The sequence below is a fragment of the Schistocerca serialis genome, chromosome 12, assembly GCF_023864345.2.
Source record: "Schistocerca serialis cubense isolate TAMUIC-IGC-003099 chromosome 12, iqSchSeri2.2, whole genome shotgun sequence".
NCBI lineage: Eukaryota > Metazoa > Arthropoda > Insecta > Orthoptera > Acrididae > Schistocerca > Schistocerca serialis.
Window position 1 is genome coordinate 89,100,959 of NC_064649.1, and position 144,179 is coordinate 89,245,137.

The 144,179-nt window shown below is 42.7% G+C and overlaps 1 protein-coding gene across 1 annotated transcript; it reads left to right on the plus strand.

The window, feature by feature from the left end:
- Positions 1-13,063: 13,063 nt before the first annotated feature.
- On the plus strand, positions 13,064-101,532 carry LOC126428071 (organic solute transporter alpha-like protein). Its single transcript, XM_050089955.1, has 7 exons — positions 13,064-13,216; positions 25,135-26,020; positions 56,202-56,353; positions 67,785-68,023; positions 75,754-75,850; positions 91,086-91,332; positions 100,677-101,532. The coding sequence occupies exons 2-7, from the start codon at positions 25,888-25,890 to the stop codon at positions 100,844-100,846; spliced, it is 1,038 nt and encodes a 345-aa protein (XP_049945912.1). The 5' UTR covers positions 13,064-13,216; positions 25,135-25,887; the 3' UTR covers positions 100,847-101,532.
- The last annotated feature ends 42,647 nt before the right edge of the window (positions 101,533-144,179 follow it).

A 144,179-nucleotide genomic window follows, 5' to 3' on the forward strand; every position in this document is an offset into this window, starting at 1 on the left:
CTGATACCCTGGAAGTACATTCTCCAGATCCCTTACGAATTGAAAACGTCTGGTCAATGGTGGCAGAGCAACTGGCTCGTCACAATACACCAGTCACTACTCTTGATGAACTGTGGTATTTTGTTGAAGCTGCATGGGCAGCTGGACGCCATCCAAGCTCTGTTTAACTCAATGCCCAGGGATATCAAGGCCGTTATTACGGCCAGAGGTGGTTGTTCTGGGTACTGATTTCTTAGGATCTATGCACCCAAACTGCGTGAAAATGTAATCACATGTCAGTTTTGTTATAATATATTTGTCCAATGAATATCCCTTTATCAACTGCATTTCTTCTTGGCGTATAAATTTTAATGGCCAGTAGTGTATATCCGTTGTCGAGATACGATGGTTTAAAGTCGAACTAAATGTAGCACGTAAAAGTCATTCCTACGAGAACTGATTACGAGGAAAAGGTTTAAAGTGAATCAAATAAATAAAAAAATGCATTCATACGATAAAACACATTTGTGAGTTTTTAAGCACGCCGCTTCTGTGTTTCAAATACTTTTGCGAATCGCTTAAAATTTGGTACGAAGGTAGACAAATACATGTGATTAACGGTTGTCGTGTTGTTTTACGAAAGCTTTATCCTTTGCCACGATAGAAGCAAAATGTTCCGAAAGACGATTAAAGAAACCTGCACCGGAAAAGTCATCGTCCGAGTCAACAAAACAACATGACAGTCTAATGTCAGTATCATGGTAGAGTAAAAGTTAGGAACTAGAATTTCAAAAATGCTCCTGTTGTAGCACGGAATATGTCCTGGATAGAGTTATGGATGTAAAAAAAAAGGGGGGGGGGACTAGCTTTTCGAAGCATGGAAGCTTCGAAGACATTTAAAATCGAAACATCTTGACATACTCGCGCTTTTTCACGACTTAACCTGACTTTTCTAGCGCAATGAGCTCTCAGACCCATCCATTGTTACACGTATGGTGAGGGTTGTAGGAACAAATAGACACAAATTTAGGTGCTTCCAGAGTCCGCCTGCTTAGATGGGTGTTAACGTGCTTGCCTCTCATACAGTGGGTCCGGGTTCGATCCCCAACGGGTTGGAGAATTTCACCGCTCGTTGTCTGGGTGTTGTGTTGTCCTCATTATCGGCCGCAAGTCCCCCAATGTGGCGCCGACTGAAATAAGACTTGAACTTGGCTGTCGAACCTGAATGGGACCTCCCGGCCAACACTGCCATACGATTATTTCATTTTTTTATGTCCTTCTAGAGAGTGGGATGCTTCTACAATAGGAGGTATTCGAGAGTGCGGGTCACTCCAAAAGAAATGCCCACTATTTTTGTAAAAATACAGTTTTTATTTTGCATGTGTGAATATTTTACAGTGTGTAGATACACCCTTCCCGCTTTTTTTCAAACTTAGTTCAACCTGTTCCCGTGAGGCGCCGTTACAGCATGTCTTCAAGATAGCTGCTACACTTGACGTTCGTCAGAAGCAAGGTGCTGTCATAGAATTCCTGTACTGTGAAAATGAGACGGAAACATCCACAAGAGGCTGAAAAAGGTGTACGGAGATGCTGCTGTCGATCGCAGTACAGTTAGTCGGTGGGCAAGCAGGTTACGTGATGAAAGCTGGCACGCCAATATTGAGGATTGCCCTCGCAAAGGCACGCCTCGTACTGCGCACACTCCGGATAATGTGCAGCGAGTTAACAAATTGGTAGCTGCTGACAGACGCATCACAGTGAACGAATTGTCACGCTACATTGGGATAGGGGAAGGAAGTGTTTGCTGAATACTGAAAGTGTTGGCATTAAGAAAGGTTTGTGCCAGGTGGGTTCCCAGGATGTTGACAGTAGCTCACAAGGAAACAAGAAAAACGGTATGCAGCGAACCTTTGGAACAGTACGAGAATGGTCGAGATAAATTTCTTGGCAGAATTGTGACAGGTGATGAAACATGGCTCCATCATTTTTCCCAGAGACGAAGAGGCAATCAATGGAGTGGCATCATGAAAATTCACCCAAGAAAAAGAAATTCAAAACCACACCTTCTGCTGGAAAAGTTATGGCTACGGTGTTTTTCGATTATGAAGGACTCTTGCTTGTGAACATCATGCCAAGTGGAACCACCATAAATTCTGATGCATGTGTGACGACACTGAAGAAACTTCAAGCTCGACTGAGTCGTGTTCGACCACATCGGCAAAAGCAGGATGTTTTGCACGACAATGCACGGCCACATGTCAGTCAAAAAACCACGGAAGCGATCACAAAACTCGGATGGACAACACTGAAACACCCGCCTTACAGTCCTGACCTGGCTCCATGTGACTATCATCTCTTTGGGAAACTGAAAGACTCTCTTCGTGGAACAAGGTTTCAAGATGATGACTCTCTTGTGCACGCTGCCAAACAGTGGCTCCAACAGGTTGGTCCAGAATTTTACCGAGCGGGTATAGCCTACAGGCCCTGGTTTCAAGATGGCGTAAGGCAGTTGAGAGGGATGGAAATTATGTGGAGAAATGAAAATATTGTTCCTAAAGGATGTATCTACACACTGTAAAACTTTCAAACATATAGATAAAAGATGGTGACCCCCGTATAAAAAAATTCCCCCAGAGTGGAGATGCACGCATTTAAACTTGAATGACACGTTGTGTCATATTGTGCATGACAGATGCCATGTTGGATGACACGATGACATGTGTCACGTTATACCTGACATTATGTATCATGTTACTTTGCTTGACACGATGAATTATATTACTTGACATAGCTACTAATATTAACAAGTAAACAAAGGCTAATATGTCAAGATGCTCTGATTTAAATGTGTTTGAAGCTGCTAGATATGTCGAAAAGTTGGTTCCCTAATTCTGCCCAGGACATATTCGCCATTATTTGTGCTACGACAGGAGCATTTTTCATTACGATAAGTATATAAATAACTTTTTAGTGGATGAACATATCACGACATAATTACTATGTTTATAAGCGATGTAAATATTCCATGAGTCACTGGTGTGCACGCGTGTAGGATATGTCAGTTAATTTGTAGCGTATCATATATCGAAGGCCACAAATAAAGCAAAAAAAAGCCAATAAACTGTTTGGGTGTTCCCACAGAAACCGAAACAGATAGAACTGTTTCGTACGCAAAGTTCTCCGAGATAATGATCGCTTGTTTCTTTGGTTACATTTGAAATTTTGCGGGCATTGCGTTAAAATAGAAGTTCAAAGAACAGTTAACAATGAGTGGTATATGACAGTAAAGTTCGGCGCAAGTCAAGACTGAAATCAGGAAAAAACGAAAAAAATGTTGCATCATTCTTCACACGACAATGGTAGATCCACAGTCTAATCTCTCACAGAAGTTCAAATAATCGATTATTTGACTGAGAAAAAGATGGAATTAATGTACCATTGACTGTATTCGCCTGATTTATCGCCTAACGACTTCCTTTTGTTCCCTTACGTCAAACAAATAATATGCCGACAGAAACATCTCAAGAATCTGTTTTGAGTCCCTCGAAAACCATCAGAGTAGGGATACTGTTTCCATAATTCGTTTGAATGCATGGAGAACTGTATAAATTGAGAAGGCGTGGCGTATACTTTGAGAAACAATAGACAGTTTTATATTTTCAAAAATGGTTTTTTCTTTCGATGTTTCTCGTAAAAGAAAAGGCAACTCTCATATAGCTTCTGACATAAAATTCACTTCCATCTCCTGCTCATTTACGTAACACGGATCGACAGCGATGCTCCACGTGTGTTTTCTATCTCCCTTATCATACTGAATGACGCAAAGACAGTCTGACTTAGCAGATTGTGGACTTCAAAACAAGTGCGCGAAGGCGCTGTGTTCTTGATTACTTTAATTTTCCGACATTGTTCTGCGATGTTCAGCGTAGTCTCCAGATTTTCAACGACGCACATGATAAAATGTATTTTTAGTTTCGCAAAAACAACAATTTTGCGCAATATCTGTGTGTCATAGTATTGAAACTACCAGTTTTGGTCAAAAACAGGCCATCTCCAGACATAAAAAACGATATTAAGTACAGGACACGTGTGCAGTTATTATCATTTGTATCTACATCAACGTTTTACATAAGCTGCGCAAAAAATAGAATTCGAGAAAGTACTAGATTTATGCATTCTGCGATACTAGCAACATCTCCAGCCCGAACTCATTAAGGAATCGACCTCCCATGTATGAAACAGTGTCAAACGACTGATTACTTCACACGTGAGTTTGTGTGTTAAGAAGAAATGCAGATGATAAACGGGTATTCATTGGACGAATATATGATACTAGAACTGACATGTGATTACATTTTCACGCAATTTGGGTGCGTAGATCCTGAGAAATCAGTACCCAGAACAACCACCTCTGGCCGTAATAACGGCCTTGATACGCCTGGGCATTGAGTCAAACAGAGCTTGGATGGCGTGTACAGGTACAGCTGCCCATGCAGCTTCAACACGATACCACTGTTCATCAAGAGTACTGACTGGCGTATTGTGACGAGCCAGTTGCTCGGCCACCATTGACCATACGTTTTCAGTTGGTGAGAGATATGGAGAATGTGCTGCCCAGGGCAGCTGTCGAACATTTTCTGTATCCAGAAAGGCCCGTACAATTCCTGCAACATGCGGCCGTGCATTATCCTGCTGAAAGTAGGGTTTCGCCGGGATCGAATGAAGGGTAGAGCCACGGGTCGTAACACATCTGAAATGTGACGTCTACTGTTCAAAGTGCCGTCAATGTGAACAAGAGGTGACCGAGACGTGTGACCAATGGCACCCCATACCATCACGCCGGGTAATACGCCAGTATGGCGATGACGAATACATGCTTCCTATGTACGTTCACCGCGATGTCGCCAAACACTGATGCGACCGTCATGATGCTGTACACAGAACCTGGATTCATCCGAAAAAATGACGTTTTGCCATTCGTGCACCCAGGTTCGTCCTTGAATACACCTTCGCAGGCGCTCCTGTCTGTGATTCAGCGTCAAGGGTAACCGCAGCCACGGTCTCCGAACTGATAGTCCATGCTGCTGCAAACGTCGTCGAACTGTTCGTACAGATGGTTGTTGTCTTGCAAACGTCCTCATCTGTTGACTCAGGGATCGAGACGTGGCTGCATGATCCGTTACAGCCATGCGGATAAGATGCCTGCCATTTCGACTGCTAGTGATACGGGGCCGTTGGGATCCAGCACGGCGTTCCGTATTACCCTCCTGAAGCCACTGATTCCATATTCTGCTAACAGTCATTGGATCTCGACCAACGCGAGCAGCAACGTCGCGATACGATAAACCGCAATCGCAATAGGCTACAATCCGACCTTTATCAAAGTCGGAAACGTGATGGTACGCTTTTCTCTTCCTTACACGACGTATCACAACAACGTTTCACCAGGCAACGACGGTCAACTGCTGTTTGTGTATGAGAAATCGGTTGGAAGCTTTCCTCACGTCAGGACGTTGTAGGTGTGCCACCGGCGCCAACCTTGTGTGAATGTTTTGAAAAGCTAATCATTTGCATATCACAGCATCTTCTTCCTGTCGGTTAAATTTTGCGTCTGTATCGAGTCATCTTCGTGGTGTAGCAATTTTAATGGCCAGTAGTGTATTTGACGTTGATGGTTGAAGACACAAAACGCTAATTATGTTCGTTTTATTATAGTTCGATCGACCGACGATGGCGGTTCGCGCATGTCGAGGAACGGACGTGGATTGCATTGTTGCCGATTCCAGCCGACAGTTGCAGAACGCACACGTGGGTGCTCTGCGCTTGAAGAAAGCATACACAAATTGTCTCTCGCTTGCCTATAGAGAATTTGTCACTTACCATCACCATCTGCGATTACAAGTAGCAAAATATGAAATTAAATTCACTAAACAATTCGCTACGATCACGTTCAATGTTTGCTTTCTTGCCACTGTGTTTTTTTAGCACTTTATAACCGTTGTTGGCTGTATGGTCCCTGTAACCCAGAGGCAAAATAAGGGAATAAAAAAAAGTTTGTTAAGCTACGGCATTTGCTGCAGAGCGCTCGGAACAATTCTGTATGCTCATTGGCTGTCAGAGGATGCGGACGTAGGTGCGCAGAACAACCCTATACTCGACCGCCATCATTCGTGGCTCCAGCTATAATTTCCGATAATTTGCCCGTGGCCTAATTTCTTAGAAAAGGATTGAAATTATCCTTGAAGTGTGTTGGAAGTTGCTATGGGTTCTCGTTATCAAACAGGAAGGCAAAGATCTCGAGTTCGAGTCTATGTCCGGTACACAGTTTTAATCTGCCAGGAAGTTTCATATCAGCTCACACTCCGCTGCAGAGTGAAAATCTCATTCTGGAAACATCCCCAGGCTGTGGCTAAGCCATGTCTCCGTAATATCCTTTCTTTCAGGAGTGCTAGTTCTGCAAGGTTCGCAGGAGAGCTTCTGTAAAGTTTGGAAGGTAGGAGACGAGGTACTGGCAGAAGTGAAGCTGTGAGGACGGGGCGTGAGTCGTGCTTGGGTAGCTCAGTTGGTAGAGCACTTGCTCGCTATAGGCAAAGGTCCCGAGTTCGAGTCTCGGTCCGGCACACAGTTTCATTCTGCCAGGAAGTTTCATATCAGCGCACTCTCCGCTGCAGAGTGAAAATATCATTCAGGATGAGGACAGTCTGGACGTCCGCAGCTCGTGGTCTTGTGGTAACGTTCTGGCTTCACGCGCCCGGTGGGTAAGGGTTTTTTCCCTTCCTCGAGATGAGTAGGTGTTGTTGTGTCGTCTTTACCACCATCATTCATCCCCATTACGGTCGAAGGAAGGCAATGGCAAACCACTTCCGCTAGGACCTTGCCTAGTCGGTATCGTCCCCTACGCTCCTCGGAGTATAGGACCTCACCCTAGTTTTAAGAAAAAACTGGTTCTTCACGCATCTCAGTTTTATGACGTCATATCCCCTGAGCCGTATGTGTCATATAACAATATAATTTTATCATAATCCAGTCACAGATACATGTAGATACTGGCTGCAAAATGTGTTGCTAATAGATTTATTAGTTGTTGTTTTGGTCTTCAGTCCTGAGACTGGTTTGATGCAGCTCTCCATGCTACTCTATCCTGTCCAAGCTTCTTCATCTCCCAGTACCTACTGCAACCTACATCCTTCTGAATTTGCATAGTGTATTCATCTCTTGGTCTCCCTCTTCGGTCTTTACCCTCCACGCTGCTCTCCAATACTAAATTGGTGATCTCTCGATGCCTCAGAATATGTCCTACCAACCGATCCCTTCTTCTAGTCAAGTTGGGCCACAAATTTCTCTTCTCCCCAGTTCTATTTATTACCTCCTCATAAGTTATGTGATCTACCCATCTAATCTTCAGCATTCTTCTGTAGCACCACATTTCAAAAGCTTCTATTCTCTTCTTGTCTAAACGTTTCACTTCCATACATGGCTACACTCTACACAAATACTTTCAGAAACAACTTCCTGACATTTAAATCTGTACTCGATGTTAACAAATTTCCCTTCCTTCAGAAGCGCTTTCCTTGCCATTGCCAGTCTACATTTTATATCCTTAGTATTAAGGAAGTAATACATTAAAACATCGTGTTTTATTGTGAAGACATGGGAAAAGGAAACAGAGGGAATTCAACTCGGGTTTAAAAAAGAGCAGAGAATCAGTTTGAAGCGAGCTTGCCATTCTTACCAACAATAGAGGAGAAGCCAAACTTGCACTGGAGAAGCTTCACGAAATCTCACAGAGGACTGGCCTACAAATCCCCTATGAGAAGACTCAATACATAGAAGCAAGCCTGGAAATAATCCCCCCATTACAACTCACCACTTCAAATATCCAGGAGAGATAATCCAGCCATCAGGAGTGAACTCCATAGCCAATCAAGAAAGAATTCCAAATCACAGAATGCATATAGAATCACTTGGAATCACTACAATAAAAAATCTATTTCTGTCAATGCAAAATTAAGGCATTGCAACACAGTGGGTGTACGAGAAGCACTCTATGCTGCAGAAACTACAATGATTCATGGTCATAGCAAAATCAGAGAAATTGAAAAGCAAGAAAGAAAAATTCTGAGGGAAATACTTGTACCAGTGTTTCGTGAAAGAATCTGGATAAAGAGGCCAACAAGAGAGATCTACACAGAGATAGAAACAGTGACGGACACCTTTAGAAAGAGAAAGATGTAATTTTGTGGACATATCAGCAGGATGAATAAGAACAGGCTCACAACGAAAATCTTTGACCTAGCGAACAGTAAAACGAACTAGATAAAGTGAGTCAGTGAAACAGAAGAAGATATTAAGAAACTGAAAATTACACAAGACAGTAATCAATCGAGAACAGTTCAGGAACATAATAAAGAACGATACATTAAAAAAAAACACCGAGAAAAAAACAGGAAATAAATGGTAGGAAGAATGCAATAGAGAGCACAGCGAGAGTATGAAAAGAATTTGGGGAGAAGAAGAAATCATGACTACTCAAGTTCAATCACTCTGTTAAAGGTCTGCTTCTGAAGTTTTAATGTGTGAACAAAAAAAGGCAGTAAGATATGTTTTTCTATTTTAGCGGTTGCTGTCAACGATAAAAAGTTTCGGAATACTAGATCAATATAGTCTGGGTAATTTGCGAGCCTTGAGTTACGCTCCCTCAAGATACAAACACTGTTTATGTTTGACTTAATTGCGTTAAACGTTAACATAAGATTATACCGCTTAGTGATTGAGTGATGGCAGCATTTTAAAGTTATCAGTAATTACAAGAAATATTGAAAATTAAATTTTTGTTACCCCTGTGAAATTTTAGACAGATAACATGCACTTGGAACGCGCACCGTGCATCCCTTTGGCGATTTCGTGACATACAGTAGATGTTAACAGTACGAGGGAGAAGACGTAACATTTACGGCGGAATGTCTGAATAGCCTATGAATGGCATCCGTTATTAAGCAGGATCTCAGTTACGAATATAAAAACGCTCGTCGGTAAGTAGTAGCTTCAGTTCCAAAACCACAGGGTGTTTGCAAAGTGTCACGTTTCACAAACAACATTTCGCTCTGCGGTAATACAGGCGAATCGGTGTAATCCATGATTATGGATTCCTGACAGGCGATCGAATCCATAAAAGACAGACGACTGATAAGAGAGATATGTGAATATCTTGCGACTAATGTACAAACGTGCTGAGTCATGAAGCCAGACTTTCTCTTTTTTCCTTTTAGTTGTCATTCTTCTGACTGGTTCCTTTCTTGTGCCAACCTTATCACGTCAGAGTAGCACTTGCATTCTACTCTTCAATTACTTGCCGGATATATTCCAATCTCTGTCTTGCCTTCGATTTTTCTCCGCTATATCTCACTCTAGCTCCAATTGTTCAAATGGCTCTAAGCACTATGGGACTTAACATCTGAGGTCATTAGTCCCCTAAACTTAGAACTACTTAAACCTAAATAACCTAAGGACATCACACACATCCATGCCCGAGGCAGGATTCGAACCTGCGACCGTAGCAGCAGCGCGGTTCCGGACTGAAGCGTCTACAACCGCTCAGCCACAATGGCCGGCTCTCCCTCTAGTACCATGGAAGTTAATCCTTGATATCTTAATACATGTCCTACCATTCTCTCCCTTCTTCTTGTTACTGTTTTTCACACCTTCCTTTCTTCGCCGATCCTGCTGAGAATCTCATCATTCCTTAACTCCTCAGTCCAAATTCTTCCGAACATCGTTTTGTAGCGCCACAACTCAAGTTAAAAAATGGTTCAAATGCCTCTGAGCACTATGGGACTTAACATCTGACGTTATCAGTCCCCTAGAACTTAGAACTACTTAAACCTAACTAACCTAAGGACATCACACACATCCATGCCCGAGGCAGGATTCGAACCTGCGACCGTAGCGGTCGCGCGGTTCCAGACTGTAGCGCCTAGAACCGCTCGGTCACACCGGCCGGCCACACACAGCTCAAGTGCTTCGATTTTCTTGTGTTCCTGTTTTCCCGTAGTCCATAATTCACTACCATACATTGCTGTGCTCCAATTGTACATTCTCAGGAATTTCTTCCTCAGATTAAGTCCCATATTTTATACCGCTAGACTTCTCTTGGCCAGGAATGCCCACTTTGCCTGTGCTAATGTGTTTTTATTTCCTCCTCGCTTCGTATGTAAGTCCTTATTATGCTTCCAAAGTTGAATTAGTTCACCCCGTGTACTTCGTGGCACCAAATGTTTGTGTTAAATTTATCGCTAAACTCATTTGTTTTGCTCCTTATTACTTTTTTATTGTCTAGTTGTAATCTCAAGAATGTCCGTCCCTGGTAACTGAGTGGTAAGCGCGACGGAATGTCATACCTAACGGCCCTGGTTCGATTCCCGGCTGGGTCGAAGATTTTCTCCGCTCACGAACTGGGTGTTGTGTTGTCCTTATCATCATCATTTCAACCCAATCGACACGCAAGTCGCCGAAGTGGCGTCAACTCGAAAGACTTGCACCAGGCGAACGGTCTACACGACGGGAGGTCCTAGCAACAGGGCATTTCCATTTCAAGAATTAGGCACCGTCAACCTCTCCTGTCTGCTTTCTGTTACGTTTTCGACGTAACTGGGAGGAAACCTCTTAAAAGCTCTGAACAGCATAGTGTATTTTCAAAGTTGAGTGATAAAGAATTGAGTGGGAAACATTTTTAGCCCATTGAAATTGCATTAACCACTGTGTGTAAGACCGTACCTAATTTGTCGTTTACTCGAATTGTAATATTTTATCATCTGCAAAGGAAACAAATTTGGCATCTACTAATGTTACTGAAAAAAGATGATTAATATACGCAAGAAAAAATAAGAGCCCTAAGGTAGCAGCTTGTGGGACCAATACATAATATGCTCATAAATTAAGGATAATTGGAGAATGTTGTGCCACACAACGTGACACAACATAAAACTAGCGCTAATAGCATAGGCACGTAGGGAAGACACATGACACAGATCTGTAAGTCCACAGTATTGGTGATAAGTTGAGAAAACCGTCCCAAAACACATGTGCTACGAAACGCCACTGTTTCCTGCGCATGTACCCCGACATCAATTTGGGATATGATCACCATGCACACGTACACAGGTCGCACAACGGGTTGGTATACTCTGGATCAGGTGGTCGAGTAGCTGCTGGGGTATAGCCTACCATTCTTGTACCAGTGCCTGTCGGAGCTCCTGAAGTGTCCTAAGGGTTTCAAAATGGCTCTGAGCACTATGGGACTCAACATCTGAGGTCATCAGTCCCCTAGAACTTAGAACTACTTAAACCTAACGAACCTAAGGACATCACACACATCCATGCCCGAGCCAGGATTCGAACCTGCGACCGTAGCGGTCGCCCAACGGGTTTGAAGACGTGCAGCGATACGTCGACTGAGAGCAGCCCAGACGTGTTCGACGATGGGGTTTAGGTCTGGAGAACAGGCAGGCCACTCCATTCGCCTGATATTTTCTGTTTCAAGGTACTCCTCCACGATGGCAGCTCGGTGGGGCCGTGCATTGTCATCCATTAGGAGGAAGGTGGGACCCACTGCACCCCTGAAAATGCCGTCGTGCTGGTGAAAATGACGTCCCGATACATCTGACCTGTTACAGTTCCCCTGTGAAAGACATGCAGGGGTGTACGTCCACCAACCATAATCCCACCCCACACCATCAAACCACGACCTCCATATAGGTCTCTTTCAAGGACATTATGAGGTTGGTATCTGGTTCCTGGTTCACGCCAGATGAAAACTCGGCGAGATTCACTGTTCAGACTATACCTGGACTCATCCGTGAACATAACCTGGGACCACTGTTCCAATGACCATATACTGTGTTCTTGACACCAGGCTTTACGGGGACTCCAGTGATCAGGCGACAGCGGAATGCACTTTGCAGGTCTCCGGGCGAATAAACCATGTCTGTTCAGTCGTCTGTAGACTGTGTGTCTGGAGACAACTGTTCCAGTGGCTGCAGTAAGGTCCCGAGCGAGGCTACCTGCAGTACTCCGTGGCCGTCTGCGGGCACTGATGGTGAGATATCGGTCTTCTTGTGGTGTTGTACACTGTACACAGTACTGTAACGCCTAGACACGTTTCCTGTCTGCTATAATCCTTTCCATAATGTTGAGATCGCACCTTGTGGCACACAGAGGGCCCGTGCTACGACCTGCTGTGTTTGACCAGCCTCCAGTCGCCCTAGTATTCTACCCCTCATAACGTCATCAATATGTGTTCTTTGAGCCATTTTCAACACACAGTCACCATTAGCACGTCTGAAAACGTCTGCACACTTACTCGCTGCACCGTACTCTGACATGCACCACTCTGCGTAGTCCGCGGCTAGTGGTCTTGCGGTAGCGTTCTCGCTTGTCACGCACGAGGTCTCGGGTTCAATTCCCGGCGGTGTCAGGGATTTTCTCTGCTTCGAGATGACTGGGTGTTGTGTGTCTTTCATCACCATTTCATCCTCATTCACTCGCTTTTCGCCGTAGTGGCGTTAAAGAACTTGTGGAGCGGCAGCCGAACAGCCCCGTGAGGGGTCTGCCGGCCACCAATGCCATACGCTCATGCCTCTGCGTGTGTGGACTGCTGCCAGCGCCACCGTGCGACGACTGCAGGTCAGATGCTCCGCATGGTCGTACCCCGAGGTGATTTAAACCCGCAAACCGCCCACCAGAGCGTTGTTTCACAATGTATCACCATTACCCTTAATTTATGGGCATGAGTGTATTTAAAAAAATTGTTGTGTATCGAATAAAGAACAATCTCGCTGTATGTGTAAATAGCGTTATCAGTATCGGAACGCTTTAGAAACCCAAACAGTGATAATACGTTTCGGTAGTTACGTGGATAAATTCACACGCCGGCGACATTGCGAAACTTCCACGGTCTCGTGTGCTGAGGGGCTACGAGTTGGAGACAAAAGGCTATGGCCCGCTATCAGTTCGCCTTGGAGAGACGGCCTCGCTGATAACGCGGTATTACCGCCAGATGAAACGCAACCGCACAGAGACACTAGGAGCCGCGCCGGTTGTCATGTCCGCGTTGGTCTGGCGCTTATACGTCTCCACCGTCGCGAAGTGCACTGGAGAAACATTACTACTGGTACCACCTATGGCGCTCAAACGTCACCGCCCGCCTTTGACTTGGATGGGTACCGTTTCAGACTAACAGGTGAGTTCATTTTTCTGTTTCTTGTCAAATATTTGAGCGGAGCGCAAACAAAAGTATTGGATTTCTACATACTGAAAGTAAAACAGTCATGGTTGAAAGTAATTCTTTCTTTAAAAATAACACGTTTCGCCATGATTAAGCATCATCGGATAGTTGTTGTTGTGGTCTTCAGTCCAGAGACTGGTTTGATGCAGCTCTCCATGCTACTCTATCCTGTGCAAGCTTCTTCATCTCCCAGTACCTACTGCAGCCTACATCCTTCTGAATCTGCTTAGTGTATTCATCTCTTGGTCTCCCTCTACGATTTTTACCCTCCACGCTGCCCTCCAATGCTAAATTGGTGATCCCTTGATGCCTCAGAATAAGCCCTACCAACCGATCCCTTCTTCTAGTCAACTTGTACCACAAATTTCTCTTCTCCCCAGTTCTGTTCAATACCTCCTCATTAGCTATGTGACCTACCCATCTAATCTTCAGCATTCTTCTGTAGCACCACATTTCGAAAGCTTCTATTCTCTTCTTGTCTAAACTACTTACCGTCCATGTTTCACTTCCATACATGGCTACACTCCATACAAATACTTTCAGAAACGACTTCCTGACGCTTAAATCTATACTCGATGTTAACAAATTTCTTTTCTTCAGAAACGCTTTCCTTGCCATTGCTAGTCTACATTTTATATCCTCTCTACTTCGGCCATCATCAGTTATCTTGCTCCCCATCTTCTACTTTAAGTGTCTCATTTCCTAATCTAATTCCCGCAGCATCAACCGATTTAATTCGACTACATTCCATTAGCCTCGTTTTTCTTTTGTTGATGTTCATCTTATATCCACCTTTCAAGACACTGTCCATTCCCTTCAGCTGTTCTTCCAAGTCCTTTGCTGTCTCTGACAGAATTACAATGTCATCGGCGAACCTCAAAGTTGGTATTTCTTCTCCATGGATTTTAATACCTGCTCCGAATTTTTCTTTTGTTTCCTTTACTGCTTGCTCATTATACAGACTGAATAAAATCGGGGATAAAGCTGCATGCCCTGGGGAAAAATTACGGCTAGTTTCCCCTTGCTTTCAACCGGTCGCAGTATCATCGGCTTATCTAAACTCAGAAAGTAGACTAATTAAATAAGTACGATATTCCTGTGCCTATCTTATTACGAAAAAGTATTCGCAGTTGCGAATAAGGACAACCATCAGCTGTATAACGGAATGACAATGAAAATTTATGCCGGACCGGGAATCGAACCCCAATTCCCGCTTGTCGCGAGCGTTCGCCTAACCATTTCTTTTTTTTTTCATTTTGTTCTATATTGTTCGTTGTCTTTGTTCGTGGCGGACGTCCGATGACACTCGTTCAGGTTGTTTGTTGATCCGTTCACTCAGTCTTTTATTACAGAGGTTAACTAAACCCTCTGACTGAGCTTCCATGCCGGGGAACCATTTGGCTCTCCGAACGCAACTCAGAGCCACAGCCAAACTTCAATATGTCGTCAATCAACTGTGTACAAACTGTACTCGTACATCCATTGTGTATATTCCCGCGCGGGGAGGATGTTTTACTTGAAAGTCGCTTGCCTGGTATCGGCGGACTATTACAATATTGCAGTGCCTGTGTTATTACGAATTACGATACTCAAATTTTCACTGTAGTCATTCAATTATACAGATGAAGCTTGTCCATATTCGCAACTGCGAATACATTTCTTGTATTTCATAACGGCTGTAGTCGTACCAGTGCCTGCGTGCATGCATGCGTGCATGTCCGAAGGAACTGTGCATCGTAATTGGTAATAACACAGCCACTGCAATGTCGTACTTATCCACCGACACCGGCAAGCGACTTTCAAGTAAATCGTCTCCCCTATACGGGAATATACGAGGAGGCGTCCGTGCAAAGTCCGAGAGATGGCACCACCGGCGAGTTTCGACGTCATGTTTAGTTAGTAGCATCTTTGGAAAGAACGCACACCAAGTTTCAGCCATATTGGTCTATTTCTTTGTGTTTGGCATTCGTGTGAATCAAGGAAGTCGAGTTATTGTCAAAATATGGACAAGAAGAATTTCGTGTGGTCATTAAACATTACTTTATGAAAGGCAAAACGCCTCAGGAGGCTAAAGAGAAGCTTGATAAACATTACGGTGACTCTGCACCTTCGATTAGAACAGTTTATAAGTGGTTTCAAAATTTTCGGCCATATGGGCACAAGTGATGGTGAACGTTCTGGACATGCTGTGGAGGTTACGACTCCAGAAATCATTGAAAAAATCCATGATATGGATGACGGAAGAGTTAATATGCGTGAATTTGCTAGTGATGTGGGCATCTCGAATGAAGGGGTACATAATATTTTGCATAAACATTTGCAAATGAGAAAGCTATCCACAAAATGGGCTCAGCGATTGCTCACCCTTGACCCAAAACAGAATCGTGTGAAGTGTTGCAAGGATGTGTGTGTGTGAAATCTTATGGGACTTAAGTTCTAAGGTCATCAGTCACTAAGCTTACACACTACTTAACCTAAATTATCCTAAGGACAAACACATACACCCATGCCCCAGGGAGGACTCGAACCTCCGCCGGGACCAGCCGCACAGTTCATGACTGCAGCGCCTGAGACCGCTCGGCTAATCCCGCGCGGCTGCAAGGATGGTTTGCAGCTGTTGAGGAAGAATCTGCAGGACTTTAAGCGTCGTTTCGTCACTGTGGATGTAACATGGATACATTACTATAGTCCTGAGACCAAAGAACAATCAAAACAATGGGTTACCAAGGGAGAATCTGCACCAAAAAAGGCGACTGTCTTTTGGGATTCGGAAGGGCTAATCCTCATCGACTATCTGGAAAAGGGTGAAAATATTACAGGTGAATATTATTCATCGTTATTGGACTGTTTGAAAACCGAGCTGCAAGAGAAACGACGGCGATTGGACCGCAAGGACGTCCTTTTCCATCACGACAATGTACCAGCACACACCTCAGCAGTTGTGGTCGCAAAATTAATGGAAATAGTATTCCAACTCGTTTCACATCCCCTCTATTCTCCAGATTTGGCTCCCTCGGACTACTATGTGTTCCCCAATTTGAAGAAATGACTGGTGGGACAAAGATTTTATTCAAACGAGGAGATGATTGCAGCAACTAATACCTATTATGCAGACTTGGACAATTCCTATTATTCGAAAGGGATCAATAAATTAGAACAGCGCTGGACGAAGTGTATAAGTCTCAAAGGAGACTATACCGGAAAAAAAAGGTTTATCCGAAAGAAGTAGGTAGTTTTTATTTTTGCACAGACTTTTCAAACGCCCCTCGAACATAATGGGTGAGCGGGTACAGGCTGTGTAAGTTTGGGTGTGGCCGGGAGTCGCCCACGGGGAACCCAATGGTATAGTGACCTCTCGCAACAAGCAGGAAATCCGGTTTCGAGTCCCCGTCCGGCACAAATATTCATTGTCATTCCATTGTACAGCTGAAGGTTGTCCACATTCGTAAAATTGTGTACCTTTCGCCTGGTCATTGACATGTCTGTTCTCCTTCTGTAGTCTTGGCAGTTGTCATACTAGACACTGCTTATAGAGCATGAGTCATTCGGTGAGAATATACACTACTGGCCATTAAAATTGCTACCCCAAGAAGAAATGCAGATGATAAACGGGTATTCATTGAACAAATATATTATACTAGAAATGACATGTGATTACCTTTTTCAGCAATTTGGGTGCACAGATCCTGAGAAATCAGTACCCAGAACAACCACCTCAGGCCGTAGCCGTAATAACGGCCTTGATACACCTGGGCATCGAGTCAGACAGAGGTTGGATGGCGTGTACAGGTACAGCTGCCCAAGCAGCTTCAACACGATACCACAGTTCATCAAGACTAGTGACTGCCGTATTGTGACGAGCCAGTTGCTCGGCCACTATTGACTAGACGTTTTCAATTGGTGAGAGATCTGGAGAATGTGCTGGCCAGGGCAGCAGTCGAACATTTTCTGTATCCAGAAAGGCCCATACAGGACCTGCAACATGCGGTTGTGCATTATCCTACTGAAATGTAGGGTTTCGCCGGGATCGAATGGAGGGTAGAGCCACGGGTCGTAACACATCTGCAATGTAACGTCCACTGTTCAAAGTGCCGTCAATGCGAACACGAGGTGACCGAGACGTGTAACCAATGGCACCCCATACCATCACGCCAGGTGGTACGCCAGTATGGCGATGACGAATACACGTTTCCAACGTGAGTTGGTAACCGCAAAAAAAAAAAAAAAAAAAAAAAAAAAAAAAAAAAAAAAAAAAAATGTTTCAAATGGCTCTGAGTACTATGGGACTTAACATCTGTGGTCATCAGTCCCCTAGAACTTAGAACTACTTAAACCTAACTAACCTAAGGTCATCACACACATCCATGCCCGAGGCAGGATTCGAACCTGCGACCGTAACAGTCGCGCGGTTGCGGACTGAGCGCCTAGAAGGGCAACCGCAGCCACGGTCTCCGAGCTGATAGTCCGTGCTGCTGCAAACGTCGTCGAACTGTTCGCGGCGTTCTGTATTACCCTCCTGAACCCACCGGGTCCATATTCTGTTAACAGTCATCGGATCTCGACCAACGCGAGCAGCAATGTCGCCATACGATAAACCGCAATCGCGATAGGCTACAATCCGACCTTTATCAAAGTCGGAAACGTGATGGTACGCATTTCTCCTCCTTACACGAGGCACTACAACAACGTTTCACCAGGCAACGCCGGTTAACTGTTGTTTGCGTATGAGAAATCGGTTGGAAGGTTTCCTCATGTCAGGACGTTGTAGGTGTCACCACCGGCGCCAAGCTCATGTGAATTCTCTGAAAAGCTAATCATATGCATACCACAGCATCTTCTTCCTGTCGGTTAAATTTCGCGTCTGTAGCACGTCATCTTCGTGGTGTAGCAATTTTAATGGCCAGTAGTGTATTACTGTTGCAAGTAAAGGTGATGAATAGAGAGAGCACGCGAGATGTCGCATAGACCTGTGAGAGAAATGAAAAGGAGAAATAAACTGATGTGAACTGAGAAATAACAAAGGAATTCTAGAGTCAAAACTTACAAAACGGAACGCAAGACTCCTAGCATATGGGACTTGTGTAGAAGAAACAGGAGGTACGTACGTCTGAAGGTCCCTTCCTTACACCTCGGTGCTGCAAAAGGACGTTACTCCGCGACACGGACACAAATCTGAATACAGCGAACAGATTCGTCCATGACCGCACGGCCAATTCATAATTATGTGGAAAAAAGAGCGGGGCACGAGGGTAATTCACAGTCCAACCACCGTTACCACATAACCAGTGCGCCGTATCTACACTCCTGGAAATGGAAAAAAGAACACATTGACACCGGTGTGTCAGACCCACCATACTTGCTGCGGACACTGCGAGAGGGCTTTACAAGCAATGACCACACGCACGGCACAGCGGACACACCAGGAACCGCGGTGTTGGCCGTCGAATGGCTCTAGCTGCGCAGCATTTGTGCACCGCCGCCGTCAGTGTCAGCCAGTTTGCCGTGGCATACGGAGCTCCATCGCAGTCTTTAACACTGGTAGCATGCCGCGACAGTGTGGACGTGAACCGTATGTGCAGTTGACGGACTTTGAGCGAGGGCGTATAGTGGGCATGCGGGAGGCCGGGTGGACGTACCGCCGAATTTCTCAACACGTGGGGCGTGAGGTCTCCACAGTACATCGATGTTGTCGCCAGTGGTCGGCGGAAGGTGCACGTGCCCGTCGACCTGGGACCGGACCGCAGCGACGCACGGATGCACGCCAAGACCGTAGGATCCTACGCAGTGCCGTAGGGGACCGCACCGCCACTTCCCAGCAAATTAGGGACACTGTTGCTCCTGGGGTATCGGCGAGGACCATTCGCAACCGTCTCCATGAAGCTGGGCTACGGTCCCGCACACCGTTAGGCCGTCTTCCGCTCACGCCCCAACATCGTGCAGCCCGCCTCCAGTGGTGTCGCGACAGGCGTGAATGGAGGGACGAATGGAGACGCGTCGTCTTCAGCGATGAGAGTCGCTTCTGCCTTGGTGCCAATTATGGTCGTATGCGTGTTTGGCGCCGTGCAGGTGAGCGCCACAATCAGGACTGCATACGACCGAGGCACACAGGGCCAACACCCGGCATCATGGTGTGGGGAGCGATCTCCTACACTGGCCGTACACCACTGGTGATCGTCGAGGGGACACTGAATAGTGCACGGTACATCCAAATCGTCATCGAACCCATCGTTCTACCATTCCTAGACCGGCAAGGGAACTTGCTGTTCCAACAGGACAATGCACGTCCGCATGTATCCCGTGCCACCCAACGTGCTCTAGATGGTGTAAGTCAACTACCCTGGCCAGCAAGATCTCCGGATCTGTCCCCCATTGAGCATGTTTGGGACTGGATGAAGCGTCGTCTCACGCGGTCTGCACGTCCAGCACGAACGCTGGTCCAACTGAGGCGCCAGGTGGAAATGGCATGGCAAGCCGTTCCACAGGACTACATCCAGCATCTCTATGATCGTCTCCATGGGAGAATAGCAGCCTGCATTGCTGCGAAAGGTGGATATACACTGTACTAGTGCCGACATTGTGCATGCTCTGTTGCCTGTGTCTATGTGCCTGTGGTTCTGTCAGTGTGATCATGTGATGTATCTGACCCCAGGAATGTGTCAATAAAGTTTCCCCTTCCTGGGACAATGAATTCACGGTGTCCTTATTTCAATTTCCAGGAGTGTATTCAGATTAGTACGATGTTTCACATCTTTAGCGTGGACCGTTCACTCTGTGTATTTTGCTTCTTTTTTCATAGTTCAGTACATGTTCTTCCTGTTTTCATGCTTGATCAATCTGTGTTCGGTTTTTGACAGGAATCCACTGGGTCATCCTACAACTAATTCTGAGGGGGGGGGGGGGGGAGGGGAGGAGGTGCGATAGGAAGTTTCCCTGTAAGCTGCGACAAGCATTGAATGAAATCCGCAGACAACGCTCACGTAAAACTGTGAAATGAATTTCGTCGCGCGCCGGCCGCTGTGGCCCAGCGGTTCTAGGGTCTTCAGTCCGGAACCGCGCTGGTGCTACAGTCGCAGGTTCGAATCCTGCCTCGGGCATGGAGGTGTGTGATGTCCTTAGGTTAGTTATGTTTGAGTAGTTCTAAGTTCCAGGGGATTGATGACCTCAGATGTTAAGTCCCATAGTGCATACAGCCATTTTTGAGTTCACTGAGCCTGCTAACAAAACTCTACGTCAGCCACACACACATAAAACCGTCTAGATGAAAATCCGTTCGTCAGAATAACTAAAAGGAACTTTGGGAATCTAGGCAGAATGTTTCGGAAACCAACCCACAGCCACAATGGAAAAGGGATCTGACCATCTAACAAAGAAAACCACCGAAGAATTACAAATTCGTTTAAACTGTTACAACATCAAAGAGAGCACAGCGCAGAACCACGCATACGTGTTGACCTGAATGCCAAACAGTTGAGCTCTCTAACCGGCAGCTGCACTAAAATTACTAAACGGCAGATGGCCGCATACAGCCGCGCTAATACTGCGAAAGCACGATGGATGGCGCTAGTAACTTAAGGGGAGGTAGCGCTGAAATTTCATCACGGTCGCCAAAAAATCGCAGGGGACTGAAAATTTATTTCATAACATATCTAGATGAACCAAATTCAGCGGAAACATCTAATTTGCTAAATAAAGTTTATTTCATCACTTTTGAATTATTGAGTTTTGAAAAAAATTTGTTATTTTTCCAAATCCATAAGTGCAGTTGTTGGCTACTACGGAATGTATTCACAAAAATGTTTTGAGAAAAAAAAAATTGACAGAGGAGTAGCAATTTTTTCGTTTTGGCCATTCAAGTGTAGTTACCTTTTCAACGATACATTTAAACGAAAAGTGTAAATCAATAATAAAAATTTTGTGAAATTCCTGGCAGATTAAAACTGTGTGACGGACTGAGACTCGAACTCAGGATCTTTGCCTCTCGCGGGCAAGTGCTCTACTAACTGAGCTACCCAACCACGACTCATGCCCCCTTCTCACACCTTCACTTCTGGCAGTACAAAGTTTTAATCTGCCAGGAAGTTTCATATCAGCGCACACTCCGCTGCAGAGTGAAAATCTCATTCTGGATAAAAATTTGTATTCTTAATACAGGACAAGGAATTGGCATAAAATAGAATTACTACGATATTATACAATGAACGGCCCAGTATGAAGGAAAACTAAATAGAAGACGACTTGATAGTTTGAAAACTGTATTCTTTATTTTCAACTTACGCATTATATCACACTTTGCCATCTCCACTGCGTCCGTACGGGATATACCGAGCGAGGTGGCGCAGTGGTTAGACACTGGACTCGCATTCGGGAGGACGACGGTTCAATCCCGGGTCCGGCCATCCTGATTTAGGTTTTCCGTGATTTACCTAAATCACTCCAGGCAAATGCCGGGATGGTTCCTCTGAAAGGGCACGGCCGACTTCCTTCCCCATTCTTCCCTAATCCGATGAGACCGATGACCACGCTGTCTGGTCTCCTTCCCCAAACAACCAACCAACCGTACGGGATATAACTGCAGGCCACGCGAAATGAAAGTGAATCTCTCCTAGACGCCAGGTGTCGTGCAAGGTTTCCGCGTCGCATTAGAGTTGATAGACTGCATGGGCGTTACTGGCACAGTATATGTATGTATGTATCGTTTTATGCAAAGTGTATGAACTATGTTCCAATATTGATCACCTGTTCGATCTGAGACCCCATACCCCACCGCCATCCATTCTGTATTAGAAATCTTTATAAATATTTACTTTACGGTTCACAACTGAATCCGCAGTGAACGTAAATCCGCATGTCTGGAAATTCCGAAAAAAGTAAATTATAGTTGCACTTATTTATTTACTTTGATTTCTATATATATATATATATATATATATATATATATATATATATATATATATATATATATATATTAGGCACACTTATATACACGATTACGGATATACGTACAATTTAGGAACATATACAGACATATTCATAGAAAATTACTATTTCAATTAAATTTCTGCATTGTACATCTACGCATCAAAAAAGGTCTGTATCACCTCGGTTCCGGGAATCTGGAATAGAGATTAACATAAACATCATTTCCGCCCATTTTATTGCTCATGAAAACCACACATTGCATGTTGTACCACCATACAGCGAGACCTTCAGAGGTGGTGATCCAGATTGCTGTACACTCCGGCACCTCTGACACCCATTAGCACGTCCTCTAGTATTGATGCATGCCTATATTCGTCGTGACATACTATCCACAAATTCATCAAGGCACTGTTGGTCACTCCGCGACGGCGATTCGGCGTAGATCACTCAGAGTGGTTGGTGGGTCGCGTCGTCCATAAACAGCCCTTCTCAGTCGATCCCAGGCATGTCTGGAGAACAAGCTGGCCACTCTAGTCGAGCGATGTCGTTATCCTGAAGGAAATCTTTCACAAGATGTGCACGATGGGAACGCGAATTGTCGTTCGTAAAGACGAATGATTCGAAAATATGCTTCCGATATGGTTGCACTATCGGTCGGTGGATGGTATTCACGTATCGTACAGCCATTACGGCGCCTTCCATGACGATCAGCGGCGTACGTCGGCCCCACATAATGCCGCCCCGAAACATCAGGGAACCTCCACCTTGCTGCACTCGCTGGACAGTGTGGTTCAAAAAAGGGCTCTGAGCACTATGGGACTTAACTTCTGAGGTCATCAGAACTACTTAAACCTAACTAACCTAAGGACATCACACACATCCATGCCCGAGGCAGGATTCGAACCTGCGACCGTAGCGGTCGCGCTGAACAGTGTGTCTAAGGCGTTCAGCCCAACCGGATTCCCTCCAAACACATCTCCAACGATTGCCTGGTTGAAGGCATATGCGACACTCATCGGTGAAGAGAACGTGATGCCAATCCTGTGCAGTCCATTCGGCATGTTGCTGGGTCCATCTGTACTGCACTGCATGGTGTCGTTGTCGCAAAGATGGACCTCGCCATGGATGTAGGGAGTGAAGTTGCGCATCATGCAGGGTATTGCCCACAGTTTGAGTCGTAACACGACGTTCTGTGACTGCACGAAAAACATTATTCAACATGGTGGCGTTGCTGTCAAGTTTCCTCCGAGCCATAATCCGTAGGTTGCGGTCATCCACTGCAGTAGGAGCCCTTGGGTGACCTGAGTGAGGCATGTCATCGACAGTTCCTGTCTCTTGTATCTCCTACATGTCCGAACAACATCGCTTTCGTTCACTCCGAGACGCCTAGACACTTTCCTTGTTAAGAGCCCTTCCTGGTACAAAGTAACAATGGGGACACGATAGAACCGCGATATTGACCGTCTAGGCACGGTTGAACTATAGGCAGCACGAGCCGTGTACCTCCTTCCTGGTGGATTGACTGGAACTGATCGGCTGTCGGACCCCCTCCGACTAATAGGCGCTGCTCACGCATGGTTGTTTACATCTTTGGGCGGGTTTAGTGACATCTCTGAACAGTCAAAGGGACTGTATCTGTGATACGATATCCACAGTCAATGTCTATCTTCAGGAGTTCTGGGAACCGGGGTGATGCAAAACTGTTTTTGTGTATATCTAATGAAAGAAAACTAACCATACTTCGACTTTTTTGAAAAAATCTAAATGACCACAATAAAAAATGCTTAAAATTACCAACCAGTCGCAAAATCATGTTTTATTTATTCACTTTTGCAAATCGATTTCACATAAAGTTGACCTCTGCTTAAGACAGTATTACCACTCAGGGCACATATTAGTTGGTTGAAAGCACCCTTGACGACTGTTAATCAGTTGAAATCGATTTGCAAAAGTGAATAAATAAAACATGATTTTGCGACTGGTTGCTGCATATTTGGTAATTTCATGGTTTACGGTCGCTGCACGACTTGGGAACCACATGGAGCCCACCATTTTTAAAAAAAAAATGCTTCTCGTCGGCCAATTTTAAACATTTTTGCCTCACACTTTTATTGTGAATACATTCTGTGATAACGAAGCAACTGTACATATGGGTTTGAAAAAATAATGATATTTTTCAAAACTAAAAAATTCGAAATGATCGAAACATATTGCTTAGGAAACTGGATTTACCCATTGAATTCAGGATGCCAAATTATGTTATGAATCAAATTGTCAGCTCCCTAAATTTTTTTTACGGCTGGGTTGAAATGTCACCAATGCCTCTCCCTAAGTTACAAAAAGGCTAATAAGGGACTGATAAACCTATACTTAAAAAGAAGGAAAAAATAAGCTTAAAATTAAGATGTAATAAAAATTAAAATTATTGAAGACGTAATATGGGCCATCCAAGCCACGTGCAATATAGTGACGCTACTGCACATACTAGGAAAATCGTAGTGTGTAAACGACAATAATATTAAAAGTTAACTAGCAAGTACGACATGAATAAAGCGTACAAAGGCAGCGTCCATCGACGATTAAATAAACAAACTGAAGATGGATAGAAAGAGGGGGGGAGGGAAGTTTGGAGAGAGGAAAAGGGGAGGAAGATAAGGTCAGAAAGGGGGCGGAGGAGGAGGAAAAAGAGAGAAGGAGGAGGTGAATAAACAGAGAGAATGTTGAGGAGAAGATTGACAGGTAGAGGTGGGCGGATGAGATGGATAGAGAGACGCGAGGAGGAGGAGCTGTGACCATGCATGTATCAGATGTGTATGCAAGCGAAGCCTTGGGTGAAAATAAAGGAAGTCTTCTGTACAAAAAGCTTTTCCTTGCTTGTTCACTCATCGTTTCATTTTGTGGACAAGTAAATAGATAATCACACGACGCTCTCCTCACCTGTTTCTCTGTTGCAGACAGGAGCGTTTGGTGCAGTGAACGTCCAGTATGACGTTCCCTAAAAGCGGGAAATCCGAAAGTACTTTGGAATTGGGTTTCTCGAGAAACGTGACATCAGACACCAGCGACAGCCGACGTGAAGTACAAGTGCGCCGGCTGTGCTGTCGGCACATCGACTTCTCCTGTCCTCATTTTAGAGACGCCAAATTCAGACACTGCTAACAGAGCTGGCAGCTGAAGAGTATGACGTTATTCCAGCAGGCAGGGTGATAACCGGTGGTACGTTTAAAAACTGAACAGCTCACTGCCAACATGCAGCCGTTAACGCATCTTTGGAGAGATTCAAGTACGTGTAAAATATTTTCTCATCTGTTTGTGTGTGACTAAGCGTGTGTCATCAGTGATCACTGGCGCTGGAACTATTCTACTCATCTACGTGAAGCGTCGACGTGTGAGTGATAAGAACCATATAGCTATCTCCCCAGTGCATATTACCTCAAAGGAATCTCATTATCATCCGTTCTTCACGAGAACATGTCCCGAATCCTACTCGGGAAACACTCTTTAACATTACAGATTCTGGAGCATTTTTCGTCTCGTTATTCCAGTTATCCCTGAATGGAAAATACTTAGGACGGCTACCTAAGACGTAGTGTAAAGTGTCACGAAGCTTCCTGAATGTGCGTGTGTAGTGCAATAAAGTGAGTGACAGAGGTGGCGACCGGAAACGCGGATGCTGTTGCCCAGGATCCGGCCGAAATCTGTCCAACATGAGCAGAGACTTCCAGTCGGTGAGCGAGGTGGCCTGGAGCGTCCGGAGGGACTCGCTGCTGGAAAGCCCTACTGATAATGACACCGACTGCGCCCACAGCCAACTACCCTCTGTCAAGGACTACTACACAGGTAAGCAACTCCACGTATCTTAGAAATTCAAAGACGCAAAGCTCGGAATGAGTGATGGTCAGTCTAAGGGTGGGCCTAAAAACTTTATACAATTATCAATTTTATTTTACAAAAGCTACAGAAATTACGCTACTGGCCATTAAAGTTGCTACACCAACAAGAAATGCAGATGATAAACGGGTATTCATTGGACAAATATATTATACTAGAACTGACATGTGATTACATTTTCACGCAATTTGGGTGCATAGATCCTGAGAAATCAGTACCCAGAACAATCACCTCTGACCGTAATGACGGCCTTGATACGCCTAGGCATTGAGTCAAACAGAGCTTGGGTGGCGTGTACAGGTACAGCTGCCCATGCAGCTTCAACACGATACCAGAGTTCATCGAGAGTAGTGACTGCAGTATTGTGACGAGCCAATTACTCGGCCACCATTGACCAGACGTTTTCAATTGGTGAGATATCTGGAGAATGTGCTGGCTAGGGCAGCAGTCGAACATTTTCTGTATCCAGAAAGGCCCGTACAAGACCTGCAACATGCGGCCGTGCATTATCCTGCTGAAATGTAGGGTTTTGCAGGGATCGAATGAAGGGTAGAGCCACGGGTCGTAACACATCTGAAATGTAACGTCCAGTGTTCAAAGTGCCGTCAATGCGAACAAGAGGTGACCGAGACGTGTAACCAATGGCACCCCATACCATCACGCCGGGTGATACGCCAGTATGACGATGACGAATACACGCTTCCAATGTGCGTTCACCGCGATGTCACCAAACACGGATGCGACCATCATGATGCTGTAAACAGAACCTGGATTCATCCGAAAAAATGACGTTTTCCCATTTGTGCACCCAGGTTCGTCGTTGAGTACACCATCGCTGGCGCTCCTGTCTGTGATACAGCGTCAAGGGTAACCGCAGTCACGGTCTCCGAGCTGATAGTTCATGCTGCTGCAAACGTCGTCGAACTGTTCGTGCAGACGGTTGTTGTCTGGCGAAAGTCCCCATCTGTTGAATCAGGGATCAAGAGGCGGCTGCACGATCCGTTACAGCCATGCGGATAAGATGCCTGTCATCTCCATTGCTAGTGATACGAGGCCGTTGGGATCCACCGAGGCGTTCCATATTACCCTCCTGAACCCACCGATTCCACATTCTACTAACAGTCATTGGATGTCGACCAACGCGAGCAGCAATGTCGTGATACGATAAACCGCAATCGTGATAGGCTACAATCCGACCTTTATCAAAGTCGGAAATGTGATGGTACGCATTTCTCCTCCTTACACGAGGCATCACAACAACGTTTCACCAGGCAACGCCGGTCAACTGCTGTCTGTGTATGACAAATCGGTTGGAAACTTTGCTCATGTCAGCACGTTGCAGGTGTCGCCACCGGCGCCAACCGTGTGTGAATGTTCTGAAAAGCTAATCATTTGCATATCACAGCATCTTCTTCCTGTCTGTTAAATTTCGCGTCTGTAGCACGTCATCATCGTAGTGTAGCAATTTTAATGCCCAGTAGTGCACAAATTTGTGGTTTGTGGCAAATGAAAGAATAAATGAGCAAGTTTTGGTTACGGTGTCAATAAAATTGTTGCTCGAAGAATGTCTAATAGATATTCGATCACACACCATACGCTGGACGCCATTCATTGCTAACACCAATAACAGCATTTGTTATCTTTCTTCTTGACGTATCCAGATCAGCTACTTGCGTAGCGTAAACCTTGTCCTTTGTGTAGCCCAACAAAAAGAAATCTTGCTGGCCAAGTAGTTGGACCAGCACGCCCAAGCCACCTGTCGGGAAATGTTTCAATAATAAAATTTCGACAATATGATTCCCCATGCGGTGGTGAACCATCGTTTTGGGGAAACCACATCACATGGCAAATCTCCCAGTTGCAGTCCTGCATTCTGTTGTAGCATATCCACATACACGTATCTGTTGGTGATTTTTCGACAAAAAAGACAGGCTGACTGGTAGTATCTGTATTATTCAGTGTCTCTACCCTCTAATGACTTTTTTTTTAGAAAAAAGAAAGGGCCATTGACTCTGTTGTGCATCAAAAGCGCACCAGACATTCATTTTAGGGGAATCCTTAACGTGAACCCCATTTCCCCACATTGAGCTTGTTAACTTGCAATACTAACCTTACGACTTATCTTAGAAGAAAGATTAAGAAAAGGCAAACCTACGTTTCTAGCATTTGTAGACTTAGAGAAAGCTTTTGACAACGTTAACTGGAATACTCTCTTTCAAATTCTGAAGGTGGCAGGGGTAAAATACAGGGAGCGAAAGGCTATTTACAATTTGTACAGAAACCAGATGGCAGTTATAAGAGTCGAGGGGCATGAAAGGGAAGCAGTGGTTGGGAAAGGAGTGAGACAGGGTTGTAGCCTCTCCCCGATGTTATTCAATCTGTATATTGAGCAAGCAGTAAAGGAAACAAAAGAAAAATTCGGAGTAGGTATTAAAATTCATGGAGAAGAAGTAAAAACTTTGAGGTTCGCCGATGACATTGTAATTCTGTCAGAGACAGCAAAGGACTTGGAAGAGCAGTTGAACGGAATGGACAGTGTCTTGAAAGGAGGATATAAGATGAACATCAACAAAAGCAAAACGAGGATAATGGAATGTAGTCAAATTAAATCGGGTGATGCTGAGGGGATTAGATTAGGAATTGAGACACTTAAAGTAGTAAAGGAGTTTTGCTATTTAGGGAGTAAAATAACTGATGATGGTCGAAGTAGAGAGGATATAAAATGTAGACTGGCAATGGCAAGGAAATCGTTTCTGAAGAAGAGAAATTTGTTAACATCGAGTATAGATTTAAGTGTCAGGAAGTCGTTTCTGAAAGTATTTGTATGGAGTGTAGCCATGTATGGAAGTGAAACATGGACGATAACCAGTTTGGACAAGAAGAGAATAGAAGCTTTCGAAATGTGGTGCTACAGAAGAATGCTGAAGATAAGGTGCGTAGATCACGTAACTAATGAGGAGGTATTGAATAGGATTGGGGAGAAGAGAAGTTTGTGGCACAACTTGACTAGAAGAAGGGATCGGTTGGTAGGACTTGTTTTGAGGCATCAAGGGATCACAAATTTAGCATTGGAGGGCAGGGTGGAGGGTAAAAATCGTAGAGGGAGACCAAGAGATGAATACACTAAGCAGATTCAGAAGGATGTAGGTTGCAGTAGGTACTGGGAGATGAAGAAGCTTGCACAGGATAGAGTAGCATGGAGAGCTGCATCAAAGCAGTCTCAGGACTGAAGACCACAACAACAACAACAACTTTATGTGATGTGTGGAAAGCTGATTCATCTGAAAGACAAATTCGTTGAAGACACTCATTGTTGGTCTTGATCTGTGCCAGTTTCTCAGCTGATAAATGTGCCATCGTCTGGTTGTAAAGCATGTCTTGTCTCTTCGCTCTGTGGCTCTAGAAACCCGTAATTCACGAGTGCACCGCAAGTAGATTTGGAAGGGCTTCTTAAGAACGCCTGTTGCACAACTCCGACATCTTATTCACTGACTGATGGCCGCACTGTTCGCGGAAGATCCAGCACACTGCCGGTCTGTTTAAACTTTACGTATCACACAACAATATTACACGCGCAAACAAAGTTGACACTCGGCGCGGTGGTTGATGGGAGCGACCATAAAGGCATTTCCCATTTACAGTCGCTCCCATCAGCCACCGCGCCGAGTGTCAACTTTTTTTGCGCGAATAATACTTCTCTTCCTATCATCGAAAATATCGCTGCACAGTAATAGGAGATTTTGTCTCGTGATACCACAGAATACAATGCGCTCCTCGCATGACGCCATTTTACAACAGCGATTGTAGTGCTCTCTATTCAGCTTCTGCCTGCAGCAAAGATATGCAAACAAACCTGACGATTTATTCTTTCATTTATCACAGATCAAAAATTTGTAAGTTCTATAGTTTTCGTAAAACAAATATTCATAATTGTACAAAGACTTTAGGCACGTATTGTATATTTATATTAATCGTCTTGGGGTTGAAGGTCTTTGATTCCGTGTCTGCTTTAACAATATGTATGTTTTTGGAAATGGGCCGCCTTTAACGAAACTAAATTTTATTTTTTAACCCAAACATGTTTCACTGCATTTGCAACATCTTCAGTGGACTTAAAAAAAAAAGTTCAAATGTGTGTGAAATCTTATGGGACTAACTGCTAAGGTCATCAGTCCCTAAGCTTACACACTACTTAACCTAAATTATCCTAAGGACAAACACACACACCCATGCCCAAGGGAGGACTCGAACCTCCGCCGAGACCAGCCTCACAGAGTGGGCTTTTATTTTTCATCTCTTAAAGATAAAAAATGTTTTTTACTGTTTGTATACATGTAACTATTAGTTTTTAAATCGTATTTACAGATATTTGCGAAAACACATAAATCATGAATTCATACCTTTTTACCACATGGTGTGGTTTTTCTGATGTGTTGTGTTTCTACAGTGACTGTTTTGTTCCACAGTTTGTCATCTGCAACCACTTATACCTTAAATTAGATAAATTGTTTAAGCCAAAATTACGATTTGAAAATTGTTATTTCTATGCCTGAAATTAATTAATTCTATGGGTGTTTATGTGTGTGTGTGTGTGTGTGTGTGTGTATGTGTGTCTATTTACATAGTGTTTCACTTACATTTTCTTTTTCCTCATCTTCATCACTGACAAACACTATATATTGAGCTGCCACTGCCACTGTCACTATAACTGTTTCAATGTTTACCAGCTGTAACAACAAACATGGCGGGCAGTGGAACAGTTGAAGGTGTAAAAACAAGATGGCTGACAGTGGAACAGTTGAAGATGTTCCTGGCTGTTGTTGTGAATCTTTCAGAGGTGTCGGTGAATTTTTTTTTACCATGTGGTAAAAAGGTATAAATTAATAATTTATGTGTTTTCTCAAAGTTGTCCACAGTGGCCGAGCGGATCTAGGTGCTACAGTCTGGAACTGCGTGACCGCTATGATCGCAGGTTCGAATCCTGCCTCGGGCATGGATGTGTGTGATGTCCTTAGGTTGGTTAGGTTTCATTAGTTCTAAGTTCTAGGGGACTGACAACCTAAGATGTTAAGTCCCATAGTGCTTAGAGCCATATGAACCATTTGTTTTCTCAAATATCTGTAATTACGATTTAAAAACTAATAGTTAGATGTATACAAACAGTAAAGAACATTCTTTATCTTTAGCAGATGAAAGATAAAAGCCCACTGAAGATGCTGCAACTGCAGTGAAACATGTTTAGGTTAAAAAACAAAATTGTGTTTTGCTAAAGGCGGACCCTATCCAAAAACATACGTATGTTTATATTGTTTATACTTGCAGCCATTCTTTCTTCATTTGCTACACCTGTGCTGCTTTTTGTCGATAATTATAACTGTTACCGGCCTTATACAACTGAGTTTTTGTTACGATAGAGCAGTGCCTGTTTTCTTCAGAAGTACGTTAGTGTTCCTTTCGCATGCATTTCCGAAAGAGCATTGCAACGTGCTTCTGAACAACATAGGACGTACAGTATCGTGAAGTCCTCGCCAGGATACGGTCGCCGATGCGCAGTGACCAAGTTCCGTCCGACGCGCCGGGCGAGTTCATTCGCATGTTCGGAAGGGGAGGACGACAGTGTTTGCCACCTTTCAGTCGATCGCCGATGACAAAATGGAGGCGCACAACCTGCAATCTGTCTCAAACGATTTTACAGAAATTATGTGGTAAAAAAATTTAATTTCTTCGGTACTTATATCTTTGTATGTCAGTTTCGTGATGATTGCCCATCACTTCGTTAATGGTCATAGTTATTGTGATATTTACGAGCGGCGTTTGAAAAGTCCGTGCAAAGTCCGAGAGATGGCACCATCGGCGCGTATGGAGGTCATGTTTAGTTAGTAGCATCTTTGGAAAGAACGCACACCAAGTTTCAGCCATGGCGTTTGAAAAGTCCGTGCAAAGTCCGAGAGATGGCACCATCGGCGCGTATGGAGGTCATGTTTAGTTAGTAGCATCTTTGGAAAGAACGCACACCAAGTTTCAGCCATATTGGTCTATATCTTTCTGTTTGGCATTCGTGTGAATCAAGGAAGTCGAGTGATTGTAAAAAATGGACGAAAAAGAATTTCGTGTGGTGATTAAACATTACTTTATGAAGGGCAAAACACTTCAGGAGTAAAGAAAAGTTTGATAAACATTACGGTGACCCTGCACCTTCGATTAGAACAGTTTATAAGTGGTTTCAAAATTTTCGGAGTGGGCATATGGACACAAGTGATGCTGAACGTTCTGGACTCCCTGTGGAGGTTACGACTCCAGAAATCATTGATAAAATCCATGATATAGTGACAGATGACAGAAGAGTTAAGGCGCGTGGGATTGCCAGTGCTGTGGGCATCTCGAATGAATGGGGTACATAATATTTTGCATAAACATTTGGACATGAGAAAGCTATCCGCAAGATGGGTTCCGCGATTGCTCACTCTTGACCAAAAACGGAATCGTGTGAAGTGTTGCAAGGATGGTTTGCATCTGTTCATGACTTTACGCGTCGTTTCGTCACTGTGGGTGAAACATGGGTACACTACTATGCTCCTGAGACCAAACAACAATCTAAACAATGGGTTACCAAGGGAGAATCTGCACCAAAAAAGGCGAAGACCATTCCTTCGGCCGGCAAGGTTATGGCGACTGTCTTTTGGCATTCGCAAGGGATAATCCTCATCGACTATCTGGAAAAGGGTAAAACTATTACAGGTGCATATTATTCATCGTTATTGGACCGCTTGACAACCGAGCTGCAAGAAAAATGCCGGCGATTGGCCCACAAAAAAGTCCTTTTCCATCGCGACAATGCACCAGCACATCTCAGCATTGTGGTCGCAAAACTATTAGAAATAGGATTCCAGCTCGTTTCACACACCCTCTATTCTCCATACTTGGATCCCTCGGACTGCTATTTGTTCCCCAATTTGAAGAAATGGCAGGCAGGCAAAGATTTTATTCAAACGAGGAGGTGATTGCAGCAACTAATAACTATTCTGCAGACTTAGACAATTCCTATTATTCGGAAGGAATCGACAAATTAGAACAGCGCTGGACGAAGTGTATAAGTCTAAAAGGAGACAACGTCGAAAAATAAAAAAGGTTTACCCCAAACATGTAAGTAGTTTTTCTTTTTGCACGGACTTTGCAAACGCCCCTCGTACATCAGAAACTGGAGAGGTCACCGGCAGAGTGAGTGAACATGGCGTCCATGACGAGCAGGAAGGTGCGTGTGACTGGGACGGGAGCTGGTTGTCAAGAGGACGAGAGACCTGCTTGACTGCGCTTCCCAGTCTACTCCAGGGTCCTCACGTGATCATTTCCAAACTTCTGATTGGCAGGCCGACGACGCCACTGACGCTATTTCTAAAATGTCACCTCGTCAGCGATGCCAACCGTGTGAATCGTGTTCACATCAGTGGCGGATTTAAAAATTTTGCGTCCCTAGGCACCCCATATTATATTCGCCCCCCCCCCCCCAAAAAAAAGATTTATATAATAAATTTTATCCGATCACTTCACAACTCTACCATCTGGTGAGCAAGATGTACGAAACAGGCGAAATACCCTCAGACTTCAAGAAGAATATAATAATTCCAGTCCCAAAGAAAGCAGGTATTGACAGATGTGAAAATTACCGAACAAAAAGTTTAATAAGCCATAGCTGCAAAATACTGATACGAATTCCTTACAGACGAATGGAAAAACTAGTAGAAGCCGACCTCAGGGAAGATCAGTTTGGATTCCGCAGAAACACTGGAACACGTGAGGCAATACTGACCTTACGACTTATCTTAGAAGAAAGATTAAGGAAAGGCAAACCTACGTTTCTAGCATTTGTAGACTTAGAGAAAGCTTTTGACAATGTTGACTGGAATACTCTCTTTCAAATTCTAAAGGTGGCAGGGGTAAAATACAGGGAGCGAAAGGCTATTTACAATTTGTACAGAAACCAGATGGCAGTTATAAGAGTCGAGGGACATGAAAGGGAAGGAGTGGTTGGGAAGGGAGTAAGACAGGCTTCTAGCCTCTCCCCGATGTTATTCAATCTGTATATTGAGCAAGCAGTAAAGGAAACAAAAGAAAAATTCGGAGTAGGTATTAAAATCCATGGAGAAGAAATAAAAACTTTGAGGTTCACCGATGACATTGTAATTCTGTCAGAGACAGCAAAGGACTTGGAAGAGCAGTTGAATGGAATGGACAGTGTCTTGAAAGGAGGATATAAGATGAACATCAACAAAAGCAAAACGAGGATAATGGAATGTAGTCGAATTAAGTCGGGTGATGCTGAGGGAATTAGATTAGGAAATGAGACACTTAAAGTAGTAAAGGAGTTTTGCTATTTGGGGAGCAAAATAACTGCTGATGGTCAAAGTAGAGAGGATATAAAATGTAGACTGTGCAATGGCAAGAAAAGTGTTTCTGAAGAAGAGAAATTTGTTAACATCGAGTATAGATTTAAGTGTCAGGAAGTCGTTTCTGAAAGTATTTGTATGGAGTGTAGCCATGTATGAAAGTGAAATGTGGACGATAAATAGTTTGGACAAGAAGAGAATAGAAGCTTTCGAAATGTGGTGCTACAGAAGAATGCTGAAGATTAGATGCCGGCCGCGGTGGTCTCCCGGTTCTAGGCGCGCAGTCCGGAACCGTGCGACTGCTACGGTCGCAGGTTCGAATCCTGCCTGGGGCATGGATGTGTGTGATGTCCTTAGGTTAGTTAGGTTTAAGTAGTTCTAAGTTCTAGGGGACTGATAATCACAGCAGTTGAGTCCCATAGTGCTCAGAGCCATCTGAAGATTAGATGGGTAGATCACATAACTAATGAGGAAGTATTGAATAGGATTGGGGAGAAGAGAAGTTTGTGGCACAACTTGACCAGAAGAAGGAATCGGTTGGTAGGACATGTTCTGAGGCATCAAGGGATCACCAATTTAGTATTGGAGGGCAGCGTGAAGGGTAAAAATCGTAGAGGGAGACCAAGAGATGAATACACTAAGCAGATTCAGAAGGATGTAGGTTGCAGTAGGTACTGGGAGATGAAGAGGCTTGCACAGGATAGAGTAGCATGGAGAGCTGCATCAAACCAGTCTCAGGACTGAAGACCACAGCAACAACAACACTTCACAATTACCGTTTTGGATGGGAGCGCTGTGAGTTGTTTCTGTACTGTGCTATTCGTTGTTCTGAAGGACGCGTCAGCGGTCTAGTCACGCGCAATCAAAATGTGATATGGTTCCTGAGCTGCACTTGGTGTACAGCAGCGGATAAAAAAGACTTAAAACTGCATTGTCAAAAGACTACAGAAACAAATGCAAGGAAAATAACTTCTCTTTTATGGCCTTAAAAATTCAGCAGAGTGTGTAGGAGACAACGGATTTTTGTTATACATTCACTTTTAATATGTTCTTTTACACGAAACCGTTGAAAGTGAAAACAAAAAAGTTGTGTTACGGTCTAAAAATTGAATCGAACGTGTCATACATTAGAAATTAATACTTACTTTTACACAGATGCATTAAAAATTAAAATTAAACTTACGATCTAATAACTTGAATGTGTAGCAGAAAAAAAAAACGCTGGGTATTAATACGTGGATCTATAGGAAAGCGTAAGAAATGAAAATGAAAAAGAGATTTCGGTGCACGAACTAATAACTAAATACAGACTAACAAACCCAGAAATGGATTTGCTATTACATAATTTTACAGATTAGTACGGAAAAATCAAATTTGTTTTAGTATCTAATAGTTAACCTGAAGAGCATTAGGGTCTGTGTAGCTAGATGCTACATAACAAGTGCACACAGAACCTTTAATCGATGTAAGGTCTGAACAGTTTTGTACTTCAGCTACTGGTCTAGGCACAGCTCTTTTCTAACGGTAGGAGCAAAGCTTTTACGTATCTATCGACATAGCTGAACTACGTAATTTATTAACAATTTTTCATATGAGCGTACTCTCCGGTAACGTATATTCCGCGATAACTGTACATTTCAGCAGACGCCAAGAATACGCATCAGTTGTAATATACTACAGTATCAGTATGGCTTGATTGTACAGCCGCCGAGCGGCGTGGGTCATTCGGGTATTGTTTACTATTGTCGGGCGCCTTCCGTCACGTCTGCACGTAAACGAGGTTTAATTCCGCGTTCTGCCATCGGCCGTTGTAAAATAAACAGATAATACGTAGTTTGTAAATCCAATGAATGTGCTCTAAGTTATAATAAAAATATCATTATAATCTTAAATTTTTCAAACTAATATGAATAGTAAACAAACTCACCAGTCAGCAAAGTTTGTGTCTGGCTTTGACGGCAGAAAACTCATTGGTCATATTCATAGTTCAGACGGTTAGCCGGCCGTGGTGGCCGAGCGGTTCTAGGCTCTTCAGTCCGGGACCGCGCGACTGCCACGGTCGCAGGTTCGAATCCTGCCTCGGGCATGGATGTGTGTGATGTCCTTAGGGTAGTTAGGTTTAAGTAGTTCTAAGTTCTAGGGGACTGATGACCGCAGATGTTACGTCCCATAGTGCTCAGAGCCATTTTTTCAGACGGTTACCAGTTAGGCGGTCGGCTTCGATGTGAAGAATGGACAAGGCGTTCAACCTGTCCTAAGATTTCAGTCTTTTAAGAGCCCAAAACGAGCGTTCCGCTGAGCAATTGTAAGAGCAATGTCAACATTCGGAAACACGGACTGTAACCTCTATTTTCGTAAAAATTTACTCATTTCGACTGGTATATTACTAATCTTAGAAGACTTCAAAAGTTCCGCGAAATGTACACATTCAGTAGGGAAGGAAGTCTCTAAACCTGCGTCATATGACGCTTCGAGTTTTGCTGCATGTTCAATAACATAGTCAGGTGAACCGTTCTTAAGATTACTGAAAACTGTGAAGGAGTCCAACAGTGTTCTATAGCTTTCCTTCCTCCTCACTAATTCGGCGTACAGATTGCCGAGTACTGGGAGAAATTTTTCGACTCTAAATTTTTTCCTTCCCGTCAGAAAAACTTCAGAGTCCGCTTCTTCATCATCATGAAGTTAGCGTTTTCGTGATCTTTCACAGGTGCCTCCATAGTCTACATCAGTGACAATTTCCATGGACTTTTTTTTTATAGTGAAATTAGAATTATATTACTAACTTCAGCTGATAACGGGCTTTGATATATATCAACGGGGACAGGTGAAAATATGTGTCCCGATCGGGACTCGAACCCGGGACGTCCTGCTTACATGGAAGACGCTCTATCCATCCAAGCCATCGAGGGCACAGGGGGTAGTGCGACTGCCGGGAGTATCTCGTGCACGCCTCCCGCGGGACCCGCATTCTCACCTTGTATGTCCACTCACTACATTCGTAGTGTCTCTCCGCAACACACTCATTACTCGTGGAAAACATTCTTACCAAGTCCCGTAAGAGTTCGGGGAATATGTGTGCATCCGCACAGAATGGCGGCCTTTTGCCCTGGTCCGCCAGGTCATCAGGCTTGTCTCCAATCAGAATTGTGTGGGATAGGATATGGTGAAATGACGCGTGCAGTGTTGTGACCCAATGCCGACCACCAAAGATCAAATTTGGAACCAGGTGAATGCAGCATGGATGATTATACCGCAGAACGCCGTTCGCGTCTTATACGCGTCGTGCCATCATGCACGGAACAAGTTACAAGGGCCCATGACGGCCAGCCAGCCGGGGTGGCCTAGCGGATCTGGGCGCTACAGCCTGATACCGCGCGACCGCTACGCCGCAGGTTCGAATCCTGCCTCAGGCATGGATGTGTGTGATGTCGTTAGGTTAGTTAGGTTTAAGTGGTTCTAAGTTCTAGGGGACTGATGACCTCAGAAGTGAAGACCCATAGTGCTCAGAGCCATTTGAACCATTTGAACCCTTGGCGGACCCTGTGTCTACTAGGCAACAGGACACATGGTGAACCGAGGTGACTGAAATGCAAACCATTTCTGCAGAACACACTAATGTTCATGTCCTGTGAATATTAACGTCCTGTCTCTAACATCTGGTGAGCAAGATGTATGAGACAGGGTGAATACCCTCAGACGTCAAGAAGAATATAATAATTCCAATCCCAAAGAGAGCAGGTGTTGACAGATGTGAAAATTACCAAACTATCAGTTTAATGAGCCACGGCTGCAAAATACTAACACGAATTCTTTACAGACGAATGGAAAAACTGGTAGAAGCCGACCTCGGGGAAGATCAGTTTGGATTCCGTAGAAATGTTGGAACACGTGAGGCAATACTGACCCTACGACTTAGCTTAGAAAATAGATTAGGGAAAGGCAAACCTTTCGTTTCTAGCCTTTGTAGACTTAGAGAAAGCTTTTGACAATGTTGACTGGAATACTCTGTTTAAAATTCTGAAGGTGGCAGAGGTAAAAAACAGGGAGCGAAAGGCTATTTACAATTTGTACAGAAACCAGATAGCAGTTATAAGAGTCGAGGGGCATGAAAGGGAAGCAGTGGTTGGGAAAGGAGTGAGACAGGGTTGTAGCCTCTCCCCGATGTTATTCAATCTGTATATTGACCAAGCAGTAAAGGAAACAAAAGAAAAGTTCGAAGTAGGAATTAAAATCCATGGAGAAGAAATAAGAACGTTGAGGTTCGCCAATGACATTGTAATTCAACCAGAGACTGCAAAGGACCTGGAAGATCAGGTGAGCGGAATGGACAGTGTCTTGAAAGGAGGATATAAGATGAACATCAACAAAAGCAAAACGAGGATAATGGAATTAAGTCGGGTGATGCTGAGGGAATCAGATTAGGAAGTGACACACTTAAAGTAGTTAATGAGTTTTGCTATTTGGGGAGCAAAATAGCTGATGATGGTCGAAGTAGGGAGGGTATAAAATGTAGACTGGCAATGGCAAGGAAAACGTTTCTGAAGAAGAGAAATTTGTTAACATCGAGTATAGATTTAAGTGTCAGGAAGTCGTTTCTGAAAGTATTTGCATGGAGTGTAGCCAGATATGGAAGTGAAACGTGGACGATAAATAGTTTAGACAAGAAGAGAATAGAAGCTTTCGACATGTAGTGCTACAGAAGAATGCTGAAGATTAGATGGGTAGATCACATAACTAATGAGGAGGTATTGAATAGAATTGGAGAGAAGAAAAATTTATGGCACAATTTGACTAGAAGAAGGGATCGGTTGGTAGGACAAGTTCTGAGGCATCAAGGGATCACCAATTTAGTATTGGAGGGCAGCTTGGAAGGTAAAAATCGTAGAGGGAGACCAAGAGATGAATACACTAAGCAGATTCAGAAGGATGTAGGCTGCAGTAGGTACTGGGAGATGAAGAAGCTTGCACAGGATAGAGTAGCATGGAGAGCTGCATCAAACCAGTCTCTGGACTGAAGACCGCAACAACAACAACTCTATTCGCGCAAGGTGTTCTGTTTCTTTCTGAACATTAGTGTATTTACCTACGTTGCCTAAGTAGTTTTCTTCTATTTAAATTCCACACTTTATCGTTTTAGATGTATCTGTTTTTATTTTATTTATTTAGTGATCCCCGACGGGACCACGCTCGGATCAAATTATTACTACTTAGCGGGCAGTACATATTATTTCTTTACTTTCTAGAGGTTTTTTTGTTTTTTTTTTAAGTTGTGTTTTATTTCCAACTTTTAAAACTTTGTATTTTATTGGTATTCAAGGCACAATCGACACTCTTATACCCGTATTCACACTTTCCGGAACGAAACACGAAATTGAGACGCCGAAATCTTCGTATTCGGGCAGTAGATGTATTTTCATAAATGTTATTAAAGTTGCAAGAGTATGGCAATGTATTATCGCACGTGCGGTTTTGAGCTGATATTGGTAATTAAAATGCATTACTATTAGCAATTTAAGTGCATTAAACACTATCATCGCATCTTACCATTGTGATTTGCGTTGTTCTTTTTTTCTGATTCACACGTATATTCATCGACTACGTTTTAGTATATATTTACCTAATTTAGGTAACATAATAAATAAGCAATGGCGATAGTACTAAATCAAGTCGAAAGAAATTGGGCTGCCATTACGCTCTCTTGCAATTGGCTGCCTAGACTATTAGGGGAAAGCCGGCCGTTGTGGCCGAGGGGTTCTAGGCGCTTCAGTCTGGAACCGCGCTGCTGCTAAGATTGCAGGTTCGAATCCTGCCTCGGGCATGGATATGTGTGATGTCCTTAGGCTGATTAGGTTTAAGTAGCTCTAAGGCTAGGGGACTGATGACCTCAGATAGTAAGTCCCATAATGCTTAGAGCCAATTGAACCATTTGAACTATTAGGGGAAAACAATTCGACTTTGTACCGAATTGTAGACCTCAAAAAGAAATACACAAAAGGTAGCGAGACCATATGTTAATCTTTTACAGTTCTTCTGCTTTACAGGTGCTGAAACACGCTACTTCTAAAGACAAAAATGCTACTTCAAAAGACAAAAATCATCATTGCTGGTCAACCGTAAAAGATATGTTCTCGCGAAATTTTATTTAGATCTTTTTGAGCTCTACAGTCTGGTACGACGTAACCTGATGTAACTGGTTCAAATGGCTCTGAGCACTATGAGACTTAACTTCTGAGGTCATCAGTCCCCTAGAACTTAGAACTACTTAAACCTAACTAACCTAAGGACATCACAAACATCCATGCCCGAGGCAGGATTCGAACCTGCGACTGTAGCGGTCTTGCGGTTCCAGACTGCAGCGCCTGATGTAACTCTTACGTATTACGCAGCCTATATAAAGAGATCGCACCGGCAGGAAACATTTTTACTTACTTAAGCTGATGAAATTTAAACGGCTCAAAACAGACTTTCATTGACCATTGCTAAGAATTATTCCAATCAAGTGCGCCCCTGGTAGCTTGAGTGGTCAGCGTGACGAACTGTCTTACCTTATGGCCCGGATTCGATTCCCGGCTGCGTCGGAGATTTTCTCCGCTCAGGGACTTGGTGTTGTGTTGCCCTTATCATCATCATTTCATCTCCATCGACACGCAAGTCACCGAAGTGGCGTCAACTCGAAAGACTTGCACCAGGCGAACGGTCTACCTGACGGGAGGCCATGGCCACACGGCATTTCCATTTTCCATTCTCATGAAACCATATTTCAAATAAAAAAAAACTACGTTAAAATCGGATCTTTTGGGAGCTACGATGTCAAGGACAGACAGACACGTTAAACTCACGTTTGCTTCGGGGGTTAGTTAAAAATGGGCTTCAAAATGCATAGCTTGAGAGTTGGACCACTACTTCAGCTGTGGTACTGTCAAATAAATCTCTTCTAATGGCAGCATTTTGCTTACATATTTTGGGAGGAAGTAGTATGGACCAAAACAAGAAACAAATGTCCAGTAAACATGAGCTCAAAAGTGCATACTTTAAGAGCTATGGGCACTTGTTAATCTTCGCTACTCATCTCTTCAACTGGTCAAGTGCTCATACCTTTTAAGGTAAGCGTTTTAGAGCTCATGTTTGCTAGACTTTTTTGCTTCGAATGATCATTCCTGTCATAACCCTGACTAATGATCGCTCCTCCTGGGACATCCTGTATATGACATAGCACAGCTGCAAGAAATGTGATAAGAGATCCGCCATTCGCAAACTCAGATCATCCTTTAGTGATCCTAAACGGGCTCTAGTCTTAGATGGTGGCCGAAAACCACATTTCACTTCATATTTTCGCAGAATATGGAAATGCATCATGCCATCTTGTCCTTATCATCACTCGCCCAGCTCAAGGTCGGTCTACACTGAGGAGACAAAAGTCATGTGATACCTCCTAATATCGTGTCGGACCTCGTTTTAGTAGTGGTAGTTGTAGTAATAGTAGTAGCAGCTTTATTCATCCGTAGATCTCTTTTCACAAGGATACAGGACATGTCAAAGTATTTACAAGTTTAGACCAATTTAAAATAAGCTAATTCGTTTACACATATATTTACAGACTTCTAGTTAGAGACAATCATTAGATTTACTCCATATCTCACCATCAGTCACTGCACACACTATACACACATTGTTTCATAACACTTCACTCACAACACACACACACGCACACACACACACAAACACACACACACTGGTGGTCTCTGGACCATTTTCTGTACCGCAGCTTCCCATTTACTATCCTGAAAAACTGAGTCAGCATCCCTCCATAATGAGTGAGATGTTGAGCTTAGAAAGAGGAAGAGGTGTTAGTATTCAGCTATGCATAGCTTGGGGATAAGTGTTTCTAGAAAGGAAAAAACAAAGAAAAAAAAAACAAAGTGAAGGTGTTACGTGGAATGTGGGATGTTTTATAATCATTATTGTTGTTATTTATTTGTAGAACATTGTTTATCAAATCCCTACTCTGTTTTATCTAAGAAATCCTTCAATGTATAAAATGTATTGCGTAACAGGTACTTTTTAGCTGCCTTTTTAAATAAGTGTGTTTTTGCAATTTCTTTAATTTTTTTGGTAATTTATTGTATAATATTATTCCTTGGTAGAAAATGCTGCTGTTTTGAATTTTATGTTATTTTTTCTTGGTAAATGTAGGTTGAGTCTATCTCTTGTTGCATGGTCATGGACAGAGCTGTTTGTACAATAATTACCAATGTTATTTTTGATGTGTACAACTGACTGGTAAATGTATTCACATGGAGCAGTTAAAATCCCCAGTGTTTTGAGCAGATCTTTACAATAAGCTCGACTAGTATTTTGGGTTATTACCCTTATTTCTCTTTTCTGGAGTTTGAAAATTGTGTTCATAATTTGTGTGTTTATTCCCCAAAAAAGAATGCCATAGCTAAGAATTGAGTGTACATGTGAATAATATGTAACTAAAAGACACTGCATGTTACTCACTGATGATAGGATTCTAAGAGCATAACAGGCTGCTGACATTCTGTTTGTAAGTACCTTTGTGTGTTCACGCCACTTCAACTGATAATCAACGTTCATTCCTATAAATTTTGCATTCGTTCCACAGTCTATACAGGTGCCATCTAATTTCAATTTGAGATTGTCATTTTTCCTCTTCAAACTGAAATTCATGGCATTACTTTTCTTTATGTTCAATGTCACTTTATTACTTATTGACCAATCATAAACTTCCTTGAGAGTTTGATTTGCTTTCTCGGCAAGGAGTTCTCTTGTTTTCTCAGTGACTATGATATTGCTGTCATCAGCGAACAGAATTTTTTCACCATGACTAACACTACTGGGAAAGTCATTGATGTATATCAGGGATAGTATTGGTCCTAATATGCTACCTTGCAGAACCCCTTTATTAATGTATTTTCATTCTGATAAGTGTTTTACTGGATCAGATCCCTTAATGGGGCAGGTAGGTTAGAAAATTTAAAAAGGGAAATGGATAGGTTAAAGTTAGATATAGTGGGAATTAGTGAAGTTCGGTGGCAGGAGGAACAAGACTTTTGGTCAGGTGATTACAGGGTTATAAATACAAAATCAAATAGGGGTGATGCAGGAGTAGGTTTAATAATGAATAGGAAAATAGCAATGCGGGTAAGGTACTACAAACAGCATAGTGAACGCATTATTGTGGCCAAGATAGACACAAAGCCCATACCTACTACAGTAGTACAAGTTTATATGTCAACTAGCTCTGCAGATGATGAAGAAATAGATGAAATGTATGACGAGATAAAAGAAATTATTCAGGTAGTGAAGGGAGACGAAAATTTAATAGTCATGGGTGACTGGAATACGTCAGTAGGAAAAGGGAGAGAAGGAAACATAGTAGGTGAATATGGATTGGGGGAAAGGAATGAAAGAGGAAGCCGCCTTGTAGAATTTTGCACAGAGCATAACTTAATCATAGCTAACACTTGGTTCAAGAATCATAAAAGAAGGTTGTATACCTGGAAGAATCCTGGAGATACTAAAAGGTATCAGATAGATTATATAATGGTAAGACAGAGATTTAGGAATCAGGATTTAAATTGTAAGACATTTCCTGGGGCAGATGTGGATTCTGACCACAATCTATTGGTTATGAACTGCAGATTGAAACTGAAGAAACTGCAAAAAGGTGGGAATTTAAGCAGATGGGACCTGGATAAACTGAAAGAACCAGAGGTTGTAGAGAGTTTGAGGGAGAGCATAAGGGAACAATTGACACGAATGGGGGAAAGAAATACAGTAGAAGAAGAATGGGCAGCTCTGAGGGATGAAGTAGTGAAGGCAGCAAACGATCAAGTAGGTAAAAAGACGAGGGCTAGTAGAAATCCTTGGGTAACAGAAGAAATATTGAATTTAATTGATGAAAGGAGAAAATATAAAAACGCAGTAAATGAAGCAGGCAAAAAGGAATACAAACGTCTCAAAAATGAGATCGACAGGAAGTGCAAAATGGCTAAGCAGGGATGGCTAGAGGACAAATGTAAGGATGTAGAGGCTTGTCTCACTAGGGGTAAGATAGATACTGCCTACAGGAAAATTAAAGAGACCTTTGGAGAGAAGAGAACCACTTGTATGAATATCAAGAGCTCAGATGGCAACCCAGTTCTAAGCAAAGAAGGGAAGGCAGAAAGGTGGAAGGAGTATATAGAGGGTTTATACAAGGGCGATGTACTTGAGGACAATATTATTGAAATGGAAGAGGATGTAGATGAAGACGAAATGGGAGATAAGATACTGCGTGAAGAGTTTGACAGAGCACTGAAAGACCTGAGTCGAAACAAGGCCCCGGGAGTAGACAACATTCCATTAGAACTACTGACGGCCTCGGGAGAGCCAGTCCTGACAAAACTCTACCATCTGGTGAGCGAGATGTATGAAACTGGCGAAATACCCTCGGACTTCAAGAAGAATATAATAATTCCAATCCCAAAGAAAGCAGGTGTTGATAGATGTGAAAATTACCGAACTATCAGTTTAATAAGTCACAGCTGCAAAAACCTAACGCGAATTCTTTACAGACGAATGGAAAAACTGGTAGAAGCCGACCTCGGGGAAGATCAGTTTGGATTCCGTAGAAATGTTGGAACACGTGAGGCAATACTGACCTTACGACTTATCTTAGAAGAAAGATTAAGAAAAGGCAAACCTTCGTTTCTAGCATTTGTAGACTTAGAGAAAGCTTTTGACAATGTTAACTGGAATACTCTCTTTCAAATTCTGAAGGTGGCAGGGGTAAAATACAGGGAGCGAAAGGCTATTTACAATTTGTACAGAAACCAGATGGCAGTTATAAGAGTCAAGGGACATGAAAGGGAAGCAGTGGTTGGGAAAGGAGTGAGACAGGGTTGTAGCCTCTCCCCGATGTCATTCAATCTGTATATTGAGCAAGCAGTAAAGGAAACAAAAGAAAAATTCGGAGTAGGTATTAAAATTCATGGAGAAGAAGTAAAAACTTTGAGGTTCGCCGATGACATTGTAATTCTGTCAGAGACAGCAAAGGACTTGGAAGAGCAGTTGAACGGAATGGACAGTGTCTTGAAAGGAGGATATAAGATGAACATCAACAAAAGCAAAACGAGGATAATGGAATGTAGTCAAATTAAGTCGGGTGATGCTGAGGGAATTAGATTAGGAAATGAGACACTGAAAGTAGTAAAGGAGTTTTGCTATTTAGGGAGTAAAATAACCGATGATGGTCGAAGTAGAGAGGATATAAAATGTAGACTGGCAATGGCAAGGAAAGCGTTTCTGAAGAAGAGAAATTTGTTAACATCGAGTATAGATTTAAGTGTCAGGAAGTCGTTTCTGAAAGTACTTGTATGGAGTGTAGCCATGTATGGAAGTGAAACATGGACGACAACTAGTTTGGACAAGAAGAGAATAGAAGCTTTCGAAATGTGGTGCTACAGAAGAATGCTGAAGATAAGGTGGGTAGATCACGTAACTAATGGGGAGAAAAGAAGTTTGTGGCACAACTTGACTAGAAGAAGGGATCAGTTGGTAGGACATGTTTTGAGGCATCAAGGGATGACAAATTTAGCATTGGAGGGCAGCGTGGAGGGCAAAAATCGTTGAGGGAGACCAAGAGATGAATACGCTAAGCAGATTCAGAAGGATGTAGGTTGCAGTAGGTACTGGGAGATGAAGAAGCTTGCACAGGATAGAGTAGCATGGAGAGCTGCATCAAACCAGTCTCAGGACTGAAGACCACAACAACAACAACAAGTGTTTTACTAAATGTTTGGTCTATATGAAGTATGTGCTATCTCTACTCTTTGTACCTTATCCGTTAGGTATGATCGAAACCAGTCATTAGCTACCCCTCTTATTCCTAATGCTTGTAATTTGTTTAATAGAATCTTATTTAGTAGAATGTAGCATCTCGACCTGTCATGGACTCAACAAATCGTTGGAAGTCGCCTGCAGAAATATTGAGCCATGTTGCTTCTGTAATCATCCGTAATTGCGAAAGTGTTGCCAGCGCAGGATGTCGTGCACAAACTGACTGCTCGATTACGTCTCTTATATGTCCAACGGGATTCGTGTCGAGCGATGTGCATAGCCAAATCATTCATCCGAATTTTGTTGAATGTTTGGAAAGCAGGGTGGACAGGGTATTAGACTGTTCCTTCCAATCGACTGATCCGGACATTACTCCCCTCTCCAGACACTACGCCCCTTAACTTTTCTTTCTGGGGCTATATCAAGGACAGAGTCTTCGTCACACCAGTTGCTGACGTCGACGAACTGAAGGCTAGGACACAAGCTGCTGTGGGTACTGTAACAGAACACATGTTACGAAACACCTGGCGGGAACTGGAATACCGCCTCTACATTCTACGAGCTACCAAGGGAGCACACGTTGAGGTTTACTAACGTTAGTGGTCTTAAAACAAAGAAAAAAAACTAGTAACACTAACCTATGTAACAGTATCAAATGTAAATTATCATGTCAAACGGTTATTCTGTAATAAATTGTTATCATCAGGGCAAGAATTTGTGCTCACCCTGTATTTTAGATCCCTCGAACAAGAATCTATGGTTCCTGGAAAAAGGCTGAAGTCACACACGTCTAAAAAACGGGTAATTCAAGTGATCCACAAAACTATCGTCCGATATCCTTGACATCGGTTTGTTGCAGAATTTTAGAACATATTCTAAGCCCAAATATAATGAGGTATCTCGAACAGGAAGACCTCTTCCATGCCAACCAGCATGGATTTCGAAAACATCGATCATGTGAAACCCAAGTCCCATCTTTCTTACACTGGATCAAACCAGAATGATAGATGCTGTATTTCTTGATTTCAGAAAAACATTTGACTCAGTACCACACCAGTTATTGTCAAAAGTACCATCATATGGGGTATCAAGTGAAATTTGTCACTGGACGGAGAACGTGACAGGGAAGATGCAGAGTGGTGGTATATTAGATAGAGAGTCATCGTCAGATCTAGAAATACGAGGGCCGTTCAGAAAGTAACGTCCGGTTGATTTAAAAAAATACACCAAGTTAAATAAAAATATTTTAATATATACATCTTACAACTACATCTTTGCACTATTTTTCTCCATAGTCTCCATAGCGATTGAGGCACTTATCTTATCTCTTCACAAGCTTTGAAATTCCTTCTGCATGAAAATCACCCGCTTGTGCCTGGAGCCAGCCTGTGACCGCATCTTTGAGCTCTTCGTCGTCATCAAACCGCTGTGACCTGAGCCACTTCTTCAAATGCATGAAGAGGTGATAATCACTTGGCGCCAGGTCTGGGCTGTAAGGTGGATGGTTGATAACGTCCCACTTGAAGGACTCAAGAAGGGCTGTTGTTCTGCGAGCAGAGTGAGGACGGGCGTTATCGTGCAAAAAAACGATACCGGAAGTCAGCATACCACGGCGTTTGTTCTGTATAGCCCGTCGTAACTTTTTTATTGTTTCACAGTACACGTCTTGATTAATGGTCGTACCACGTTCCATGAATTCAACCAACAACACCCCTTTGGCATCCCAAAACACTGTTGCCATCAGTTTTCTGGCAGAAAAATCTTGCGAGGCTTTTCTTGGTTTGGTAGGCGAATTTGAATGTGCCCACATCTTTGATTGTTCTTTTGTCTCAGGGTTCACGTACTTAATCCAGGTTTCGTCACCGGTCACGATTCTGTTTAACAATGGTTCTCCTTCGTCCTCATAACGTGACAGAAAGTCTAATGCAGATGCCATTCTTTGAGTTTTGTGGTGGTCGGTAAGAATTTTGGGCACCCATCGCGCACAGAACTTACGGTAACCCAATCTTGCTGTCACTATCTCGTACAAGAGAGTCTTAGAAATCTGTGGAAAACCAGTAGACAACTCCGACATTGAGAAACGTCGATTTTCACGAACTTTTGCATCAACTGTCTGAACGAGTTCGTCAGTCACCAATGATGGTCTACCACTCCTCTCTTCATCATGAACGTTTTCTCGTCCACCTTTAAATAAACGTACCCATTCACGGACAACTCCTTCACTCATAACTCTTGGTCCATACACGGCACAAAGCTCACGAAGAATAGCTGCTGCAGAATATCCTTTGGCTGTAAAAAACCTTATGACAGCACACACTTCACATTTGGCGGGGTTTTCTATTGCAGCACACATTTCAAACTGCCACAAAACCAAACTAGCGCAGGTACGACGTTCACTCGACCACGGCTTGATGCCGACTGACCTGTTGAGTGCGTGAACGCACAGATGGCGTCGCTACTCCCCCCACAACCCGCACTGTGACCAATCGGAGGTTACTTTCTGAACCGCCCTCGTAATTTCGGGTGTGCCCAGGGAAATGTGTTGGGACCCTTGCTGTTCAGGTTGTATATTAATGACCTTGAAGATAATATTGATAGTAACTGAGCCGTGTTGCAGCTCACGTTTGTGCCATTGGTAGGCTGGCATCGTGTAATAGGGATAGTGGCGTCTCGTTTTCTTCTTGAGTTTACTGGCGCCACTACGTTTGCTAGCATTGTCTGTCTGTGAGTGGCAGCAGCAGCAGTTGTCGATACCTAGTACCATGGAAGAACATCTAGTGTCTTCTGGGTTGGAGTGTGTCGGGCAGTTCGGTTGGGATGGAGGTCTGGCAGTGTGAGGACATGCCGGGACGGCTGGCCGCACGCAGGCACTGCTGGATCGAGGGGCTGTAGTTGCTTCGTTGTCCACCGGACCCAGGACGTTTGAGTTGAGTGAACATTAACCCAGTACTGAAACCTTTATGCTGTTTGTTCGCACGTTGTTGCTCGCAGGGTCGCTGAGACGAAGAGCAACGAGTGGAGTGTTTGGAGTTGGCGAAATTAATTAGCCGTCCTCCACCTTTCATTATTATGATTGAATTCCTTGTGTTTATTGACGAAGTTCAACCAGCGGTATTTTTCTGCCTAATAGCCGCTAACGCACCAGTTACCTGCCCTGGAGGTTAGCGTATTTTCGCAGCAGTGTACGAGGTGTGGCTAGAAAAAAACCGGACTAGTACTGGTGAAACAATAAAACGAATGCAATAAGGCTGAAAGTCGCATGGCCTGTCACGTGACTCTCGCTCCGCCTACTGCTCGAGTTTCATCTGCCTCCTGCACTCAGTCTGCCCGTGGCGTCTGTTTTAAGTAGTTGACGTTTTGTCTGTGCGTCGGAAAATGTTGAGTGTACAGAAAGAACAGCGTGTTAACATCAAATTTTGTTTCAAACTAGGAAAATCTGCAAGTGAAACGTTTGTAATGTTACAACAAGTGTACGGCGATGATTGTTTATCGCGAACACAAGTGTTTGAGTGGTTTAAACGATTTAAAGATGGCCGCGAAGACACCAGTGATGACACTCGCACTGGCAGACCATTGTCAGCAAAAACTGATGCAAACATTGAAAAAATCGGTAAACTTGTTCGACAGGATCGCCGTTTAACAATCAGAGCAGTGTCTCAGTTAACAGGAGTTGACAAGGAAAGTGTTTGGCAGATTCTTCATGAAAGTTTCAACATGAACAAAGTGTGTTCAAAAATGGTTCCAAAGTGTCTCACAATTGAACAGAAGGAACGCCGAAGAATGATTTGTTCTGACATCCTGGAAAACATTGAAAGTGATCCTACCTTCTTACAAAATATTTTACTTGCGATGAATCGTGGTTTTTTACTTACGATCCCGAAACTAAACGCCAATCGATGCATTGGAAAACTCCTGGTTCTCCACGACAAAAAAAAGCACGAATGTCAAAATCGAAATTCAAGGCAATGATGATTGTTTTTTTCGACATCAAAGGGTTTGTGCATATTGATTGGGTACCAGAGTGACAAACAGTGAATCAGCATTACTACATTAGCGTCCTGTCTACCCTACGTGAGCGAGTACGGAGAAAACGGAACGATTTGTGGAGAAAAAAGTCATGGATCCTTCACCAAGACAATGCCCCAGCTCACAGTGCGTTGTCAGTGAAGACGTTTTTGGCAAAACACAACATTCCCATCTTAGATCATCCACCCTACTCACCTGATTTGGCCCCCTGTGACTTTTTTCTTTTCCCTAAAGTCAAGGAACTAGATTTGAGACTGTTGAAGCAGTAAAAGAAAAAGCGACGGAAGTAATGTATGGACTTACCGAAAATGATCTGCAGCATTGCTATGAACAGTGGAAAATTCGTATGGAGCGGTGTAGAGACCGAGGAGGAGAGTACATTGAAGGAGATAACATGACATTGTAAATAATTGTAAATAAATGTTTTTTCCAGCATCAGTCCGGTTTTTTTCTAGCCTTACCTCGTATGTTTCCACGCCTTGCCACTGCTGTCCGGTAACGAGCGTAGTTCGACAGCCTTCTCGAATGTGGTTCGTATATTTTTTTTTTTGGACCACTTTCGTCGTAGTGGGTCCTTCTGCTTCTGGATGTTCTAAGCACCGGATTCTGAAGACGCAGTGCTGTCCGCCGGTTCCGCCTTGCCTGGGTTATCCCATTGTTGTGCTGGTTATCAGGCGTTGGATAGATGGTGCAAGAGTGTTGGCAGGCGTTTAAACTGTCACTAATTTGAAATGCCATCTGGTTAAGTGAATAAAACTCTTGCCTGCATGTCTCATCGTTTATGAAGTTGAGCGACTTTCACAGGTCGATCCTTGGAGCACTGTCTGAGGCCCACTTCTCTTTTGATTTGATCAGATTGTGATGATAGTCAATAAGGCCTTCAGCCATGAATGCAATTTGTCTTAAGAATTTTTAATCAGGTATTGTCTCTTAATATGATTGCCCTTTTTATAATATTTTAGTAAGAATTTGCTATCTAGGTCTTCAGCCGTCAAATTGTTTTTGAATAATTACTATTGGGGCCCTCAGCCAACAAATAATTTGAATTTCTTGTCAATAAGGCCTTCAGCCGTGAATGCAGTTTTGTATTAAGAATTTTTAATTAGATATTGTCTCTTAATATGATTGTCCTTTTTTACAATATTTTAGTAAGAATTTGCTATCTAAGCCTTCAGCCGTCAAATGGTTTTGAGTTATTACTACTGGGGTCTTCACCTGACAAGTAATTTGAATTTATGATCAATAAGGCCTTCAGCTGTGAATGCAATTGGTCTAAAGAATTTTTAATTAGATATTGCCTTAACAGCCAAATTTGATAATTGTTCCTTATCGTCATCCTTATATGCAGTTGGTTCCAAATAAAGTGAACGTGATTGAAAAAAAAAAAAAAAAAAAAAACGAACTGAGCAACCGGTATCTGAGTACGACCTGTCTACACCGAAATCTGCCTTTTCCCTAAGTAAACATGTCTCAGTAACCTCATGCTTTTTGCAGGTGATGCAGTTGTATATGATGAAGTACTGTCTGAAACAGGCTGCATAAATATTCAGTCAGATCTTAATAAGATTTCTAAGTGGTGCGGAGACCAGCAACTTGATTTAAATGTTCAAAAATGTAAAATTGTGCACTTCACAAACAAACGTTGTATCCTATGAGCATAATATCAGTGAGTCACAGTTGGAATCGGCCAACTCATACAAATGCCTGGGTGTAACACATTGTAGGGATGTGAAATGGAATCATCACATAGGCTCAGTTTGGGGTAAAGCAGATGGTAGCCTTCGGTTTATTCATAGAATACTGGGGAAGTGCAATCTAACTACAAAGGAGATCGCCTACAAATCACTCGTGCTACCGGTTCTGGAATATTGCTCAAGTGTGTGGGACTGTACCAGATAGGACTAACAGAGGATATTGAATGTATACAGACAAGGACAGCACGAATTGTTACAGGTTTGTTTGACCGGTAGGGAAGTGTTACAGAAATGCTGAAGAAACTGAACTGGCAGACTCTTGAAGGCAGACGTAAACTATCGGGAGAAAGTCTACGGCTGAAGTTTCGAGTTTAAATTATGACTCTAGGAATATACTACAACCTCTTTCGTATCACTCACATAGGGGTCATGAGGACACGATTAGAATAATTAGAGCACACATAGAGGCATTCAGACTATCACCCTTCCCATGCTCCATACATGAATGGAATGGTAAGAAACCCTAATAATTGGTACAGTGGGACATACCCTCTGCCATGCACTTCACGGTGGTTTGCAGAGTTTAGATGTACACTCACGCTCATAAATTAACGATAATTGCAGAATGTGGTGCCACACAATGTGGCACTACACAAAACTGGTGCTAATAGCATAGGTGCATAGGGAACACACACGACACAGATCTGTAAGTCCATGGTATTGGTGATAAGTTGAGAAAACCGTCTCGAAACACATGTGCTACAAAACGCCACTGTTTCCTGTGCATGTACCCCGACATCAATATGGCATATGATCACCATGCACACGTACACAGGCCGCACAACGCGTTGGCATACTCTGGATCAGGTGGTCGAGCAGCTGCTGGGGTATAGCCTCCCATTCTTTCACCAGTGCCTGTCAGAGCTCCCGAAGTGACCTAAGGGTTTGAAGACGTGCAGTGATACATAGACAGAGAGTATCCGACATGTGCTCGATGGGGTTTAGGTGTGGAGAACAGGCAGACCACTCCATTTACCTGATATCTTCTGTTTCAAGGCACTCCTCCACGATGGCAGCTCGGCGGGGCCGTGCATTATCATCCATCAGGAGGAAGGTGGGATCCACTACCCCTGAAAAGGCGGACATACTGATGCAAAATGACGTCCCAATGCACCTGACCTGTTACAGTTCCTCTGCAGGGGTGTACGTGCACCAATCATAATCCCACCCCACACCATCAAACTACGACCTCCATAGAAAATTCCTTTAAAGGATATTAAGGGGTTGGTATCTGGTTCCTGATTCATGCCGGATGAAAACCCGGCGAGAATCACTGTTCAGACTATACCTGGACTCGTCTGTGAACATAACTTGGGACCACTGTTCCAACGAGCATGTACTGTGTTCTTGACACCAGGCTTTACAGGCTCTCCTGTGACCAGGGGTCAGTGGAATGCACCTTGCAGGTCTCCGGGCGAATAAACCGAGTCTGTTCAGTCGTCTGTAGACTGTGAATCTGGAGACACCTGTTCCAGTGGCTACGGTAAGGTCCCGAGCAAGGCTGCCTGCAGTCATGGCCGTCTGAGGGCACTGATGGTTAGATATCGGCCTTCTTGTGGTGTAGTACACTGTGGACGTCCCGTACTGTAGCGCCTGGACACGTTTCCCGTCTGCTGGAATCGTTGCCATAATCTTGAGATCACGCTTTGTGGCACGCGGACGGCCCATGCTACGACCTGCTTTATTTGACCAGCCTCTAATCGCCCTAGTATTCTCCTCCTCATAACGTCATCAATATGTATTCTTTGAGCTATTTTGAACACACAGTCACCATTAGCATGTCTGAAAACGTCTATACAATTACTCGCTGAACCGTACTCTGACATGCACCAACACACCTCTGCGTATGTGGATTGCTGCCAGCGCCACCGTTCAACGACCGCTGGTCAAATGCACCGCATGGTCGTGCCCAGAGCTTATTTAAACCCGCAAACCACCCACCAGAGCATTGTTTCACCATGTATAGCTTTATCCTTAATTTATGAGCATGAGTGTAGATGCAGATGTCGATGAAGATGTAGAAATAAAAAATTAACAATATGGAAAAATCACATTTTATTATATGCATTTTAAAGATACATTCTTAAGTCATTTCCCCACATAATCACCATTCAGACTGAGCTACTCATCATATTGGGGCACAGGTTTTTAAATAACATATCTGTAGAAATCTGTCACCTGCGACTGCTACCACTGGTTTTAACTGGCAAACAGTTCGGCACCAGTATCAAAGCGTCGTGTAGCGAGCCATGTCTTGATTGTTGAGAAGAAGTGGTAGTCGCTCAGCGCCATATTTGGGCTGATGAAACATCTGCCGTCCACAACCTCGTAGGTGCTCTCGTATACGATTGACCATGTTTGCAGTGCGTTGTCATGAAAAAAAGAAAATTTTTGCGCAAAGTTTTCCCTGACGCTTGTTTTATACCGTCTGCCTTAACTTTGTCAGTGATGGACAATATTTTTCTGAGATAATTGTTGTCTCACATTGAAGGAAATCAACGAGAATCACTTCTTTAGAGTCTCAAAACATAATAGCCATGATCTTTCTTGCTGACAGCGTTTGCAAACACTTCCTTGGTTTCTTTGGAGAATTTGTATGTCCCCACTCCACTGACTGCCTTTTGATTTCACCCAAGTATCACCCCCAGTAACAATACGATCGATAACTAAATGGTTCAAACAGCTCTGAGCTCTATGGGACTCAACATCTGAGGTCATCAGTCCCCTAGAACTTAGAACTACGTACACCTAACTAACTTAATGACACCACACACATCCATGCCCGAGGTAGGATACGAACCTGCGACCATAGCGGTCGCTCGGTTCCAGACTGAAGCGCCTAGGACTGCTCGGCCACACTGGCTGGCCGATCGATAACTTTGTTACTATTTTTCTCGTAATCTTCGAGGAAGGTCAGTGCTGCAGCCAATCTGATTTTTGTGGTCTTTCGTTAGGATTTTGGGAACCCACCTAGCACAATTTTTTTGGTAACCAAGCTTGCCTGCCACAGTGTCAGGCGCAAACTCAGTGAAATTTGGGAAGGATGTTGTGAGCTCCGTAATCGTAAAACGACGATTCTCACAAATTCTGTCGTTGATTTCTATTACCATTCCGCCAGTCACAAGGCTAGACCTACCACTACGGTCCTCATTGTGAACACTGGTACGGCCATTTTTAAAATCAATGCACCACTGCCTCGCTCGGCTTTAACTCATTATTCTTTTTCCGTACACATCACTAAGCTCGCGATGAGTTTCAACTGGTTTTCAGTTTTTTATCAACAAAAACCTAATCACAAACCGCACGTCAGAAGAGACAGGAGTTTCTGTAGCAGCACACATTTTAACATGTCACAAAAAGCAAAAAAGCGGAAACGCAGTCCACCCGCTACCACTGCGTACTGAATGTAGGACCGTTATAACACCAAGATGGCCGCTATAGCACCGCCAACCGCCGCGACAGACCAAAATGTCTGTTACTTTTTGGATGGCCCTCGTACTTTCCTTGTCGTGTCACGAGCCCGTAACGCCATCATGCGGCAATAGTGGTCATACCGTTTTGTCTCATCTATAGCCCTCCCATATCTTGTGGAAAGGGCTCTTTGTGTACAGAGGAAGTTTCCTATTAGGTGGCTGAACAACCCATTGGGGCCTCCCAGCCAACAATGATATATGATTCCTGAATGAGATTTTCACTCTGCAGCGGAGTGTGCACTGATATGAAACTTCCTGGAAGATTAAAACTGTGTGCCAGACCGAGACTCGAACTCGGGACCTTTGCCTTTCGCGGGCAAGTGCTCTACCAACTGAGCTACCCAAGCACGACTCACACCCCGTCCTCACAGCTTTACTTCTACCAGTACCGCGTCTCCTACGTTCCAAACTTTACAGTCGTGCTTGGGTAGCTCAGTTGGTAGAGCACTTGCCCACGAAAGGCAAAGGTCCCGAGTTCGAGTCTCGGTCCGGCACACAGTTTTAATCTGCCAATAAGTTTCAATGGTATATGAGTTTCTCTTTAGCATACAACTATGTTTCACCTGAATGCAATTCTCAGAAGCATTCCACTGTTGACAGACTATGAGGGCTGGAGCACACCCTGTAAGTTCCCCTTCCTGCTTTGCAGAGCTGAGTCCGGTGCTGGTGTGGGTCATCGCCGTCTCCACGGTGGCGGTCCTGTCCACGTGCGCCGTCTACGTCATGAGCTTGTGGCACGTGCTCACCAGGGCGGCACCCACACTCAAGTCGCCCACCAGCTACGTGCTCACCATACACCCAGTGAGTAGCTGCACCCTGTCTACACTCAATACCTTAATGTCGTCAACATTTTATGGACCAGCGGTCAAAGTTATTGCCTCTCGATTTTGGGATCCCGAATCCGATTCCTGGACGGGTAAGAATTTTTTTCTCTCTGATATTGTGTTGTACGGGGTGTTCAGAAAGTCTCTCCTCAGTGCCGTATGATTGTTAGCCTGCCTGGGTTACTTCCCTTCAAGTGAACTCTCCCAACATTCCATTGTTTCGTTTATCTCAGCCAGCGTCAGTAGTATCGTTGGTGTGTGTCGTTACGTGTTGACGTGGACGTTTAAATTTAGTTCCTTTGTTCGTCTGTTTCGTTGTTGTCACTGTTGAAATGCTAACCATGAAGAATGTGTGTTTTTAGTCGAACAAGTGTCCAAAATACATAGTTTCAGTTCGTCAAACATTTAATTCAGTTTTCCCGAAGACAACACTCCCACGTCGCGATACTATGCGAGATTTGGTTAAAAAATTTCGAAGTACGGGCTCAGTGACACATCCACCAAGAAGTGGTCGTCCTAGCGTTTTGTCTGATGTTAAACTACTCGATATTTCCGATAAAATTTCCAAGAGTCCGGACAAGTCAGTAAGAAAACTCTCCCAGGAAATAGATGTTAGTGTCGGAACGGCCCACACAGCTATAAGGAAGGAATTAGAACTTTTCCCATACAAAGTGACAGTCGTGCGAGAACTGAAAAATACTGATCATGGAAAGAGACTGCATTATTGTCAATGAATCAAAAATTTCGTTCAACAAAATGGAAAGGATATTCTTAATGAAACGGTTTTCAGTGATGAGGCGTGGTGGTCTCATTTATCCGGGTACATGAACTCGCAAAATTGTCGTATGCGGAGTACTGCAAATCCCTTGTGTATTCATGAGCATACACTTGCTTCTGTAAAAATAGGAGTTTGGATTGCAATTTCTGGACGTCGGATTGTGGGTCCCACATTTTTCAACGAAACAATAAACGCACAACGATACTGCAGTGATATTCTGTACCCATTCACTGGAGAACTTGTGTTAAGTGAAATACTGAACGGTTATTTTCAGCAAGATAGTACAAGCGAGCATACAGCCCGCGTTTCAATGTCACTGCTTGCTGATGCTTTTGGTGATCGTATGATTTCACAGGGAGTTTGGCCTCCACGATCGCCTGACCTAACACTTCCTGACTTTTTCTTCTGGAGTGCAGCGAAAGCAACTGTCTATAAAAACCGGCGAAAATCCATCGATGAATTTGAAAACTGCAACATCCAATTTCACTGCTTCTGTTACAGAAGAAATGTTGCAGCTTCCGTTTGGGAACATGGTTAGACGAATTGAATTGTGTATTCAAAAACATAGGGGATACTTTCAACATTTAATGTGAAAATTTGTAAGTAATAATGAATATTTAATAAATTAATAACTTGTATTTCACTGAGTTTCATTTCGGTATATTCACTGCAGCATACGGCACGCGCGGCTAACAATCATACGGCACTGCGGAGAGACCTTTTGAACACCCCGTATTAGACATTTCATTATATATGCGATGTCCGTTCTTTTGGATATGTCCAGAAGAACAGCCACATTTTTGATCCTGCAGCCACTATGAATCAAGACACAAAGGGATGAAAGATGTTAGCTGCCAATGAGCACTGGTTTATATGAATGGGGCAAGTTGAAAACTTGTACCATACATAGTGGTTGTAGGATCACAGTGATGTCTGTACTTCCAGACATGTCTGAAAGAATAGGCACCACATGTATAATTAATTAAAGCGATGACACCCAGTCATCCCTTCGGTGTAGATGCACAACAAGCTCGGACTCTTACAGGAATTGGCCAGAAGCTGCAAGTAATGAGGGTAATGCTATACTGGTAGTGTGTGGTATAAGTTGAGAATTTGGATCTGACAGAAGGCGTGCTAGGGTAGTACATGCAGTTTGTGACCGCCCTTTAGAGAGTGGGTATTCAGAAACGAATATTAGATTAAATTCTGTAATACGAAATGATCCAAGAGCCAAAAAACGGTAGTATTCTTTCGAAGAAATAGTTAGTTAAAATTTTACAAAGAGTAGATATTCAAAATAGAATAACGCAAAGTAGTGCAAAGGGAATATAAGGAAAACATAACTGAGCTGCGTTTTGTTTTGAATACAATATATAAACCAATGCGCAGCATTGTTAGCTCTCTTGAGTCTTTGTTTTCAATGGTGCATGTTCGCTGTGTTCCGTGGTAGTCGGAAGCTAGGGATTATAAACCTAATTAAATATCATTCTCATAACTGGGTTAGACATTGGAGTGGTGAATAATACACTCCTGGAAATTGAAATAAGAACACCGTGAATTCATTGTCCCAGGAAGGGGAAACTTTATTGACACATTCCTGGGGTCAGATACATCACATGATCACACTGACAGAACCACAGGCACATAGACACAGGCAACAGAGCATGCACAATGTCGGCACTAGTACAGTGTATATCCACCTTTCGCAGCAATGCAGGCTGCTATTCTCCCATGGAGACGATCGTAGAGATACTGGATGTAGTCCTGTGGAACGGCTTGCCATGCCATTTCCACCTGGCGCCTCAGTTGGACCAGCGTTCGTGCTGGACGTGCAGACCGCGTGAGACGACGCTTCATTCAGTCCCAAACATGCTCAATGGGGGACAGATCCGGAGATCTGGCTGGCCAGGGTAGTTGACTTACACCTTCTAGAGGACGTTGGGTGGCACGGGATACATGCGGACGTGCATTGTCCTGTTGGAACAGCAAGTTCCCTTGCCGGTCTAGGAATGGTAGAACGATGGGTTCGATGACGGTTTGGATGTACTGTGCACTATTCAGTGTCCCCTCGACGATCACCAGTGGTGTACGGCCAGTGTAGGAGATCGCTCCCCACACCATGATGCCGGGTGTTGGCCCTGTGTGCCTCGGTCGTATGCAGTTCTGATTGTGGCGCTCACCTGCACGGCGCCAAACACGCATACGACCATCATTGGCACCAAGGCAGAAGCGACTCTCATCGCTGAAGACGACACGTCTCCATTCGTCCCTCCATTCACGCCTGTCGCGACACCACTGGAGGCGGGCTGCACGATGTTGGGGCGTGAGCGGAAGACGGCCTAACGGTGTGCGGGACCGTAGCCCAGCTTCATGGAGACGGTTGCGAATGGTCCTCGCCGATACCCCAGGAGCAACAGTGTCCCTAATTTGCTGGGAAGTGGCGGTGCGGTCCCCTACGGCACTGCGTAGGATCCTACGGTCTTGGCGTGCATCCGTGCGTCGCTGCGGTCCGGTCCCAGGTCGACGGGCACGTGCACCTTCCGCCGACCACTGGCGACAACATCGATGTACTGTGGAGACCTCACGCCCCACGTGTTGAGCAATTCGGCGGTACGTCCACCCGGCCTCCCGCATGCCCACTATACGCCCTCGCTGAAAGTCCGTCAACTGCACATACGGTTCACGTCCACGCTGTCGCGGCATGCTACCAGTGTTAAAGACTGCGATGGAGCTCCGTATGCCACGGCAAACTGGCTGACACCGACGGCGGCGGTGCACAAATGCTGCGCAGCTAGCGCCATTCGACGGCCAACACCGTGGTTCCTGGTGTGTCCGCTGTGCCGTGCGTGTGATCATTGCTTGTACAGCCCTCTCGCAGTGTCCGGAGCAAGTATGGTTGGTCTGACACACCGGTGTCAATGTGTTCTTTTTTCTATTTCCAGGAGTGTAGATTATTTTGAGATATTGGGACGGAAAATAGTTGGACCTTCTCATACTAATATCTTTGCCGAGCGTTGTCAAGGCTATTCTGCTAATAAACGAGACGTGAGATATAGTGCCTGTGAAAAGGCTAAATTTGTGCTGAACAGACATTGAAAGAACTCGAACTTATAATTAATATCGTGTCGGGAGAATTAAGAATCTTAGACATTGTAAAGCCGGAGACATATTTATGATTTATCAGATATTAGTAGTAAAAGACAGTTTCATGGAAATCATATCTTTGGTGATAGGAACGCGAAGGAATGTGGTACGATACACACTAGGATCAACTCTTTCTTCATTGATTCCCCAGTGCCATCTCTCATCAATTTAAGAATTGAAGTATGTCAATAAAACAGAATACATACGAGACTTTCTCCGTGTTTTCTAAATCCCAAAAATCATCTAGTACATAGACAATTATGTCTGTGAACATTCAAGGGTTATTGAGAAAAGCTGATCAACCTGTTACAAACTGATAATAGGATTTATCGTAGGCATATTGACTACGAAGTTAACTAAATCGCCGGCCGTTGTGGCCGAGCGGTTCTAGGCGCTTCAGTTCTGAACCGCGCTGCTGCTACGATCGCAGGTTCGAATCCTGCCTCGGGCATGGATGTGTGTGATGTCCTTAGTTAATTAGGTTAAGTAGTTCTAAGTCGAGGGGACTGATGACCTCACATGTTAAGTCCCATATTGCTTAGAGCCACTTGAACCATTTGGCAACTAAATCAAATTATTAGGGGAACAAAAATTTAAAAAAATGGATTGGCACCCGATTGATATGTAACACCCGAGTAATAAATAAAATCACTTTCTTTGGATCCGTCGTAGTTGAAAGTATACGAAATATCCCTGGAAATAAAAAACGAGATCAATTTTCAAGTGCTAGTTCACACAATTAGATTCACAACGTGATTCAAAGATGTTTTATGCCCAACCCACACGGCAGGGAATGGCTCTCAACTAGCCGGGACAATATATATACACACTTGTGAGATCAGCTCCGCTGCCGAAGGAGGAAACGTCGAAGCGATATCATTGCAGTTGCGACGACGGTGGCTGAGCGGGCATAAGTTGTGGTGACCACTGTGTCTGGATAGTGTAGTGGCCAGAACATCTGCTTAGCAAGCAGGAGACCAGGGTTCGAAGCCCAGTCTGGCACAAATTTTCAACTTGCCCCATTGATGTAAGTCAATGCCCACTGGTATCTAGTGTCTTGAATTTCTTTGTATCCTAATAATTTCATTTGATCTTCATCATAAAGACACGTAAGTCTCTGATTCAGGGACAAATAGAAAGACTTGCACCTAGATGGAGTCCCAGACAATAATGCCATATGATACCTTCCATCATGATGTGGACGCCACCTCACAGTATAGGATGTATCAGGAATTTTTGTTGTTAATCTAAAATTTCTGAGTGCAACTCAAGTTTCCACACTCTATGCCTATGACCGTGTCTTCCAGCCTATGTGCTAAGCAGAATCATCACCTTAGCATTATGTTTTTGAAATGCAGTGTCCCTCCTACGTTGCGCCTGAGCGACCATTAAGGAACTGGGGCAAGGGGCGTGACCAGAGGATCCGACGAAAGACAGACGACGATCTTTCTGGCTCCATACCATGATTCCAGGAGTTGGAGAGATATGAGAATTGAGAGGGTACATTCCCATAGAATGTGAACTGCAAAAAAAGAAAGGCGGACACGACTACTAACTGCACAAGCCTTGTTGTGATGGAGAAATGGATGCGGCGTTTAGGCACAACCTGAGGTCCACAAGAAGCAACTTAAATCACTTAATAACACTAAGTCTTCCGGTCCAGACTGTGTACAAATTAGGTTCCTTTCAGAGTAAAGTGATGCAGTAGCTCCATAGTTAACAATCATATACAACCGCTCACTCGACGGAAGAAGCGTACCGAAAGACTAGAAATTTGCACAAGTCAGACCAATATTGAAGAAAGGTAGTAGGAGTAATCCACTAAATTACACGCCCATATCATTAACTTTGATATGCAGCATGATTTTGGGACATATATTGCGTTCGGTCTATTGGCACACATTCAACACAGATTTAGAAAATGTCGTTCTTTTGAAACACAACTAGCTCTTTACACACACGAAGTGTTGAGTGCTATTGACCAAAGATTTTACATTGATTCTGCATTTCTAGATTTCCGGAAGACTTTTGACACTGTACCTCACAAGTGGCTTGTAGGGAAATTGCGTGCTTATGGGATATCGTCTCAGTAATGTGACTGGATTTGTGATTTCCTGTCAGAGGTCACAGTTCGTAGTAGCTGACGGAAAGTTATCGAGTAAAACAGAAGTGATTTCTGACGTTTTCCGAGGTAGCGTTACGGGCCCTCTCCTGTTCCTTATCTATCGGGTGACCAAAAAGTCAGTATAAATTTGAAAACTGAATAAATCGCGGAATAATGTACACTCCTGGAAATTGAAATAAGAACACCGTGAATTCATTGTCCCAGGAAGAGGAAACTTTATTGACACATTCTTGGGGTCAGATACATCACATGATCACACTGACAGAACCACAGGCACATAGACACAGGCAACAGAGCATGCACAATGTCGGCACTAGTACAGTGTATATCCACCTTTCGCAGCAATGCAGGCTGCTATTCTCCCATGGAGACGATCGTAGAGATGCTGGATGTAGTCCTGTGGAACGGCTTGCCATGCCATTTCCACCTGGCGCCTCAGTTGGACCAGCGTTCGTGCTGGACGTGCAGACCGCGTGAGACGACGCTTCATCCAGTCCCAAACATGCTCAATGGGGGACAGATCCGGAGATCTTGCTGGCCAGGGTAGTTGACTTACACCTTCTAGAGCACGTTGGGTGGCACGGGATACATGCGGACGTGCATTGTCCTGTTGGAACAGCAAGTTCCCTTGCCGGTCTAGGAATGGTAGAACGATGGGTTCGATGACGGTTTGGATGTACCGTGCACTATTCAGTGTCCCCTCGACGATCACCAGTCGTGTACGGCCAGTGTAGGAGATCGCTCCCCACACCATGATGCCGGGTGTTGGCCCTGTGTGCCTCGGTCGTATGCAGTCCTGATTGTGGCGCTCACCTGCACGGCGCCAAACACGCATACGACCATCATTGGCACCAAGGCAGAAGCGACTCTCATCGCTGAAGACGACACGTCTCCATTCGTCCCTCCATTCACGCCTGTCGCGACACCACTGGAGGCGGGCTGCACGATGTTGGGGCGTGAGCGGAAGACGGCCTAACGGTGTGCGGAACCTTAGCCCAGCTTCATGGAGACGGTTGCGAATGGTCCTCGCCGATACCCCAGGAGCAACAGTGTCCCTAATTTGCTGGGAAGTGGCGGTGCGGTCCCCTACGGCACTGCGTAGGATCCTACGGTCTTGGCGTGCATCCGTGCGGCGCTGCGGTCCGGTCCCAGGTCGACGGGCACGTGCACCTTCCGCCGACCACTGGCGACAACATCGATGTACTGTGGAGACCTCACGCCCCACGTGTTGAGCAATTCGGCGGTACGTCCACCCAGCCTCCCGCATGCCCACTATACGCCCTCGCTCAAAGTCCGTCAACTGCACATACGGTTCACGTCCACGCTGTCGCGGCATGCTACCAGTGTTAAAGACTGCGATGGAGCTCCGTATGCCACGGCAAACTGGCTGACACTGACGGCGGCGGTGCACAAATGCTGCGCAGCAAGCGCCATTCGACGGCCAACACCGCGGTTCCTGGTGTGTCCGCTGTGCCGTGCGTGTGATCATTGCTTGTACAGCCCTCTCGCAGTGTCCGGAGCAAGTATGGTTGGTCTGACACACCGGTGTCAATGTGTTCTTTTTTCCATTTCCAGGAGTGTAGATAGAGAGGTACAAATTGACACACATGCTTGGAATGACATGGGGTTTTATTAGAACCTCGTATCACTAACAGTCGAGATGACAGGTATCTTATCTGCAAGGCTGTAACGGATCGTGCAGCCACGATCCCTGAGTCAACAGATGGGGACGTTTGCAAGACAACAACCATGTGCACGAACAGTTCGACGACGTTTGCAGCAGCATGGACCATCAGCTCGGAGACCACGGCTGCGGTTACCCTTGACGCTGCATCACAGACAGGAGCGCCTGCGATCTACATCTACATGATTACTCTGCAAGTCACATTCAAGTGCTTAGCAGAGGGTTCATCGAACCACAATCATACTATCTCTCTACCATTCCACTCCCGAACAGCGCGCGGGAAAAACGAACGCCTAAACCTTTCTGTTCGAGCTCTGATTTCTCTTATTCTATTTTGGTGATCATTCCTACCTATGTAGGTTGGGCTCAGCAAAATATTTTCGCATTCGGAAGAGAAAGTTGGTGACTGAAATTTCGTAAATAGATCTCGCCGTGACGAAAAACGTCTTTGTTTTAATGACTTCCATCCCAACTCGCGTATCATATCTGCCACACTCTCTCCCCTATTACGTGATAATACAAAACGAGATGCCTTTTTTTGCACCCTTTCGATGTCCTCCGTCAATCCCACATGGTAAGGATCCCAAACCCCGCAGCAATATTCTAACAGAGGACGAACGAGTGTAGTGCAAGCTGTCTCTTTAGTGGACTTGTTGCATCTTCTAAGTGTCCTGCCAATGAAACGCAACCTTTGGCTCGCCTTCCCCACAATATTATCTATGTGGTCTTTCCAACTGAAGTTGTTCGTAATTTTAACACCCAGGTACTTAGTTGAATTGACAGCCTTGAGAATTGTACTATTTATCGAGTAATCTAATTCCAACGGATTTATTTTGGAACTCATGTGGATCACCTCATACTTTTCGTTATTTAGCGTCAACTGCCACCTGCCACGCCATACAGCAATCTTTTCTAAATTGCTTTGCAACTGATACTGGTCCTCGGATGACCTTACTAGACGGTAAATTACAGCATCATCTGTGAACAACATAACAGAACTGCTCAGATTGTCACCCAGGTCATTTATATAGATCAGGAACAGCGGAGGTCCCAGGACGCTTCCCTTCAATTTTACTCGATGATTTGCCGTCTATTACTACGAACTGCGACCTTACAGACAGGAAATCACGAATCCAGTCGCAGGCCCGCAGCTTGATTAGAAGTCGCTTGCGAGGAACGGTGTCAAAAGCTCTCCGGAAATCTAGAAATACGGAATCAACTTGAGATCCCCTGTCGGTAGCGGCCATTAGTTCATGCGAATAAAGAGCTAGCTGCGTTGCACAAGAACGATGTTTTCTGAAACCATGCTCTTTTCGTATCAATAGATCGTTCCCTTCGAGGTGATTCATAACGTTTGAATACAATATATGCTCCAAACCCTACTGCAAACCGACGTCAATGATATAGGTCTGTAGTTCGATGGATTACTCCTACCACCCTTCTTAAACACTGGTGCGACCTGCGCAATTTTCCAATCTGTAGGTACAGATCTATCGGTGAGCGAGCGGTTGTGTATGATTGCTAAGTAGGGAGCTATTGTATCGGCGTAATCTGAAAGGAACCTAATCGGTATACAATCTGGACCTGAAGACTTGCCGTATCAAGCGATTGGAGTTGCTTTGCAACCCCTAAGGTATCTACTTCTAAGAAACTCATGCTAGCAGCTGTTCGTGTTTCAAATTCTGGAATATTCCATTCGTCTTCCCCGGTGAAGGAATTTCGGAAAACTGCGTTCAATAACTCCGCTTTAGCGGCACAGTCGTCGGTAACAGTACCATCGGCACTGCGCAGCGAAGGTATTGACTGCGTCTTGCCGCTTGTGTACTTTACATACGACCAGAATTTCTTCGGATTTTCTACCAAATTTCGAGACAATGTTTCGTTGTGGAACCCATTAAAGGCATCTCGCATTGAAGTCCGTGCCAAATTTCGCGCGTTTGTAAATTTTAGCCAATCTTCGGGATTTCGCGTTCTTCTGAAATTCGGCTTGCTTTTTCCGTTGCCTCTGCAACAGCGTTCGGACCTGTTTTGTGTACCATGGGGATCAGTTCCATCTCTTACCAATTTATGAGGTATGAATCTCTCAATTGCTGTTGCTACTATATCTTTGAATTTGAGCCACATCTCGTCTACATTTGCATAGTCAGTTCGGAAGGAGTGGAGATTGTCTCTTAGGAAGGCTTCTAGTGACACTTTGTCCGCTTTTTTAAATAAAATTATTTTGCGTTTGTTTCTGGTGGATTTGGAAGAAACGGTATTGAGCCTAGCTACAACGACCTTGTGATCACCAATCCCTGTATCAGTCATGATGCTCTCTATTAGCTCTGGATTGTTTGTGGCTAATAGGTCAAGTGTGTTTTCGCAACCATTTACAATTCGCGTATGTTCGTGGGCTAACTGCTCGAAATAATTTTCGGAGAAAGCATTTAGGACAATCTCGGAAGATGTTTTCTGCCTACTCATCGACGAACCTTAGTGTACGAATGGCAAATCGTCATTTTTTCGGACGAATCCAGATTATGTTTACAGCATCACGATGGTCGCATCCGTATTTGGCGACATCGCGGTGAACGGACATTAGAAGCGTGTATTCGTCATCGCCATACTGGCTTGTCACCCGGCGTGATGGTATGGAGTGCCATTGGTTACACGTCTCGGTCACCTCTTGTTCGCACTGACGGCACTTTGAACAGTGGACGTTACATTTCAGATGTGTTACGACCCGTGGCTCTACCCTTCATTCGATCCCTGCGAAACCCTACATTTCAGCAGGATAATGCACGGCCGCATGTTGCAGGTCCTGTACGAGCCTTCCGGATACAGAAAATGTTCGACGGCTGCCCTGGCCAGCACATTCTGCAGATCTCTCACCAATTGAAAACGTTTGGTCAATGGTGGCCGAGCAACTGGCTCGTCACAATACGCCAGTCACTACTCTTGATGAACTGTGGTATCGTGTTGAAGCTGCATGGGCAGCTGTACCTGTACATGCCATCCAAACTCTGTTTGACTCAATGCCCAGGCGTATCAAGCCCGTTATTACGGCCAGAGTTGGTTGTTCTGGGTACTGATTTCTCAGGATCCATGCACCCAAATTGCGTAAAAATGTAATCACATGTCAGTTCTAGTATAATATATTTGTCCTATGATTACCGGTTTATCATCTGCATTTCTTCTTGGTGTAGCAGTTTTAATGGCCAGTAATGTAATTAAGGTTCAAATGGTTCAAATGGCTCTGAGCACTATGGGACGACATCAGAGGTCATCAGTCCCATAGAACTTAGAACTACTTAAACCTATCTAGCCTAAGGACATCACACACATCCATGCCGAAGGCAGGATTCGAACCTTCGACCGCAGCCTTCGCGCAGTTCCAGACTGAAGCCCCTAGAACCACTCGGCTACACTGGCCGTCACCAATTAAGGGACCCCCGCTATTTGTACCCCCGGGCGTGTTACAACATCAAATGCCGTGTCCATGTATGGCCATATATGGCGATGTCACAAGCACCTGTGACATCACAGCCATCAGACAGTATATGTAAAGGCATACCAGCAGCCCACTGGCAGTCGGACCACTTGACAATGGCCAAAGTGCTCGGCCGAAAGCTCACGTAATTTATGCAGTGCTACTGCCGCGAGACTCTGCATCCTTACATTTCGCCTCGTGTCGACAGGTGGCGGCTGTGGCGTCGTACATCTCGGTGCTGATCCCGCGCACGTACTTCCTGATGGAGGCGCTGGTGCAGGACCTGTTCACCATCTGCGTGTACCAGATGTTCTGCCTGCTGGCCGCCTACTACGAGCAGGAGGGCGTCTCGCGCAAGCTGCGCGGCGCCTGCATCCGGCTGAGCACGGGACCCTGCTGCTGCCTGCCATGCTGCCGACGCCTCTGCACGCCCGTGCCGCTCACCAGGTCCGTACTAGAGATCGGTAGGTCGCGAACGAACGGGTGCAAAAGGAACGGTTCACCAGGGTGAACGAAAGGACCGAGGAACGAAATCCAAGGGACGATCGGTTCATAGTTCACTTCGGTCGCGGCGGTCTATTTATAGTTCCCGGGAACGAAGAACGATCGGTTCATAGTTCACTAGTTCACTTCGGTCACTGCGGTCACTTCGGCAGTTCTCGTTCCAGCCTCGGTCGCGTGCTCGTCTCACAAGGGGAGGCCGCCAATTGTGAAATTCAGATTCGATTCATACTGCGCATAATAAAAGCTCATGGCCAGACGTGTAATGTGGCAAAGCACCAAGATGCACGTCTCAGCCGTTGTCGAGTAAATCGACAGTTAAAATAAACCGTTGCGGTGAAATACTCTCTACGATTGATGATTTTCTACAGCGTCGTGGCGCAGCGGTAAGCGCACGGGTTCGTAACCCAAAAGTCACCGGATCGAATCTCCCACCATGCAACCTTTTTTTTTTGTATTTGTTTTTTGTAATTCAAATGTGTGTACACACACACACACACACACACACACACACACACACATATATATATATATATACATATATATATATATATATATATATATATATATATATATATATATATATAATTCTATCGCTGCTCGTTTAGTTTTTATTGCTGTTTCAAATATACCGGTAATTTTTGAAACACCCTGTATATATATATATATATATATATATATATATATATATATATATATGTGTGTGTGTGTGTGTGTGTGTGTGTGTGTACACACATTTGAATTACAAAAAACAAATACAATATATATATATATATATATATATATATATATATATATATATATATAGGGTGTTTCAAAAATTACCGGTATATTTGAAACGACAATAAAAACTAAACGAGCAGCGATAGAATTACACCGTTTGTTGCAATATGCTTGGGACAACAGTACATTTTCAGGCGAACAAACTTTCGAAATTACAGTAGTTACAATTTTCAACAACAGATGGCGCTGCAAGTGATGTGAAAGATATAGAAGACAACGCAGTCTGTGGGTGCGCCATTCTGTACATCGTCTTTCTGCTGTAAGCGTGTGCTGTTCACAACGTGCAAGTGTGCTGTAGACAACATGGTTTATTCCTTAGAACAGAGGATTTTTCTGGTGTTGGAATTCCACCGTCTAGAACACAGTGTTGTTGCAACAAGACGAAGTTTTCAACGGAGGTTTAATGTAACCAAAGGACCGAAAAGCGATACAATAAAGGATCTGTTTGAAAAATTTCAACGGACTGGGAACATGACGGATGAACGTGCTGGAAAGGTAGGGCGACTGCGTATGGCAACCACAGAGGGCAACGCGCAGCTAGTGCAGCAGGTGATCCAACAGCGGCCTCGGGTTTCCGTTCGCCGTGTTGCAGCTGCGGTCCAAATGACGCCAACGTCCACATATCGTCTCATGCGCCAGAGTTTACACCTCTATCCATACAAAATTCAAATGCGGCAACCCCTCAGCGCCGCTACCATTGCTGCACGAGAGACATTCGCTAACGATACAGTGCACAGGATTGATGACGGCGATATGCATGTGGGCAGCATTTGGTTTACTGACAAAGCTTATTTTTACCTGGACGGCTTCGTCAATAAACAGAACTGGCGCATATAGGGGACCAAAAAGCCCCATGTTGCAGTCCCATCGTCCCTGCATCCTCAAAAAGTACTGGTCTGGGCCGCCATTTCTTCCAAAGGAATCAATGGCCCATTTTTCAGATCCGAAACGATTACTGCATCACGCTATCTGGACATTCTTCGTGAATTTGTGGCGGTACAAACTGCCTTAGACGACACTGCGAACACCTCGTGGTTTATGCAAGATGGTGCCCGACCACATCGCACGGCCGACGTCTTTAATTTCCTGAATGAATATTTCGATGATCGTGTGATTGCTTTGGGCTATCCGAAACATACAGGAGGCGGCGTGGATTGGCCTCCCTATTCGCCAGACATGAACCCCTGTGACTTCTTTCTGTGGGGACACTTGAAAGACCAGGTGTACCGCCAGAATCCAGAAACAATTGAACAGCTGAAGCAGTACATCTCATCTGCATGTGAAGCCATTCCGCCAGACACGTTGTCAAAGGTTTCGGGTAATTTCATTCAGAGACTACGCCATATTATTGCTACGCATGGTGGATATGTGGAAAATATCGTACTATAGAGTTTCCCAGACCGCAGCGCCATCTGTTGTTGAAAATTGTAACTACTGTAATTTCGAAAGTTTGTCTGCCTGAAAATGTACTGTTGTCCCAAGCATATTGCAACAAACGGTGTATTTCTATCGCTGCTCGTTTAGTTTTTATTGCCGTTTCAAATATACCGGTCATTTTTGAAAAACCCTGTATATATATATATATATATATATATATATATATATATATAATTCCCGGCAATCAGATGCAACAATTATGCATATACTAAGTTGTTCAAAGTCGTTTGTCGTGGAAAAACTGGCGTCTTCGAACATCATTATGTTTTCCGCAAACAAAGTTGTATTTCACAAATGTTATTAATTGTCTTCATTATGTTAACCACGTATAGTTAACGGAAGACATAGAGACGATATTCCGAAACGAATACGTATATCGTAAGTCAAACGTTCGAGTTAGAATAGAAAATCCCACGAACACAAATTTGCTGTGGCAGGTATGAAATATTAACTCCGTTACTCGCTCGTTACACTTGAAGGACGGATGTTGAATGGGCCGAAACGAGCCGCCGCATAACAGCGTAGTTGCCTGCTAACTTCGAAAGAAGGTAGATGCGGTCCCTAGCGCAAGTTATAACACCGTCGAAAATCAGTGCGGGCGTGAGAGCTTTGGTACACCCTGTTAAATAAAACGGAAAAATGGAGGCGGTACAATTGGAGAGCGATCCGCCCTCACCAACATGCATAAGCAATTCAATAATAGTTTATATATACACTCCTGGAAATGGAAAAAAGAACACATTGACACCGGTGTGTCAGACCCACCATACTTGCTCCGGACACTGCGAGAGGGCTGTACAAGCAATGATCACACGCACGGCACAGCGGACACACCAGGAACCGCGGTGTTGGCCGTCGAATGGCGCTAGCTGAGCAGCATTTGTGCACCGCCGCCGTCAGTGTCAGCCAGTTTGCCGTGGCATACGGAGCTCCATTGCAGTCTTTAAAACTGGTAGCATGCCGCGACATCGTGGACGTGAACCGTATGTGCAGTTGACGGACTTTGAGCGAGGGCGTATAGTGAGCATGCGGGAGGCCGGGTGGACGTACCGCCGAATTGCTCAACACGTGGGGCGTGAGGTCTCCACAGTACATCGATGTTGTCGCCAGTGGTCGGCGGAAGGTGCACGTGCCCGTCGACCTGGGACCGGACCGCAGCGACGCACGGATGCACGCCAAGACCGTAGGATCCTACGCAGTGCCGTAGGGGACTGCACCGCCACTTCCCAGCAAATTAGGGACACTGTTGCTCCTGGGGTATCGGCGAGGACCATTCGCAACCGTCTCCATGAAGCTGGGCTACGGTCCCGCACACCGTTAGGCCGTCTTCCGCTCACGCCCCAACATCGTGCAGCCCGCCTCCAGTGGTGTCGCGACAGGCGTGAATGGAGGGACGAATGGAGACGTGTCGTCTTCAGCGATGAGAGTCGCTTCTGCCTTGGTGCCAATGATGGTCGTATGCGTGTTTGGCGCCGTGCAGGTGAGCGCCACAATCAGGACTGCATACGACCGAGGCACACAGGGCCAACACCCGGCATCATGGTGTGGGGAGCGATCTCCTTCACTGGCCGTACACCACTGGTGATCGTCGAGGGGACACTGAATAGTGCACGGTACATCCAAACCGTCATCGAACCCATCGTTCTGCCATTCCTAGACCGGCAAGGGAACTTGCTGTTACAACAGGACAATGCACGTCCGCATGTATCCCGTGCCACCCAACGTGCTCTAGAAGGTGTAAGTCAACTACCCTGGCCAGCAAGATGTCCGGATCTGTCCCACATTGAGCATGTTTGGGACTGGATGAAGCGTCGTCTCACGCGGTCTGCACGTCCAGCACGAACGCTGGTCCAACTGAGGCGCCAGGTGGAAATGGCATGGCAAGCCGTTCCACAGGACTACATCCAGCATCTCTACGATCGTCTCCATGGGAGAATAGCAGCCTGCATTGCTGTGAATGGTGGATATACACTGTACTAGTGCCGACATTGTGCATGCTCTGTTGCCTGTGTCTATGTGCCTATGGTTCTGTCAGTTGATCATGTGATGTATCTGACCCCAGGAATGTGTCAATAAAGTTTCCCCTTCCTGGGACAATGAATTCACGGTGTTCTTATTTCAATTTCCAGGAGTGTATATATATACAGGGTGTTTCAAAAATGACCGGTATATTTGATACGGCGATAAAAACTAAACGAGGAGCGATAGAAATACACGGTTTGTTGCAATATGCTTGGGACAACAGTACATTTTCAGGCAGACAAACTTTCGAAATTACAGTAGTTACAATTGTCAACAACAGATGGCGCTGCGGTCTGGGAAACTCTATAGTACGATATTTTCCACATATCCACCATGCGTAGCAATAATATGGCGTAGTCTCTGAATGAAATTACCCGAAACCTTTGACAACGTGTCTGGCGGAATGGCTTCACATGCAGATGAGATGTACTGCTTCAGCTGTTCAATTGTGTCTGGATTCTGGCGGTACACCTGGTCTTTCAAGTGTCCCCACAGAAAGAAGCCACAGGGGTTCATGTCTGGCGAATAGGGAGGCCAATCCACGCCGCCTCCTGTATGATTCGGATAGCCCAAAGCAATCACACGATCATCGAAATATTCATTCAGGAAATTAAAGACGTCGGCCGTGCGATGTGGCCTGGCACCATCTTGTATAAACCACGAGGTGTTCGCAGTGTCTTTTCGGTTCCCCATATGCGCCAGTTCTGTTTATTGACGAAGCCGTCCAGGTAAAAATAAGCTTCGTCAGTAAACCAAATGCTGCCCACATGCATATCGCCGTCATCAATCCTGTGCACTATATCGTTAGCGAATGTCTCTCGTGCAGCAATGGTAGCGGCGCTGAGGGGTTGCCGCATTTGAATTTTGTATGGATAGAGGTGTAAACTCTGGCGCATGAGACGATACGTGGACGTTGGCGTCATTTGGACCGCAGCTGCAACACGGCGAACGGAAACCCGAGGCCGCTGTTGGATCACTTGCTGCACTAGCTGCGCGTTGTCCTCTGTGGTTGCCGTACGCGGTCGCCCTACCTTTCCAGCACGTTCATCCGTCACGTTTCCAGTCCGTTGAAATTTTTCAAACAGATCCTTTATTGTATCGCTTTTCGGTCCTTTGGTTACATTAAACCTCTGTTGAAAACTTAGTCTTGTTGCAACAACACTGTGTTCTAGGCGGTGGAATTCCAACACCAGAAAAATCCTCTGTTCTAAGGAATAAACCATGTTGTCTACAGCACACTTGCACGTTGTGAACAGCACACGCTTACAGCAGAAAGACGACGTACAGAATGGCGCACCCACAGACTGCGTTGTCTTCTATATCTTTCACATCACTTGCAGCGCCATCTGTTGTTGAAAATTGTAACTACTGTAATTATGAAAGTTTGTCCGCCTGAAAATGTACTGTTGTCCCAAGCATATTGCAACAAACGGTGTAATTCTATCGCTGCTCGTTTAGTTTTTATTGCCGTTTCAAATATACCGGTCATTTTTGAAACACCTTGTATATATTAAATACAAAAAACCACTAATAAAAAAAATGCTCCATGGTGCGAGATTCGATCCGGCGACATTCGGATTACGAACCCGAGCTCTTACCGCTGCGCCACGACGCTGTAGAAAATCATTAATAGTAGAGAGTATTTCACCGCAACGGTTTATTTTAACTGTCGATTTTCTCGACAACGGCTGAGAAATGCATCTTGGTGCTTTGCCACATTACACGTCTGGCCATGAGCTTTTATTATGCGCAGTATGAATCGAGTCTGAATTTCAAAATTGGCGGCGTCCCCTTGTCAGTCTCGGTCTCCCTCAGCCGCACTCGTCGTTCTTCGCGTGACCGCCTGTCTCAGTTCCACTGCCGACTGCTCCTAGTTAGTTTAGTATCCAGTTGTTCGTTTCGTTCACTGCGCTCGTCCATTTTACATGTGTTCCAAACTGTTCTTGCACTTGGTTCTGGCTATTCAGCGTCCACGACCGGTAATCAAGAAGTATTTTATAGAATGAGAAGTTTGGAAAGTAGGAGACGAGGTACTGGCAGAAGTAAAGCTGTGAGTACCGGCCGTGAGTCGTGCTTTGGTAGCTCAGATGGTAGAGCACTTGCCCGCGAAAGGCAAAGGTCCCGAGTTCGAGTCTCGGTCGGGCGCACAGTTTTAATCTGCCAGGAAGTTTCAAGTATTTTATAGTTACGCAAGTTACACAAAAATTACGTTGTATCTAATAGGTACGTCTTTTCAAGTAACAAAAGGGCATATCAGTTCATTTCATTATATCGATGAACAGCAGAAGACATACTTATAACAAGGCAAGTTTTTTTTGTTATTTATATATTTTTTGGTTTCATCGACTCCATTTGAAAAGACATAGATTGCCATAAAATCGTATTTACTTATTATCCCAGAAACATTTGTTCAGAAGGAGCTTTCAAACCAAAAACTTTATTACCGCGAACTTTATTATTATTATTATCACTGCATTACCTTTAATAATGCAACAGAAAAACCTAATTTTTACTAAGCGTGTTACGCAGGTATGATGAGAAAACCACATTTTATTTTATGCTTCCATAAAGTTTCTACTTCGCCTACGAACTCAGAGACAGCGTGAAGTATATATAGGATGTAAATGATTATTGTTTACAACGTAGCATAGCTATGTAGTGGAAGTCGAAATGAAGAATTTTATACAAGAGATTTGTGGTCTACTAAGTTGGGAAACAGCCACCAACAGGTTTACAAGACAACATGAACTATAGCCCATGCGCGTCGCGTGAGATTTTCATGTTCTCTTCTCCAGCTCTCTACACATCGTCATCGATTGTTTCGCAATTGTTGCTTGCATTAGCTTGTTATTTCTTCACTGCCTAATTATTACGTGTTTGTCTGATTGTTGTATCTGCTCGTAACGGGCAACACATCGTCCGTAATTGGCGAGCAGCCTGTACTCCGAGCCGGTTTTCCGTGCGCCACCCTATATTATTGCCCTGCGATCAGCCACACAACGCTACAGTTGGCTAAACGAGAGGTTCTGCAGAATCACATAAATTACTTCTAAAAGTGTGTAAGAAATCTGTAATGAATAAAAACTCTATACACCAGGAGGGAGGCAAGTGCCCTCTCTTGGTGCCCTTCATCCTTCAGTCACCTACACTACTAGTTTTCAGTTTTTCGTAAGAACCATATACCAAGCACAAATGAATGGTGAACGGTGAACATGTAAAAATGAACGGTTCCCAAAAAAGAACGATCAACAGTGAACTAGTTCCCAAGGATGAACGAGTTTGCCCACCTCTTCCCAGTCTTCAGGAAGAAAGAAAAGCGTACGAAGTTAGAAATCGCACCGAGCAGGCTGTTCTAATGCTGACCCATAGGTTGCCGGCCCTTGCTGACCCCGGTACACTCGTGTGGAACTCACAGCTGTGGGCCGTTGTTTCAGGAGTGCGATGATGAAGCTGCGCATCCTTGTGCTGCAGCTGCCGGTCGTCCTGTGGGTGCTGTACGGCGTGTGCTACGTGTTGTGGGCGGAGGACGAGGTGAGTGAACAGCCACACGCTGTGTGCGTGTGTGTAATGGGGACCTGTACTGACAGCGTTTTACAGACTGTTCAGGGATAGTTACTCTGTGGTTTGGTACAAGGAACTCTTGCTCTTAAAATACACTACTGGCCATAAAAACTGCACCACCATGAAAGACTGCGAAAAACGAAACTTTATGTACTGTGTGCGTACACTGAATCAGGAAGAATGTATGATGAAATTTACAGGTGACTGGCTGTACCCAGACACACTTTGCTGTGACTCACTCTGAGTAAACGGAAAAACAGAAAAGAAAAAGCACACGTTTCAAATATGCTTATGAATTGGATATAATTCCTAATCTCCTTCTCTCCCTCTCTTTCTCCATCTCCTCCGCCTTCAACCTCTTTCACCCATCCTCTCCCTCTCTCTCTGTCCATCTTCTCCTCCCCCTCCCTTTCTCTGTCTCCTTCCATCCCCCCTCTCTTTCTATCTCTTCTTTCCCCCTCTCTCTGTCCATCTTCTCCTTCCCCTCCCTCTCTCCATCTCTTCCTGTCCCCCTTTCTCCCCTTCGCAATCAATCATCATCTCCCTTCTATCTTCTCCTCCCCTCTCTCTCTTCTCTCTGTCCATTTCCTCCTTGCCATTTCATATAGCCATTTCCTCCCACCTTCTGTCCATCTCCTCTTCACCCCCACACACTCTCTGACCTTGAGCCTAGTTTATTATTATTACAAAGCCAGATTCTTAGTGGTATTCTAATCATAAACCACTATGCCACAAATACAACTTCCCTGTTCACTAACAAAGTTTCACTTATATATATATATATATATATATATATATATATATATATATATATATATATTTTTACACGTTACTGTAATAAAGGTCTAGAAGCATACGGACCATATTCTTTATATATATCAGTGAAACTTTGTTAGTGAACAGGGAAATTGTATTTGTGGCATATATATATATATATATATATATAAAGAATATGGTCCGTATACTTCTAGACCTTTATTACAGTAACGTGTAAAAATTTGAAGTACTTCAAAAGGGTATGTTTTCAGATTTTTGGTAATAATGTTTTCTCTTTACACATTACATACATATATTTATATATTACAAAAAATGTTCAAATGTGTGTGAAATCTTATGGGACTTAACTGCTAAGGTCATCAGTCCCTAAGCTTACACACTACGTAACCTAAATTATCCTAAGGACAAACACACACACACCCATGCCCGAGGGAGGACTCGAACCTCTGCCTGGACCAGCCAGTATATATTACATGTATTAAAAATATACACACATGACAGAATTATGTACCTACAAACACGTCCATATTCGAATTCAACGTTTTGCCAAAATTTCAAAGCAGTCGGTCAAGAACTTTTCGAGACGAAAGATTTTGAACAAACCAACGTTTACATGTTTTAAGGTTTCCCATTTTATTACATATGTATTATATATCTACCAGATGACGTTACAGTAGGTATACAAAAACACGTGAGTATTCGAATGCGATATTGCCTCAATATATCAAAGCAATATTTCGCGGTATCGACGCAATTCTGGGTGTTTCACGCGTGAAAACAGGGGACTTTGGTTTATCCGAAATTTCCCCTGTCCCGATCATTTCGGATAAACGGGAGTTTACCCTACTGAGCATTAGTTTGGTTTATTGCAAGTTTAAGTAACGTAAAAATTGAAAAGAAAGTAGTGTTTCTGCATAGAGGCCCAACTCCAGACCCTCAGACTACCAGTCTGTACTTTTTCTGCTGCGCCAATCGCTGGGTGGATATCTTCTACATCTATTCTGCGAGTATATCAATATTCAATCTGTAAGATTGTCATGTCTGTTTCTCTGTTCGAATACTTTTCTCCAAAACTAATAGACGAATTTTCACGGAGTTTTCACAGAAAAATTGAGCACAACTTGGGGCACCGATCACGGAGAAAGAAGACATAGTGATTTAAAGTTTTATCTAAAAACCGGCCTGTGTCAGTTTGTCTGTTTCAACATGCTACTCTCTTTCATGAAATTTTCACAGGTAACTTGAGCATAGCTTCGGGAACATTGTAGGCTTTACTTGATCAAAACTGGATCACGGAAAAAAATTATTTATCCATACTAATATTATAAATGCGAAAGTAATACCGTCTGTTAAATCTTCACGACCAACCGTCTGTATCGATTTTTTAATGGAGATAGCTTGAACCCTGGGGAGGAACATAGCATGCTTCATAAACTGTGCGTCATAACTGTGCGTAGGCAGTTAAAATGAGTGGGTTTCAGTGATTGAACAGTTCCCCCTAAGCTACATATTTCTGCATCCAGTTGTGGGGTCTTACCCTCTTGTCTCTTATAGGGTACCTAAAGGATGCTGCTTTCTCGGATAGCTATATAACAATTCAAGCAAATCACATTAAATGTTTAATATAATAAAGAAGATTGACAATGAAACTTCCTGGCAGATTAAAACTGTGTGCCCGACCGAGACTCGAACTCGGGACTTGCCCGCGAAAGGCAAAGGTCCCGAGTTCGAGTCTCGGTCGGGCACACAGTTTTAATCTGCCAGGAAGTTTCATATCAGCGCACACTCTGCTGCAGAGTGAAAATCTCATTTTGGAAGATTGACAATACTTAACTACGGATTTACAACGTGTTGTCAGAAGCGATGGGCGACATGCAGAAAGTCAGTATCGTTCACCAATTACTATGTCTATGTAAGCATTCACACTCGGTCATAAGTCACTGCTATCGTTAATATCGGCAATGGCCTTGTCGCAGTGGATACACCGGTTCCCGTGAAATCACCGAAGTTAGGCGCTGTCGGGCGTGGTCGGCACTTGGATGGGTGACCATCCAGGCTGCCATGCGCTGCTGCCATTCTTCGGGGTGCACTCAGCCTCGTGATGCCAATTGAGGAGCTACTCGACCGAACAGTAGCAGCTTCCGTCGAGAATACCATCTTAGGACCGGGAAAGCGGTGTGCTGCCCCCGCACCACTCCTATCCGAATCCTCCACCGAGGATGACACGGCGGTCGGATGGTCCCGGTAGGCCACTCGCGGCCTGTGGACGGAGTGATTTTTTTTAATCGTTAACATCACCGCTCATCTAGGCCTCTCTGCTAGTGTCCGTCTTCTACTGTCCCTGAGGCTGGCAGGAGCGGCGCTTGTATTCTCTTCGTATACATCTACATCTACATCTACATTTATACTCCGCAAGCCACCCAACGGTGTGTGGCGGAGGGCACTTAACGTGCCACTGGCATTACCTCCCTTTCCTGGTCCAGTCGCGTATGGTTCGGGGGAAGAACGACTGTCTGAAAGCCTCCGTGCGCGCTCTAATCTCTCTAATTTTACATTCGTGATCTCCTCGGGAGGTATAAGTAGGGGGAAGCAATATATTCGATACCTCATCCAGAAACGCACCCTCTCGAAACCTGGACAGCAAGCTACACCGCGATGCAGAGCGCCTCTCTTGCAGAGTCTGCCACTTGAGTTTATTAAACATCTCCGTAACGCTATCACGGTTACCAAATAACCCTGTGACGAAACGCGTCGCTCTTCTTTGGATCTTCTCTATCTCCTCCGTCAGACCGATGTGGTACGGATCCCACACTGATGAGCAATACTCAAGTATAGGTCGAACGAGTGGCCACTCCTGTCGTGGTGCGCTCCTAGTCAGCGGGAAATTGGCTGACGTCATCTCATAGCCTTCTCTGCTCTTGTGTTCAGCCTCGTGCCATCGCTTGTCGATATGCCACAACATTTCTCTCCCCCAAAGTAATGGACTGTCATCGTGTAGGGATTGCGACCACGGCGGGGGAGGCAGGAGTGCGGGCGCATCGTAGGACTGGAAGCTGTGGCTCCAGGCACAAAGCCTCTGGACATACCCTGCCATCCGGCTTGTGCTCTGACGGAAACGTCCCCTGGAAAACGACGAGAAGGGTTCGCGTCCACCACCTGATGCCACGAATCAGATGAAGAAGGCGGTGACTGCTGCTGTGTGGTGTAGCAGCCCCTTTTCTGTTTTCGATTTTTCGTCTAATAGGTGATAGTTTGATTTTATTTTTTACACATTGACTGTCATTGAAGGGTTTTACTTTTATTTAATATTGTCCCAGATAAGTATCAGTTTGATTATTTTTAAACCCCAATGTTAAACGTGTGTCACTACACCTATAGCCTTCCCAACTCTGAGAGAAAAAAATCTTTAGTACCTTTACTACCAATGTTTACAGATGACGATACTTTAACCTTTCCTTCAATTGTTTTAGTTACGAATCGCCAGTTTGTTCTTGGCATAGATCACGTAACCTTAACGTTTATTAATCTAAGTTAAATTAATGTTCAAGACTTGTATTATGTTTCAAATTAACAACGTCAGTTTATTGACAAGAATTATTAATAAATAGGTTCACTCATACGATCTCATTCAAAGAAGTTCTTTAATTAGATGTCTAAGTAGGATTCCCACTAGCATTAGAGATGTTAGATAATATCCTGTAACTTTCGGTAAATAAGTTATTTGTATTTAACATCCGCAAACCGTCATTAACTATGATCACTAGTCGCGTGAAGTTAAAGTTTCCCATTATCACAATTCAAAGTCCGAATACGGTTAAAATTCTCAATTCAGTAAAGCTTTTAAATATTCACACAAATTGACATAAAAGCCAAAGAGATTACTATTCACCTTCCCGTTTATCTAATCTGATAAATGTCCAAATTAAAGTCTTGAATTGAAAATCCTCAAAAACAATCTCGTCACAGTCTATTCTTGATCCCCGTTTAATAAAGTCCCAATTGTTGTTCTGTAAATCTGTACATCCTAAATAACTTCTGAACTAGAACTGACTAGAGACTGCAGTATCGTAATTACAACATATGGCTATTTATACTTTAATAAACACTATCTTTGGTGTCCCAGACCTGCGTTCTATGACTATAATGTTGATTTTCTTACGTATTGAAATAACTAATATTTTAATATTTTCTACTGTTTTCCCCCTTCCCATGTTTCTAAAATTTATAATAAAATTTTCCTTTTCTTTTCTTTTGCTTTCTATACTAGATATTTCCATCTATTTGTTTTTTATTTATTTTTCGTAATTACTACTTGTGGAGGGACTTGGGTCATTTTGTGAATTGATATTTTTAGGACATGGGAGTTAATTTGGGAGCTATTTTTGTTTTTTCAACACCGCGAGGCGCTGTAGGTGTTACAGTGCGCAGGTAAAAAAAAAAAAAAAAATGGTTCAAATGGCTCTGAGTACTATGGGACTTAACTTCTGAGGTCATCAGTCCCCTAGAACTTAGAACTACTTAAACCTAACTAACCTAAGGACATCACACACATCCATGCCCGAGGCAGGATTCGAACCTGCGATCGTAGCGGTCGCGCGGTTCCGGACTGTAGCGTCTAGAACCGCTCGGCCACAGCGGCCGGCTGGGCAGGTCCAGTTCCATCGATAGGACGAGAGGAAGCGAAGGCTCCGTCTCCATGGGGTCGTCCCATGGTGTCATGATGACACCCTCTGGCAACTGCTGTGACTGTGCTGTCCTCTGGTTCAAATGGCTCTGAGCACTATGGGACTTAACATCTGACGTCATCAGTCCCCTAGACCTAAACCTAACTAACCTAAGGACGTCACACACATCCATGCCCGAGGCAGGATTCGAACCTGCGACCGTAGCAGCAGCGCGGTTCCGGACTGAAGCGCCTAGAACCGCTCGGCCACAGCAGCCGGCTGCTGTCCTCTGGATCCGGGAATCTGGGGCAAGAGACATCGTGCACATGAAAGAGGTGGAGCTGATTTTGATGGCGGCGCTGCAAGCCATCTGGACCTGAAATAAAATACATGCAAGCGCCAAGTCGACGGACGATCTCGCTTCGGACCCATCATCTACTGCCGCTAAAAACCCTCCGTTGCGCGAAGCGATACTTGCGGCCTTGTTTCGGCGCAGGATGTTGAGGAGGGTGGAGCGGTTGGAGCAATGTCCGATGTCGGCGGCCGCGAAGCAGTTCCACCGGCGATGGTCCATCTCGTGGGTGCGAATGATGGAAGGCGAGAAACAGTTGCAGTGCTTGATCCCTGGTGTGTGCGGAGCGAAGTTTGGCCATCTGGTGCTTGAAGGCTCTGACAAAACGACCCAGATTCCCAGATCCAGAGGACAGCACGGCCACAGAAGCCGTCATCACGACACCGCGGGACGACCCCATGGAGACGAAGACTTCGCCTCCTCAGCCTCCTCTCATCCTACCGATGGAGCTGGACCCGCCTACACGGCAGAAGTCGCCGCCTTCTTCATCTTCATGCTGTCGCTTGTCGATTCGCTGGAACACCAGTGATAAGAGATACTTGAGATGCTCTAAAGACCAACACCACTGGACAGTGGATGACTGGAGAAGAGTGATTTGGAGCAGTGAGTACCGCTGTAACCTGTGGAAGCCTGACGAAAAGGTGTGGATCTTAAATTAAATTTTCCCTGTGACATTTAAGTCTCTAATTTATCTATGATAACGTTGGAAGCTGAAGAACTGAAGTAAAATTTATGCTGAGGCCGGGACTCGAAACCGGGTCTTCTTGCTTACTAGGAAGATATAAGGGGAGATGTGGAGTTTGTGTTGGGGAGGGTAGTTGACTTCTGTAGTTCGTACAGCTATGTTGACCATGTTGCTGTGGTGGTGTAATGGTCAGCATATCTGCCTGGTAATTGATATATACTTTGTTCATTCTATTCTCATTACAAATTGGAGCAAATGCTCATTTTCCCTTCCCTATAAAAAATAAAATAAAAAAATGAAATAAAAAAACAAAACAAAATTTCGCGCAGAGGAAAAAAAGGCAACGTTCTACATCTACATCTACATCCATAATGCGCAAGCCACCTGACGGTGTGTGGCGGAGGGTACCTTGAGTACCTCTATCGGTTCTCCCTTCTATTCCAGTCTCGTATTGTTCATGGAAAGAAGGATTGTCGGTATGCCTCTGTGTGGGCTCTAATCTCTCTGATTTTATCCTCATGGTCTCTTCGCGAGATATACGTAGGAGGGAGCAATATACTGCTTGACTCTTCGGTGAAGGTATGTTCTCGAAACTTTGACAAAAGCCCGTACCGAGCTACTGAGCGTCTCTCCTGCAGAGTCTTCCACTGGAGTTTATCTATCATCTCTGTAACACTTTCGCGATTACTAAATGATCCTGTAACGAAGCGCGCTGCTCTCCGTTGGATCTTCTCTATATCTTCTATCAACCCTATCTGGTACGGATCCCACACTGCTGAGCAGTATTCAAGCAGTGGGCGAACAAGCGTACTGTAACCTACTTCCTTTGTTTTCGGATTGCATTTCCTTAGGATTCTTCCAATGAATCCCAGTCTGGCATCTGCTTTACCGACGATCAACATTATATGGTCATTCCATTTTAAATCACTCCTAATGCGTACTCCCAGATAATTTATGGTATTAACTGCTTCCAGTTGCTGACCTGCTATTTTGTAGCTAAATGATAAAGGATCTATCTTTCTGTGTATTCGCAGCACATTACACTTGTCTACATTGAGATTCAATTGCCATTCCCTGCACCATGCGTCAATTCGCTGCAGATCCTCCTGCATTTCAGTACAATTTTCCATTGTTACAACCTCTCGATACACCACAGCATCATCTGCAAAAAGCCTCAGTGAACTTCCGATGTCATCCACAAGGTCATTTATGTATATTGTGAATAGCAACGGTCCTATGACACTCCCCTGCGGCACACCTGAAATCACTCTTACTTCGGAAGACTTCTCTGCATTGAGAATGACATGCTGCGTCCTGTTATCTAGGAACTCCTCAATCCAATCACACAATTGGTCTGATAGTCCATATGCTCTTACTTTGTTCATTAAACGACTGTGGGGAACTGTATCGAACGCCTTGCGGAAGTCAAGAAACACGGCATCTACCTGTGAACCCGTGTCTACCGCCCTCTGAGTCTCGTGGACGAATAGCGCGAGCTGGGTTTCACATGACCGTCTTTTTCGAAACCCATGCTGATTCCTACAGAGTAGATTTATAGTCTCCAGAAAAGTCATTATACTCGAACACAATACGTGTTCCAAAACTCTACAACTGATCGACGTTAGAGATATAGGTCTATAGTTCTGCACATCTGCTCGACGTCCCTTCTTGAAAACGTTCTTGCCTGTCAGGTGCACGCTGCCGTTGTTCGCCTCTCAAAAAAAAAAAAAAAAAAAAAAAAAAAAAAAAAAAAAAAAAAAAAAAAAAAAAAAATCGAAATCTAAGCGAGAAGTAGAATGAGATTTTCACTCTGCAGCGGAGTGTGCGCTGATATGAAACTTCCTGGCAGATTAAAACTGTGTGCCGGTCCGAGACTCGAACTCGGGACGTTTGCCTTTCGCGTGCAAGTGCTCTACCAACTTTTTTTTTTTTTAATCTCATTTTGTTCGCTTTCGTTCGTTGCATCTGCTCAGGGCGGACGTCTTAAGACACTCGTTTCAGTTCGTTGTTGATCGATTAACTCAGTTTTTTTTATTACAGAGGGCAGCTAACCCTCTGACCGAACACGCTGAGCTACCGTGTTGGCAACCAACTGAGCTTCCCAAGCACGACTCACGTCCCTTCCTCACAGCTTTGAAAGGTAGGAGGCGAGGTACTGGCAGAAGTAAAGCTGTGAGGACGGGGCGTGAGTCGTGCTTGGGTAGCTAAGTGAGAAGTATTTTATTGAAACAGAGTTTCGTCGTAAGGTTATCGTGGATAGTTTTACTTCATTTCTTATAATACAGTGCACAATTTTCCTAATGTTTCTTTTAGTTTTGTTAAAACAATAGTAAACATGAGAGAGAAATTAATCATCAACGATATATGCGAATTCTCTGATGTTATTAAAAAAAAAAAAGTAAGCAAGAAGAGGCGGGTTCAAGACTTGGCTGCAGCACAAATTTTAATTCACTTCTTCAGCTTCCAGCGTTGTCGTAGATAAATTAGAGACTTAAATGTCTTAGGGAAAAATTAATTTAAGATCTATACCATCACATGTAGTACAGCACTTCCCCATTACGTCCAATGCTGGGGTGCTATTCCAATGTTGGAGAGCCCTGGTAATAGTGACAACATAAGGGGAGATGTGAATTGGAGTTTGTGTTGGGGAGGGTATTTGATTGGGTAGTTCGTGCAGCTATGTTGACCATAGTGCTGTGGTGGTGTAGTGGTCAGCATATCTGCCTAGTAGGCAAGAAGACCCAGTTTGAGTCCTGTCCGGGGCACAAATTTTAATTCACTTCTTCACCTTCCAACGTTATCGTAGAAAAGGTCTGGGTTTGGTGAATGCCTGGAGAACAAAGCCTGCCACTGTGTGTCGTGCCAACAGTGAAGTACATATGGAGAAGGTGGTGTTATGGTATGGGGACGCTTTTCGTGGTTAGGATATGGTAAACTTACTGCGTTTAAGATAATGCTAAATGCAGACGAAAGTGAAGACATTTTACCGAGTTGTGTGTTGCATACAGTAAAGGAACAGTTTGGAAATTTGGAAATTTGTGGTAAGTTACTATGGGAGCTAACTGCTGAGGTCATCGGTCCCTAGGCTTACACACTACTTAATCTAACTTAAGCACAACACACACATTCTTGCCCAAAGGAGGACTAGAAACTCTGACGGGAGCAGCTGCTCGAACCGTGGCAAGGCGCCTAAGACTGCACGGCTACCCCGCGCGGTGCACAGTTTGGAGAATATGATTGATTATCGGCAGGAGATTGCAAGCTGTATGAAGCAGCACTTGTGAGGCGATGGTTTATGGATGGTAAAGTTCCTTAAAAGAACTGTCTTCATCAGAGTTCAAGCAGTCATTAAGACGAATGCAGGACACACTGCGTATTAATGTCCACTAATAGCTAATTGTCCGAATACTACTGACCAGGTACTGTACGTCCAGTTGTGTTACGGACTGAGAAACAAACTGCACAGTGTTCGTTTGTATACAGAATTTACGTCTATATCTACACTCATGCTCATAAATTTAGGATAATGCTGATACATGGTGAAACAACGCACTGGTGGGCGGTTTGAGGGTTTAAATCAACTTGGGGTATGACCATGCGGTGCATTTGACCTGCGGTCGTCGCATAGTAGCGCTGGCAGCAGTCCACATACGCGGAGGTGTGTTGGTGCATGTCAGAGTACGGAGCTGCGACTAAGTGTGCAGACGTTTTCAGATGTGCTAATGGTGACTCTGTGTTGAAAATGGCTCAAAGAACACATATTGATGACGTTATGAGGGGTAGAATACTAGGGTGAGTGGAGGCTAGTCAAACACAGCAGGTCGTAGCACGGGCCCTCCGTGTGTCACAAAGTGTGATCTCAAGATTATGGCAACGATTCCAGCAGACAGGAAAAGTGTCCAGGCGCTACAGTCTACAGTGTACAACACCACAAGAAGACCGATATCTCACCACCATCAGTGCCTCCAGACGGCCACGGAGTACTGCAGGTAGCATTGCTCGGGACCTTACTGCAGCCACTGGAACAGTTGTCTCCAGACACAGAGTCTAAAGACGACTGAACAGACACCGTTTATTCGCTCAGAAACCTGGAAGGTGCATTCCACTGACCCCTGGTCACAGGAGAGCCCGTAAAGCCTGGTGTCAAGAACACAGTACATGCTCATTGGAACAGTGGTCCCTAGTTATGTTCACGGACGAGTCCAGGTATAATCTGAACAGTGATTCTCGCCGGGTTTTCATCTGGCGTGAACCAGAAACCAGATACCAATCCCTTAATGTCCTTGAAAGAGATCTGTATGGACGTCGTGGTTTGATGGTGTGGGTTGGGATTTTAATTGGTGCATGTGCACCCCTGCATCTCTTTGACAGAGGAACTGTAACACGTCTGGTGCACCAGTATTTCCGCCTTTTCAAGGGGTTCAGTGGGTCCCACCTTCCTCCTCATGGAGGAAGACTCACGGCCCCACTGAGCTGCCATCTTGGAGGAGTACCTTGAAACAGAAGATATGAGGCGATTGGAGTGGCCTGCCTGTTCTGCAAACCCAAATACCATCGAGCACGTCTGGGATGCTCTCGGTCGACGGATCGCTGCACACTTCAGGAGCTCCGACAGACCCTGGTGCAAGAACCCAGCAGCTGCTCGACCACCTGATCTAGAGTATGCCGACCCGTTGTGCGGCCTGTGTACGTGTGCATGGTGATCATATTCCATATTGATGTCGGCGTAAATGCGCAGGAAACATTGGCGTTTTGTAGCACATGTGTTTCGGGCCAATTTTCACAACTTATCACCAATACCGTGGACTTACAGATCTGTGTCGTGTGTGTTCCCTATGTGTCTATGCTATTAGCACCAGTTTTGTGTAGTGCCACGTTGCGTGGCACCACATTCTGCAATTATCCTTAATTTATGAGCATGAGCGTACTTCTATACGCCACAAGCCGCCTTGCGGTGCGTGGCGGAGGGTACTTTGTGTACCTGTGTCACCTCCCCCTTTCCTGTTCCAGCCGTGTACAGTTCGCGGGGAGAAAGATTGCTGCTACGACTCCGTGTGGGCTCGCAGCTCTCTAATTTTACTTTCATGGTCTTTTTGTGAGATATACGTACGCGGAAGCAATATACTGATTTACTCTTCTAAGGAACGCACGCTCTCGGAACTGGAACATTGGCCATAACATGATGCAGAATACCTCGTCTGCCACAACAGTTATCTAAGCATCTCCATGACGTTTCCGCGCTTACTGAATGAATCTTTCGATCTTCTCTATTTCCTCTATGAGTCCTATGTGACATGGATCCCACACTGACGAGCAATATTCTAGTATTGGTGGAACGAGAGTTTTGTAATCTACATTCTTTGTGGGTGGACTACATTTCCTAGGGATTCTTCCAATGAATCTGAGTGGCATTTGCCTTACTCGTGATTAATTTTTTAAGGGCGTTACATTTCAAATCGCTCATATGAATACCCCTGTTTATTTTATGGAAATAACTGCTTCCAGAGAGTGTTCTGCAATCGTGTAATCATACAATAAAGAGTCTTTCTGAGAATGTATTTGCAATACATTACTTTTGCTCATGTTGCGTGTCAGTTGCATTTCCCTGCAATAAGTGTCGATGCTCTATAGGTTTCTACCATTTCGACTTTTCTGTATACAACAGCATCATCCGCGAAAAGCCTCATAGAACTTTACGCGTTATCGTGTTGATCATTTATATATACCGCAAAAAGTAATGCTGCTATAACACTGGCTTGGGGCACGCGCACACTGGAATTTACTTTCACTCCATTCATAATGACACACTGTGTTCTGCTAGCCAGAAACTCTTCAGTCCAGTCACACAGTTGATCTGGTAGTCGTATTTTATTCGTTGGTGGTTGTACAGAACTGTATCAAATGGCTTCCAGAAGTCAAGGAGTATTACCTTGGCGCCTGTATCTTCTGCTTTGTGGGTCTCGTGAACGAACAGATTGAGCTGGACTAACATGATCGTTGTTTTCAGAACCCGTCTTAGTTCCTACAGAGCAGGATTAAAAGGTATTACTACTACTTACTTTTAGTGATTGTATAAAATACTAACAATCTGCATGTCTCGCGCGGGATTAGCCGAGCGGTCTTGGGCGCTGCAGTCATGAACCGTGCGGCTGGTCCCGGCGGAGGTTCGACTCCTCCCTCGGGCATGGGTGTGTGTGTTTGTCCTTAGGATAATTTAGGTTAAGTAGTGTGTAAGCTTAGGGACTGATGACCTTAGCAGTTAAGTCCCATAAGATTTCACACACATTTTGAACAATCTGCATGTCTGTGCATGTGCACTGAGGTGATAAGTGATGGGATAGCAATATGCACATATACAGATGTGCAGTAGTATCGCGTTTGCAAGGTATGAAAGAGCAGCGTACTGGTGCAGATGTCGTTTGTACTCAGGTCATTCATGTGAAAAGGTTTTCGAGGTGATTATGGTCACAGGACGGGAATTAAGATTTTGAATGTAGAACGGTAATTGGAACTAGACACATGGGACATCCTGTTTCGGAAATTCAGTATTCGGAGATCCACAGAGACAAGAGTGTGCTAATAACACGAAATTTCAGGCGTTACCTCTCACCATGGACAACGCAATGGCCAACGGCCTTCACTTAACAACCGAGAGCAGCTGTGTTTACCTAGAAGTGTCAGTGCTAATAGACAAGCAACGCTGTTTGAAATACCCACAGAAATCAACGTGTGATATACGAGCAACATATCCATCATGTCAGTATGGTGAAATTCGGCGTTATTGGCTGTGCCGGTAGAAGACTGAGGCGAGTGCCTTTGCTATCAGCACATCACCTCAGCGCCTCTTCTGGGCTTGTGAGGATATCGGTTGGACCTTAGGTGAGTCCTTAGAAAATGTAGTCCATCAACAAAGGAGGTGGCTTACAAAACACTCGTCCGACCTATACTTGAGTATTGCTCACCAGTGTGGGATCCGTACCAGGTCGGGTTGATAGAGGAGATAGAGAAGATCCAAATAAGAGCAGCGCGTTTCGCCACAGTGTTATCTGGTAAGCGTGATGGCGTTACGGAGATGTTTAGCAAACTCAAGTGGCAGACTCTGCAAGAGAGGCGCTCTGCATCGTGGTGTAGCTTGCTGTCCAGGTTTCGAGAGGGTGCGTTTCTGGATGAGGTATCGAATGTATTGCTTCCCCCTACTTATACCTCCCGAGGAGATCACGAATGTGAAATTAGAGAGATTCGAGCGCGCACGGAGGCTTTCAGACAGTCGTTCTTCCCATGAACCATATGCGACTGGAACAGGAAAGGGAGGTAATGACAGTGGCACGTAAAGTGCCCTCCGCCACACACCGTTTGGGTGGCTTGTGGACTATAAATGTAGATGTAGATGTAGACTAGAAAACCGTGACGTGCTCAGAAAAGTCCCCAATTTCAGTTGGTGTGAGTGGATGGTAGGAATCTTGCGTGGCGCTGACCCAATGAAGCCATGGATCCATATTGTCAACAATGCACAGCGCAAACTGTTGGCGCCCCCATAACAGTGTGGGCTGTGTTTTCATGGAATGCACTGGGTCATATGATCCAACTGAATCGGTCATTAACTGGAAATGTTCGTGTTTGGTTACTTGGAGACCATTTGCAGACATATCTGCTTGTGTCTGTGTGTGTATGGTTGGATATGGGTGTGTGTGCGAGTGTATACCTGTCCTTTTTTCCCCCTAAGGTATGTCTTTCCGCTCCCGGGATTGGAATGACTCCTTACCCTCTCCCTTAAAACCCACATCCTTTCGTCTTTCCCTCTCCTTCCCTCTTTCCTGATAAAGCAACCGTTGGTTGCGAAAGCTAGAATTTTGTGTGTATGATTGTGTTTGTTTGTGTGTCTATCGACCTGCCAGCGCTTTCGTATGGTAAGTCACATCATCTTTGTTTTTAGATATATTTTTCCTGCGTGGAATGTTTCCCTCTATTCTATTACACACACACACACACACACACACACACACACACACACAGATATATATATATATATATATATATATATATATATATATAAGGCTCACCAGCCATTTGACCATCTTCTTCTATGTGGATGAACAAACAGTGCCCGAACTGTTATGGGAATTGGTGGTAAAGCCGCGAGTAATGAGTATGACGGACAGGGGCACTATGAATATAGTGCCGGACAATAAGATGTGAATGTGGGTCTCACGGGAGGCGTGCCAGAGATAAGCCCCTGCAGTTGCACTATCCTCTGTGTCCTTGGTGGCTCAGATGGACAGAGTGTCTGCCATGTAAGCAGGAGATCCCGGATTCGAGTCCCAGTTAGGGCACACATTTTCAACTGTCCCCATTGACTTATATCAATGCCTGTATGCAGCTAAGGGTATTCATTTCATTGTGATTTCTGGACTCCATGCCATGTCGAGTTCCTGAACTACCCCAGGCAAAATGGGGTGCAACACGATATTAGGAAGTATTCCATGACTTTTATCACCTGAGTGTAGTAGACATCAAGTCAGTTTAAGGTTTGTTGCGCATGGCTACCATGGTGTTGCAGTTTCAATGGCCACTAGTGTATCACCGATCTTTCTGGTCGCACATGAGGGTATGCCATTACTATAGAGCTCTGACCACTCTTTTTCGTACACCCAATGAACTTGTATTACTTATCACAGATGCTAGTGTGGCCTTCAGAGCCGTAACAGAGTGTCCATCGTTGTCGAGCAGAAGCTGCTGGACGCGGCGCAGCCATTCCTGGTGCCGCTGCAGGTGGGGTCGGTGCTGCTGGCGGGCTGGGGCACCAACATGGCGGCGCACGTGCTGTCCGAGGCGCTGGGCGGGGTGCGCGCCACGCACAAGTTCCTCGCCCTCGAGCTCACCGTGCTGCTGCCCGAGGTGCAGAGCCTGCTGGCACACCGTGTCGCCGGCCTCTTCCCCTGCACCGTGCCCTTCACGCCGATCTTCTGGAGCAACAGTGAGTCCATCGCGCTTTAGAGCTCAGAAATGGAGCGAGTATGAGTTCAGTGTTGAGGGTTGCATACACTGTCAGCTCACTGCTATACTGGTTCCTTCCTTGGCCTGGTTTCTTCCTTGGCCTGTGGTCCAACCGATGTGGTCACGAGCACAGGAGAGGCACTACGGGCAATGTTGTGCTGTTAGCAAAGGCACGTGATCAATACTGCATTGTCGAACACATACTTTCGTCGTACATTCTTCATTGATTTCTGCAGTTATTCCACCCTGTGCTGCTTGTCTATCAGCACTGGCACCTCTTCGGAAATGCCGGTCCCGGTCGTTAAGTAAAGGTCGTCAGCCATTGCGTTGTCCATGGTGAAAAGTAATGCCTCAAATGTCGTATTCTCGGCACGCTCTTGACACTGTGGATCTCGGAATACTGAATTATATTAATGTATCATGTTGTACGAGTATATTAAAATAATGTATCATGTAGTTTAATAAAGTGAGAGTGCAACACTGATGAATTTCATTGCATTTTGAGACTCTTAAATTTCATAATACTTTATTCTCCAAAAGTTCCTCAGAAATTTGGTAATTTATGTGTAAATATATTATGTCGGGGTGTAAGTTTGGAGTGTTTTTGTTTTGCATGTTGGTTTTCTGGTTGCTACAGGTTTATTTATTTATCAGTTGTTATTTATTTGAGTGTCCATATAGTCAGTTTGTCATTTGGTGAAAGTGGGTGGGGCTGTGAACACTAGAAAATGGAGTACCAAGTGGAGAAATAGGAATGTTCTACTTCTACATGGTTACTCTGCAATTCACACTTAAGTACCTGGCATAGGGTTTGTAGAACAATTTTCATACTACTTCTCTACCATTCCACTCTTGAATGGCGCGTGGGGAAAAAGGGACACCAAAATCTTTCCGTCCAAGCTCTGATTTCTCGTATTTCATTATGATGATCATTCCTCCCTACATTGGTGGGTGTCAACAAAATATTTTCACATTTGGAAGAGAAAGTTGGTGATTGAAATTTCGTGAATAGATCTAGCCGCGAAGGAAACCAACTTTGTTTCAGTGACTGCCACCGCCAACTCTCATATCATATCAGTGACACTTTCACCCCCATTGCACGTTAACACAAAACGAGCTGCCCTTCTCTGCACTTTTTCAATGTCCTCCATCAATGCTACCTGCTAAGGATCCCACGCTGCACAGCAATACTCCAGCAGAGGACAGACAAGTGTAATGTAGGCTGTCTCTTTAGTGGGTTTGTCGCATCTTCTAAGTGTTCTGCCAACAAAGCGCAGTCTTTGTTTCGCCTTCCCCACAATATTATCTATGTGGTCTTTTCAATTTAAGTTGCTCGTAATTGTAATTCCTAGGTATTTAGTTGAATTGATAGTCCTTGGATTTGTGCAATTTATCATATACCCAAAATTCATCGGATTTCTTTTAGTACCCAAGTGGATGACATCGCATGTTTCTTTCTTTAGTGCCAATTGCCATTTTCCGTACCATACGGAAATTCTCTCTAGATCATTTTGCAATTGGAATTGATAGTCTGATGATTTTACTAGATGGTAAATTACAGCATCATCTGCAAACTATTTAAAGGTGCTGCTCAGATTATCACCTAGATCATTTATGTATGTCAGGAACAGCAGAGGGCCTATGACACTACCCTGCGGAATGCCAAATATCACTTCTTTTCTACTCAATGATTTAACATCTATCACTATGAACTGTCACCTCTCTGAGAGGAAATCATGAATCCAGTTACACAACTGAGATGATACTCCATCTGCACGCAATTTGATTAATAGTTCTGACATATTCTTCTGTTTTGAGTTCAATAGAGGGGTATGAGCAGTGGAGGCAGCCAGAAACACTTGGCCCTTTATGGGGATAAAGCCATTGGACAGAGAATGACAAGAAAATTGTTTTCTCATTTTAAGGGTGATCATTTTGACATTAGTGACTCTCCACATTCAGGAAGACCTTTGGGGTTTGATGAAGATTGTTTAATCACATTAATCCACAATGATACATATCATTGCACTTGAGAATTGGCAAATGTGATGAACTATGCTCATGCCACCATTATGTGACTATTGAATGCAATGGAAAAGGTTCAAAAATCAGGTGTATGGGTACTGCATGACCTAAGCTGAACTCACAAAAATTAGCAGGTGGCCATATGTGCATCTCTGCTTGCTCGTCATCATTTGAGTCATAAACAACATGAATTGTTCTTATCCTGTATCATAATTGGTGAAGAGAAATGATGTTGTTTTGTTAACATACAGAAAAGAAAGGAATGGTTGAGGCCAAATGAAGCAGCAACTCACCATACAAAGGCCTCCACACATCCACAATAGATAATGTTATGCATCTGGTGTACCACAAATTGCTTCCCTGAGGGGTAACCACCACTGTTGACATTTATTGTCAAAAACTCAGACATTTAGCAGATGCTGTCCAAGAACAATAACCAGGAAGACCGGGTGAAGTATGCTACTCCACGATAACACCTGTCAGCATTCTGCTAGGCTGACAGAAAACACTATACAGGACTTACATTGGGAACTCATTCCACACCCACCTTATTCACCTTATCTCACGCCCTCAGATTTTCACCTTTTCCATTGTTACTGGGACAACCTTCTGGAAACTTTCTCTCCAGATGTAAATGCGCTCTGAGCATGTCTCGATGAGTTTTTCACCAATTTTTTTAAGTTATATATACACTCCTGGAAATTGAAATAAGAACACCATGAATTCATTGTCCCAGGAAGGGGAAACTTTATTGACACATTCCTGGGGTCAGATACATCACATGATCACACTGACAGAACCACAGGCACATAGACACAGGCAACAGAGCATGCACAATGTCGGCACTAGTACAGTGTATATCCACCTTTCGCAGCAATGCAGGCTGCTATTCTCCCATGGAGACGATCGTAGAGATGCTGGATGTAGTCCTGTGGAACGGCTTGCCATGCCATTTCCACCTGGCGCCTCAGTTGGACCAGCGTTCGTGCTGGACGTGCAGACCGCGTGAGACGACGCTTCATCTAGTCCCAAACATGCTCAATGGGGGACAGATCCGGAGATCTTGCTGGCCAGGGTAGTTGACTTACACCTTCTAGAGCACGTTGGGTGGCACGGGATACATACGGACGTGCATTGTCCTGTTGGAACAGCAAGTTCCCTTGCCGGTCTAGGAATGGTAGAACGATGGGTTCGATGACGGTTTGGATGTACTGTGCTCTATTCAGTGTCCCCTCGACGATCACCAGTGGTGTACGGCCAGTGTAGGAGATCGCTCCCCACACCATGATGCCAGGTGTTCGCCCTGTGTGCCTCGGTCGTATGCAGTCCTGATTGTGGCGCTCACCTGCACGGCGCCAAACACGCATACGACCATCATTGGCACCAAGGCAGAAGCGACTCTCATCGCTGAAGACGACACGTCTCCATTCGTCCCTCCATTCACGCCTGTCGCGACACCACTGGAGGCGGGCTGCACGATGTTGCGGCGTGAGCGGAAGACGGCCTAACGGTGTGCGGGACCGTAGCCCAGCTTCATGGAGACGGTTGCGAATGGTCCTCGCCGATACCCCAGGAGCAACAGTGTCCCTAATTTGCTGGGAAGTGTCGGTGCGGTCCCCTACGGCACTGCGTAGGATCCTACGGTCTTGGCGTGCATCCGTGCGTCGCTGCGGTCCGGTCCCAGGTCGACGGGCACGTGCACCTTCCGCCGACCACTGGCGACAACATCGATGTACTGTGGAGACCTCACGCCCCACGTGTTGAGCAATTGGGCGGTACGTCCACCCGGCCTCCCGCATGCCCACTATACGCCCTCGCTCAAAGTCCGCCAACTGCACATACGGTTCACGTCCACGCTGTCGCGGCATGCTACCAGTGTTAAAGACTGCGATGGAGCTCCGTATGCCACGGCAAACTGGCTGACACTGACGGCGGCGGTGCACAAATGCTGCGCAGCTAGCGCCATTCGACGGCCAACACCGCGGTTCCTGGTGTGTCCGCTGTGCCATGCGTGTGATCATTGCTTGTACAGCCCTCTCACATTGTCCGGAGCAAGTATGGTGGGTCTGACACACCGGTGTCAATGTGTTCTTTTTTCCATTTCCAGGAGTGTATATAAAAGAAAGAGTGATTTCTACAGTTGCAGAATCAAAAAGTTACTCTAATGTTGCTAGATTTCTGTAGATAGTGAAGGAGTATATATCAAACAATGGAAACTCCAGGTAGCATTATCAACGGTATATCAGAATGCTGGCCCAAGGCGCTGGAGTTGACGAACATGTGTATGTGAGGTATGCTCTCTGTGTGAATGAATGGTGTGTGTGTCTCTTTCTTTGATAAAGGCTGGGGCTGAAAGCTTATGTGTAAGTATCTTTTAACTGTGCCTGTCTGAAACTTAGTACATTATCTTTATAGTGAGTAGCAATCCGTCTTTTCCTATATTGAAGGAGAATATATTACTGATGACTAGAGACTCCATTATTTGTATCTGTTGTGTTTATTAAATTATGGAAAAGTGCTACAAACTTACACACCAACCTAATCTAAATGCTTTTAATGAAATGTTTTTCCTTGTTGCTCACGATCCCCAAGATCACCTCTGTCCCTTGAAAGATTCCTTCAAAGGAGACCAGGTATCCAAGTAGCGAAGGAATTAGCATATTCTGTCAAAATATTATAGATAAAGCTAGTAAACTGCTTATAGATGTTGACTCTGACATTATTGATATATCGGAGCATCACTTAATGTGACAGTTCAGAGGCTTTCTTTACCAGGATACAGATTATCTGGCTGTTTTTTAAGGAGTTCTTTGAGAACTGGGGGAGTAGCCATGTACGTAAAAAACAGTATTCCATTTGAGTCTGTAGATGCACTGCACTGAACAGGTTTTTGAATGTTGTGCTGGGGCAGTTGCACGTAATGAAACTAAACTTCTAATTGTTGTTATTTATAGGTCAGCTAACTCTGACTTCAGGGCATTTCTGATCAAGCTAGAGGATTCTTGGTTCACTTGATAGAAAATACCAAAAATTAATTATATGAGATGACTTCAGTATTAATTTTGTGTGTGATTGTGTAACAAAAAGGATGCTGGAAGATCTCCGAAATTCATATGGTCTGATGTAGACTGAGTGTTTTCCAAACTGGGTGCAGAGTAACACTAGTACAAGCATAGACAAAGTTTTTATTCATTCTTAATTACTAGTTTGGCATTTTGTTAGTAAAAGAATGAATGGCCTTTCAGACTGTGATGCACAAATTTGAACACTAAAAGGTTATTGTACTCAAGCCAATGTTATTTATAATTACAAACTACGTTGGAGTGCTAATCCAATGACAATAGAGAGTTTTTTAAACGTCGTTAAGGAACAAGGGTGCCGATAACATAGATGCCAAATATAATTCTTAATATTATATAATATATAATATAGTAAATATAATTAATATAATATTCCTTAACACATTTCTCATGCTCATTGAAAGTTGCTTTCCATTAGAAAATTCTAAACAGACTACTAGGAGTAAAAGGCAGCCTGGGTGGCTGACTAGTTGGATAATGACATAATGTAGAACAAATTGGGAATTATATCAAAATATTAGAAGCAGCCACAATAGAGCTACAGTAGCCCAATGCAAATAGTGTTATAAGGTGCTTAAAGATATTATTAGGAAGGCAAAGAGTATGGGGTATGCAAATAGACTAGGTAATTCACAGGATAAAATTAAAGCCATAAGGTCAGTCATGAAGGAAGTGTCTGGTCAGCAGCACAAGGTCGACGATATAAAGTCAGTTCGTAGTGAAAATGTTTCTGGTACTTATAAGTCATATATATGTACAGTATTTAACAAAAAACTTAGTTTCTATAGAGAATCGTATTACTCTCTTGGAAAATGCCTTCCCAATATTGATGCCTGAAATACTCCTCTGTGATACTGACAAGGGGGAGACTGAGTCAATAATTAAATCACTGAAGACTAAAGACTCTCATGGAGATGATGGAGTGCCTAGCAGAATATTAAAGTGCTGTGCTGGCCATGTTCGCACTATACTTAGCCATATTTGTAATTTTTCCTTAAAGAATGGTCACTTTCCTGAACCATTTAAGTACTCAGTAGTAAAGCTGCATTATAAAAAGGGTAATGTGGAAAATTTTAGACCTATTTCTATGCCATCAAATTTTGCTAAAGTTATTGAAAAGGCTGTGTATGTAAGTATAACTGATCATTTTATTTTACATAATTTGCTATAGAATGTGCAGCTTGATTTTACAAGTGGTTAACAACTAAAAATGATATATTATCTTTCTCTATGAAGTACTGGATGGATGAAACAAAAGGTTTCAAATGCTTGGCTTCCTTTTTGATTTAAGTAATGCATTTGATTGTGTTGATCACAAAATATTGCTCCAGAAGTTGGACCATTACGGGGAGTACTCACGATTGTTTCACCTATTTAATGACAGACAGCAAAAGGCCATTCTCCACAGTGTCGAGAATGGCTATGATGTGGGGTCTGAGTGGGGCACAGTTAAATGGGTGGTGCCCCCAGGAACAGTGTCAGCACCACTCCTGTTCCTTGTTTATACAACTGGTATGTTCTCTAGTATTACAGGTGATCCTAAAATATTTCTGTTTGCTGATGACTCTAGCTTGGTAGTGGAGGATGTTGTGTGCAACACTGGCATTGTTTAAAGTTGTGCAGTTCAAGACATAAGTTCATGGCTTGTAGAGAATAAACTAATGCTAACTCACAATAAAACTCAATTTTTACAGTTTCTAGCACACAATTAAAGCATACCTGACATTTTAATTTCACAGAATTGACATATTATTAATGAAGTGGAACAGCTTAAATTTCTAGGTGTTCAGATAGGTAGTAAACTGTTGTGGAAAGCCCATGTTCAGTATCTTGTTCAACGACTTAATGCTGCCATTTTTACTATTCGAATGGTATCTGAAGTAAGTGATAGTTCAACACAGAAATTGGTCTACTTTGCTTATTTTCATTTGCGTATGAGATGTGAGATTATATTTTGGGATAGCTCTTCCCATTCTCAAGGGATATTTTTGTGTCAGAAGTGGGTAGTTTGGACAATAAGTGATGTAAGTTCGTGAACCTCTTGTCGACCCCTGTTCATTAGTCTAGATATTCTGACATTTGCCTCTCAATATCTATATTCTTTACTGTCATTTCTTGTTAACAATATCAGCTTATTCCCAAGAATTAGCAACGTTCACTCAGTTAATACTAGGCAGAAATCCAATCTGCATTTGGATATCACTTCTTTAACTCTTGTGCAGAAAGGTTGTGGCAGTTCCACCTGCTTTTATTTCTTTGTTTGTTGCTTGTTGTCCTTGGTGTCGACATACTGCATTGCTACACTGGCTGAAAAAATGGGTTGTGGTTTCCGACACTGCCTACTTCAAATTATGTAGCCACAGGTGCACAGTTGTGTTTCATAGTACTTTAATTTCACTGTTTACAGCCCCCCCCCCCCCAATAATACACAGTTATATGGCCAGTGCACTATTGTTTAACTTGAGATAAGCCTCATGAATAGTTTGCAGGCAAAACTCCACATACTACTACAATAGTTTACTGTTGAACATCTACCAGCAGTAAAGCCTAACCACAAAGTTCACAGTTCTTGAACAATAATCAGGTGCATATGGAGCAGACACATGGCCCAATTGTTTAACACTTATTCCACGGTTAATTTGAAGTATTGTTGTTGTTCTAATCAGCACAGGTAACTCGTGTGAAACTTGGCCATGGACAGACTGCCTCGTGACCAAAAATTGGGCCCTTATATATCATCACGCCCACCTGGCTGGCCGTGCAGTCTAACACACGGCTTTCCGGGTGGGATGGAGTGCCTGGTCCCGAGCACAAATCCGCCCAGTGGATTTGTGTCGAGGTCCGGTGAACTGTGGATGGTTTTTAGACAGTTTTCCATCTGCCTTGGCGAATGTGTGCTGGTTCTCCTTATTCTGCCTCAGTTACACTATGTCAGCAATTGCTGCGCAAACAAGTTCTCCACGTACGCGTACACCACCCTTACTCTACCACGCAAACATAGTGTTTACACTCGCCTGGTGTGAGACGTTCCCTGGGGGGTCCACCGGGGGCCGAACCGCACAATAACCCTGGGTTCGGTGCGGGGTGGTGGAGGGGTGAAGTGGACTGGAGTAGTCGTCACGGGGTTGTGGACCACTGCGGCTGCGGCAGGGACGGAGCCTCTCCATCGTTTCTAGGTCCCCGGTAAACATGCAATACAATATATCGTCACAATAATAGGTGCTGGAACTAAACATTGTTCAAAGTTTAATTTACAGAAATTACAATTAAAACTTAACTCATTAAATTAACTGAATACATTGATAAATTGGTTTTATTTAGCAGTTTCTTCTACTTCAAGGGTTATGCCAAATTATTTGTCTAAATAGTGAAATTAAGAAATATAGTTACATAAACAATACTTCTGACAAAATTGTTAATTACTTTGGAATTAATGAAGGGCTGATTTTATTAACATGTTTTTGAATAGAGCTAAATAGATTCTTTAAGATTACTATTATTTTATCTTCCAAATGTTTACAATTATTACAGAATTTATACTTGTTTATAAGTCAACAATGGAATTTAAGTTAGGAAACAATCACTGATTTCACCCTATAACAAACGATACTAACTAGGAATAGTAAAAAAATTTGAAAATCATAAAACAAAGCACAAAATTAGATCTGGTGTTATTTACTTTAAAAATGAGGGCCACTCTTTCTCTTTTATGGAAATGCAGATTATATTCATGTATTTAATGATAATTAGTTAAAAGTAACAAAATGAATTTAAGGAGGCAGATGGCAAAACAAGTGGGGAATTAAAATTATCCCAGCTTGCTTCATCACAAGATGTGCAGTACACTGCTGCATCCATTTTCAATAAGCTACCACAAGAATTCAAAAATCTTAGCTGTAATTTACATGGTTTAAAATCAAAACTGAAGTGTTTCCGAATGTGTCACTCCTGTTCTGTCAAGGAGTTCCTTGAAAAAGGCTTATTCCTGTGTTACATCATTTGTTGCATTTACATAATCTTATGGCTTGTCTTTTTTTGGATTCATAAGCATTTTATTTTATCTGTTATATTTTATATTGTAATTTCATGTTCTGACACATTCCCTGATCTTGGAGATTTGCTCCTCAATTTGGTGCTATAGAACTAGATGTGTAAAAATAAAAAAATATAAAGTATGCCTGTTCCAACTCTACAATGTTTTCCTCTGTATTGTCCGCAGTGGTGGTGAATGTGCTGACACTGCTGGAGGTGTTCGCCCTCAGCCTCTGGGCTCGAAGCCTGTACTGCCACCAGGAACTAGGCTTCCACCGCATGCGAGAGGAGGAGGGTGAAGATGAGGAGCACTGCCAGGAGATGGTTGACATCTCAAATGCCAGGGGCCTTCGGTAGCAGTCTGACCTGGTGGTTGCTCAAAGTGACCATGATCAATTGTGGTACTGCCTGTCAGGGCCTGCAAGACAGCTCCCAGCAGAGAGTCATGCGATATCTCACTCGTACTCTAGCACTGGAGATTGAACCTCTCACAGAGCACCAGTGACAGGCAATTGCAGGGAAAGTTGCACACCTGCAGCCGTTGGCTTTGAGGTTCATATCATCTGCAGAATCTGCTCTACCCCGTGGGAGAAATGGAGGATCATCCATCCCAGATGTGTGTAATGAATTCTTTTCAGCATAGCCCAGTAACTGGAAGTCAGCCTCCCCTCGAGATATTCAGCAGAGTTTCCAGGTGTCTCCGTGTGGTCACTTCAATTGCATTCTACTGTAGTGCTTTATGTTGATGTTTATACAACTATAAAGTTGCTTTAATCTCCAGGGATGTATAATAATATGCTGCATCTACATATGATTTATGTTGTTAATGGGATTTTGACTGTCCTGATTGTCCTCATGGTGAACTATCTATTGCCTCACTCTGAAGTGGCTGCAATGGGTAACTTTATCGTACATATGTATGATTTCTGGCATGTAATATGGCCATATTAGAACATACCCAAATCCAAAACTGTGTATATACTTATTGTCCGGATCTACAGGTTGTAATTACCTTGCTACCAATAAAATTCTATGAACTATAATTATTTATTTATTGATCCTTTCCTTCACACAAAAAAGCATACCACAAATTCTGTGAGAGGATAGTAGAATGTTATGAAGTTGTAGAATATTCTTTAGCTTGTCTGCTCATCATCACACAGAAAACACATGTCTAAATCAGCTCACTGTAGTCTGTCTCACCCTGGGTGCAAGTCAGTGGAAGCTAAATTCAGCACTCTAATAAAAAAATATAAGCAATACTTACAATTCTGATTATAGTTTGATGATAAGCAAATAATTTTTCACAAAATTTTTACTGTTTTTACTACTGACATTGACTGCTGACTTACAGACTAAAGGATCACAACTTCCTGTCATAATGACTGACTGGTGAATGCAACTGTCATAGTAAAAATAAGAATATAACAATGTAAGATTTTCAAAGCACTATTTAAATGATTTCAAATTACAAGTTCACATTAGTCCTGATACATTATATTTTCCATCTTTCACATTTATATTTGATATAATTACAGTTTTTGTAAGCATATTTTCATTGAAAAATTGATTATTTTCAAAATTTCATAGTTTTATTGTTACATTAACTATTGTAAGAGACTGTTTTACTAATTTCAATATGAAAATCAACAAAATAAATTTTATAAACAATTACATATTACAAATTGTGAATCACACTTTAATTATATAATTATTTTAATTACTGACATGTGTGGCACAATTTAATGTCAGACTGATTTATGTAGTGTTCCTACATTTGTCTGAAATTATGTAAATATTGCAAATGTGACAGCATTTATATAGCAAACAAACAGATTTTTGGCATGACTGAATAACAACGTTTTGGTACTTAAGAATACACAATGATCAACTATTAACATTTTTTGCAAAATATTTAAGATTTTCACATACTAATGTAACAGAACAGAAAACAAACTCATTTTCTAAATAATTATATATTCTACAACACATTCACATTCCAGTCCACAATAGAGAAATCTGTAAGAAACTGTCCACTGAGTTATTTAACAGCTGACACTTCTTTAGAAGGCACATTACGGATTTTTTTTAACATACTGTTTTATGTCAAAATATAGTCATAAGCTTTACATATCGGAATCTTGAGAAAATTATTCACATATGTAAGCCTGTATTTTGTGTGACAAGTTAGTTTTCTGTGTTCATCCCATAAGTAACATAATGTTTTTTTATTCTTAATTTCCAGCACAATCAAAAACATATGTTTGAACCACTCCAGTATAGTTGCCGTGAGTATTGCCACCATACCATTGGTTAACACAGCGTCACAATGGCACCTGAAGTTTCACACTTGCTGTCAGACTGATCACTGCTGCCCATCATTGCCAATACTCTCTGCTCAGGCAGATTATTTTGTAAAAGTGGCTTGTGATGTCACTTGTATTGCTTGAATTGCTGTAGGCTATAATTACAAGTCCGCCCCGGGTAGCTGAGTGGTCAGCGCAAGAGAATGTCAATCCTGAGGGCTCGGGTACGATTCCTGGTGGGGTCGGAGATTTTCTCCGCTCAGGCACTGGGTGTTGTGTTGTCCTAATCATCATTATTTCATCACCATTGACATGCAAGTCACCGCAGTGGCGTCAAATCGAAAGACTTGCACCCAGCAAACGGTCTACCCGACGGGAGGCCCTAGTCACATGACATTTCAGGGTGCACTCAACCTCGCGATGCCATTTGAGGAGCTACTCAACCGAATAGTAGCTGCTCCAGTCAATTAAATCCATCATAACGATCGGGAGAGCAGTGTGCTGACTACATGCCCCTCCTATCCACATCCTCAGCTGAGGATGACGCGACGGTCAGATGGTCCCGCTGGGCCACTTGTGGCCTGAAGACGGAGTGCTTTATAATTACAGAATGTCTTTTGACTCAAATTATCTTTTATATAACTTCAAATTATGCTGAAGGCCAGTTGAATACAAGATTCAGTGGACAAAATAAAAATCAGAGCCTCACAAGCTCTGTTGCTTCCGTCTGCACTCAAATCATTTTTATGGTGTGTTGATTGATCCAGGCTGACATGACACAGAAGGCCTGAAAGTGTACATGAAATAAAACTCAGTACAAAAATGCCAAAATAAAAATTGAAGGGAATGTTGTTTTGTATATTAAATGACTACATTTTATTAGAGGAGTTGTGTTTTATCAAGACAAAATATTTTGAAAGTTATCAATGCATTTTTGGTTTTTTTATATAATGTCAATGAAAACATCATTCGTAGGTTAACATAGCTATCAGAATGAAGGTATTTTTACCTCACGCTTCAAAAGGCTTTTTTTTTTTTGCTAAGATGAATTCAAGGAAGCTACAGCCAGCCCCAACTCTCACCTCTCCACACATACAAAATCTATTATTTCACTGTGAATAAAGCAGGGTTCTGATTTCCAATAAATATTAGTGATGCTGGGTATAATTTGTAAAAGGCAAACCAAAGAAAAATCTTGAATCACATGATGAGAGCTGATAGAATAAATACAGGTAACATGACATATAATTTTTGGGAATTTATGTGGTAGATGAAAGTGCATCTTTTATCAGATCAGAACCAATTTTTACTAGCTGAGAATTCCGATTATGATGGGAAAAGAGCCTTCTGTCTTAAGCAACTGACTATATGTAGACTGCTGCTTATAATCAGTCTTGGATTGATAAAAAGAGTGAAGAATTCAGCAGAAGTATATCACAAGATCAGCCTGCAACATGTTACAATCTAGCTAAACAAACGCTTTATACACACAATATTATGAAAAGGATAGATTGCTACTCACCATAGAGTGGAGATGTTGAGTCACAGAGAGGCACTACAAAATGATTGCTAAACAAGTAAACTTTCGGTCAAAAGGCCTTCTGAATTAGACAACATACACTCAAGCATTCATGCAAACACAACTAATACACAGAGGACCACTGTCTTATATGCATATGAGCCACATTTGTAGCACAACTCGTACACAGAAGACCACTGTCTCATGCATACACAAGTCATGTTTGTGTGAATGTCTGTGTATGTTGTCAAATTCAGAAGAAGGCCTTATAGCTGAAAGCTTACTTGTTTAGCTGTCTTTTTGTTGTGCCTGTTTGTGACTTAACATCTCTGCAATATGGTGAGTACCAGTCTATAATTTTCATAATATTGTGGTTATTCCATCCTTCCTGCTTCATTTTGATGTTCATATGGTTATCAAGATACCTCAATCTGCAGGCTTATTGTAATCTACTCCTCCCTCACATCATTGTTGTTGTCACTCACCTCATAATTAACTCTTTTGATGAGCTTCAAGAGGTGTAAGATTTACAATAAAATTTTTACTTATATGAAGAGATGGTCAATGTGAATGCAGCATGCTATCAGTACTTAGCCTGTGAACTAGTGTGAAGAGGGTGTGGAAGCACTAGGGCAGACAGTTTCACCAAGAGAGGGCACTTGTGGTATGCACAAGACACTCACACACATTAAAACCTGGGATACACACTCATGTGCATAAAAAATGTTAAAGGTTGTGCCAATTCAAATCCTTTATCTTAATAAATAAATCTTTATGATCGTTGTTCGTGTTTTTCGACGTGTATGTGTAGTTTAAATGATTCTGTTATGTTTTTTATTTATGATGACAGATAGTTTCAATTTTCTACAACATTGTGTTCCTATTCATTAGTATGCATCCTAGACTTTAATTTTGCACGAGATTCTTGCACATGACACAAGTGCCCTCTCTCGATGGATATGTTCCTTAGTGCAAGCTTCACCTGCTTGACACTAGGACACAGGCAAATTGGTGTTCATATTTTCTATTGTATGCAGGTGTTTTAAATGGTTCTGACATGTTTTATTTATTAGGAGAGAGGGTTTGAATTAGCACAACCTTTAAAATTTTGACGTGCATGAGTATGTATCCCCCGTTTTAATATGCGCGAGTGTCTCATGCATACCACAAGTGTCCTCTTTTTGAGAAACTGTCTGCCCTAGTACTTCCACACCCTCTTCACACAAGTTTACAGGCTAAGTACTGATAGTATGCTGCATTCACATCAACCATCTCTTCATAATTATGTTGTACAGATGGAGGTGATATTTTAATTTTAACTACTGGTGCCACCTTTGGCATGATTGTTTTATGCATCTCCACTGCAGGATGTGATTTTAATAAGTGAGTAAAAGTTTTTGTGCTTGTAAAACTTTGGTAATTTCCATGGTTACTTAAAGCTATAAGCGTTTGTTTTTCCTTCTACCTTAGTTATGTTGCTAAGTTTTTTGCTAATGAAGGTCTCTTCCTGTTCAGGTGTATTTTTGCTTCTGATGAAGGTATATTTAGATATACTGAAACCATGGTCAAGGATTTCAATAAATCTTTACCCTGCAACTATTCACCATGAAGATTTTTAACAGTTGCTGCTTCAGCCATGTTTAAAATTTTGAAAAACTTATATAGTCTTATGAATCTGAAAATAGATTTAAAATCAGTAAATAGACGAGACAGAACTTCAGAAATCACATTATCTTACATATAAAATTCATAACAAACAAAACACAATTATATAGTCTTATGAATATGCAGACATAGTCTATATTTTCTTCTAGACTAGGCATCATTATACATCCATGTTCAAAGATCTCAGTCTCTATACTAAATGTTAATAGTACGTGACATTTTACATTCTTGCTTTGCTTTCCAGTAGCTCCTCTTATCTTTACACATACAATGGACATGTCCACAAAATTCTTACTGTACTGGATCTTGTCTCTGAATTGTTCAAGGACACCCAAAATCTGAATCATCATCTCTGTTATTAGACACATCATGTAAAAGATTACTTTCAATTTCATCAAATGCTATGTCCACACCATCTGTACGTGGTTCCATCAACTTTACTGGTACTGTAGCATTACTTTGGTTACTCATGTCATCAGGTAAAGATTGAACACAATGAATGGATTCCATAGCACAATTGACATCATTTATTACAGCAGGAACACAAAATTTATTACTGTCAAAATTAAACTTCCTGCTTAGATGTTCTTTCACTTCTTTCCACTAATTTGGATAAAAATTTTGACTAAACACAGCTAACTTATTCCAGAGTGCACATTTATCTATGTTACCATGGTCCCAAACAAACTTCAAAAAGTTTTCACCTTTATTCTCTAGGCAGATAACTCACCTTTATTGTTTGGATCATTACTCTGCATAATATTAATGAAAAAGTGCTTTAACTGGACTGGTATACCATAACTCTCACTTACATTATCAAATACATCACTTACCTTATCCGTATTGTCAACATCATTAACAGGTAACTCTGAAACTTCATTATTCTTAAACTCCACAAATGCCTGATACTTGTCATCATCACCATCATATTCTTCCAAAATTACTTCATCAACAACATCATTAATGACACAGGTCTCATCTCCATCAAGGTCACTTACCTCGCCTACATTTATTCGCAATAAGCTACCAGTCTCAGACTTATCAACCTCAGTTATTTCACAGCTCTCATTCATTTCTACATCAAAATTATCACCTAATTCAGATTCAATACAGTCATCACCTCATTTACATATGTCAATAACACTGTTTTCTGAGCAACATTTGCATTAGTTACTTAAATTTGCATATTATTCCCTAATTTTGTCAGAAGATAATCAGCTTTTATAAATATGGTAAGTGTAGGACAATAGAATTAAAAGTTTTATATGTAGATGACATTGCGTAATGGTATCACATTCTCCGAAATATCTGGTATCAGTCTGCTCGTTATCTACTGTCCCATTCTGCTACAGTATAATGTGGCTGGGAGTTCAAGAACATTTTTATCAGTATATATCACCATCAAAACGAGTATTTGTACACAAAGCAAAGATAATTTTCTTATCTGAAATAAATTGTATACTTTTTATGAAAACGTGTTTGAAAACCGCATCACTCATAAAACATTACACTTTTTCAACAGTCCCCCAGCCAGAAACCTGAGGAATATTCATCAATGTAGAATTATACTGAACAGCTGTAACATTACAATCAGTTCTTACATTTCTAATATAAAATATTTTGGAAGTAGGATCTCACTTTTAGAAAACACAGTACTGTTTATGTTTACCAATCATGTGTTGACCCACTCTGACATCATCAATGAGTTCTTCCTATTTGTTCAGTGTACCATTACATGGTATAATTGGCACCTTCTCATTTTTAATTTTTGTGTGTATAACTATGTTGAATTTCCATTTTACTGTTTAGGAGAATCATCACAATCTTTCCCAGTCTAAATTTGGCAAACACTAGTATATGGCAACACAATATACTATTGTTCTACAAATGTGAATTACAAAATCTGAACATACTCATCACGTTACATCACAATGTAAAATAATAAACAGTGAAAATTTGCTAATGATGACACAGCAGTATAAAAACATGTTTGAGCGGGCATAAGCAACACTGTGTTTGACGTAACAATAAGTGAACATCCAAAATACTGTGAAGCAGAATACTGCTGTAATATAAAAAAGTTACACCCTTTATATTTTCAGATAATGTTTTTGAGGTTAATTAATTCCAGTAGCAGAGAACTGGTCTTAAATCATGTTGTTGCTGTAATTTTTAACACATGCCCTATTCAATCATTTAATGTGCATACTATTATGTCTCATGTACAAAAAAGTGTTATTATATCCAGAGTAAACTTAATACTGTAATACCAAACAATGGAAACTCCAGCTTGGTGTATCAACAATAGAAGTAAAAGATAGATGGCTACTCACCATAAAGATGACAGGGTGAGTTGCAGACAGGCACAACAAAAATAAAGTTACACATTTAGTTTTTGGCCAACATGCTGAGTTGGACACAGGCACAATCAAATAGGAGCTACACATTTAGCTTTCAGCCAAAGCCTTCTTCAGAAAAGGAAACACATACACATTCATTCACATGAGCAAGCACATGTCACACACATATAATCCTCACATGAAAAAATGTGTGTGTGTGTTTCCTTTTCTGAAGGGCTTTGGCCAAAAGCTACGTGTGTAACTGTCTTTTTGTTGTGTTCCTATCTGCAACTCAACATGTCATCTTTATCGTGAGTAGCAATCTGTATTTTCCTGATGTTGTTAATACTGTAATAGGTTACTCAATGGCATGTATATAGTTCAGTTAAAACTTTTTACAGATTTCTATAAATTTGTATTATTACATTTCCAATGTCAAACATTATAATTTAAAGTAACAAATATTACAGCAAAGATTTATTGAAATAATATTACATATGTGGGTACCAGCTAGGTAAGTAACAGGTATGATACTCTTGCTTGTTGCAGGTAAGGTAATTGTAGTATTTATTGTGGGGCACATGAACAAGACTTTCAGACTATTTAACAGCTAAGAACAAAACTGAACTCTCATGCAACACTCCGAAGAACATCCGACAATGAATATTACACACTGAGTTTGTAGACAAAAGGTTATCAATCAGAGGGCAAAGTTCCCACAGATGGCGTTGGAGCCTCCATTTCCTCTTTGGCTCAGCTGCCTGAGTGTGACTAGCAGTGTTGCGGCTGGTTGCAAAGCAGAGATAAATTGGATCATTTCTTCAATATCCTCTTCTGACCACTTGTGGTGCACAGAACAACAGCTGAGCCATTCCTTACAAATAAGATGATAGTTTGGTGTTCCCCTACTCCAGTTCACATTAACAGTGATAGTGGAGAGTGCTGTGAACCCATCCATAGCTTGAGTGATGGTTGTGGTCAGTGGCTTCTAGTCCCGGAAGCTGTGGATTTTCCTTGACCTCCTTTGATGACAGAGACTCAGGGACTGTGGTGTCCCTTATAACTATTGGTCAACAGGTACTGTATTTTCTGTATCTTTCACTGACATATTCCACAAGCACTGATTGGGTTTTGATCATTGTAAGGAGTCCATGGAAGGCTTCCTGTGTAGCGAGCTGGCAATGGTATACTCTCCATGTTACAGGACTGGATGCAGTCCTGTACAAGGAGGTTGTAATGCTGTGTGGACCATGTCATCCATGAGCACTACATATCTGAAATTTTCCAATGCTTTGTGTATGAAGACACATTGTTGACTGTGTGGTGGCAGAGGTGGAGTATGTGTATGTGTGATTTGCTGTTAAACTTGCTGGACCAGAATAGGTATCACAGTAGCAGTCGGTAGTGGTACAGGCATAATAAATTCTACTAGAAGATTGAGGCCTTCACTAAATAAGATTTCTGCTAATAGCACTTTTAGGTTCCTTGAAAGCTATTCTGAAACATGGGAGAAGCCAAGGTAAGGTTCCTTTCCTTTGCTCCTAGTGGCAAATAATGTTTGCCTTAATGGTTTGGTGTGCTCATTGCTCCTTTGGTATTCAATATTTGCTGTGCTTGGGTAATGCTTGGCATCATACTTCAATTCATTGACAGCTAATACAAGTTTGGACCAATGACTCTGTAATGATTCATGCTGAATGTTATTTAAGTTTCTTCTGCCTGGTCCATTGATGAATGAATGCAAAATTTTCATGCTTCACAAAATTTATTCACATTAATTGACATCTGAACTGCACACTTGTCATGTAAACCAAACACAGACAGACTTCACTGATCTCTTTGACTTCCAAAAGTAACTTCAAAACTGACTTGTCACAGCATCGCTGCATCACTTTATGTAGAATTTTAATAATAACTTCCTCAATAACGCATTATTAATTTTGTACAATTTTGATGTTACAACTAAAATTTACAAAATGTAAAGAAACTGATGTTACAGCCAAATAAGGTATAAAATACAGTATTCAATGACAATCTTTTATAGTGATATCTTTAGTTTTCCATAAGAAAAGCATTCTGAACTTTAATTACAATAATGTCCTCATATTATTTTAGTTACATAATTAATCACAGTTTGGATTTGGTTACTAACATTCAATGGTAGTACAGAGCTCATGCTTTATCTGATTACATATATAAAATGCACAACTAAGGCCTCAAATTCTGGATATTGGAAAACTGTGAGATATAAACAATTGGAGAGTTAATTAGAAATGTAATTACAAATGATATTAATTACAGAGAAAGACATAAAAATAAATAACAAATGAAAATACGTCACTTGGTAATAAACTTACATAAAAATAAATAACAAATGAAAAGACATCACTTGATAATAACTTTTAAGTTGTTTCTCAAGATAATGAGGTCTTCTGTTACTGGATTTTTAGACTACCATTTTGTTAATTAGAAGCATTGATTTTTCATGCTAACATCTCTGCAGTCTCCAGCTATTAATTGCTAAGGACTTATTACTTCAATTTCTTGATTAGTTACTTAATTTAGTATATGTACATAATTTTATAATCCACCGATAACCACAACAATGCATGTCCTTCCAGAACATTCCACATGCCTTCGCAATGAATATCAAGATTTTTATGAAATAGGACAGAATGATAAATACAAAGATACACACACAGAAGGCCTTAGGAAGCACTGAATTGTCTGATAACTATCCAGATGCATATAAAAAAAAGGATATTGGACATTTCATATGAATTTTGGGGGAGGCAGAACCATTATAACTCATAGCTAGTCTTCACTTTCCATGATACGAAATTACTAATTTTGTAGTTGATTGAATCGCTGTGCAAGACATGTGGATTATCTAAAATGGTCTTCCAAAATTTTTGGAGGTCTTCTGGACGTAACCAGTTTTGGAAGACATCACACTGTGATTGTGCAGCAGTTCCTGGGGTCATCACTCGCTCTGATGTAAGTTCTGTAGTAGTATATTGTAGAAATTCCTTGATTTGTGGGTCTTTTTGTTGCACTTCAGCAAGCTCTTCATAGTTGTTGCTGACTGTTACTGCATTTATGTATGAGAGGAAATCAGCTACGATAATGTATATCCCCTTAAGATGCCAGATGTCCATAGAATTGACCAATAAAATTGAGGTGACGAAACAGACATGGGATACTGTTTACATCTACTCTACATCAACATCCATACTCCGCAAGCCACCTGACAGTGTGTGGCGGAGGGTACCTTGAGTACCTCTATCGGTTCTCCCTTCTATTCCAGTCTCGTACTGTTCATGGAAAGAAGGATTGTTGGTATGCTTCTGTGTGGGCTCTAATCTCTCTGATTTTATTCTCATGGTCTCTTTGTGAGATATACGTAGGAGGGAGCAATATACTGCTTGACTCTTCAGTGAAGGTATGTTCTCGAAACTTTAACAAAAGCCCGTACCAAGCTACTGAGCGTCTCTCCTGCAGAGTCTTCCGCTGGAGTTTATCTATCATCTCTGTAACGCTTTCGCAATTACTAAATGATCTTGTAACGAAGCGCGCTGCTCTCTGTTGGATCTTCTCTATCTCTTCTATCAACCCTATCTGGTACGGATCCCACACTGCTGAGCAGTATTCAAGCAGTGGGCAAACAAGCGTACTGTAACCTACTTCCTTTGTTTTCAGATTGCATTTCCTTAGGATTCTTCCAATGAAGCATGGGTGAAGAATAGAGTCCAGGAGTGGTCAATGCTCTGCAAAAATTGCCATTGTTCTGTATTCAGTGTCTTCTCAGAAACACTTGACTGCTTCAGAGATGGTTAACAGTTCTCAGTCATAATCTGACCACTTATACTGCCATGCCAGAAGCTTTTGGAAGGAAAACTATAGTGGTTGTTGCCAGCCTGTGACCCTTTGCTGTAGGATTGCACCTTAGTAGTTTTGCTAGTGTTAATGGTACTCAATAAAGACACTGAAGAATTTGGATAAGGCTTGGAGTAAACTGTCTTGTATTTGGTCAGATGCGTGTTGCGTTTTACTGGTCCATGACGTTGTTTGCTGTCAGTGTTTTTCCATCCAGTGTGTCAGTTAATTACACTTCTATTTCTAAAGACTGAGGTATATGTTGATGGTAAAAATTAATCATAGCAAGAAAGCATCTCAGTTCATGCAAGCATTTGACAGATATGGTTTGTATCTTGCTGGTGGTCCTAATCTGCTTCTTTGTCACATACTGTCCCAGAAAGATGACTTTTTGTTTAAGGAGATGACATTTTTCCTCATTTAAGACTGCTCCAAATTGTTCCATGGCTTTGAAAAAGGCAAAGGTGCTCTACGTGTTCTTGGGTGGTTGTCAAAAATATTAGGATGTCATCCAGCTAAGAAAAACAAAATGGCAATTTATGGAGGATTTTATGTATAAAACATTTCTAAGCCTGAGCAGTGTTCTGTAGTCCATAGGGCATAAAAAAAGGCTCAGTCAGCCCAAACGGCGTAATTATCATTTAAGAATTTTTTACACTGTGCAGGCCCATCAGCAACTGTGTAATTAAACAAAAAACACGTCAGTCTCAGTTGCAAATTGAAACCAGTCTTTACCTAGGTTTCAGTCAAAATAATTTGGCCTTCTTCAGAAGCTACTGACACTAAACTATTGCATTCCAAAGTTTGGCCATGTCAAGCATAAAACTATAGCACTGTAGTACCCAGTCATAAATCTACATTACTTAGCTCAAGAGAAACAGGAGGCCCCACTGCATAGACAAGGTCGGTAGGCCGCGATAACTGTGCCCGAGTTATTACACCAGCCAGACAGGGAGAGCCCTCTCAGCTAGATATAAAGAACATATACCCACAAAAAGTGGTGATGGCATGCGTGGATCGACTTTTGCCGAGCACCTTGTTCAATTGGTCCATGCTCCTAATCCACCAAATAACACAGAGCTATTAAATTGTGAGGTTAAAGGCACTAGGCTTGACATACTTGAGGAGTTGCAAATCTTTAAACATCTATTGCCTGATAAAGAAAACCTACTTAATGACCAGCTGCAATTGAGAAATAAGAATGTTTTCGAAGGTTTTCAACCTTTGCTTCACCAGCCCTGATGTTACGTTGCCTTTGCTGTCGCCAAAGCCTGACTCCACTTTCTTTAGTCGAATAGTAATGTATTCAAAATTGAGGAATAATTTTGCTGAGTAATAGCTAGTCTTTCTTACGGGTTCCAAATCCATTTATTCATGGGTATATGTTCTTTATATCTAGCTGAGAGGGCTCTCCTTGTTTGGCTGATGTAATAACTCTGGTGCAGCTCTCACGGCTTACCGACCTCATCTGTACAGTGGGGCCTCCTGTTCCTCTTGAGCTAAGTAATGTAGATTTATGACTGGGTACTATGGTGCTATAGTTTTATACTTGACAGGGCCAAACTTTGGCACGCAATAGTTTAGTGTCAGTAGCTTCTGAAGAAGGCCAGATTATTCTGGCTGAAACCTAGGTAAAGACTGGTTTCTATTTGCAACTGAGGCTCACATGTTATATGTGTATTTATCATAATTTTTGGTATATCTGTATGGGCTAGTGGGATCTGAAAATAAACTTTCTGATGGTCCAAAACATACAATATGGAGGCAGCTGCTAATACATGTGCCAAATCTTGTGTCTTAGGTATTGTATACCACTGAGGTACTGCTCTGGAATTAAGATCCCTATAATCCACAACTACAAGGTAAAAACCATATTTTTATGTCTCTAAATGTATGGGGGATGCCCACAAGCTACCTGAAGGGCATACTGTACCTGCTCTAGAGGGGTACTCTTGTGCAAAATTGGTCTGTCTTGCAAAGCATTTATCCTACATGCCATATCCGTCCTAGGAACACTGTAACACTGACAACACTGGCAGGAGTAGCATGTGCACTGTTGTTTACATTTGCAGTACTAACCTGCATGCATGTATGTGTAGATGGTCTGCCAATGACTCCTGACACTGACTCCCCAGTATTGGAGTGCTGAAATTTGCCATCTTCTAGGACAAGAGACAGGTAGAATTATCCTAAAAAAATCTGTGCCCAGTATTGGCTCATTTACATTCACAGCTGTGAAATGCCATGTCAAAGTTTTGCACAGGCAGAGGTCCATGGAGCAAGTGACTATTCCGTATAGTTTGATGTGGGTGTCGCTGGTGGCACACAGCTGGAGAATAGTATCCAAAATCTCTACCTGAGATGCTTCTTTGAGGAAGCTGTTCATCTCTGAGCTGGTGTCAGTAAGAAAATACTGATCTGATGTAATTTCCAAGGTATAGAACCTACAGCCATCCTTTGTAGGTTATGCTAAACTTGTTTGGCCATCCTTTCTGTACTGGTACCACATTTCTGATGTGTCTTGAGCCATAACACCTATTGCAGATTGTGCCTGTCATTTTGTGTGACTGCGTGGCACAGAATATTTGCATCCTCATTTCTTGAAGGATGTACAAAACCAGCACAATGTTGTCTCTTCTTCCTCATAGCTAGTATTCCTAAAGCCCGGTCCACACGCAACGATCTGTCTGCGCAGACATTGGCGCAGATGTCTGTACATGCAAAAGATCGCTGCAAATCTGGTGTGTTCACACGACACAAACCCCAATCTACTACTCGCCCGCCATCTTCCGGTGTAGAAAATAAATATCAGTGGCAAGCGACTACGCTCCCCGTAAACGTCAAAAATTTAATTCAGTTATTTTGAAATATAGAAATGGAGGAAGTTCTGTTGTGATCTGTGTTCGCAACTTGTGTTGCAAAAAACATTCAGACCAACCGCAGGAAACAGAGAAAGTGGGCAAAATGGTGTAGACAGTGGCGGCTAAAGCGAAAGCACTTTTCTCACGTAAATTTACTGCGAGAGCTGCAGGGCGAACCTAACGACTGGCGAAATTATTTGCAGATGGATGTCGAAACTTATAATTATCTCTTAATGCTTGTAACCCTTCATATTATGAGAAAAAATACTTGTATGAGAAGGGCAATTTCCCCTCATTAACGGCTGGCGGTAACATTGACACTCCAATTTCATCTTCAATTGTACTCCTGCTTGGTCTTGGCGTTTCTTGATCACTAAGAAAGCCAAGCAGATCAAAATACCATAACAATGGCTGGTATACTTGATCTACTCCTACACCAGATCTTCTAGATTTCTGAACTTTGGATAACTCTTTTCGGTAAACAGTTCGCAAGGATTTTTTTTTATTACTGCTTCTCTGTTTGCCGAGGCATCAACTGCACGCAATTTTTTCAATTAGAGCATTGTGTGCTGCTGTCTTTTTGTCTCGGTCGCCAGTCACTATATTCTTTACTTTTAATCTTCCACAAACATGGGTGGTTTCTACGTATTTCAATGAATTCACTTACAAACTCTCGAGGACACTGACGAGTTTCAGCCATTTTAATGCCCTGTGCGCACAAATACAAACACTAGACTGAGCAAACAGCTGTTTCGCACCAGATTTGTGGTGATCTCCTGTCCACATGCTCCAACTTGTCTGCGCAGATGTGGTTTGAACCCACAGATTTGAGAGGTTTCGTTCAAACCTCCAACTCCAACTTCCAGGTTTGCACACACCTCAGGTTGGTGCAAATCTTCTGTCCACACGCAACGATCTGTCTGCGCAGATGTGATGTGCGCAGACATTTGCGCAGACAGATCGTTGCGTGTGGACGGGCCTTAACACCATCAGCTAGAGTATGTCTGGTGCAAACAGCTAGTGACTAGTGCTCCTAGTTGTTTCAGTCTGCTGTTTACCTATGATGTCACTGTTGTATATTCCCATGAGTGAACAGTTTGCTTCAAACTGCTGTCAAGGGTTATTGTTGTCCCTTTCACATCACTACTGTAATTGCTCTGGAATTGCAAAAATTCTATGCCCCATTTGTAATTTGATTTTAAATGTTTCATTTTCATGTGTAATCATCACTGACTGAATATAAGGTGATAACTTATTTACCCAAAGTATCCAAAGCATGCTATCTGACAGATCTTTTGGGTCAGTCAGTTTGTATGTCTCCAAAACTGGGAAGATGTTATGCTGTCCAGTTTTTCTGTGCATATCACTTGCTGTGACTGGTGACCTAGCTGTTTGGCCTTGTTCCTGAAATCAATCAACCAATGAACCACTTGCTGTATCTGCTGTTCTAGGAACCTTCCTAATCAATAAAGCAAGATTGCCTTTGTTGTATAAAATATGCCAGCAGCATGCAGCAATTTTATCACATCACTAATAATATCAGAGTATTCACTAACATTGATGAGTAGTGCAGGAATCTTCGAATCATCTACTACAGTTGCAATTGCCAAGAATAATTTATGCAATATCAAATGATGTTTTCAGGTGATCTGCCATGATGAAGTACCTTGAAAAGAATGAACTTCTCCATGTCAACAAATAAGGGTTCCAAAAACACTGATCATGTGAAACCCAACTTGCACTTTTCTCGACATACTGAAAGTTTTGGATCAAGGCAGTCACATAGATGAAGTATTCCTTGACTTCTAAAAAGCACTTGACACAGTGCCACACCCACACTTACTGTCAAAAGTTCAATCATATCAGGTACCAAGTGAAATTTGTGACTGGACTGAGGACTTTTTGCTAGGGAGGACGCGGCATGTTATCTTGGATGAAGTAACTGTGCCCCAGGAAGTGTGTTGGGACCCTTGCTGTTCATGTTGTATAGTAATGACTTTGTAGATAATATTAATAGTAACGTCAGATTTTTTACAGATGATACAGTTATCTTATATTGTATTGTATTGTATGTTAACTGGAGGCCTAGAAACGATGAAGAGGCTCCATCCCCACTGCAGCCACAGTGGTCCACAACCCCACGACGACTACCGCAGTCCACTTCACCTCTCTGCCGCCCCACACCGAACCACTCTTTCACGGTTATTGTGTGGTTCAGCCCCCAGTTGACCCCCTCAGGGAACATCTCACACCAGACGAGTGTAATCCCCATATTTGCGTGGTAGAGTAATGGTGGTGTACACATACGTGGAGAACGTGTTTGTGCGGCAATCGCTGACATATTGCAGCTGAGACAGAATAGGGGGAACCAGCCCACAGTGCTGTGGTAGATGGAAAACCACCTGAAAACCATTCACAGACTGTCTAGCTCATCTGACCTTGACAAAAATCCACCAGGCGGATTTGTGTCAGGGACTAGGCACCCCTTCCTGCCCCGAAAGCTGTGCGTCAGACTGCACAGCTAACCAGGTGGGGATACAGTTATCTTTAATGAAGTACTGTCTGAATACAGCTGCATAAATATTCAGACGGATGTTGATAAGATTTCTAAGTGGCGCAAAGATTAGCAAATTGCTTTAAATGTTCAGAATTGTAAACTAAAAAAAAAAAAAAAAAAAAAAAAAAAAAAAAAAAAAAAAAAAAAAAAAAAAAAAAAAAAAAAAGATCGACCCATACAAATATCTGGATGTAACACCGTAGGAATATGAAATGGAATGATTACATATGTAGGGACATGAAATGGACTGATCACATAAGCCCATTCGTGAGTAAAGCAGGTGATAGACCTCAGTTTATTGGTAGAATACTGGGGAAATACAATCAGTCTGCAAAGGAGACTGCTTAGAAATCACTTGTGTAACCCATCCTAGAATATTGCTCAAGTGTGTGGGACCCATGCCAAATAGGACTAACAGGGGATATTGAATGCATACAGAGTTGGGCAGCAGAAATGGTTACAGGGTTGTTTGACCTATTGGAGAGCGTCACAGAGATATTGAAGGAATTGAATTGGCAGAGTCTTGAAGATAGACATAAACTATTCTGAGGAAGTCTAGTAACAATGTTTCAAAACTGGGCTTTAAATGATGGCTTTGGTAATATACTACAACACCCTTTGTACCGCTCACATATGGATCATGAGGACAAGAGTAGAATAATTACACCATGCACAGAGGCATTCAGTCAATCATTCTACCTGCCCTCCATATGCGAATGGATTAGGAAGAAACTCTAATAACTGTGTAATGCACCTCTTTCTCTGGGGGACAAATATTAATTATTGTCAGTAGTAATATAGTAAGCTACAAATTATCATTTTAAACCTGTGTGGTCTCCCTGGTGTGCCTAGTCGACCACAAGTGCCTGTCATGCTGTTCACTCTAACAACAGGGTACATACAGGGTTGAAGACATGGAGAAAGAAAGGTATCATCACAATTTGAATTTTGAGTAATATAACTTTCTTACCTTTATTGGTCATTGTTGCATGCCCGTGGTACAATGATGAATCTTGGCATCCGTTGTTTGTTAAATCAATTTGAGGTCCAGGGTGTGTATTCTGCTGCGTAAGAGCTGAGACATATTTAAACTTCTAACTTTTATTTTATAAATGCTGATCGTGATGATATTCAATAATTTTCAATGTAACAGCTTTTCCAATACACCATTTCGTTCCCACTATCCTTGACCTTCTCAAAGCAAGCCTATTACAAGACGTCTCAACACCAAGTGCCCATTGTCTCTACACCCGCCAGCAACCAGCTCCTGTTCACAGAGCTTACAAACTGTGCAGTACTGCCAACCTTGGTTGTATATTGATATTTTACACATCGCACGTATACATATATGGAAAACATAGTATGAAAAATGGGAAGTGTTTATAATATAGTTCTGTGGCAATATACCTCATGATTGTCCTCATATTAACAGTTTTGTAACAAAATAATAATATTTCAGATTATGTTAACGTAGTTAAAATTCACTTGCTCCTTCAAGTTGATTGACGGCACTGCACACCTCCCGAGCCGGTGGTATCAGTAGTTTCAGTAGTCCGTTACGTTACAACTGGTACAATGGGACACACCCTCTGCCATGCACTTTGCAGTGGTTTACAGAATATAGATGTAGATGTAGAAAAGCACTGGGTTGAGTATGACAAACTTGTTATATTCTTTATTATGCACCCATGTTTTGACTACACTCTATGGGCTTTAGGTCACTTAATTTTGAAATAACCACAACTGTGAAACTGATGTCTCTATGGTTTGTAGCATTATTGTCAAGGGTGACTAAAGTGATTTTAGTCACCCTGCTGCAAAGATGGTTGAATCATCAGTTTCATAGTTGTTTGATGTGTTGCTAGATCTATGACAGGAGCAGAGTAATGAGTGTTGCAGCATCTGACGCAGCTGCTAAAATCACCTGCCTCCATACATTCTTACAGAAGCCTGAGGTTCACATAGAGCAACCCCCACCACTCTTTGTGGACAACCAAAGTGCATTACAACTAAAGAGAGTCAATGAACACCACAAAAGGTCTAAACATATCGATATAAAGTTCTATTACATTCATGAAAAGACAAATGACAGTTCTATTCTTGTTGCTTAGGTGAAGCCAAAAGACCAGCCGGCAGACATGACCACAGAAGCGCCGTCAAAAGAAAAGTTTCAGACTAATTGTAAACCATTATCTGTTGTGTCTTTAAAACCAGCAAACAAGAGTGGGAGTGTAACTTATTATGCTGATATCATGTCTATATATGTTGATGTTTTATTATCTTCACCACTTCTGACCAACACCCATTCTTTTTTCCTTTGCATATGTTTGCAATGTTTTTCAAGGAAACGTTCTGTGTCTTGTATTTTCAAGAGCCTTTGTTTTATTTGACAAATAAAACTCTTTCATCATATGCTGCTATAATTTAACTACAGCCTGTCCACCTTGGTATATTATGTACAGCATGTTTCAAAACTATATTTTTATTTGATGCCTCAAAATGAGATAGAGGTTAAGTCTATCGACAAATCTTTATTTATTGAACTATCAATTTAGGAATTTACTAACTGAGTGAGGTGGTGCAGTGTTTAGCACAGTGGGCTTGCATTTTGGAGGAAACTGGCTATTTCTATGATTTCACTAAATTGCTTCAGGTAAATGCCAGGTTGGTTCCTTTGAAAGGTTATAGCTTAAAAGGATACAGCCAATTTACTTCCAAGTTCTTACCTTGTCCAAGCTTGTGCTCTGTATCTAATCACTCTGTGGTTGATGGGATGTTAAACACTAACTTATCCTCCTCCTAAGAATTTACCTGTTAAAAACAATGTCATTTACATGAAATCTAGCATGCCTAAGACACTCATTTAAATGATGAACAAGATTTTGCATCACAGCTTGGTATGTAGACACTGGATGGCTGCCAGATCATTATGGATATTTTAGAGAAGTCAGATTATTGGCAAATACTTTAGAATTGACATATCCACATAAGCAAAAAAATCCATAGGGTTCAAATATTAATTGTGTGGGAGCCAATTTATTTAACCTCTCCTGGAGATTAATTTGCCAGGGAAAATTTCACGGACTCACAGTATAGACATATTGGACGAGTCTGCTGTGGCTTCATCTAGCTGAAACCATGTTCTTTGGTATAACCAGGTAAGTTTTGCAATTCAAACACCAAAAAGTCATTTAACATTGTCACATAACATTCTGAATGCAGTGCAGCTGCAAGACCACTCTTGTTCTCTAAAAAGTATGGGCCACTTATTCCTTGAGCCAACATTGCAGCACATACAGTAACTTTGGTGAATGAAGGGAATTCTCATGCTTTTATTCAGAATTTGCTGCACTCTAGAAATGGCAGTTTTGCTTATTGATTTTACTGTTTAGATGAAAATGAGCCTCATCAGAAATCAAGATGTTGTTAAATGAAAGGCCTCAGTTACATCATTAACGAACTGCAACCTATGTATGGCATCCTGACACTTTAATTCTTGCACCAACTGGATTTTGTAAGGGTGAAACTTAAGGTCTTTTTGCAGAATTTGCAAATATGTACGTTTAAAGAACTTGCATGCTTATGAATGGAGGGAGCAGGATCATCATGGACAGACCAATTTACCCTCTCCATGGATTTGCCAATTGTTGATGACCTGCATCCCCTGAATTTCAGTTTGCCTACATATGTAATCATTCCATTTCATATTCCTACGGTGTTACATCCAGATATTTGTATGGGTTGATCATTTTTTTTTAGAGCAAAATTTTACATTCCTGAACATTTAAAGCAATTTGCTAATCATTGCATCACTTATAAATCTTATCAACATCCGTCTGAATATTTATGCAGCTGTATTCAGACAGTACTTCATTAAAGATAACTGTATCCCCACCTGGTTAGCTGTGCAGTCTGACGCACTGTTCTTCATTCTGAGTATGACATTAATGTCTACCTCTGGTTTTAAATAAAGGAATTTCTGTTTGTTTGGTCTTCTCAAACGTATTGATCCATTTCCAGGTAAGGGGAACTCTTGGAGAATTGTTTACATTATGCAGTATATGATCACTGCAAAATTTTCTCCATTCTACAGTTGCCAAATCACCATTTTTGTAAAATTCTCACACAAAGTATGTGCGATCCATTCCCAAGAAGTGCTCCATATTGACTGAATTCCTAAAGGCCAAGCAAGCGATGAATGTACTCCCACTCTCCTCTGATTTGTTGCACATGTGCAGAGAGCTCTAGAAATATAAACTTCATTTTGAGACACCCTGTACATACACATTGCAATTAAGATTCCTATCCCTATAAACAGACCTTTGTAATTGATGCATTGGATCCCCAAAGAATAATTCCATAACTGATGATCGAATTTGGTATGAAGTTGTCATGTACTGTTACCCACAGATGGCAGACTCTTACAGGCATTTATTATTTCCTGTGGATCATTTATTGATATATTCATGTCCTTTATCTTTAAGTTACCACAATTAATTTCCTCAATTTTCTATTTGACAATTTTCCATGGTGCTTGGTTTATATTTTTGGGATCGGATGTTATTTTGCCATTTGGTAGCTTTTTATTCATGTATAAACTCCATTTCAGGTTATTGCATAGCTGTTCCCCAAGGAATTTTATACACTGTTCTTCATTCTGAGTATGACATTAATGTCTACCTCTGGTGTTAAATAAAGGAATTTCTGTTTGTTTGAAATTACATAATGTGTGTCTCTGTGAGGTTGAAACTGTTATCTGTGAACCATTTCCAGGCCTGTTCAACTATCATATAGTTGTCAGCTAGGGTTGAGTCTGGATCTTCGGTTAGTATGCTTGTGATGTCTGCAGAATTATTTTTTTCTTTTTCCTTTTTTTTCACATAAACTGCATTGAACTGAAACCGTGTCAAGACATTACAGTTATGTGTGTGTTATGAAAAACAATGTATTTTCATTGCCTATTTACCACTCAAAACTTCTGCCACATAGTGGAGGATTATGTTTACTCATTACATTGTACATGCCTGAGATTTGGGTCTGTTAGAGAGGCCTCTGCTTTCTGTTATGGAGATATTATTCCATCCATGCAAGAGGGAGGCCATTAATGCCAGGACACTGTACTTTGTTAAGTACAAATTTGTGATTCACACAATCAAAGGCTTTGGCAAGGCGACAGACTATACCAACAGGATAATTTTCTTATGTAGCTCTATCATTACTGCTGTAACCACCAAATTTGTGTGTGCACCTCTTCATAGCTTGCACATGAAGATTGTGCTCAATACAGCCACTAGAGGACACTTCGTCTGCTAGTACAACAGAAGTTGGGTGTAAATATAGGCTGGAGCACAAGGCTCTGCTGGACACTTGTGTGTTATCTGTGCTCTGTACCTCATATGTTTCTGCATTTTCACATATTAACATTACAGTATTCTTGGATTGGAACACTTTGGCAACAAAAAATGCCTACAACAACATTTACAGGCATTTGGGGTAACAGTTGTAAACTTGTACAAGGCTCTTTTTCTGTAACAGATCTCACCTCAAGTGTATCAGTTGCTGTGTCAGCTCGCCCCTTTACAAGAACCTTCAAATCTCTCTTTTGATCAGACGTGTTAGTTACTTTCTACCTATCTCTGCAAATGTACTTGCATTATTTCTGCTCATATGAAGTTTTACCGTTGCCAAAAGCAGCCAAAACAGCCATACACAGCACGGGCAGCAGAACTATGTGGACTTTGTCGTCATCATAATTTTGTCACAAATGTTTGTAAGGAATTCTATGCAGATCAGAACGGACTTAAGCATGGAGATGCCCTGTCTCCTTTACTTTTTAATTTAGTCCTAGAATATATTGTATGAATGGCAGCAGATAATTCAGAGGGTGTGGAGTTAAATGGAAATATTAAGATATTAGGGTATGCAGACGATCTAAACATCATTAGCGATAGGAAAGAATCTGTAATAGCAAATGTGAACGCGTTAATCAAGGCCATTGAAGATGTAGGTCTAAGGATAAGTGAAGACAAAACTAAATACCTGGTTACTACTAGAATACCAACAGCAGTAGATCAGGAAATGTTAAGAGTTGGAGACATGCAGTTTGAAAAAGTGAACACATTTAAGTATCTAGGCGTGGACATCGCTTCGAGAAATGAGATTTAATCTGAACTGAAGAAGAGATTACGGACGGGAAATGCATGCTACTTCTCACTGAATAGATTACTTTCATCATGGATATTGTCTAGGAATTTAAAGATTAGAATATACAAAACTATTATTCTACCAGTTATGCTGTATGGGTGTGAGACGTGGTCTCTCACTGTGCAAAATGAAAAGCCGTTTCGAGTATTTGAAAACAAAATTTTGAGGAAAATTTTCAGGGCACAAGGGGATGAAATTACTGGAGAGTGGCGAAAACTGCATAACGAAGAGGTTCACGAACTCTATTCAAGCCCTAACATAATCAGTATTATTAAATCACGTAGGCTGTGATGGGCGGGTCACGTAGCTCGAATGGATGAGGGCAGGGCAGCGCGCAGAGTACTGGTAGGGCACCTAGAGGGAAAACGTCCTGTGGGGAGTCTGAGGCATAGATAGGAGGACAATGTGAAGGCTGATTTGAGGAGCCTAGGTACTGAAGGTGAATGGAAGGAAATAGCCCATGACAGGGACAGATGGCGAAAATACGTTGCTGCGGTAATGGACTCTCGAGTCCGGTATGACCAGTGAGTAAGTAAGTAAGTTTGTAAGGAATTATATGCAGATCAGATGGTTTGAGACACAATCCTACATCTTTCTCCTGACAAGGAGCCTATAGAAGTATTAAATATAGCTCAGTCATTTGAAGTTCCACTAACTGTAGGTAGTCAGATAGAAGCCTGGTCCAAAGTTTCAGAAATCAGTTCCTCTCACCCCTTCCATCTTCTGTCAGTTCACAAGGGAACAGAAAAGCTCTTGCAGCAGCCCAACAGATGTCTCAGCATCGTGTAGGCAATTGTCATTCACGGCAACGACAGTCCGCATCATGACAACAGCCCTTTTCGCTGCTGCCTTCATGCCTGTACTGTTTCATTCAATATGAATGGACCGCATGCCCCAAGCGCTGGGCAACATGTAATAGGTGCCATAAAAAAAGGACACATTGCTGAACCTGAGTGAGGATGAAATGAATGTGGATGTGAACAGTGTGTCAACAGCGACGGTGTCTCCAAGCAATTTATATCATGAAATGTATGTGTGTTTAACAAACCACTGAGAAGCAGGTGGACGCAGGTGCAACAGCAACTTTGGTGAATTCTAAAACTTATGTGGATTTGGGTCATCCCCCTTTGGCTCCATTGTCAGGGAGGCTTTTTAACTATAACAAACAACAGATTCCCATTATTTGGACAGTTTTCCTCACATGTGACTTAAAACGCTGTGGCTTGTTCATTAACATTCCTAGTTGTGGATAATACTAGCACTGAAAGTCTGTTTGGTTTGGATTATTTTACGCTTTTTCTATTCTCCATCGATGATGAAGTGCATTTGCTTGCTGATCAAGTTCCATATCAACAGTTAGATGCTCTCAGTGCCAAATTTTCCCCTTTATTTTCTCCAGAACTGGGTTGTGCAGCAGAACTTCAGGCTCATATGATGATGAAACAGTATGCCCACCTGCATTTTTTCTAGACCCATCCACTAACAGTAACTTTATACAATCAAGTAAAAGAAGAATTACATCATCTTCAATCCATTGATGTTATTCAATGTATTTCTTCCAGTGAATGGTTGACACCACTGGTGACAGTAAAAAGAAACCTACTGGTAAATTACATCTGTGTGGCTATTTTAAAAGATCAGTTAATGCACAGCCTATCACTGCTACCTTTACTTTACTGCACACTGACAAGCTGTTAGCAAAATTATTATGGGCTATTATTTTTCTAGGATTGATTTAACAAAAGCATACTCACAGCTGCCAGTAGACATGGAATCTCAACACTTTCTAGTTATTACTACACCATTTGGGCAATACCAGTGTTTGCTTTTTAGTGTGGCAGGTGTACTAGCTATTTTTGAATGCTTTTTAGAGTAACTTATTGTATCAATTCCAGGCTGCATCAACTAGTTAGATGACATAATATAGTCTCGTGTCACTACAGAGGAATTTTTGCAGAGCCTTCATGCTCTATTTTCTGTTTTACAGTCTGCATGGCTAAAGTGCAATTAGATAAGACACAATTTTTTCGATCATCCATTATTTATTTGGGTTTTGAAGTGTCACTACCTGGTATTACATCACTGTGCCAGCATACTGATGCTATTGCCATGTTGCTACATCCCACATCCATCAAGGAATTACAGGCATTTTAGGCAAAATTGTGTTTGATCACAAATTCATACCAGGCACCACTACTGTGGCACAATCACTCCATGCACTATTACATAAAGATGTTCCTTTCTAATGGCCCCAGCTGGTGAGCAGGCTTTCAAGTTGTTGAAACCTAAGCTGCCATTGGCCCCTTGTTTGACTACTTTCCAGTGAGGCCAGCACCTTGTGTTGGCTGCAGATGCATCTCATCTTGGCCTCATTGCTGTCCTTGCTCATAAGCTTGCAGACAGGTCAGAACACCCTATTGCATAAACCTCTAAAACTTTAAGTTCAGCACAACAGCATTATCCTCAGATAGGCACAGAAACTTTAGCAATAATGTATAGTCTAAAAAAATCATTTTTTTTCTGTATGGGTCTATGTTTCACCTCATCATAGACCAAAAACCACTGAAATCTCTTTATATATGGCATCCTTGCCAGACAAAGCTACACATTACTTTCAGTGGTCAGCTTTTTTCCTGTCACAATCAATTACGAGATAGAGGTTTTCGACCTACACCACAACATACAAATGCCGATGCTTTATCGTGTTTGCCAGTTGGTCCAGATCCAGAGTTTGATAAATAGGAACTGCTTTGTTTTCATGTAGAAATGGAAGATCAAAAAAGTTGTTTACTGTTTAACTACACTCCTGGAAATTGAAATAAGAACACCATGAATTCATTGTCCCAGGAAGGGGAAACTTTATTGACACATTCCTGGGGTCAGATACATCACATGATCACACTGACAGAACCACAGGCACATAGACACAGGCAACAGAGCATGCACAATGTCGGCACTAGTACAGTGTATATCCACCTTTCGCAGCAATGCAGGCTGCTATTCTCCCATGGAGACGATCGTAGAGATGCTGGATGTAGTCCTGTGGAACGGCTTGCCATGCCATTTCCACCTGGCGCCTCAGTTGGACCAGCGTTCGTGCTGGACGTGCAGACCGCGTGAGACGACGCTTCATCCCAAACATGCTCAATGGGGGACAGATCCGGAGATCTTGCTGGCCAGGGTAGTTGACTTACACCTTCTAGAGCACGTTGGGTGGCACGGGATACATGCGGACGTACATTGTCCTGTTGGAACAGCAAGTTCCCTTGCCGGTCTAGGAATGGTAGAACGATGGGTTCGATGACGGTTTGGATGTACCGTGCACTATTCAGTGTCCCCTCGATGATCACCAGTGGTGTACGGCCAGTGTAGGAGATCGCTCCCCACACCATGATGCCGGGTGTTGGCCCTGTGTGCCTCGGTCGTATGCAGTCCTGATTGTGGCGCTCACCTGCACGGCGCCAAACACGCATACGACCATCATTGGCACCAAGGCAGAAGCGACTCTCATCGCTGAAGATGACACGTCTCCATTCGTCCCTCCATTCACGCCTGTCGCGACACCACTGGAGGCGGGCTGCACGATGTTGGGGCGTGAGCGGAAGACGGCCTAACGGTGTGCGGGACCGTAGCCCAGCTTCATGGAGATGGTTGCGAATGGTCCTCGCCGATACCCCAGGAGCAACAGTGTCCCTAATTTGCTGGGAAGTGGCGGTGTGGTCCCCTACGGCACTGCGTAGGATCCTACGGTCTTGGCGTGCATCCGTGCGTCGCTGCTGTCCGGTCCCAGGTCGACGGGCACGTGCACCTTCCGCCGACCACTGGCAACAACATCGATGTACTTTGGAGACCTCACGCCCCACGTGTTGAGCAATTCGGCGGTACGTCCACCCGGCCTCCCGCATGCCCACTACACGCCCTCGCTCAAAGTCCGTCAACTGCACATACGGTTCACGTCCACGCTGTCGCGGCATGCTACCAGTGTTAAAGACTGCGATGGAGCTCCGTATGCCACGGCAAACTGGCTGACACTGACGGCGGCGGTGCACAAATGCTGCGCAGCTAGCGCCATTCGACGGCCAACACTGCGGTTCCTGGTGTGTCCGCTGTGCCGTGCGTGTGATCATTGCTTGTACAGCCCTCTCGCAGTGTCCAGAGCAAGTATGGTGTGTCTGACGCACCGGTGTCAATGTGTTCTTTTTTCCATTTCCAGGAGTGTATTACTAGTTCTAAAATTGCAACTGCAGTAGCCATGGATCCTGTTTTGAATAAAGTTGTTTCTTTTGTGTAACATGTGTGACAAACCTCCAAACCTCCCAGCCAGGCTTCTGATCCTTTAAGAAATTATTTTACTTTACAAAATCATCTTTTTGTTTAGAGTAGAGTTCTGCTGTTAGTTACAGAACACACTGCTCCCTGGGTTGTAGTCCCATCCACCCTTCAGCACGAGGTTATGTATTTATTACATGTGGACCACTGGGGTGTATCATGTACAAGAGCCATGTTTTCTGGTCAGGTGTTGAGGGGGAAATAGCGTGAGTTGTAGCAGCCTGACCACAATGTGCCACCCACCCATTAGGTGAATCCCCCCCCCCCTCCCCCCGCCATGCATCTTTGTTACTATGACCAGCCCACAGTGGCCTTAGGAATGAATTCATGTAGATTTTGTAGGACCTTTTTTGAATTGCTACTGACTTGTTGTAATTGATGAATATTCTAAGTTTCTGTATGTGGTGTGTTGTCTGTCTTCATCTGTGGCAACTACAATTTCAATTCTGTTAAAAATTTTTGAAATAGAAGGTATTCTGTATATGTTAGTTACAGACAATGGCCTCCTGTTCATATCTTAGGAACTTGAAGCTTTTTGTAAAAAAAGTGGTGTTCACCATGTCATGGCTCCTCCGTTCCACTCTCAAACCTATGGGGAGGCATAACAACTATTGCAAACATTTAAGACTCAGATGAAAAAATATGTTTGAGATTTGTCACCGGAAGTTGCTCTTGGCCAGTTCCTCAGTTCTTGTAGGTTTACCCCTGTTGGAGATATGAGTCTGGCAGAGTTGTCACACGGCCATCAGTCCTGGACTCTGCTACATCTGCTTTGACTGACACCAGGACATCTGCTGACACTGATGTCACAACACTTCTGGCACAGCTGTTTGGGCTTGCAGTTTTGGTTGCTGACCGTAATGGGTGTCGGTGGTCATCAAGAGTCACTGTGGCTGATGCCTCTCTGTCATCCACACTGCTGACGGAAGGGCTTTACAATACTTTGATGAGCCGCTACCTCATGCGGGCGGCTGCCCACCAGGAGCACCTCCACCGCCCTGGCATTCTCTGTCTGACCGGCCATCTCCTACATCGCAGCTGCTGGCCTCAACTTCTCCACCACTGCTGCCGATGGCTTCACAACTGTCCCCTCTTATGTTGGTGCCCCCTTCAGCTGTCAGGGGCCAAGGGTGGAGCACTGCTCCCACGCTGTCACAGGCGACACATCTGCCACTGCCACCTCCATCGCAGCCACTGCTGCTCGGTCAGTTTCCAATGTCGCGGCCTCCGTCACCAGGGTTGGATTCAGATGTCAAAATGGAAGCCGCAACAATGTCACTTGTCCTACCAAATGCTCAGGGGTCAGGTGCTGCACCTGTCCACACTTGTGCCACTTCTGACCCTATGCATTGGTGGCTGTTTTTCATTTTTATTTACTCGTCAAGTTCTGTAGGACCAAATTGAGAAGCAAAACTCCAAGGTCCTGGAACATGTCACTACATGAAATTACAACATAAAAGTAATAACAGATAAGAATAAATGTTCATGAACCTTAAAGAAGTCGATCCATAAGTTTAAGTAAACACTATCAGCAATACAATAAAAATCAGCTTAATTTTTCAAGGAACTCCTTGACAGAATAGAAGGAGTGACCCATGAGCAAAAATCCTTTACAGAATCCAGACTGAGAGCTGGTTAACAGAGTTATGATTAGTTAACTGAGTCAGTATTCTATCATATGCCACTTTCGTAAACACTTTTGTAAAGCCTGGAAGGAGTGGAATGGTTTGTAATTAGAGGTAGTTCACTTATCTCCAGTTTTATAGATGGGTATTACTATACCATTTGAAGTCTGTCAGGAAGTATGCCCAAGTCTTCGATTAATTAAAATGATAACTTAATAGTAATCCTATGAAAGCACAAGGTTGTAATATCCTGCTAAAAACACCACTACGATCAGCAAAATTGCTACTTTTTAGAGACCTGATGAATTGTGTAATCTCCTTGATTGTATTTTTTATACTAATGTCTAATTATGGTGCTTGCAGTGTCTGCACAAGTGAATCTAATACATGTGATGAATCTGTATTCTTGTTTATTGCTGGATGCAGTGTTTGCAGCCCTTATGAGGAATTATCATTGAATTTGGTGGCCAATGATTTGAAAGAGCCACCATTTTTGTCAGAACTATTTTCTGATGGCTCAGTCTCCATAGTATTACTAGTTTACTAGCTCATTTGATAATGTATGAAATAGTTTTTGCTTTATTTTATATTATATATGTTTTTTAATGGCATGGTAGTGGTATGCATTTTTTTAATTGCAGAGTAGCAGATCTGACATTACTGATGATAATGAAGTTTCACATCTCGACTACAGGTTGTTCTCTGAATTATGTGGGGCTCTCTCTTCCTAGCACAAGGTCCTTTAATCCCAGAAGTTATTCAGCCTTTATCCTTGCTTGTATTCAGTTTAGCTGTTGCTTGTTTTAAGCGAAAAGAAGACTCAAAATGTTGCAGGAGTGTGTTTAAGAAACAGTTAAATTATCCATCTGCTTTATAAATTTCTTCCCTGTATTCTTCCTTTAATTGTTTGATATACTTGCTCTTTCTTTTTATTAGTATATTAGTGTATTAGTTTGTATTAATCGAGGTGAATCTATTTGATTTTAGTAATGTGCCTGTGATGTTCTGGAGTGCACAAGAAGTCTGTTGAAATCCGATCATTCTTTTCATTTTCATGAATGGAAATAAGATGTTCATCTTTTTTTATTTATTAAGCTTCTGACATTTTGATGGAGGACTCTAGATGCCTTTTATTTAATGTCTGTGGGATTTTCAATGCACAGTATTTAGTTTTATTATCATCTGTAAGCATATTGTTGCTCCAGCTATGTCTTTATATGAGTGTACTCTAAAAAAGGGTTCTACTGGTTTCATTCATGTCATTTCTGTATATACTTATGTTTACACATACAATCTTATTTTTGGGGTTTGAAATTTTATCCAGAATCCTACATAACTTACTGAAAAAAGTCTCTAGACATCAGCTAGGTGAGGGGTATACACAGAGCATAACGAATTTTGGGCAAATGTTAACCTTTGTTAGTTCAATACCTGGTATTTCATAGTTTTCATCATGACCAGCTTTAGCAAGGTAACACCAAACTTTAAAATGTGTACTGCACAATCGTCCACCATCCAAGCAAGTACTAAAATAACAATTTGTTCTTTCATAAATGGGTAGTACATGTCGGATTTCTGCATGTTTGTGCCAGTGTCCAGTGATGCATAGCACTGTGCTAGTTAAATACTAATCTAGTTCTTCTTCTAATTTTATGTACCATGTGTTTATTTTGTTTACAGTATTATTTGTTTTTCTTCTCTTTTGGCCAATGTAATATTGTATACTTTGATTTGTCTTACATTATAGTAAAACCTTTGTACATAATGCAACTTAACGGGACCAAATAAGAAGCAAATAAAATTTGCCATGCTTTATTTTGTAATGACTGTATATTCTGAAACAAATACTAACAAAGAGATAGAGGGGCTGGCCAGTACTTACCTCAGATCAGTACAGCCGATAGTTACACAAAACTATCGGCTGTACTGAGCTGAGGTAAGTACTGGCCAGCCCCTCTATCTCTTTGTTAGTGACTGTATATTCTGACAAATGAGTGTACAGTCTGAATAATTACCAAAATTGTTTGCCTGAATGTCCTTAATTTCCTTCTAATCATTAGTTGTAAAGTCTATTGGTGTTACAGGGATTATTTTATGTGGAGTTTCTTCAAGAATGGGGACCTATTAGCAAAGTTCCTTGTATTTGCTGCATCCTAAAAAAAGGCTTATTTGCTCTACCCATTACCAAGATAATACGGGGTGTTTGAAAAAGAACTTCCTAATTTCAAGTATAAATTTAATGGGGAAATTAATGAAAAATTACATCAAAGAGTACATATCATGAAAGAGAATTCCTTCAGGTTTTGTTTAACATTAGTAGATGTTAACGTGGGATACATTTGTTGCCCTGCACACGTCGAGATGATATTCCACTTCTCGCCATGTATTCTCCAACATTTCAGGTGTAGCTGTCCCAACTGCTACAACGATTATTTCCCACAAATGATTGATGTTTCTGATCTTTTCACTGTAGACAACATTTTTTACGTTGCCACACCGAAAGAGAAAGTCCAGTGGGGTTAAGTCTGGGCTTCGTGGTGGCCAAGGTATTGGGCCAGCCCTGCCTATGCAGCTGATGATGGATAGTTCTGTCCGCCCCAGTAGCTGAGTGGTCAGCGTGACAGACTGTCAATCCTAAGGGCCCGGATTTGATTCCCGGCTGGGTCGGAAATTTTCTCCGCTCAGGGACTGGGTGTTGTGTTGTCCTAATCATCATCATTTCATCCCCATCGATGCGCAGGTCACCGAAGTGGCGTCAAATCGAAAGACTTGCACCCGGCGATCGGTCTACCCGACGGGAGGCCCTAGTCACACGACATTTCCATTTTCCATGGATAGTTCTTGCTGTAGGTGGTTCACCACCATACTGACATCTAAAATTACGTTGCACTATTACAACTGACTCACTTTTCACAAGCCAAATAATACACTGCACTTTTTGTTGCACTGTACACATTGTTGCCAAGTTGCTCTGCACTGCACTGCATGCACGCCTGGACTGAACTGAGGGAACAGAGGGGGAAAAAAAAGCATTGGTGCCATCTCAAGGTCAAGCAGACCTGCCAACTGTAGGGGAGCCAAACTTGGAGAGTTGATGAATCAAACACCACAAACTAGAATGGTGTATGTCACTTTGTACGGATTCTAGGACACAAACTAGGGAGCTATTTTTCAAACACCCTATATATTTTATGCTAATCAGTGCCACAAAGCTTTAATTTTGTCCGGTTTTGCTTTCCTAATAAGATGGTGAAAAAATGTTATAGATAATTCTGCTTCTACATCTATACTCTACAACCCATTGTCAGGTGCATGGGAGAGGGTATGTGCCATTGCACCAATTACTAGGGTTTCTTCCTGTTCTATTCATGTACTGAGCATGGGAAGAATGATTATTTGAATGCCTCTGTGTGATCAGTAATTGTTATGATCCTATCCTCATGATAAATACACTCCTGGAAATTGAAATAAGAACACCGTGAATTCATTGTCCCAGGAAGGGGAAACTTTATTGACACATTTCTGGGGTCAGATACATCACATGATCACACTGACAGAACCACAGGCACATAGACACAGGCAACAGAGCATGCACAATGTCGGCACTAGTACAGTGTATATACACCTTTCGCAGCAATGCAGGCTGCTATTCTCCCATGGAGACGATCGTAGAGATGCTGGATGTAGTCCTGTGGAACGGCTTGCCATGCCATTTCCACCTGGCGCCTCAGTTGGACCAGCGTTCGTGCTGGACGTGCAGACCGCGTGAGACGACGCTTCATCCAGTCCCAAACATGCTCAATGGGGGACAGATCCGGAGATCTTGCTGGCCAGGGTAGTTGACTTACACCTTCTAGAGCACGTTGGGTGGCACGGGATACATGCGGACGTGCATTGTCCTGTTGGAACAGCAAGTTCCCTTGCCGGTCTAGGAATGGTAGAACGATGGGTTCGATGACGGTTTGGATGTACGGTGCACTATTCAGTGTCCCCTCGACGATCACCAGTGGTGTACAGCCAGTGTAGGAGATCGCTTCCCACACCATGATGCCGGGTGTTGGCCCTGTGTGCCTTGATCGTATGCAGTCCTGATTGTGGCGCTCACCTGCACGGCGCCAAACACGCATACGACCATCATTGGCAGCAAGGCAGAAGCGACTCTCATCGCTGAAGACGACACGTCTCCATTCGTCCCTCCATTCACGCCTGTCGCGACACCACTGGAGGCGGGCTGCACGACGTTGGGGAGTGAGCGGAAGATGGCCTAACGGTGTGCGGGACCGTAGCCCAGCTTCATGGAGACGGTTGCGAATGGTCCTCGCCGATACCCCAGGAGCAACAGTGTCCCTAATTTGCCGGGAAGTGGCAGTGCGGTCCCTTACGGCACTGCGTAGGATCCTACGGTCTTGGCGTGCATCCGTGCGTCGCTGCCCTCCGGTCCCAGGTCGACGGGCACATGCACCTTCCGCCGACCACTGGCGACAACATCGATGTACTGTGGAGACCTCACGCCCCACGTGTTGAGCAATTCGGCGGTACGTCCACCCGGCCTCCCGCATGGCCACTATACGGCCTCGTTCAAAGTCCGTCAACTGCACATACGATTCACGTCCACGCTGTCGCGGCATGCTACCAGTGTTAAAGACTGCGATGGAGCTCCGTATGCCACGGAAAACTGGCTGACACTGACGGCGGCGGTGCACAAATGCTGTGCAGCTAGCGCCATTCGACGGCCAACACCGCGGTTCCTGGTGTGTCCGCTGTGCCGTGCGTGTGATCATTGCTTGTACAGCCCTCTCGCTGTGTCCGGAGCAAGTATGGTGGGTCTGACACACCGGTGTCAATGTGTTCTTTTTTCCATTTCCAGGAGTGTATATCAGAAACACATAGGGAGTTGTGGTATATTTCTAGAGTAATCCTTTAAGAGCTTCTTGAAACTTTGTTAATAGACTTTCTCAGGATAGTTTATGTCTATCTTCAAGAGTCTTCCAGTTCAGTTCCTTCAGTGTCTCTGTGACACTCTCCCATGGATTAAACAAACCTGTGACCATTCATACTGTCCTACTCTTTATACTTTCTATATCCCCGGTCAGTCCTATCGAATCCCACACACTTGAGCAATATTCTAGAACTGGTCGCACAAGTGATTGGTATGCAATCTCCTTTGTAGACTGATTGCATTTCCCCAGTATTCTACGAGTAAACCTAAGTCTACCACATGCATTGCCCTGAACTGAAGTCATTATTATACAACATAAAGAGCAGGGATCCCAGCACACTTCTCTGGGGCACATACAAAGTTACTTCAACATCTGAAGATGACTCTCCATCCAAGATAACATTCTGTGTCCTCCCTAATAAAAAGTCCTCAGTCCAACCACAAATTTCTGTGGTTCCTTTCATGTTGTATACAATTGTTGGGGTGTCATTCACCAAATCCCTTGGAATGACAAAACAAAAAGGAAAAAAAAAAGTACCACGAAATGCATGTTAGAAGGTACATCCCATTTTACCATACCAGTTATTAGGGTTTCTTCCCATTCTATTCATGTATGGAGTGCAGGAGGAATGATTGTTCAAATGCCTCTGTGAATCTGGTAATTATTTTGAATTTATCCTCATGTTCTCTGAGTGACTGATGGATAAGGGGTTGTAGTATATTCATAGTCATCATTTAAAGGTGGTTCTTGAAACTTTGTTACTAGCCTTCCTTAGATAGTTTATGTCTATCTTCAAGAGACAGTTTCTTCAGCATCTCTGTGACACTCTCACATGGGGCAACCAAAGCTGTGACCATTAGTGCTGCCCTTCTCTATATATGTTCTATGTCCCACTTTGGTCCTATTTAGTATAGGTCCCACACATTTGAGTGATATTCTAGAACTGGTCACATGAGTGATTTGTAAGCAATCTCCTTTGTAGACTGATTGTGCTTCCCTGGTATTCTAATAATTAACTTATGTCTACCACCTGCAATGCTCTCAACTGAGCCTATGTCATCATTTCATTCCATAATCCTACAAAATGTTACACAAAGGTATTTGTGTAAGTTGCCTGATTCCAACATTGACTCATTGATATTATAGCCACAGGATACCACATTTTATGATGCACAAACTTTTACATTCCTAAACATTTAAAGCTAGTTGCCAATCTCAGCACTATGTTGAAGTCTTATCAACATCTGACTGAACATTACATAGAAAAAGATGGTACTTCATTACAGATAACTGAATTCAGATTGAGATACTTTATTGGTCATTCAGCATTATTACATTAAATAGACTTCATCAGTTCACTGAACCTACACTACTGGCCATTAAAATTGCTTCATCAAGAAGAAATGCAAACAAGAAACGGGTATTCATTGGACAAATATATAATACTAGAACTGACATGTGATTACGTTTTCACGCAATTTTGGTGCACAGATCCTGAGAAATCAGTACCCAGAACAACCACCTCTGGCTGTAATAATGGCCTCGATATGCCTGGGCATTGAATCAAACAGAGCTTGGATGGCGTGTACAGCTACAGCTACCCATGTAGCTTCAACACGGTACCACAGTTCATCAAAAGTAGTGACTGGCGTATTGTGACGAGCCAGTTGCTCTGCCACCATTGACCAGACAGTTTCAATTGGTGAAACATCTGGAGAATGTGCTGGCCAGGGCAGCAGTCGAACATTTTCTGTATGCAGAAAGGCCCGGAGAGGACCTGCAACATGCGGTCATGCATTATCCTGCTGAAATGTAGGGTGTCGCAGGGATTGAATGAAGGGTAGAGCCACAGGTCGAAACACATCTGAAATGTAACATCCACTGTTCAAAATGCCGTCAATGCGAACAAGAGGTGACCGAGACATGTGACCAATGCCATCCCATACCATCACGCCGGGTGACACGCCAGTATGGCAATGATGAATACATGCTTCCAATGTGCGCTCCCCACGATGTCACCAAACAAGGATGTGACCATCATGATGCTGTAAACAGAACATTCCGTTGAGTACACCATCACAAGTGCTCCTGTCTGTGATGCAGTGTGAAGGGTAACCACAGCCATGGTCTCCGAGCTGATAGTCCGTGCCGCTGCAAACATCATCGAACTGTTTGTGCAGATGGCTGTTGTCTTGCAAACTTCCCCATCTGTTGACTAAGGGATCGAGGCGTGGCTGCACGATCCATTACAGACATGCGGATAAGACGCCTGTCATCTTGACTGATAGTGATACGAGGCCATTGGGATCCAGCACGGCGTTCCGTATTACCCTCCTGAACCCACCGATTCCATATTCTGCTAACAGTCATTGGATCTCGACCAACGCGAGCTGCAATGTCGCAATATGATAAACCGCAATCGCGATAGGCTACAATCTGATCTTTATCAAAGTTGGAAACGGGATGGTACACATTTCTCCTTCTTACATGAGGCACCACAACAACATTTCACCAGGCAATGCCAGCCAACCACTGTTTGTGTATGAGAAATCGGTTGGAAACGTTCCTCATGTCAGCATGTTGTATGTGTCACCACTGGTGCCATCCTTGTGTGAATTCTCTGAAAAGCTAATCATTTGCATCTCACAGCATCTTCTTCCTGTCAGTTAAATTTCGCATCTGTAGCACATCATCTTTGTGGTGTAGCAATTTTAATGGCCAGTAGTGTATTAATTCTACAAAATAAATTCTTACATATTTAAGTTGATTTTGGGCATTTCTAAAAATTCTTTTAATGAATATAACATATTAGTTAACAAGAAGTTATGTACATTTTCTTTAAATAATTTGTCAGGCTTGATTGATGAATTCTTAGACAATTTGTTATATATTTTTATTGCCATATACTTATGACTATTGTTAGTTTTAGCTAATATATTTTGTGGCAACAGCAGAGAAGTACAGGTTCTTGTATAGTAGTCATGCCTTTGACTGTTACACTTAAAATTAGGTAGTTCAGCAAGTATGTAGTTAACGTTGTCAAGAATTTGTAAATTAATAATTGTTAAAATTCTATATTTAATGAACAATGGTTTACAATATGTCCTATTATAAAGCTTAGCCATTATTCTGATTGCTTTCTTCTGGATCACCATAATTTCATTTATTTTTCTGCTGTTTCCCCAGAGTATTAACCCATATCTTAAAAGAGATTGAAAAAAAGGCAAAGTACGCTGTCCTTACATACTCAAATGTCACACAACACATCAGTCTCTTCAACAGATATGTAACTCTCAACAACCTAACCACTATGTGATCATCATGAGAGTTCCATGTTAGACTGTTGTCAAATATAATACCTGAAAATTTTGCCTTTTGTTTTCCTATTTTTGTAGTCTTTGATAGGCTGAACCACATATTCTGCGTCTTTTCCTCATTTAATAGTAGTCCATTTGCATTAAACCATGATGTTCCATTTTCTTTTGCTGATTTCATACCACTTACAAGGTTATCAAATACGTGGTTTACAGATAGAAAAGTTGTATCAGCTGCATATATATACGTCTTTACATCTACATTTCTAAGTTATCTTAAAAAGTTTTATCATCTGAGTCAGGGGAATGGTAAATACATACTATGATAAGTTTCATTATATCGCATATGATCTCAGTAATTTCAAGTGTTTCTCTGCACCTGCCCAACTAAGATCTAGTGCTCTACACTCTATTTCATTTGAAACATAGGTAACAGTACCACCATTATGATACTGAGATCTGCAAAAACTGTTTCAGTGTTTATAACCTTCTGGTACATAGTATTGTATTTGTTCTGGTTTAAGCTAATGTTCAGATAGCCATAAGAAAGAATAATTATTATGTTGCAATGACTCCTCCAGAATTTCAACTTTACTTTCAAGACCCTGAATGTTTAAAAGTAAGATGTTGCTGTGACTTATCTGTGAGTCAGCAGTCTGGTTTTTCATATTTTTATTTTCTTCTTGGCTTGAAACCATAAAAAATTATCACTGAATGACAGAGATGTATTTTTCCTTTGGCTCCTCCTTAAGCATTTCTGTGTTGCTGCTCCAGTTGCTGTTGGTTCTGTTACTGCTGCTGCTGTTCTTGTTGCTGTTGCTGTTGTTGCTGCTGCTGTTGCTGATTCTGATGATAATGATGAATCTGCTGCTGTTTCACTTATTTCTGGTGTTTGTTGTTCCACAACTGCTGTGCCTTTCTGTGAATTGTTAACATTTGGGGTGTTCACTTGCATTAATAAAATTTCACATTTGTCTTGGAGAGGTGTAGCTTTACTGACACCAGATTTCACACTTGAGTCTCCAGGTAACACACACTTCATGTCCATGAGAGGTATGACTTTTCTATCATCACACTGCACATTTGACATTTTATTTACTAGTTCTAAAATTTTTGTTACTATTACGTTTTTTCCAAGTACATTTAGATCAGAACCGTGTGTTGTGTGAAATCTTTTCCCTAAATTGCTTATGTTCACAAATGTTACATTTTCAAACCAATTGCAAATATTTTGCATCTCTTTATTTGCCGTTTCAATTTATTTATTTATACAGGACCATTCTATCAAGTCGTAATGGTGTGGCACTGAAAAAAACAATAACATTTGTTCCTCTCAGCTCATACAGTTTTCTTTTTAGCGAAATTAAGAGATCATTTTTTTCATTCCTAGTGACATCATTTGATGCCACCAGGAAGATGGAAAAGTCCTTTTTGCTCAATGAGGAAATTTTTTCTTCACTCACTGATGTAGCAGCACTGAATTTTGCTCCTGGTTTTGTTTTACAAATAAAATTGAAATTCTGACTGCTTGTACACTGAAATTCAGTGTCTATATTTCATCCTTGACTGTCGGCATACAGTTCAATTTTACCAGTACTTGCTGTTCCGAGATTACCTGTTTTCTGTCTACCTTTGCAGTAAGCACAGCCTTGTTTGGCACTATTTATTATGTCTTTTGTGTTAACACCCGTCGATATTGTCTCAGTAGAGGTGGAAGCATTTTTATGAGCCCTTTCGCATATGATCTTTTCAAATGCTGCTGAAATATTCCATGTTTTACCTCATTCACAAAGTCGTTTGGTTTTCCACATGGTACACTCGAACTGTTAACAACACTGTCACAATCCATACTCGAAAGAGCTTCGAAGTAATTTTTGTTCACTACATTTATATTTCTTTCACTGTTTTTTGTATCTTGTATTATCTGTTTGTGTCTTTTGTACTTCACCTCCATCCAATTCTCTGACATATTCGTACTTTCGTGGCACAATTTTGTCATGTTCAATTCGCTTTTTTCTTCTTTAAATTTCTTAATATCCATCTTCAAGAAACTGATAATAAATTGTAAACTAGACACAAGTTCACTGAGCTTTGGAATTTCATCCTTACAACTGTCACAATTTTTCTTTTTCATAGCAATTCTCAGAGACACACATCAAATTTTTATACTAGTTGCCATCTTGTCCAACTTTTCCTACTCCAAATTTTTCTTTTGTTTCTTTTACTGCTTGCTCAATATACAGATTGAATAACATTGGGAATAGGCTACAACCCTGTCTCACTCCCTTTGTAACCACTGCTTCCCTTAAATGCCCCTCAACTCTTATAAATGTCATTGGGTTTTTGTACAAATTGTAAATAGCCTTTTGCTCCCTGTATTGTACCCCTGCCATCTTCAAAATTTGAAAGAGAGTATTCCAATCAGCACGTCAAAATCTTTCTCTAAATCTACAAATGCTAGAAGTGTAGGTTTGCCTTTCCTTAATCTATCTTCTAAGATAATTTGTAGGGTCAGTATTGGCTCACGTGTTCCAACATTTCTATGGAATGCAAATCAATCTTCCCCAAGGTTGGCTTCTATCAGTTTTTCCATTCATCTGTAAAGACAAGAATTACTTATTAAAGTGATAGTTCCATAATTTTCACACTTGTGGACACCTGCTTTCTTTGGGATTGGAATTATTATATTCTTCTTGAAGTCTGAGGATATTTCGTCTGTCTCATACATCTTACTCACCAGATGGTAGAGTTTTGTCAGAGCTCTCCTAAGGCTGTCAGTAGTTCTAATGGAATGTTTTCTACTCCCCCGGCCTTGTTTTGACTTTGGTCTTTCAGTGCTCTGTCAAATTCTTCACACAGTATCATATCTCCCATTTCATCTTCATCAACGTTCTCTTCCATTTGCATAATATTGCCCTGAAGAACATCGCCCTTATATAGACCCTCTATATACTCCTTCCACCTCTCTGCTTTCCCTCCTTTGCTTAGAAATAGTTTCCATCTGAGCTCTTGATATTCATACAAGTGTTCTCTTTTCCCCAAAGGTCACTTTAATTTTCCTGTAGGCAGTATCTATCTTACCCCTAGTGATATATGCCTCTATATCCTTACATTTGTCCTCTAGCCATCCCTGCTTAGCTGTTTTGAACTTCCTGTTGATCTCATTTTTGAGACGTTTGTATTCCTTTTTGCCTGCTTCATTTAAGGCATTTTTATATTTTCTTTTTTCATCAATTAAATTGAATATCTCTTCTGACACCCAAGGATTTGTGCTAGCCCTTGATTTGATCCTCTGCTGCCTTCAATATTTCATCTCTCAAAGTCACCCATTCCTACTCTACTGTGTGGCACAGTTAGACACAGTAATACTGCTATTTCTTTTCCTGTATATTTAGAGAGATGGACATTGTTTATTCTGATGGAGACAATTCTGAAGTGAATGAAATATGTTGGATGATGCCCGAGTGTCATACTGAAGGATAACTTGGAGCCTTTATGACTGATAGTGAATGATAAGTGTGTGTCACCCATTGCCTGGGGTCAGACAACAGCTTTCCCTTATACTGAAGCTATTGAAGTTCATGCTTGTGAACCCTTGCTAATGATTAGTCATTTGATTGGTGGTAAAACACATGCTGCTGAGATGCTGATTGCAGATGCTAATCAGGTCATCTTTAATTCTTCTACTAGGAAACATAATCAACTATGGCAGACTATTTTCTTAGTATCAGTTAATAAATTTGTTGAAACTTTTAAGTATTATGAGTTCTACTGTATTGGATATAGTGTACTTTATTTTGATGCTAGGAATTGAGCAAAGAGAGCTATACTGTACCTGGAACAGACCAGCTGCCACACCAGCAGATAATCAGAAAATACAGTTGGTAACCCCTTATGTCCTGCTCACTATTGTCGTATCCTTCTGCAAACCAGTTTCAGTTACCACAGACAGTTGTGGATCCTATTTGAGACTAGTAATGTAGCTGTTGTGATTCTTTTCTGTCATTTGCTATATTTCTGTGTGCAGCATGCTTAATTTACATCACAGAATGTTCAGTTAGCAGGGAAAGTGCAGAGAATAGTAATAGAATGCATTGTTCCTTCTTTATTGTGCTCTTCTTTTTTACAATATTTCCTTCATGTTAACTTGCACTAAACGACATCCAAAGGATCAGTCACCACAACCATACCAGACTTTATAAGAAAGTGAGGAAACCACAAATTGTAATAAATATTTGCAATCTTTTTTAAAAATATGTTTCTGTCTACTGGTTTCTTTGTTCTTCAGCTTTTTGAGTTTGGTAGGGTTGTATGTATGTGACAGTGAGGAAGACGTAAGACATCTCTAATAGCAGGCCTGCAGCCAGGCGACTAGTGCGAGTTTTGGTGTTCTCGTAAAGATAAGTCATTTTAGATTATAAAACATATAGATTAGTACTGATTACGTGGTAAATAGGTGCATTAGTGTGCCTTTTAAGTGTACCATTAAAAGTTTCATTTTTTTTAAAGCAATAAAGCAGAAAACGCAAAAAGACTGTACAGCTTTACGTTCTGCTGCAGCAAATCTAAAGAATTTTGTTTAGTTGTTCCTTGCTCTCTTCAACAATTTAAATTAGCGTACCTCTTCATTATTTAACTAGCATTTCCAGAAAGTAGCGTAAAGTTTAAGTTGTTGTTTCAGAAACTTTGCACTTTTGTTTTTGTTTACACACAGTTGCGTATAGGCCAAATTTGTGTAACCGAATTTTCGTGTTTATCTGTCATTTAACTGACTTCTTCTTAATAAACCATTATGATTATCATGTGTGAAAAGTGCTTGACTTGCCATAGAATTGTTAGGTCGGGGCTTTGGTGTGATGGGTGCTGTAGTTTTTTTCATGTAGGTGACTGTAGTGATGTGGGAATAGGGGAAGTAAATGATACTCATCAGTAGTTTTGTAGGATTTGTAGTAGAGATAGGAAGATACTAGAACAGGAGGGGAAAATTGCCACCCTTCAGGCTGAGTTAGACAAGGCCAGGGGAGATCTTGACAGGTTAAGAAGGGAGAAGGGTAAAGAGAGGTGGAAAGTGGCAACAGGCAACAGGAGGAACAGGCCTAGAACTTTGTCTGACAGGTTCATGGTCAATGTGGAAAATAGATTTGACCTGTTGCTTCAGTTAGAAGCTGGTGAGCCTCAAGCAGTGGCAGATGTAGACAGGGCACAACAAACTTCCAGCAGCAAATTGAAAAGTAAGAATGTAAGGAAATCAGTAAAGAGAAAGAAAGTGTTGTTGTTAGGTAGTTCCCATGGAAGAGGTGTTGGTCAACTTTTGCAGGATGAACTAGGATCAGAATACCAGGTCACCAATTATTTTAAACCTAGTGCTGGTCTGGAGCAGGTGACAGAGGATTTAGGATCACTTTGCAAAGATTTCACTAGGGAAGACACCGTGGTTATAGTGGGTGGGGCAGGTAACAGTATTGACAGAGATCCTGGGCACAGCATAGAGTGTGACCTGGCGAAGATTGCATCAGCATCGAAGCATACTAGTGTTGAGTTTGTATCTGTTCTTGGGCACCATGACCGACCTCATTTGAACTCTTCTGTCAAGAGAGTTAATTTGGAGCTGGAACGGCTGCTCATGTCGGGTGCGGGGTCACACATTGGTGTGGTTCATGTTGATTCTCTCAGTAGGTGGGATTATACTAGGCATGGCCTTCACCTCAACAGGAAGGGGAAGGGTAAATTGGCTGGGGAAATAGCAGGAAAGTTAAAGGGGGGAGGCACTGTCATGAGTGGTAAAATACCGGTGGTTATAGGGTTCAGAAAAGACCCTTTTTTAGGGTAGGGAGGACAGAAAGAAAGCAAATTTTAAGAGAGGTTAGAACTGAGACAAACCTTGACAAAGAAATCAAAAAACATAGTTCCAGCTTATTACATCAGCATAAGCAGCTGTTGGTTAAGAATTTTCAACAGTCAGCAGATATTATAACTGCCAAATTTTAACTCAGTCAATGTGAAATGTCAGCTATCTTTATTGCATCAAAATATTCGAGGACTGAGAAATAAAATTAATGAATTAACTATCTGCATAGATGAATTAGAGTCTTCAAACCCAGCTGACATAATCTGCCTCTCTGAACATCATGTGACCATTGATATAGAACTTTTAA

Bases quoted from the DNA above. Each gene is read 5' to 3' on its own strand.
- LOC126428071 (XM_050089955.1), top strand. From the start codon at position 25,888: ATGAGCAGAGACTTCCAGTCGGTGAGCGAGGTGGCCTGGAGCGTCCGG. The intron at 26,021-56,201 runs GTAAGCAACTCC...CCTGCTTTGCAG, and splicing joins TGTCAAGGACTACTACACAG to AGCTGAGTCCGGTGCTGGTG. The intron at 91,333-100,676 runs GTGAGTCCATCG...TATTGTCCGCAG, and splicing joins GCCGATCTTCTGGAGCAACA to TGGTGGTGAATGTGCTGACA.